Source organism: Oncorhynchus kisutch, linkage group LG16 (genome assembly GCF_002021735.2).
Source record: "Oncorhynchus kisutch isolate 150728-3 linkage group LG16, Okis_V2, whole genome shotgun sequence".
Classification (NCBI taxonomy): domain Eukaryota; kingdom Metazoa; phylum Chordata; class Actinopteri; order Salmoniformes; family Salmonidae; genus Oncorhynchus; species Oncorhynchus kisutch.
Genome location: NC_034189.2, coordinates 26943789 through 27053263, shown reverse-complemented (window position 1 = coordinate 27053263; position 109475 = coordinate 26943789). Strand labels below are relative to the sequence as shown.

General features: G+C 42.9%; 6 protein-coding genes and 1 pseudogene across 14 annotated transcripts; 2 read left to right on the top strand and 5 right to left on the bottom strand.

Moving 5' to 3' along the window:
* The first annotated feature begins 6010 nt into the window (after positions 1-6010).
* On the top strand, positions 6011-40399 carry LOC109906567 (solute carrier family 2, facilitated glucose transporter member 4). The gene is made up of 11 exons (XM_020504319.2): positions 6011-6345; positions 10025-10120; positions 27763-27923; positions 35533-35657; positions 35853-35968; positions 36141-36303; positions 36494-36681; positions 36872-36976; positions 38096-38197; positions 38370-38573; positions 38780-40399. The coding sequence occupies exons 1-11, from the start codon at positions 6313-6315 to the stop codon at positions 38996-38998; spliced, it is 1512 nt and encodes a 503-aa protein (XP_020359908.1). The 5' UTR covers positions 6011-6312; the 3' UTR covers positions 38999-40399.
* Positions 40398-45353, bottom strand: LOC109906568 (Y-box-binding protein 2-A). 4 transcript variants are annotated; one of them, XM_031792143.1, is made up of 10 exons: positions 45182-45353; positions 43908-43971; positions 43685-43718; positions 43370-43459; positions 42825-43070; positions 42359-42441; positions 41966-42173; positions 41713-41871; positions 41478-41552; positions 40398-40965 (listed from the first exon to the last, which is right to left on the bottom strand). In XM_031792143.1, the coding sequence occupies exons 1-9, from the start codon at positions 45258-45260 to the stop codon at positions 41496-41498; spliced, it is 1020 nt and encodes a 339-aa protein (XP_031648003.1). In that variant the 5' UTR covers positions 45261-45353; the 3' UTR covers positions 40398-40965; positions 41478-41495. The 4 variants fall into 4 exon arrangements, with proteins under 4 accessions (XP_031648003.1, XP_031648000.1, XP_031648001.1 ...); XM_031792140.1 differs by having other exon boundaries at positions 42825-43091; positions 43358-43459; positions 45182-45344; XM_031792141.1 differs by having other exon boundaries at positions 42825-43091; positions 45182-45337.
* A 1891-nt stretch (positions 45354-47244) lies between these two features.
* Positions 47245-57540, top strand: LOC109906566 (eukaryotic translation initiation factor 5A-1). Of its 2 annotated transcripts, none has more exons than XM_020504317.2 (6): positions 47245-47645; positions 49874-50046; positions 50208-50312; positions 51332-51463; positions 52810-52882; positions 55952-57540. In XM_020504317.2, exons 2-5 carry the CDS (start codon positions 49879-49881, stop codon positions 52870-52872), a joined length of 468 nt encoding a protein of 155 aa, XP_020359906.1. In that variant the 5' UTR covers positions 47245-47645; positions 49874-49878; the 3' UTR covers positions 52873-52882; positions 55952-57540. The 2 variants fall into 2 exon arrangements, with proteins under 2 accessions (XP_020359906.1, XP_020359907.1); XM_020504318.2 differs by having other exon boundaries at positions 47246-47645; positions 49877-50046.
* Positions 57531-64457, bottom strand: LOC109906565 (G protein pathway suppressor 2). Of its 2 annotated transcripts, none has more exons than XM_020504315.2 (10): positions 64334-64457; positions 63883-64000; positions 63625-63734; positions 63416-63528; positions 62919-62998; positions 62625-62704; positions 62173-62377; positions 58666-58826; positions 58366-58461; positions 57531-57967 (listed from the first exon to the last, which is right to left on the bottom strand). In XM_020504315.2, the coding sequence occupies exons 2-10, from the start codon at positions 63974-63976 to the stop codon at positions 57875-57877; spliced, it is 1032 nt and encodes a 343-aa protein (XP_020359904.1). In that variant the 5' UTR covers positions 63977-64000; positions 64334-64457; the 3' UTR covers positions 57531-57874. The 2 variants fall into 2 exon arrangements, with proteins under 2 accessions (XP_020359904.1, XP_020359905.1); XM_020504316.2 differs by having other exon boundaries at positions 62173-62347.
* A 13092-nt stretch (positions 64458-77549) lies between these two features.
* LOC109906564 (gamma-aminobutyric acid receptor-associated protein-like) lies at positions 77550-85143 on the bottom strand. The gene is made up of 4 exons (XM_020504314.2): positions 84337-85143; positions 78805-78883; positions 78589-78707; positions 77550-78465 (listed from the first exon to the last, which is right to left on the bottom strand). Exons 1-4 carry the CDS (start codon positions 84550-84552, stop codon positions 78385-78387), a joined length of 495 nt encoding a protein of 164 aa, XP_020359903.1. The 5' UTR covers positions 84553-85143; the 3' UTR covers positions 77550-78384.
* Positions 85144-86064: 921 nt separating this feature from the next.
* Positions 86065-96862, bottom strand: LOC109906563 (CTD nuclear envelope phosphatase 1A). 4 transcript variants are annotated; one of them, XR_004203391.1, is made up of 10 exons: positions 96745-96855; positions 96074-96311; positions 93152-93218; positions 91555-91673; positions 89815-89886; positions 89547-89663; positions 89292-89403; positions 87634-87673; positions 87395-87479; positions 86065-87284 (listed from the first exon to the last, which is right to left on the bottom strand). XR_004203391.1 is itself a non-coding variant. In XM_031792138.1 (9 exons), the coding sequence occupies exons 2-9, from the start codon at positions 96176-96178 to the stop codon at positions 87224-87226; spliced, it is 738 nt and encodes a 245-aa protein (XP_031647998.1). In that variant the 5' UTR covers positions 96179-96311; positions 96745-96855; the 3' UTR covers positions 86065-87223. The 4 variants fall into 4 exon arrangements, 2 of the variants coding, with proteins under 2 accessions (XP_031647998.1, XP_020359900.1); XR_004203390.1 differs by lacking the exon at positions 87634-87673 and having other exon boundaries at positions 86065-86702; positions 86935-87284; positions 96074-96841; XM_031792138.1 differs by lacking the exon at positions 87634-87673.
* A 498-nt stretch (positions 96863-97360) lies between these two features.
* LOC109906846 (elongator complex protein 5-like) lies at positions 97361-100310 on the bottom strand (annotated as a pseudogene).
* Positions 100311-109475: the final 9165 nt, after the last annotated feature.

Here is a 109475-nt window from a genome sequence, read left to right as displayed (position 1 = left end):
AACATCAATGTTAAGAGCAGCATATACACCGTTTTTACACGTATTCTAGAATAATTTAATGTCACGTTCTTTCAAAATCGAACCCAGAAGCAGACCAGGAGAGTAGGAAGAAGGTGAGTATTTATTTACAAGTGAATGTGAATGGGTAGATATATCCAGGTGGCGTAGCGGGCAGCGGTGGTGAGTTGATGGGAGTAAATAGGTGGATCCAATGGGGAAGCGGAATCCTCCGACGACCAGGCGGGAATGGGGTAAATGATCTGGGTGAGTAACTGAAGACAGAACAAACGGAGGTAAGTTTAAGGCAAGCAATACGTAAAGAAAACTACAAAACAAATTATATCCAACTTGAGGCTGATACTGTGGCACAACATATTGTTCATGGCTAACGATCCGGCAGGGAATGGATGTCAGGTCCGGGCTTATGAAGAGGAGAGATGATGATCAGGACCAGGTGTGCAGATAGCTGATGGGATACAGGTGCGGGTAATCAGAACTCCCAACTGGCTACATTGCCCGGCAACCAGACAGGGTGCGTTCCAGGACGCCGGAAAAAAACACTCCAGGACAGAACACAGGCAACAGACTCAGGAAACGGGATTCGTGACATTTAAGGTCAATAAAGATTTGATGCAAAATAATGAAAGCATAATGTAGTTCAGATAGAGCACGATCAGCAGGTGCGGGCGATAGAGTACACAACTGTATCAACGGCTTGAATTTCTGACACAAATAATATTATTAATGTATACAGTATATTTGTTTATTAGACAGGATGTCCTGACTGGATGCCCAAATATGGGCATGCACATGTCATCCGGACATAGGGTCATAAATCATACGTTTGACGTGTGCGGTCTACTTTATTCTCTCTGATCTCAATCCCATTGAGCACATCTGGGACCTGTTGGATCGGAGGGTGAGGGCTAGGGCCTTGTTGGAAGAGTGGGGTAACATCTCACAGCAAGAACTGACAAATCTGGTGCAGTCCATGTGGAGGAGATGCACTGCAGTGCTTAATGCAGCTGGTGGCCACACCAGATACTGACTGTTGCTTTTGATTTTGACACCCCTTTTGTTCAGGGACACATTATTTCATTTCTGTTAGTCACATGTCTGTGGAACTTGTTCAGTTTATGTCTGTTGTTGAATTGTGTTATCGTCATACAAATATTTACACATGTTAAGTTTGCTGAAAAGAAACGCAGTTGACAGTGAGAGGACGTTTCTTTTTTTGCTGAATTTTCATGATCTTAAAACAATTCCATATTTTAGCTTAGTAGAACATATAATGGAGTTATTACAAAGTGCTTCCAATATTCCATGGCTAGTAACTGATTTAGCGATTCAGGTTGGTCTTCACACTAGTATTTTCTTCCCAATTGTCAGCTATAACCTACCATGTCTCTGCAAAGGGGTCTAGGCCTTTATGGCATCATAGAGTGTGTTTGCTCATACCTTCTCTAATGCCTACGCAAGTCTAACTAGCTACAACCAGAGTCTTCTATTTAGACACCATTGCTTTCTAAGTCTTGAGACTTGTTGAATGCATGAGACTATAATGCAACACCTGTTTTCTGTCACTCACATTACTGTACCATGATTATGAACTGGCACTTTGGCAGCCCCCCTTTGCTAATACACACACACACACACACACACAGTGGTCATTAGCGGGATGGTATTTACGTCGCCTGACTCACAGCAGATCACCTGTTTGACTGACGGTGAGTCAGTCACATGGCTTGTGTGCGTCGGTGTGGCAGTGTGACTTATCCTCAGGTAACGCTCTCTGATTGGTGGCACTTCCAATTTTGGGACAACACAACTGATATGTGCAGTGACAACCCAAACATTGTATATGTGTCCGCGCTTAATTTGTTACGTCACCTCAGTTCTGGACTGTTTCGTTCTGGAACCTATTTACCTCTCGTGGCATGAAACATAATTTTCACTGTTTGCAATGTAAAATTTTTAATGAAAGCGATCAGAGTTCATTCGACCTGCCTCTGTAATTCTCCTTCCCCCTAAAAAAATGTAGCCTAATGTGAAAACGTAGATTTTCAACCTGCTCCTGATATTCTAAGAATTGATTCGGCTTGGGCCATCCAGGGTTTATGATTTGCGCAACATTGTAGCCTAGAGACCAACTAGTGGCAGGTGCTGTGGTGTGTGAGAAAAACGTGCCTATCTCTCTCAGAACCAGAATCCCTTTCTATGATCGCTTTCCCTCTCTGCTCTGATAGACATGAGCCTGCCACTACCATCTCTCCAGAGTCATACTTCATCATTTATTTCCTTATAGAATCATAGCCATGGGAAGGATGCTGGTGGTGCCACAGCACCCCTGATAAGTTGAAATACATTTGCCAACTGTTCAGAAGTGAACTCATTCAGAAGACTACACCAGGAGTAGCCACGAGGATCAATAGACTTTTTATTTTTTACATATTTATTTTTTATAGCCTAGCTTGGATTGTGTGTAGCCCAATCACACGGCATTGCCTACAGTTGGGAGCATGTGGCAAATCTGTCAGTGAACTGCATGCAGCCAAAACAGGCATTTTGCAATATTTCAAATACAATCATGGGATAGCACAGTTTGGAAAACAAAAATACTTATCTCTCTGTAGGCTACATCCAAATAGGCCTATTGAGTGAACAGCATTGTTTTTGCAAACTAAACCGAGAGAGAGGCTTTTGGCACGAGATGGTCGCTGATGAGTGAGCTGTGTGCAATTGGGTGAGTCATTGAAACTGGAAAGCTTTTTTAGGACTATAAATTACTCCTCATATTATACAATATGTATGTTTCCTTCACACACCTAGGCTACTGATGGATTCAAGACGAGGTCGTTTTTTAATGATCTCACATTCTCAGTTTGTCAGTGTCAAAATAGCCTCACATTTAAATCATTTGTGCGCTATTAAAATAAGACTGCTAAAGTGTCCAGTCATGTAAAATTACATAGAATTTATAAAAAGGCACAATTTTTCCGGGCCCTAGGATACAAAAAAAAAATCTGCAGGGCACGTCTACTCTACTGTAATGACTGTACTGTAAGGATCCAAATAGGTCAGATCAGCTTGGCAATAAATTACTTCAACCAGACCCTCTCTCACCCACATAGGGGGGAGGAGGGAACTGGCGGTGGGTTGACAGTTCACACCCTGTTGCAAATCAAGGACAAGAACATTCAGATATCTCCCTTTCTAAATTCACACAGGAATGTGCTTTTGTTTCACAGACATGTTTCCGCCGAAACTCGTAACACGTTCTAAAGCAAATACTGGAAAAAATATTTCTAACAGACAATGTGGGGAATGGTCAGAGGGAGACCCAAAGACCACTAATGTGGTTTGGTTGTTATTTTGAGAGGGGTGGGATCTTAGAAACGATGAGGAAATTGTTCCTATAACTTTGTACAAGTAAGTAGTCACCGCCCCCTTGAGTGAGGTCAGAGAGCTTGTCAGCCTCACCAACCGCCCCTTTTGAACAAACTGTATAAAACGATGGGTTAAGAATTAACATATCAGACCAGAAAGGTGTTGAGCTGCAGCTCACGTTCAAAGTGGTTTGAAGTCCAAAATCGCAAAAAAAAAAACGCGTCACATCCCAGACAATCACTGGTATGGCCGATTTATCTAGAAAAGCTCATTTAAGTGGGACCATTCTACTACTCTTCTCAAATCACCGTAATGCGCTACTCTCATCGCCCCACTGAGAACCATCGACACGGCTGGCTAGCCTATCTTCATAGAATTATCTTCCAGAGCGAGTGGAAGCAGAGTGAGCTCTGTTGTTCTTTTCGGGACTACACAGCGGGTCACCGGATGCCGGGCGACTGCAGAGGAGAGCAACAGTTTGAGATGGGTGGGGACCCCTTTTGGACAATCGGAGCCTTACAAGCGTGCCGCAAAAAGGCCCAACCCCCTTTCCAAGAAGGACATGTTCCGACAGAAATACACAAAGAACCAAGACATAAATTCATGATTTCTTACTCCAAATGGGCGGCGGTTTGTGTGCAAGTGTATGATTACTATGAGAGTCGTTTCTAAAATGTACCAACATTAAGTGTCTCTGTCTCTCGCCCTATCTATGTCTTTTGTAACAAGCCGCCATATTGTGTCAGTCCGCTAGGGACCTGTTTCTAACGTATTAAGTATTCCTGTGTTACCATTTAGTTAGCGAGTAAATAAATAATGAAACCAATGTGTGTGAAATTGAATCAAATGCAAGGCTGGGTTTTTTGCAGATGCAGGAGGTTACGACTGTTCAGAATGACAATATGATACGGGGTTATGATTAATAAGAGTTTATGGATATAATTGGTAAAGACCTTTTAGAGTTTCATTCGGAAGATGATAACTCTTTAAAGAACCGCTCTCGTGGTGCCCCAGATCCTAATGAGTTAATTGTCACATGATTCATTTAATCGGGTAACAATTAAACATAGTTCGTTGATTAGATAAATAACAGTCATGAGATTAATGAAAGTAAAGTTACGACACTAGTCTAGACCACTACACTAATGCGATGATATGCAATGCATGCAATGCTTTATTATGAAGGTGATTTTCCAGCACCTCCGAGAGCCCCAGGTCACCCCCCTCTCCTGCACACTTTTTGTTCCGGCACCACCTGATTTACAAATTAAGCACTGATGTGTGTGCATCATCCCCCTATATATCTTTGACACTCACAACTAGAGTTTCTCTTTGTTTGGGCTAGTTCGGTTGGTTTTAACAGGTATTATACATCAGCGTGTCTGTCCATGGATGCCTAATACCCTCATGCTATGTGGTCTAGTGGTTTGGAGTCCTTGGGCCACTGTTCTCCTGGTATAGAGTTTCTTCCTCATTTAGTGTGGGCCATACACATGACTCACTGGCCTGGTGCCCTGGCTTTGGAAGGTGGTGTCAGGTTCGGCCCCTCTTTCTCAATCTGTGCCTTAGATCAGAGTAGATAAAGGGAGAGAGGGAGGGATGAATAGAGGCAATAGGAGGGGAGGGGTGAGGAGGAAGAGAGAGTGGTGTGAGTTGGGGGTGTGTTCACAGGGAGTGAGGGAGAGCGCAAGTTGGATTGTGTCTAGACCAGACATTTTTCCATTGTGTTTTTGGCAGGTCCTACCTTGCCCCTCACCACCCCTTCTGAGACACACCTCCTAATCCACACCTGCTTGCTGTCCCCAAGTGGTATGTCCCCAAGTGGTATGTTCCCAATTTAGGGCCCACCTGTTGCCTTGGGAATTCATATTTTGGGGGGTGGGGTTGTAGTGGATGGGGTGAGCTCGCTGCAGTGTACTGGTGGGGAGCATGACCCCTTTGGCATGTGTTCTAAAATAGCAAAAGAATTTAGGACCGCAGAAAAGACAGACAATGGGAGCCAGTCCAATGCAGACAAGCCCCGAGCTGTCCAGAAGAAGTGTTGAGTTATAAGTCCAGATAGGTGGTGATGGACATTGGCTTGAGTTCCATATTGTCTCCAAAATGCCAGGCGTTCAACCTTTGCAGGTAATTCCCTGCAGCGCAGTGGCCAACAAATCTGGACAGTCCCTTCTTCATAGATTCACATTTTTCTGCCAGGTATCAATCTAATAAAAAAAATGAAATGTTCTCTTCAATTGCATTTCATCCAATTGTAACCATTCTTCTTGGTAGTGCAAAACGTCACATAAGTTAGGGAATACTTCAAAATTAGACCAACTAGCCAACTAGCCTACTGCACTTTTTATAGTGCTTTTAACAATTGCATGATTCATCACATGATTGGTGCTTTTTCACATACTTACATATGTCCAATATTTAAAAGGCGACTTATGGAATCTGAAAGTGCAAACCTAGTAGGAATCACATTTGCCGTTCTGTGTAGAGATAACACTCCTCTTGACTTCAGCCAATGGTGAATAAGGTCAATACAGCTCCTGCTTTCATCTTGCCGCAAAAGACGACCTCTGTGACGGCTGAAACTCCCTCCAGTCACCCCTCACACCCTCCCTCTCTCATTTAGAAAATACCAAGAGAGGTGTGCGCCAATGTCATTCTATCCAAGGTAGACCCGGACTCGCCACGAACTTCAAAGCGAGGAGACTCAGAGTTAAAACGTTTGAACTGTTGCAACCTTGTCGCTTTTTCACTTGTGTTTCAATTCTAGCCTTGGATTTGACTTTACCGGTCAACATTTAATACAAGTGCCAGGCTTATTGTCCATATTCCAAGTGAGGGTTTTCACGTCGTGTCCAGTTGGGAGTGTGCGTGGGGGAGCGGGACAACTGTCACGGACTGTAATTGGTGTCTCACGCGGTCAAAGCCATGCCGCCTGGGTTTCAGCAACTTGGAGTGGAGGTATTGTCAACATTACTCGTTTTTATAAGAAAATATGAAATGTTTTCATGCTCACTAACAATGAGTAGCCTCTGATGCATGGAGTAGAATTTACGCATAGGTTATAGCCTATTGAGACCGATTTTCAGTAGCCTAACCCATGTCTCTGCATGTGTGAATGAAAATGTATATTTTGTTTATAAAAAAGTCTATAAAAGTCTAAATATCCATTAAATACATACATTGTTTACATTTTGTAATCCACGTTTTAGAGATCCATTAATAACGTTTACAATAGGCTAATTGATCTCTCCACCCAGCTAAAAGTTGCCTCTTTATCTCTTCGTTCTCATCCCCTTTCACTTTCTTATCTCAGGTGAGGGATGACTCTTCCACACCTGACGAAATGACTGGTTCATATGAACGCCTTTGAAACATTTGTCATCTGCGAAAATGGTGACCAACTTTAGCCTAATACCACTTTGCAGCTGTGGAATGTGGAGATGTGATATCAGAACACAGACAACTGTCAGTGAAATATGGAATATTAAAAATTTAAACTAATTTCCGCGAATGAAACGTGATTTTAGAATAATTATAGCAATTGCTATTCATCCATCAGAATCGGCATTATGAGCATTTACATTTAGAACCCCTATAACGTTACATGGGGAATATGTAAATAACGCTATTATGTAACTGAATGTCTCAAATTAGACTTTCACATTCTAAAAGTAGTCCAGACCCTCTAAATATATGGCTCTAACAAACATTCTACTTTCAGGGAGATTGTCAAAACAATGTGAGCCCTTATTTGTCCTATAGTGACCTTGACCAGGAGATACCTGCTTACAGGTCAGGCCTGAGATGAATATGGGTTGGTAGGTGACCCAGTTCCACCGGTTTGTGTTACATACCACAGCTCATACGAAAAACACTAAACTAGTACATATATTCAAAAATATGATCAGAATTGCAGCATCTTTGTATTTTTCTTCCTGCTCATAGTTTGTGGCAAAATAGAAAAGATCAAGAAAAGGCACTTCAGAGAACTGGAGACGATGAAAACAAGGTCTTAACATCAGCCCATTTCTTTCCCAATATGTATTTCCCAATATGTTCTACATATGCAGGCTACAGTTGAAATGTTGTAAAGCCCATTCTATGAAGTGAAATGGAACACGACCCTTAGGTTCTTTTTTTGTTGTTGTACAATGTGGGTCTCTCGGGCACACAAAAAAAACAGGAAGTGTCTGGACAACCTCTACTAAAACACTAGATTCAGGGATGTGTGAAGGACCACAGGGATGTCGGGCAACAGAGCAAACGCCTGTCAGGACACGTTTTTTTTGTCACCACAAGGCACTCCATTTCACTTTGGATACTTATACAACAGGGTGTGTGGTTTCTAGGAGGGAAGAGAAATGGAAATCTAAATTAAACATGAAAAGTTAGGCTAGACAAGGCAATTAGGCATACATGTATACTCACTACTGTATCACAAGTTAAACTAAATAATGTTCTCAATTGTACACTATAAATATAAAACATGCATCATATTGCAGTGCCTGAATCAAACATTGTGGTTACATAGTAAACAGACCCAGGTAGGGTCTGAAGCTAGCATTAGCCAGGTATGCTATACGATTCAGGCACCATCATTGTAACATAGAATTATACCAGTAAAATATGCACTATATCTGCACAATAAGGGCCGAAGTGTGAGACAATAGCATCAGACTGAACAGCTACCATGTAGTCATCGTTATGATTCGCAGTGGGCTACAAACATGTAGCAGGCTAGGCTACATGTTAACAAATGATTAGCCTAGCACACAAACGAGTACAAACATCAATCCCTGCAAAACAGACTTTCCTATCAACTCTCAAATATAGCTATTTACACTATTTAACACAGCAAACACTTCTTTATTGCTAGCTCTGCTCCCATGTGTCCATTTCCCTCACTTTATCAGATTAGCCACGCCCAGTAGGCGGGCCCCGGCAAGGTAATTAGAGGACACATGGGAGCAGCGATTGGTTCGTTGCCAGGTCAATCATGGTCTATAAGGGCCTTTTTAACAGAAACACTAACACACACACACACAAACACACACACACACACACACACACACACAGTGGCTGAAAAAGTACCCAATTGTCATACATGAGTAAAAGTAAAGATACCTAAATAGAAAATTACTCAAGTAAAAGTGCAAAGTCACCCAGTAAAATACTACTTGAATAAAAGTCTAAAAGTATTTGGTTTTAAATGTACTTAAGTATCAAAAAGCAAATAGAATTGTTAAAATATACTTCAGTATCAAAAGTGAAAGTAATTGCTATAAATCAATTCAATATATTAAGCAAACCAGACAGCACAATTTACTTATTTATTTACGAATAGCAAGAGCCGCACTCAGAAATAATTTACAAACTAAGCATTTGGGTTTAGTTAGTCCACCAGATCAGAGGCAGTAGGGATGGCCACATGTTATGTAAATTGTACCATTTTCCTGTCCTGCTAAGCATTCGAAATGTAACAAGTACTTTTTGGTGTCAGGGAAACTATATGGGAGTCAAATGTACATATTTTCTTTAGGAATGTAGTGGAGTAAAAGTAAAAGTTGTCAAAAATATAAGAAGTAAAGTACAGATACCCCAAAAAATAACTTAAGTACTTCAAAGTATTTTTACTTTGTTGCCTTACGCCACTGCTTAGACAAACACATGCACACACTTTACCTTTGTTTTGCTTTTATGTTGACAAAACACGCCCTATCTGGGTACTCAACACTGCAAGGTCATCATGTCACAGCAACACAGACAGACACACCTCCGACACAAACTCAACCAGGTGTAGGATTCTAATGTAATATGCACACACATTTGGACATTTATTAATGGACCATTCTACCATTTTTCAGAATAGCATAGAATAGAATAGAATGATGTCCTCAGAGGGGAAATGCTTTGCACAGTCTTGTATAGTTTAAATAAAACATAACAGTGAACACCATGTATATGTTTTCATTAATAACATATTGATAACCTTTTTGGAGAAGGAAACTGTTAACCCTATCTAGTTAATAACTAAGTAACTGTGCATTACAGCCCATGTTTAACTATTGTGAATTCAGTGGTATGTTGGGAAGGCTGCTAGAGCCAGTCAGCTTGCTGTGTCGAAGGTAAACAGATTTAAGCACTAGGAAAGCCTGGTCAGTCTCTCCCAGAGCCCCAAGCTGTCAGTCACCATGGTAACAGGTGCCTGTGGACTGATGGGAACATAGAACGCAAATATACTTTATATATACTGTATATATTTTGTCATCTTCAACCTAGACGGGAACTAGGATGGAACTCAGTGTTCAGTCACCCAATCACACGATACACAGTTAAGTCCTGGCCACAGCTAGAAAGATCCTTTCCCATTGGTATCACAGTTATAAATAGTGGATATTAGAGAGGCTGTCGCGTGTGTGTCTGGGGGGTTAGGTTGTTTTTGCAACAAACCATGCCTTTCTAGGTTATCCATACTCTCTGTATCCCTCACTAATGGGCAAAATCCAACAGTCCTTGTTTCCCTTTATGAACAACCAGAGACACATATTTAAATCTAAATATATGGCTCTGCAAGCAACCACACAATTTCACCATGATAACAGAGGTGTTGTCTTCCTCTTGTGTGTGTCCACTACAGACAGTGACTGGAACCCTTGCTCTCTCAGTGTTCACTGCTGTATTGGGCTCCTTTCAGTTTGGATACAACATCGGCGTCATCAATGCACCTCAGAAGGTAAGACCAACTTGCAGTTTCATTAAAGGGGAATTCCACCACATTTTAACCTCATATTTATTATCTCCAGCACCATACTAGTTTTCCCTTTAACCAGTGTCATAGATAAACAGATTCTGGCAAAATCAGGCCCACTTTGGCACCAAAAGTTACAGTACATTCAAGACCGTACAATTCTAATAGAATCCCAATTAGAATGTTGTCAGGGGGCATGTTTGGTATCAAATCAAATGTTATTGGTGACATACACATATTTAGCACATGTTATTGCGGGTGTGGCAAAATGCTTGTGTTCCTAGCTCCAATAGCGCAGTAGTATCTAACAATCACAACAGTACACACACATCTAAAAGTTAAAGAATGGAATTAAGAAATATATAAATATTAGATTGAACAATGTCGGAGTGGCATTGACTAAAATACAGTAGAATAGAATACAGTATATACATATGAGATGAGTAAAGCAGTATGTAAACGTTATTTGAACATTATTAAAATGACTAGTGTTCCATTATAAAAGTGGCCAGTGATTCCAAGTAATTTATATAGGGCAGCAGCCTCTAAGGTGAAGGGTTGCGTAACCGGGAGGAAGTCGACTAGTGATGTCGATTGAACAGTCTGATATCGGGTGCTGTAGGTGTCCTGAAGGGCAGGTAGTTTGCCCCCAGTGATGCGTTGGGCACACCGCACCACCCTCTGGAGAGCCCTGTGGTTGTGGACGGTGCAGTTGCCATATCAGGCGGTGATACAGCCCGAAAGGATGCTCTCAATTGTGCAACTGTAACAGTTTGTGAGGGTTTTATGGGCCAAGGCAAATTTTCTTCAGCCTCCTGAGGTTGAAGAGACGCTGTTGCGCCTTCACCACGCTGTCTGTATGGGTTAGCCATTTCAGATTGTCAGTGAGGTTTACGCCGAGGATCTTGAAGCTATTCACCTTCTCCACTGTGGTCCCGTCGATGTGGATAGTGGCATGCTACCTTTGCTGTTTCCTAAAGTCCACAATCTAATGCTTTGTTTTGTTTACATTGAGTGAGAGGTTATTTTCCTGGCACAACACTCCCAGGGCCTTCACCTCCTCCTTGTAGGCTGTATCGTCATTGTTGGTAATCAGGCCTACTAATCAAATCAAATCAAATTGCTTTATATAGCCCTTCGTACATCAGCTGATATCTCAAAGTGCTGTACAGAAACCCAGCCTAAAATCCCAAACAGCAAGCAATGCAGGTGTAGAAGCACGGTGGCTAGGAAAAACTCCCTAGAAAGGCCAAAACCTAGGAAGAAACCTAGAGAGGAACCAGGCTGTGGGGTGGCCAGTCCTCTTCTGGCTATGCCCGGGTGGAGATTATAACAGAACATGGCCAAGATGTTCAAATGTTCATAAATGACCAGCATGGTCGTATAATAATAAGGCAGAACAGTTGAAACTGGAGCAGCAGCACGGTCAGATGGACTGGGGACAGCAAGGAGTCATCATGTCAGGTAATCCTGGGGCATGGTCCTAGGGCTCAGGTCCTCCGAGAGAGAGAAAAAAAGAGAGATTTAGAGAGAGCATATGTGGGGTGGCCAGTCCTCTTCTGGCTGTGCCGGGTGGAGATTATAACAGAACATGGCCAAGATGTTCAAATGTTCATAAATGATCAGCATGTTCGAATAATAAGAAGGCAGAACAGTTGAAACTGGAGCAGCAGCACGGCCAGGTGGACTGGGGACAGCAAGGAGTCATCATGTCAGGTAATCCTGGGGCATGGTCCTAGGGCTCAGGTCCTCCGAGAGAGAGAAGGAGAGAATTAGAGAACGCACACTTAGATTCACACAGGACACCAAATAGGACAGGAGAAGTACTCCAGATATAACAAACTGACCCTAGCCCCCCGACACATAAACTACTGCAGCATAAATACTGGAGGCTGAGACAGGAGGGGTCAGGAGACACTGTGGACCCATCCAAGGACACCCCTGGACAAGGCCAAACAGGAAGGATATAACCCCACCCACTTTGCCAAAGCACAGCCCCCACACCACTAGAGGGATATCTTCAACCACCAACTTACCATCCTGAGACAGGGCCGAGTATAGCCCACAAAGATCTTCGCCATGGCACAACCCAAGGGGGGGCGCCAACCCAGACAGGATGACCACATCAGTGAATCAACCCACTCAGGTGACGCACCCCTTCCAGGGACGGCATGAGAGAGCCCCAGTAAGCCAGTGACTCAGCCCCTGTAATAGGGTTAGAGGCAGAGAATCCCAGTGGAAAGAGGGGAACCGGCCAGGCAGAGACAGCAAGGGCGGTTCGTTGCTCCAGAGCCTTTCCGTTCACCTTCCCACTCCTGGGCCAGACTACACTCAATCATATGACCCACTGAAGAGATGAGTCTTCAGTAAAGACTTAAAGGTTGAGACCGAGTTTGCGTCTCTGACATAGGTAGGCAGACCGTTCCATAAAAATGGAGCTCTATAGGAGAAAGCCCTGCCTCCAGCTGTTTGCTTAGAAATTCTAGGGACAATTAGGAGGCCAGCGTCATGTGACCGTAGCGTACGTGTAGGTATGTACGGCAGGACCAAATCAGAGAGATAGGTAGGAGCAAGCCCATGTAATGCTTTGTAGGTTAGCAGTAAAACCTTGAAATCAGCCCTTGCTTTGACAGGAAGCCAGTGTAGAGAGGCTAGCACCGGAGTAATATGATCAAATTTTTGGGTTCTAGTCAGGATTCTAGCAGCCGTATTTAGCACCAACTGAAGTTTATTTAGTGCTTTATCCGGGTAGCCGGAAAGTAGAGCATTGCAGTAGTCTAACCTAGAAGTGACAAAAGCATGGATTAATGTTTCTGCATCATTTTTGGACAGAAAGTTTCTGATTTTTGCAATGTTACGTAGATGGAAAAAAGCTGTCCTTGAAATGGTCTTGATATGTTCTTCAAAAGAGAGATCAGGGTCCAGAGTAATGCCGAGGTCCTTCACAGTTTTATTTGAGACGACTGTACAACCATTAAGATTAATTGTCAGATTCAACAGAAGATCTCTTTGTTTCTTGGGACCTACAAGCATCTCTGTTTTGTCCGGGTTTAAAAGTAGAAAGTTTGCAGCCATCCACTTCCTTATGTCTGAAACCCTCTGTTGTGTCGTCTGCAAACTTGATGATTGAGGTGGAGGCATGCGTGGCCACGCAGTCATGGGTGAACAGGGAGTACAGGAGTGGGCTGAGCACACACCCTTGTGGGGCCCCTGTGTTGAGGATCAGTGAAGTGGAGGTGTTCTTTCCTACCTTCGCCACCTGGGGGTGGCCCATCACAGAGCGGGGTTCAGACCCAGGGCCCCGAGCTTAATGATGAGTTTGGAGGATATTATCGTGTTGAATGCTGAGCTATAGTCAATGAACAGCATTCTTACATAGGTATTCCTCTTGTCCAGATGGAATAGCGCAGTGCGATGGTGATTGCATCGTCTGTGGATCTATTAGGTCGGTAAGCAAATTGAAGTGAGTCTAGGGTGTCAGGTAAGGTAGAGGTGATATGATCCGTAACTAGCCTCTCACAGCACTTCATGATGACAGAAGTGAGTGTTACGGGGCAATAGTAATTTAGTTCAGTTACCTTTGCTTTCTTGGGTACAGGAACAATGGTGGACACCCTAGACCCACTCCAATTTGCTTACCGCCCAAATAGGTCCACAGACGATGCAATCTCAACCACACTGCACACTGCCCTAACCCATCTGGACAAGAGGAATACCTATGTGAGAATGCTGTTCATCGACTACAGCTCGGCATTTAATACCATAGTGCCCTCCAAGCTCGTCATCAAGCTTGAGACCCTGGGTCTCGACCCCGCCCTGTGCAACTGGGTACTGGACTTCCTGACGGGCCGCCCCCAGGTGGTGAGGGTAGGCAACAACATCTCCACCCCGCTGATCCTCAACACTGAGGATCAGCCCTCTCCTGTACTCCCTGTTCACCCACGACTGCGTGGCCACGCACGCCTCCAACTCAATCATCAAGTTTGCGGACGACACAACAGTGGTAGGCTTGATTACCAACAACGACGAAACGGCCTACAGGGAGGAGGTGAGGGCCCTCGGAGTGTGGTGTCAGGAAAATAACCTCACACTCAACGTCAACAAAACTAAGGAGATGATTGTGGACTTCAGGAAACAGCAGAGGGAACACTCCCCTATCCACATCGATGCAACAGTAGTGGAGAGGGTAGTAAGTTTTAAGTTCCTCGGCGTACACATCACAGACAAACTGAATTGGTCCACCCACACAGACAGCATCGTGAAGAAGGCGCAGCAGCGCCTCTTCAACCTCAGGAGGCTGAAGAAATTTGGCTTGTCACCAAAAGCACTCACAAACTTCTACAGATGCACAATCGAGAGCATCCTGTCGGGCTGTATCACCGCCTGGTACGGCAACTGCTCCGCCCACAACCGTAAGGCTCTCCAGAGGGTAGTGAGGTCTGCACAACGCATCACCGGGGGCAAACTACCTGCCCTCCAGAACACCTACACCACCCGATGTCACAGGAAGGCCATAAAGATCATCATGGACAGCAACCACCCGAGCCACTGCCTGTTCACCCCGCTATCATCCAGAAGGCGAGGTCAGTACAGGTGCATCAAAGCTGGGACCGAGAGACTGAAAAACAGCTTCTATCTCAAGGCCATCAGACTGTTAAACAGCCACCACTAACATTGAGTGGATGCTGCCAACACACTGACTCAACTCCAGCCACTTTAATAATGGGAATTGATGGGAATTGATGTAAAATATATCACTAGCCACTTTAAACAATGCTACCTAATATAATGTTTACATACCCTACATTACTCATCTCATATGTATACGTATATACTGTACTCTATATCATCTACTGCATCCTTATGTAATACATGTATCACTAGCCACTTTAACTATGCCACTTTGTTTACATACTCATCTCATATGTATATACTGCACTCAATACCATCTACTGTATCTTTCCTATGCCGCTCTGTACCATCACTCATTCATATATCTTTATGTACATATTCTTTATCCCCTTACACTTGTGTCTATAAGGTAGTAGTTTTGGAATTGTTAGCTAGATTACTTGTTGGTTATTACTGCATTGTCGGAACTAGAAGCACAAGCATTTCGCTACACTCGCACTAACATCTGCTAACCATATGTATGTGACAAATACAAATACAATTTGATTTGATTTGAAGCAAGTGGGGACAGCAGACTGGGATAGGGAGAGATTGAATATGTCTGTAAACACTCCAGCCAGCTGGTCTGCGCATTGTCTGAGGACGCAGCTAGCGATGCCGTCTGGGCTAGCAGCCTTGCGAGGGTTAACAAGCTTTAACGTCTTACTCAAGACGACTCCCGAGAAGGAGAAATCACAGTCCTTGGTAGTGGGCCACGTTGGTGGCACTATGTTATCCTCTAAGTGGGCAAAGAAGATGTTTAGCTTGTCCGGAAGCAAGACGTCGGTATCCGCAAAGTGGCTGGTTTTCTCTCTGTAGTCCGTGATTGTCTGTAGACCCTGCCACATACGTCTTGTGTCTGAGCCGTTGAAATGCGACTACTGACGTTTTGTCTGTTTGACTGTCATATTCCCAGTCACCATGGTTAAATGCTGTGGTTCGCGCTTTCAGTTTTTGCGTGAATGCTGCCATCTATCCACGGTTTCTGGTTTGGGTAGGTTTTAAGTCACAGTGGGTACAACAACTCCTATACACTTCCTGATTAACTCAGTCACCGTGTCTGTGTATTTGTCAATGTTATTCTCAGAGGCTACCCGGACCATATCCCAATCCCAGTGATCAAAACAATCTTGAAGCATGGATTGGTCCGATTGGTCAGACCAGCATTGAATAGACTTTGCACAGGTACTTCCTGTTTGAGAATCTGTCTATAGGAAAGGAGGAGCAAAATGGAGTCGTGATCAGATTTGCCGAAGGGAGGGCAAATGTAGGCATTTCGAAAAAAAAGTTTAGTAGCAGTGGTCCAATGTTTTTCCAGCGCGAGTACTACCATCAATATGTTGATAGATCTTCGGTAGCCTTTTCCTCAAATTAGCTTTGTTAAAATCCCCAGCTACAATAAATGCGGCCTCAGGGTATGTGGTTTCCAGTTTGCATAAATTTCAGTGTAGTTCTTTGAGGGCCGTTGTGGTATTGGCTTGAGGAGGAATATGCACGCTGTGACTATAACCAAAGAGAATTCTCTTGGGAGGTAAAACAGTTGGCATTTGATTGTGAGGTATTCTAGGTCGGGTGAACAAAAGGACTTGAGTTTCTGTATGTTATCACAATCACACCACGAGTAGTTAATCATGAAACATACACCCCCGCCTTTCTTCTTCCTTACATTCCTTACATTCCTTAAAGTTCAAACATGGTTATATTTAATTTCAATTTTGCTAATGTTCTTGGAATCTTCTCCAACTGGTTTGATATTGGGAATGTTTTAAAATAGTTCAGAAGGCGTTAAGAAACAACGTTCTTCTGTGGGAATTTCAGTACTTCAGCCTAACATTTTCTACAAGTTTCCTCATAGTTCTATTTAAAGTCATGTTCTCAAATTGTTCCAAGAACGTTAAGTATGTTCAGCTGTGTTGGCTGCACCCACTAATTGGCAACACCTGATCTTAATTTGTGCTTGTTTCCTATCAAATGGTCTCTGTTTTATTAGACTCAAATTAACAGCTTTGTATGTGTACAAAAACGTACCAAGAACCCAATGGTCACTCTGACGGAGCTCTAGAGTTCCTCTGTGGAGATGGGAGAGCATCTCAATCACGCCTTTATGGTAGAGTGGCCAGATGGAAGCCACCCCTCAGTAAAAGGCACATGACAGCCCACTTGGATTTTGCCAAAAGGCACCTAAAGGACTCAGACCATGAGAAACAAGATTCTTTGGTCTGATGAAACTAAGATTTAACTTTTTGGCCTGAATGCTAAGCGTCATGTCTGGAGGATACCTGGCACCATCACTAAGGTGAAGCATGGTTGTGCTGTGGGTATGTTTTTCAGCTGCAGTGACTGGGAGACTAGTCAGGATTGAGGGAAAGATGATCGGAGCAAAGTGCGGAGAGATCCTTGATGAAAACCTCGTCCAGAGCCGTCAGGACCTCAGACTAGGGCGAAGGTTCACCTTCCAACAGGACAGTGACCCTAAGCACACAGCCAAGTCAATGCAGGAGTGCCTTCGAGAGAAGTCTCTGAATGTCCTTGTGTGGCCCAGACAGAGCCCCGACTTGAACCGATCGAACATCTCTGGAGAGACCTGAAAATAGCTGTGCAGCGACGCTCCCCATCCAATCTGACAGAGCTTGAGAAGAATCTGCTGAGAAGAATGGGTGAAACTCCCCAAATTCATACCCAAGAAGACTCTAGGTTGTAATCACTGCCAAAGGTGCTTCAACAAAGTACTGCGTAAAGGGTCTGAGTACTATTGGCCAGCGTGCAATCACTGGAAAATAGAATGGATGATCTACGATTAAGACTAACCTACCAACGGGACATTAAAAACTATAATATCTTATGTTTCATTGAGTCGTGGCTGAACGGATACTATAGAGCTGGCTGGGTATTCCGTGCATTGGCAGGACAGAGAAGCTATGTCTGGTAAGACGAGGGGCGCAATTTCTCATTTTATAGAAGTCTCGAGGTATTGCTCGTCTGACGTAGAGTACCTCATGATAAGCTGTAGACCACACTATCTACCAAGAGAGTTCTCATCTATATTATTCAAAACAGTCTATTTACCACCTCAAACCAATGCTGGCACTAAGACCACACTCAACGAGCTGTATAATGCCATAAGCAAACAAGAAAATGCACATCTAGTAGCGGCGCTCCTAGTGGCCGGGGACCTTAATGCAAGCAAACTTAAATCCTTTTTACCAAATTTCGACCAGCATGTCACATGTGCAACTAAAGGGGGAAAAAACCTCTATACCATCTTTACTCCACACAGAGAGACACAAACAAAGCTCTCCCTCGCGATCCATTTGGAAAATCTGACCATAATTCTATCCTCCTGATTCCTGTGTACAAGCAAAAACTAAAGCCGGAAGTACCAGTGACTTGCTCAATACGGAAGTGGTCAGATGACACGCATGCTACGCTACTGGACTGTTTTGCTAGCACAGACTGGAATTTGTTCCGGGATTCATCCAATGGCATTGAGGAGTATACCACCTCAGTCGCCGGCTTTATCAATAAGTGTATCGACTACGTTGTCCTCACAGTGACCATACATACATATCTCAACCAGAAGCCATGGATTACAGTGAACCGAGCTAAAAGCTAGAGCTGCCGCTTTCAAGGAGCGGAACACTAATCTGGACGCTTATAAGAAATACCGTTACGCTCTCAAATGAACCATCAAACAGGCAAAGCGTCAATACAGGACTAAGATTGAATCCTACTACATCAGCTCTGACACTCGTCGGATGTGGCAGGGCTTGAAAACTATTACAGACTACAAAGGGAAACCCAGCTGTGAGCTGCCCAGTGACGTGAGCCTACCAGACGAGCTAAAGGCCTTTTATGGTCGCTTCGAAGCAAGCAACACTGACGCATGCATGAGAGCACCAGCCGTATCGGACCTTTAAACAGGTCAACATTCACAAAGCCGCAGGGCCAGACGGATTACCAGGACATGTACTCAATGCATGCGCGGTCCAACTGGAAAGTGTTTTCACTGACATTTTCAACCTTTCCCTGACCGAGTCTGTAATACCTACTTTTTTCAAGCAGACCCTGTGCCCAAGGAAGCGAAGGTAACCTGCCGAAATGATTACCACCCCAGTAGTCATAAAGTGCTTTGAAAGGCTGGTCATGGCTCACATAAACACCATCATCCCGGAAACCCTAGACCTACTCCAATTCGCATACCGCTCCAACAGATCCAATCTCAATCGCACTGAACTCTGCCCTTTCCGACCTGGACAAAAGGAACACCTATGTGAGAATGGTGTTCATTGACTACAGCTCAGGGTTCAACATCATAGTGTCCACAAAGCTCATCACTAAGCTAAGGACCCTGGGACTAAACACCTCTCTCTGCAATTGGATCCTGGGCTTCCTGATGGGCCTCCCCAAGATGGTAAGGGAAGGCAACAACACATCTGGCACGCTGATTCTCAACACTGGAGCCCCTCAGGGGTGCGTGCTTAGTCCCCTCCTGTACTTTCTGTTCACCCATGACTGCGTGGCCAAACACGACTCCAACACCATCATTAAGTTTTCTGATGACACAGAGGTAGGCCTGATCAGCGACAACAATGAGACAGCCTATAGGGAGGAGGTCAGAGACCTGGCAGTGTGGTGCCAGGACAACAACCTCTCCCTCAATGTGAGCAAGACAAACGAGGTGATCGTGGACTACAGGAAAAGGCGGGCCGAACAGCCCCCATTAACTTCTTATGGATGGGGGGCAGTATTGAGTAGCTTGGATGAATAAGGTGCCCAGAGTAAACTACCTGCTACTCAGGCCCAGAAGCTAAGATATGCATATTATTAGTAGATATGGATAGAAAACACTCCAAAGTTTCTAAAACTGTTTGAATGATATCTGTGAGTATAATAGAACTCATATGGCAGGCAAAAACCTGAGAAGAAATCCCACAAGGAAGTGGGAAATCTGAGGTTTGTAGGTTTTCAACTCTTTGCCTATCCAAGATACAGTGTACATTTGGTCCATTTGCACTTCCTAAAGCTTCCACTAGATGTCAACAGTCTTTAGAACCTTGTTTCAGGCTTCTACTGTGAAGGGGGAGCGAATAAGAGCTGTTTGACCAAGGGGTCTGGCAGAATGCCATGAGCTAAGTCATGCACGCAGCCGTGAGAGCTAGCTGCGTTCCTTTTCATTTCTAAAGACAAAGGAATTATGGAACTGGGATTCCTTGGAGTGCAGTCTGATGAAGATCATCAAAGGTAAGTTAATATTTATAATGCTATTTCTGACTTCGGTTGACTCCACAACATGACGGGTATCTGTATGGCTTGTTTTGGTGCCTGAGTGCTGTACTCAGATTATTGCATGGTGTGAATTTTCTGTTATTGTGTTACTTTTTATTTTTATTTGACCATTTTTACTTTAGTTTATTTAGTAAATATTTTCTTAACCAACAATGCAGTTCAAGAAAGAGTTAAGGGCTTGCAAGAAACCATTTAACAGTAAGGTATTGTATTCGGAGCATGTGATAAATAACATTTGATTTGAAATGTGATATTTCCGGTTTTTATTTTCAATAAAAAATATATATTTAAAAAAACAGTTTTTGCTTTGTCATGTAATCCATTTTAGAATAAGTCTGTAAAGTTACAAAATGTGGAAAAAGTCAAGGGGTCTGAATACTTTCCGAATGCACTGTGTGCTTGTTGTCCTCACCAGGGTTTTGACCTGACTGTAGTTCAGTGTCGTAACTGACATCAGTGGGCAAATACTCACTTTCGATGGCCAGTGGCATGCTGGAAAAGTCAATCCCGGTTTCAACTGTACTCATGCAGATGGCAGATAGCGTGCCTGGCGTCCTGTGGGCGAGCGGTTTGCTGCAACAAGAGGTCCCGTGAGAAAAAAACTTGCCGCCTATAGAAATCAAACGCCCATCCAACTGATTAATTAAAGTTATGTTAGGATATATCAGTTATCCTGTTAGAGCTTTTGTGCTGAATCCACTGTGTTGACTAAGGTGCCATGTTTATGGTCATGTCAGTGTGTAGGAAGGAGATTTCAAGATGTGGGAAGTGTGCAGGAAGGCAAGGGACAGAAGATTGTGTAGTTTCAGTGGATAAGGTTGTGTGTGTTAACCATGCCGGGTGACCATGCCGCTGGGGATCGGAAGTGTCCGGTGCGAGAGAGGCAGGTTGAAGTGGTCAGAGTAGTGCAGAAAGTGTTGTAATGCTAAGGCTGTGGAGAAAGTAGAGGGAGATTTAATTTTTAATTTTTATCGTTCATCTCATTTGACCACCTCCCTCCAATGATCACTCAAGCCATGAACTTTCCAACCCTCTCATGATCTACCATCTCATGAATTTCTAAATTGCTTGTCTTTTTTGTGTTGCTTTATACATATTCTTTATGTAATGAATAGCGCTTGAATAAATGATTAATATGACCTTTTCGGAAACAGGCTATTGTTGTCTTTTTTCTCAGGAACAGGTTTGTCCCGTTCACAATGAAGTAGAGTCTATAGGCTTTAAAAGCAACATATTAATGTCAGTGCAATCAATTAAGGATTCAAACAAAACGAAATGTCAGGATAGAGGAAAGAAGACATGTAGGGATATAGAAGAGAGAGGGAGATAGGGGGAATAGAGAGACTGTGAGGATGGATGAACTATTACAGAATAGGAGATGGATAAAGAGAGCAGGAGGAAGAAATATATTGGAGACAAGAGAGGGAAAGAGCATAAGAGAGAGTGGCCAGGGGAGCATCCGAGTAATGTCAACACGAGCCGCATGAGGAAACACACAGCGTTGCCAAAAAATACCCCCTCGCCCTCCTCACCCATCCGCAAGCCTAGCACAGTTCACACATCTATCTACCCCCATTCCTGCACTTCAACCACCCCACATCTCAGATATCCTTAACAGCCAAGGGTGAAATTGGAGGCAGAGGGGTTTAAGGCAACGAATCTGGTGTCATGGGAAAGAGGGGCTATTTTGGGCTTTTTTTTAAGGACGACACTCAAAAGGTTTGTTGAGGCTTCACGCTGTGACTCAGACAAGGGCGGGCGGTGTCGCGTTCAGAGAGAAACACACCATAGTGCACGTACAGCCTCCCTGAACAATATATAGTTAGATGCTCTCGCTGCAATCTAGACAATCTCTTAGATTCACTGTCGTAAAGCCCTCTTCTCATAAGGGGGCTTTAGTTGTGGTTTGGTGGTCATGGCATATATCAGAACATATACAGTATCAGGTAATTACTAATAGATCAAATATAGCAGATCATATATCAGCTAACATACACCAAATATATTAGAACATATATCAGCTAAAATAGCTAATATATGTTCGAATATATTTGATGTAACAGAAATAAAAAAATATTACGATATATCAGCTAACATACATCAAATATATTGGAACATACATCAGCAATCATAACCTCAGAAAAAAAAGAAATGTCTCTTTTTCAGGACCCTGTCTTTCAAAGATAATTCGTAAAAATCCAAATAACTTCACAGATCTTCATTGTAAAGGGTTTAAATACTGTTTCCCATGGTTGTTCAATGAATCATAAACAATTACTGAACATGGACCTGTGGAACGGTCGTTAAGACACTAACAGCTTACAGACGGTAGGCAATTAAGGTCACAGTTATGAAAACTTAGGACACTTAAGAGGCCTTTCTACGGACTCTGAAAAACACCAAAAGAAAGATGCCCATGGTCTGTGCTCATCTGCGTGAACGTGCCTTAGGCATGCTGCAAGGAGGCATGAGGACTGCAGAGTTACACTGCCAGAGTTACACCAGGAACATACAATCCCTCCATCAGTGCTCAGATTGTCCGCAATAGGCTGAGAGAGGCTGGACTGAGGGCTTGTAGGCCTGTTGCAAGGCAGGTCCTCACCAGATATTACCGGCAACAACGTCGCCTACGGGCACAAACCCACCGTTGCTGGACACAAACCCGCTTTTTGCCAGTCCTGTCGACTGGCAAAAAGTGCTCTTCACTGGCGAGTCACGGTTTTGTCTCACCTATCGTTGAAGGAATGAGCGTTACAACGAGGCCTGTACTCTGGAGCAGGATCGATTTGGAGGTGGAGTGTCCGTCATGGTCTGGGGCGGTGTGTCACAGCATCATCGAACTGAGCTTGTTATCATTGCAGGCAATCAAAATGCTGTGCGTTACAGGGAAGACATCCTCCTCCCTCATGTGGTACCCTTCCTGCAGGCTCATCCTGACATGACCCTCCAGCATGACAATGCCACCAGTCGTACTGCTCGTTCTGTGCCTGATTTCCTGCAAGACAGGTATGTCAGTGTTCTGCCATGGCCAGCGAAGAGCCCGTATCTCAATCCCATTGAGCACGTCAGGGTCCTGTTGGATCGGAGGGTGAGGGCTAGGGCCATTCCCCGCAGAAATGTCTGGGAACTTGCAGGTGCCTTGGTGGAAGAGTGGGGTAACATCTCACAGCAAGAACTGGCAAATCTGGTGCAGTCCAGGAGGCGGAGATGCCCTGCAGTACTTAATGCAGCTGGTGGCCACACCAGATACTGACTGTTACTTTGATTTTGACCCCCACCCCTTTGTTCAGGGACATATTATAACATTTCTGTTAGTCACATGTCTGTGGAACTTGTTCAGTTTATGTCTCAGATTTTGAATCTTGTTATGTTATGTTCTTACAAATATTTAAACATGTTAAGTTTGCTGAAAATAAACACAGTTGACAGTGAGAGGACATTTCTTTTTTTTCTGAGTTTACATCAAATATATTGAAACATACCCAGCTAGCAGATTTTGTTTCCTGGAAGTTGTGAGAACGTATGTTTTTGGTTTCACATTGTTTTTTTTCCTGCCCGGTAAAACTGATTTTTTTCAAACATTCTGAGAACAGAAGTGAAAATGTATCCTGTTCTGGGAACATTTCTTTTTAGGTAGCAGTGAGGTTCTGAGAATGTTTTACTCTGGTTCCTTGAAAGTTTTCCTGTAGGTTTTATTAATGCTCTAAGAACAAAATGATAGGTTATTTGGAGTTTTTTTTAAATAACTTCCTTAAAACTTTTACTGAATGTTTCAATAAGACTTTTAATAACACTACTAGCTTATTTGGGGTATTGAAATAGAACACGTAAATATATTTCCTTAGGCATTTATCATGCAAACACATATATTTTTTATTGCGGCACAGTATAAGTGAGATTCAAACCTGTAATCTAATGTTCTCTAGCCATGGAATGAGTCCACTGAGTCACCAGGATGGTAGTCTGAATAACAGTCTCTTTAGCTAACATTCCACTCCTTGTCATTGCCAAAGAGACTGGCCTTTGGCAGTCTACAACATTCAATATACACTGGATTTACAACGAACTTGCTCATTGGTTGTTGGAAATAATATTTTCCATTACAACATGTGGTACCTGGAAAATACAATTAGAATTTATAATAAAGTCAAAAACAAACATTTAGCTGTTAAGCAGGTTCTATTTCGAGGCATAAAATCAAATCTAAGATGTTTTGTGGTTGGAATTACTGTATTTACTTTTTACTTTTACTTCTGAATTTAGACTTGAGCTAGCAACAAACAAAAAACGGTTGCTTAGCAACCAGATACCAACGTGTTTTGTGGCGGTAAAAAGTGATAGGTCTTTGAATATTTGCATAATCGTTGTGATTGGAAGATTGATGTGAGGGTGATCGAATCAGCATCAAATCCTCTGTTCTCCTTGATCTCATTAATGATAGAATGTTCATATTTGAAGATAGCAGAAAGGCCAGTCTCTTTGCCACATGGCATGGAGTACAGTGAGTGGATTAGCTAAAGAAACTGGTACCCATGCTACCACGATGGGGCTAGCATGCCATGTTTTTTTAGGCTTTCAAAACTGTTCATTTTAGTCTATTAAAACAGAGACCATTTCAAAGGAAAACATTTATTTTAATTTTTTAATTTAACCTTTATTTAACTAGGCAAGTCAGTTAAGACAATATTCTTATTTACAATGACGGCCTACCCCAGCCAAACCCAGACTATGCTGGGCCAATTGTGTGCCACCCTATGGGACTCCCAATCACAGCCGGATGTGAAACAGCCAGGACAAGCGCTCATTAAGATCAGGAGTGGCCAATTAATGAGCGTGGACAACACAACAGAGCACACTTAACAAGATAGAGGATAGAGAGAGTTTTGTTCATGCTGAGAATGGAATGTACGTTTTTAAATAACATTCTCAGAGCGTTCTCTGAATATTACTGAAGTGTTCTTGTAGTTTTTAATTTGTTTTATTTGACCCCCTTTTCTCCCCAATTTCGTGGTATCCAATTGTTAGTAGTTACTATCTTGTCTCATCGCTACAACTTCCGTACGGGCTCGGGAGAGACGAAGGTCGAAAGCCATGCGTCCTCCGAAACACAACCCAAACACAGCATGCATCCAACCCGGAAGCCAGCCACACCAATGTGTCGGAGGAAACACCGTGCACCTGGAAACCTGGTTAGCGTGCATTGCGCCTCAGCCCGCCACAAGAGTCGCTAGTGCGCGACGAGACAAGGATATCCCTACCGGCCAAACCCTCCCTAACCTGGACGACGCTAGGCCAATTGTGCGTCGTCCCATGGACCTCCCGGTCATGGCCGGCTGCGACAGGGCCTGGGCTCTAACCCAGAGTCTCTGGTGGCACAGCTAGCACTGCGATGCAGTGCCCTAGACCACAGGCCTTGTTCTTGTAGTTTTTATTGAAAAATATCTTGACATTCTCGGAACAATTTGAGAACATGACTTTAAATGGAACCACGAGGAAACCTGTGGGAAATGTTTTGCTGAAGTACTGAAATTCCCACAGAAGAACGTTGTTTCTTAACGTTCTTGAAACAATTTGACAGCATTCCCAATGTCAAACCAGTTGGAGAAAGCTCCTAGACCGTTGCCAAAATTGAAATGAAATGTAACCATGTTTGAACTTTTAATCAAACGTTCTGTTAAAGTAATGAAATGTAAAATAAAATAATATTTTTTAAATGTGCTAAGAATGTTCCAAAGCAAGCAATTATCCTGCACCATTCCTAGAAAGTTGTGGGATGGTTGTTTGCAAAATAACCATAGAACAACCACGCTCTTACCAATCTCTAAGAAACATATGGTTCTGAGAACTTTATGTGCTAGCTTGGGTACTGTGTATCAGCTATTACACATAAAATATATAGGTACATATATCAACAGTATATTATATCAAATGTAGAATCAGTTTCATGCTGTATATATTGCATTTTGTGTAGACAGCAGTATCATTCAACTCCTCATCTGACAAGTTAACAAATTTATACTGAACAAAAACATAAACGCCACATGGAACAATTTCAAAGATTTTACCGAGTTACAGTTCATATGAGGAAATCTGTCAATTGAAATAAATTAATTAGGCCCTAATCTATGGATTTCACATGATTGGGAATACAGATATGCATCTGTTGGTCAAAGATACCTTATAAAAAATGCTCCTCAAAATGTTCCTCAGGATCTCGTCACGGTATTTATGTGCATTCAAACTGCAAAAACTAAAATACAATTGTGTTCGTTGTCCGTAGCTTATGTCTGCCCATACCATAACCCCACCGCCACCATGGGCACTCTGTTCACAACATTGATATCAGCAAACCGCTCGCCCACACGATGCAATACACGTGGTCTGCAGTTGTGAGGCCGGTTGGAAGTACTACCAAATTCTCTAAAACAGCATTGGAGATGGCTAATGGTAGAGAAATTAACATTAAATTCTCTGGCAACAGCTCTGGTGGACATTCCTGCAGTCAGCATCTATTGCACGCTCCCTCAAAAGTTGAGACATCTGTGGCATTGTGTTATGTGAAAAAAAATCACATTTTACAGTGGCCTTTTATTGTCCCCAGCACAAGGTGCACCTGTATAATGGTCATGCTGTTTAATCAGCTTCTTGATATGCCACACCTCTCAGGTGGATAGATTATCTTGGCAACGGAGGTATGCTCAGTAACAGGGATTTAAACAAATTTGTGCACACCATTTGAGAGGAATAAGCTTTTTGTGTGTATAGAACATTTCTGGGATCTTTTATTTCAACTCATGACACATGGGACAAACACTTTACATGCGTTTATATTTTTGTTCAGTGTATATTGAGCAGATTCTTAGGAATCTGATAGTATCTGTATTTAGATACAGACAGGGAGTGAGTCAGACAGAGGAACAGATGGAGATAGTCAGGTGAGTTTTGTTACGAGAGTGGCCTTACAACCGACGTGCCCCCGCTGGTATGTACTCTCTGGTCATGAGTCCTGGTCCCTTGAACCTCTTTAAACATGAGCCAAAACCTTGAACCCTGTGCCATCTATTCAACAGGCGAAACCTTCAGGCCCAAAAGAACCTCTTGACACAACTGTGCTACTCGTTGAAAGTCAATCCATTGAAAGACAATCTATTTGCGTTAAATTCTAGGTAAGGGATTAATGATTGACCATATTTGCAAGAAGCACATAGTATTGAATGGTGGTTATACCCGGCCTTCACAGAACAGTTTGTCATAGTATTCACACAAAGCACATTTCTCTCTGTTCCATTGCCAAAGCATTTATCTCAAGGAAGTAACACTTTTGTATACACTTACCTAGATTCAGTATATGTGGCCCATGCCATGCGGGAACCAAACCAAGAACTCTGGTGTTGGAAGGATGCACAACACTCCAAATAACGGAACCAATTTGAACAAGGCTCATAAATCTATTTTGTCTTGACATTGTTGTCTTCCTGGCCTGGTCCCAGATCTGTTTGTGCTGTCTTACCAACTCCTATGATCCCTGTCATGCTGGGACAGCACACACAGATCTGGGACCAGGTTACAGTCATCCTGCTATAACTAAGGAAAAATGTTAGCTCTATTGGATCTGTCTCCCCGTTGTCTTGTCATGGTCTCATCTCGTCTATCTTCTCCTGCCTTTCCAGATCATTGAGGCGGACTACAATGCTACATGGGTGCACCGGTATGGACAGCCCATTCCCACCGCTACACTCACCACTCTGTGGTCCCTGTCGGTGGCCATCTTCTCTATAGGAGGCATGATCTCTTCCTTCTGTGTGGGCGTCATCTCAGAATGGCTGGGCAGGTAGGGGAGATGATACACTCAGACACGAGAAAGCGGACGCACAGACACGCATGCACACGCTAGGGTGACCACATTAAAAACCTCAAAATGCAGGACAACAGGATGATTTTGCAGGACATTAACTGGACAGTGTTGCTTACATGAATGAAACATTTGGCAGCATTTGCATATGCACAGTAGCGGATTTAGGTATGGGCAACATGGGCAGCCACCCGGGGGGGTGGCAAGATGGTGAATTTGACATTTTGCGTGAGCGGTTTTCTATTGCTCGTTTGCACGTCACGTCAATGATATCATGTCACCGTATGGGACTGTGGGTCAATTAACCTTGTCGGAGTGGGCGCCCTGATTCTAGTTTGTGAGCTACTGCCTGGAAAGGTCTCCCACTCAGAAGTACAAGATGGGGAGGTGGGCAGGGGTAGGTTGACCTCAGGTCTACCCACTGGAAGCCCGAGGTAGGGGGAGCGGCGGAATCTATCAAATTGCGCACCTCTAACTTTGTACAGTACTAATGCAATTAGTAAAATCAGTCACACTATGAAATCCTACCAAATGAACCACAATTCATTCATAAAACTGCAAATATATATAGGTCACAGACAAATTGTTACATTTTTTTCTGGTTTGTGCAAAATCATTAAGAATAATATAAAACCAGTCTGCACACCACCAAGGTGAATTGGTGTAGTCTCGACTCTAGGTTGACAGTGTTGGGGGATGGGTAATGTATTGATGCTCGAGTGCCAAATCAGCATAAATGGACAAGAAAAGGTCTAAGCCATCAGGTGCCAAGTTTAGGAAAAAGAGGAAAGAAGAAGAGGAGAAACGTACAAAAGATAAAGGTTTGCAGCTATGTCATCTCTTTATGAGTATAATATTATGCATGTAATAGGCTAGTATAACACTTATGTTTGTTAGCCTATGTTACTATGTTGCTTGCTTTTCTATTTTTATTTATTTAACCAGGCAAGTCAGTTAAGAACAAATTATTATTTACAATGACAGCCTAGGAACAGTGGGTTAACTGCCTTGTTCAGGGGCAGAATGACAGATTTTTACCTTGTCAGCTCGGGGATTTGATCTAGCAACCTTTCGGTTACTGGCCCAACGCTCTAACCAGTTGGCTACCTGCCACCCCTATTACACATAGGGGGACATTATTCCGTTTTCTGTCCAACTAGCTTACATAACATTGGATATAATTTAACACAGTTTCATCATGATAATGTGTGTAGCCTGCAGAAGAACGATTACAACCTAACTAGCACATTATTGATTTGGTTAACTTTCATTGAGGTGACATCATAAAGGTTTTCTGTGATTGTATTGACTAGGTCCTGAGCTCAGTAAGGGGAATTTCCAATGTAGGCTAACTTAAAATACGTCTATATTATGCTGATATTTTGTATTTTTTGTGATATATTGAGCCTTAAGGGGTGTCTTATGCCTAGAATTAGACGAGGAGGTTGTATGGTTCATTTGGTTCCTATTCTGAAAGTTTGATCAATTGTGCATAATGACATGTATATTTAATTGTGCAACAAATGTATTTAGGGTGTCAGACTCATATACTGTATTTCAATGAAAATTCAGGGGCACTTCTGAAATATTTTGGAGCACCCTCTGGCACTGGCCAGGATGAGGAGGCATCTCTACCTCCTCAGCCACACAGGCCTCTTCAGAAATTATCTCAGAGCCTCAAGATGAAGAGCCATCCACCTCCTCAGCCACACAGGTGTCTTCACAAATGTTGTCTGAGACTGAGGATGAGGATGAAGACCCATTTGCTTCCACTTCTCCCCAACAGGATTCTACAGGTGTGTGTGTGGGTACACGTACATGTGTTTATGTGTGCATACCTGTATAACATAAACAAAATAAATCATTTCCCTTTGCCAAGTTTTAAGTTTCCATTTTGTAGGTAACAATGATGATTTTATTATTACTGGGTATGTATGTGGGATGTTCCACCAGTATAAATGCTGTGAATAATGTGTGTAAACTAATGTCCATTAGAAATGCCTGTAGCAGCATCCCCACCAAATCCTGCTGCTGAGGATGAACCACTGTATACAGACCCTGCTGCTGAGGATGAACCACTGTCTACAGACCCTGCTGCGGAGGATGAACCACTGTCTACAGACCCTGCTACTGAGGATGAACCACTGTCTACAGACCCTGCTGCTGAGGATGAACCACTGTCTACAGACCCTGCTGCTGAGGATGAACCACTGTCTACAGACCCTGCTACTGAGGATGAACCACTGTCTACAGACCCTGCTGCTGAGGATGAACCACTGTCTACAGACCCTGCTGCGGAGGATGAACCACTGTCTACAGACCCTGCTGCTGAGGATGAACCACTGTCTACAGACCCTGCTGCTGAAGATGAACCACTGTCTACAGACCCTGCTGCGGAGGATGAACCACTGTCTACAGACCCTGCTGCTGAGGATAAACCCCTGTCTACAGACCCTGCTGCTGAGGATGAACCACTGTCTACAGACCCTGCTACTGAGGATGAACCACTGTCTACAGACCCTGCTACTGAGGATGAACCACTGTCTACAGACCCTGCTGCTGAGGATGAACCACTGTCTACAGACCCTGCTGCTGAGGATGAACCCCTGTCTACAGACCCTGCTGCTGAAGATGAACCACTGTCTACAGACCCTGCTGCTGAGGATGAACCACTGTCTACAGACCCTGCTACTGAGGATAAACCGCTGTCTACAGACCCTGCTGCTGAGGATGAACCACTGTCTACAGACCCTGCTGCGGAGGATGAACCACTGTCTACAGACCCTGCTACTGAGGATGAACCACTGTCTACAGACCCTGCTGCTGAGGATGAACCACTGTCTACAGACCCTGCTGCTGAGGATGAACCACTGTCTACAGACCCTGCTACTGAGGATGAACCACTGTCTACAGACCCTGCTGCTGAGGATGAACCACTGTCTACAGACCCTGCTGCGGAGGATGAACCACTGTCTACAGACCCTGCTGCTGAGGATGAACCACTGTCTACAGACCCTGCTGCTGAAGATGAACCACTGTCTACAGACCCTGCTGCGGAGGATGAACCACTGTCTACAGACCCTGCTGCTGAGGATAAACCCCTGTCTACAGACCCTGCTGCTGAGGATGAACCACTGTCTACAGACCCTGCTACTGAGGATGAACCACTGTCTACAGACCCTGCTACTGAGGATGAACCACTGTCTACAGACCCTGCTGCTGAGGATGAACCACTGTCTACAGACCCTGCTGCTGAGGATGAACCCCTGTCTACAGACCCTGCTGCTGAAGATGAACCACTGTCTACAGACCCTGCTGCTGAGGATGAACCACTGTCTACAGACCCTGCTACTGAGGATAAACCGCTGTCTACAGACCCTGCTGCTGAATATGAACCACTGTCTACAGACCCTACTGACTGGCCTTCAGTTCTCACTGACAGAATTCGGACACAACTAGTTTGCAGAGGACCAAGTGAGGTACCACCTAACTTTGCTTTCCCAAGGAATGAGAATGATAGAAGAAGTTGCCACCACCCGTATTTCAGGAAGACCTTGTTGAGTGTTGAAAAAATCCCTAGAAGTTAGTTGGTGTATTCTGAAAGAAACAATTGATAAGCACGTGATGGCACTTATGGAGGCTGAGAGGATGAGATGGAGAGAGGTGTTGACACATCTGACTGCTATTGTGCAGTCTCTGGCAATTAGAAATCTGGCACTAAGGGGACACACAGAAACACTGTACTCTCCATCAAATGGAAATATCCTCAAAGAGGTTGAACTGATGGCACAATTTGATCCAGTCATGAAAGAGAACCTTAACCGTGTCCAAAAAGGGACTTCAAGTCACACCACCTTGGCCACCAAATACAGAATGAACTACATTCATTTGTTGAGCAGCATTTCAATAATGGTGAGTGACATCAAGCTGTCAAAATTCTTCTCTATCATTCTAGATTGCACCTCAGATGTCAGCCACACTGAACAGTTGTCAGTTGTGATTAGAATTGTGTCCCTGAAGGAGGAGCCCCAGATAAAGGAACGTTTTACGGGAGTTTTGGAGGCAGAGGAGTCCACGGGCCAACGTTTGGCATCCCTGATTCTCAAAAGATTAGCTAAGAATTCATTTTGAGGACTGCAGAGGACAGTCTTATGATAATGGGGCCAACATGAGAGGCAAAAACAAAGGTACCCAAGCCAGACTCCTGGAAATGAATCCAAGAGCTCTATTTGTGCCATGTGGAGCTCACACATTGAACCTGGTTGTGGCTGATGCTGCTAAAAGTTCTGTCGATGCCACAGGTTACTTTGGCATCTTACACAAACAGACACCTTGTTCTCAGCCTCCACACAACGATGGGCCATCCTGAAAAAAACATGTGGACATCACTTTGAAGATGTGGACTGAGACAAGGTGGGAAAGTAAAGTTAAGAGTGTCGAGCCACTGAGGTATCAGGCAGCAGCGGTGAGAGAGGCACTGAGGTATCAGGCAGCAGCGGTGAGAGAGGCGAGGAATCAAACCAAAGACCCTGTAATAAAGATTGAGGCCCAGTCCTTGTCAGAGGAGGTGGGATCATACCGCTTCAGCATCTGTACAGTGGCATGGTATGACATCTTGAGCCAGATCCAACATGTGAGCAAGCTGATGCCGTCTCCCAGTGTGCATGTGGATGTTGCAGTCAGTCGTCTCAGAAAGACAGAGAGAGGTCTCAGCAACTACAGAGCATCAGGCTTTATGACTGCACAAACTTCAGCCAAGGATATTTGCGAGGGTATGAATGTAGAGGCAGAAAAGAATGAGGTCCACAAACCGTCACTTTTCATACGAATCATTTGATAAGCCTTTGAGTGATACCTTGAAGAAGATGGATGTGACATTTTTCAATGTCGTTATGGACAGCCCTTCGGGAAAAATTGTACACGTTGGAAAATGTGGGAGAGAAGTTTGGAGTGCTGTCAACCTTCCAAAGTTTCTCAAATGAGGAGCTGACAGAACAATGTGAGGCCCTTAGTATGACACTGCACTATAAAGAACACTCAGACTTGGATGGCAGAGAGCTTGCACAGGAACTGAAGAACTCGCCTGACTTTCCATCGAAGACCATGACCCTGCTTGAGCTGCTGATATTTATACACGATAGGGAGCTCTCAGAAATGTATCCAAATTTGTGGACCGCTTTCGGAATTGGTCTTACTCTTCCATTGACCGTAGCTGAAGCAGAGAGGAGCTTTTCAAAGCTGAAGCTCATCAAATCCTACCTGAGGTCCACCATGTCACAGGAACGCCTTAGTGGCCTTGCTGTCATCAGTATTAACCATGCAATTGCTGGGAATATTTCTTATGACAATGTAATTGATGACTTTGCATCAAGGAAGGCAAGAAAGGTAAGGGTTTAGATGGCAGTTGTGCAAGTTGTGTGTTTCTTGTTTGAAGTGCAATACTGGAATAATCAGGTTATCTTCTTTACAAGTGTGTTACTCTATTTGTGTATTTATGTGATATAGGATTTGTGCAATTTCAATTTATTTGTGTGTTTTTTGTTAGCAATAGTTCTCTCTCTTTCTCTCTTTCTCTCTCTTCTCTCTGAGAACCCGAGCCCTAGGACCATGCCTCAGGGCTACCTGGCCTGATGACTTCTTGCTGTCCCCAGTCCACCTGGTCGTGCTGCTGCTCCAGTTTCTACTGTTCTGCCTGTGACTATGGAACCCTGACCTGTTCACCGGACATGCTACCTTGTCCCAGACCTGCTGTTTTCGACTCTCTCTCTCTACCGCACCTGCTGTCTCTAACTCTGAATGATCGGCTATGAAAAGCCAACTGACATTTACTCCTGAGGTGCTGACCTGTTGCACCCTCTACAACCACTGCGATTATTATTATCTGACCCTGCTGGTCATCTATGAACGTTTGAACATCTTGGCCATGTACTGTTATAATCTCCACCCGGCACAGCCAGAAGAGGACTGGCCACCCCTCAGTGCCTGGTTCCTCTCTAGGTTTCTTCCTAGGTTCCTGCCTTTCTAGGGAGTTTTTCCTAGCCACCGTGCTTCCACATCTGCATTGCTTGCTGTTTGGGGTTTTAGGCTGGATTTCTGTATAGCACTTTGTGACATCGGCTGATGTAAAAAGGGCTTTATAAATACATTTGATTTATTGATTGATTGATAGTGTAATAATTTGATTCTCTTTGTATTTATACAATTTGTTTATATTTGTCTTCCTTACTTCTTTTTTATATTTACGAGTCTTCTTTTTTATATATTATTTTACATTTATATAGTTTTAAATGTTAGGATTATTTATTTGTGTTGTTTCAAATGTCGGAATAAAAATTACAGGTCGTGCAGAATGGTCAATTTTTTTGGCGGGGGGCGCTGAAGGGAGCCATACATACTAGAACCGCCAATGCGTATGCATTTAGATCTTCTTGAATGACTGTTTCGTGAGCAAATTAGAGCAGATGGTCTTAAACTATATAGCCTCTCTGTATTTTGTTTCAATCAATGCACATGCGGCCTAGCGGCGCGTGCTGTTGACCTTTTGCGCATTATATTTTTTTGTGGGGACTATTCTGCTAACCATCTTAAAATCTCATAAGAAACTAGTGGTGTTTTTGTGTCAGATCCAACATGGTTCCCTATAGATAGTTTCAGTTAGTTAGATCCCACATGGTTCCCTATAGATAGTGTCAGTCAGATCCAACATGATTCCCTATAGATAGTGTCAGTCAGTTAGATCCCACATGGTTCCCTATAGATAGTGTCAGTCACTCCCTATAGATAGTGTCAGTCACTCCCTATAGATAGTGTCAGTCAGTTAGATCCCACATGATTCCCTATAGATAGTGTCAGTCACTCCCTATAGATAGTCAGTCACTCCCTATAGATAGTGTCAGTCAGATCCAACATGATTCTCTATAGATAGTGTCAGAATAACCCATTCATAAACGGCAAAAAAGGCAGTCAAAAAATGTATCATAAGGTTTTGAAGTGTCTGTCTTATATCTAGGAGATCTTATATCTAAGATATAAGAACTCCCTCCATACTTCCATTCAATTGTATGGGTCCCTTCAAACGAGTCCCGTGACACTTGTGGGGGATGTAGAGCAAAATGGAGAACACAATCGTGTTCGTGCGAGTCTCATATTAGTTTTGTAGGCCAAAGTGTTCGGGAGAAGACCGATTTTCGGTTTGTCTCATCATGGTCTGACAAACACCGCTTTGTCTCAGCCACTTTCCACCGCTGTCGTGGAAGGTCGACAGGCGGATGCGGTGGGTTGAGACGCAGTACGTGCTAAATCTGTTAGCTCCAGTTTAAATTGACGGATTTTGATGGGGATTTAATTATTAGGTTACTTAGATTGACGCACGGGTGACTCTTAAGGAGTGACAATAGCTGTTCCTTGTAGAAACAAAATATTTTCCTTATGACAATTTGTAACAGTGTCTGTTTTGTGGTGTAAGTCTGCCATCTAGAGGATACATTATAGAACAGTCGAAGGCCTATAAACCACAATTATAAAGTGTTTCTGTAAACTATGACTACTAATAATATTAAAACGTATTTATTCCTTTGTACTCTGTCAGGAGGAAAGCCATGCTCATAAACAACTTGTTTGCCTTCATCGGAGGAGGTTTGATGGGCATGGCCAAAATCAGCCGGTCCTTTGAGATGATGATCCTGGGACGCTTCGTCATCGGTGCATACTGTGGTGAGCACTCATCCTGTAGACTTAAATGATACTTTTCAGTGGTGCAGTAGATAGCCTATATTATTTTCTATGAATAGTACTGAAACTCCAATAACCGGTGAAATAGTTCATAGGAATCACTCGCTGCTCATTTTTTTTGTCTCCAGACCTTGGCATACCAGTTTCTGAACCTTAGCCTAATGATCTTTCCTCCAGGGTTGGCATCAGGGCTAGTGCCCATGTATGTGGGCGAGATAGCGCCTACAAGTCTGCGAGGTGCTTTGGGCACGCTCCACCAGTTGGCGATCGTCACAGGGATTCTCATAGCACAGGTACAGAAGCTGAGCTTGAACAATGTTTTAACAACATGACAGTGAATCTTGTTTGTTCTACACAATATATTACTATCTGAACCTGCATTAATGATCTCTCTCTCTCATTCACGCTCTCTGTCCTATCTTCATCACTCTTCTCTTTCCTTTCCTCTCTCTCTTTCGTCCCTAGGTCCTAGGTCTGGAGTCTTTGCTGGGCAGTGAGGAGTTGTGGCCAGTGCTGGTGGGTGTGACCGTTCTGCCCACTGTCCTGCAGATGGTGCTGCTGCCCTTCTGCCCCGAGAGCCCCCGCTTTCTCTACATCATCCGCTGCCAGGAGCACCACGCCAAGAGCGGTGAGGATCACGACCGGCCACGTCCCAACACTTTCTAGTGGCCTCCTTTCCTCCCTTATCTCCTTTCCTATTTTTGATTGATTGGAGAGGACTACAAGTAGATCAGGAGCAGGGATTGAATTACAAACACACCCCAAAACCCATCCGAAGTTCTCCGCTCAGCGTGACTCTCATTCCCACTCTTCACCAGGCTTGAGGAGGCTGACCGGGAGGCAGGAGGTGGGGGATATGCTAGCGGAGATGAAGGAGGAGAAGAGGAGGATGGACATGGAGAGGAAGGTGTCCATCGCAGAGCTCTTCCGCTCCCCCATGTACCGGCAGCCCATCATCATCGCCATCCTGCTGCAGCTCTCACAACAGCTCTCTGGGGTCAACGCTGTGAGTACTAGAGAGGGCAGGGGAGTGCAGTAGGTGTGTGTATCACCTGATGATGAGTATTTTCAAATACATTCTATATCTGGAGTCCTTAGATTTCATCAAACAGTGAAAGAATGACAAAGAAACACAATTACATTGCTTCAAGCTTGACCCCATTCCATGACCAACCATCCTCTTATCTTCTCTCCAGATCTTCTACTACTCCACCAGTATTTTCCAGAAGGCAGGGGTCCAGAGCCCCGTCTACGCCACTATAGGAGCCGGCGTGGTCAACTGTGCCTTCACCGTGGTCTCGGTACACAAGCAGGCCCTGTTTCCAGGCACCTCCATTACTGTTTAACACGTACACCTTTATCACTGAACAAACAAGATAACGTAGTGGGTCGACCCAACCTTAATCTCGTTCCCAGACACTCCCGCTCACATGCGCAGAGTCTAGTGAACCAACAATTCAAACTTGGCCTTCCTGAGCCAATACAGAACGGAAGAAACTCCCAACTTAATCTACCAATTAATCATCTCCCAGAACACCTTGCCCCTTCTCTGTACATGTCTTGTGCAACTCTGTTTACGGTGCCACGCCTCGCAGTCTTGTGATTCACTAAAATGAAATGATGATAAATACCTTACTTAGTAAGGTCACTCTAGGAATTCTATAGATCACTCCCACTAAGGCCAACTTTAAATCGTTGATGTCCCAGGTTTATATGCGCTGTGGGATGAGGTTATCCCAACCTAGGGCTCTATTCAATCCATACCGTGGAAGTTACAGTTACAAAGTTGGGTATATTTAAAGGTCAATGTTCACACGTTAGTCTGCATTCACGATAAACACTGCATATTTCGGCTCAATCCGAAATTACCTTTACATTTATATTGTACCATCTGTAACGCTTCAGATATAATAGAGCCTTTAGTCTTTCTGCCTTCATCCAAAAAGGTCAGATTTGTTGATTAATTTATTGATTGTCTTGGCTGGGTTGAGGGTTGACCTTTGATTTTAAAAATGAAAACACCTCTTTAAATCATCAGCTTCACTTTTATGTTTTCATTCTGTAGAGAAAGCTCCCACTTACAATAGTCTTTATCCATGACCAAACCAGACTGGAGAATGCCTTAGACCAGTGGTTCGCAAACCTCTCCTCGGGGACCCCAGACATTTCACAATTTTGTTGTAGCCCTGAACTAGCTCATCTGATTAACCAATTCAAGGTCTTGATGATTAGTTAACAAGTCGAATCAGGTGCAAGAAACATGGAACGGCTGGGGGTCCCAGAGTAGAGGTTTGAGACAAACGCCAGTTGGAAAGGTTCGGTCAGAATCATCTGCTAAGTTTTGTCTCAATTAGAAATGAGTGAACATGATTCAGGCCTGTTGTTACCTGTTTGTCATCTTGCTCTCGTCCAATCAACAGCTCTTCCTGGTGGAGAGGACTGGCCGCCGGACGCTACACATGCTGGGGCTGTCCGGAATGTGCGGCTGTGCTATTGTCATGACGATAGCTCTTGCCTTATTGGTCAGTCCTTAATGAATAGCAACAAACTCATTAGCCCATTCACGGAATCATGTACCCATAGAAATAAAATACTAGAAGGGGCGCCCCATTCAAAACAGAGGCCAAAATGGGTGGTATGGCTATTTCTATTCATGTACCTCTGGCTGAACCATCACCACCTTTCCCTTGGCAGGACAGTGTTCCCTGGATGAGCTACATCAGCATGCTGGCAATCTTTGGCTTCGTGGCCTTCTTTGAGGTGGGGCCTGGCCCCATCCCCTGGTTCTTTGTGGCTGAGCTCTTCTCCCAAGGCCCCAGGCCCGCTGCGATGGCCGTGGCCGGATTCTCCAACTGGACGGCCAACTTCATTATTGGCTTTGGCTTCCAGTATCTCGCTGTAAGTGATCCCTTTGTGTGTTTTTTTTTCTTTTGACCAGGAACCTTCATTTAGGACTTTAGTATTGGTTTTAATGATAGGCGAAGCTGATATACTCTGGATTGGATGGTGTCTGAAAGACATGGACTGATGAGTAAATGTCTTCTCAATGATACACTAATGAATATATGCCCCCCTCCCCCTCTCTCCTTCCTCCCGCTCCACAGGAGCTTTGTGGGCCTTATGTCTTCCTCATCTTTGCAGTGCTCCTTGTCTTCTTCCTCATCTTCACCTTCTTCCGGGTGCCGGAGACACGGGGCAAGACGTTCGACCAGATCTCCGCCTCCTTCAGCCAGCACCCACCCGCCATGATGGACCTGGACATGGAGCTGGGCAAGCGGAGTACAGAGCTGGACTACCTCGGGGGGGAGGGAAGCCTTGACTAATGGGGTCCCATGGGGGAACTGGGGAGGGCAGGCTGAGGAGGCCAGACAGACTCTTGGTTAGGCAGGAAAACTCAGAGGGCTACAACTGGGTACTAAGGGGTGGGTTTGGGCCTAATTCAAACATCCTTTGAGTTGTGTCTAAGCATATCGAGCAAGGTTAGCGTGTGGGTCAAGGGTTAGGGAGGTGGAATGGATTTGGAACTGGGCCCGTAGTTGGGAAATGGAGCTTGAGGGAGATATGTTGACAGGAATGGGTTGCTCGAGGAAAAGGCTGTGCAACATTAAAGCATTGCACCAACTTAACATACCCCAGAAAGGGTGGCGGGTGAGTGATTTTTATTACCAGGGCAACCCATAATGGGTGATAGAGGGGATGATCAGGAACAATAATAAGGTTCCTGAACTTTGAGGCATTACCCCCGCCTGGGTGTACATATGCTGATGGGGGATGGAGATTTGATTGAGACTGCGCACAGATGTTCTATGGAGAGAGGGGCTTGGAGGTATTCCTGCACTTTATATACAAAAATGTCAGCAGTTTTCAGATTGATAGTTGGTTACAATAACAGCTAGTGTGGAAACCCATGTACATTTTTAGTGAGCAAAGCTATGTGTGTGGCATTGAGTGATTTATTTCCGAGTTACTGTAAGTTTGTCTCAGTGGGCTAACCAGTCTACCGCTAGCAACCCACTTCCCATTTGGAAGTGTCCCTAAACTTGATTTCACAAGATTGACATCTTTAACATGACTCATTGCACAGCCTACAGAGAAGTTACTTTTAAAGAGCGCAAATGTATTTAGTACTTAAATGTATATAGCGTGCTGGTTTGAGTGAAAAAAACAAAATGGTACAAGGGTCTTCAAATACTCAAACTTTACCCACTCCAATATGAGTATGTCTTTGGTTTCTATGGGGCTGTGCACAATATTAGTTGATTTGGTTGGTTTGACTGCTACTGCATCAGCAATCTGTCCCTGAACTACAACACATGTGCTGTCTTCTGTACGTACTGGTTGTGATTGTACAGTTGTCTTTGAAGATTTGTATTGAACACAGAGAATCTGTCATTTATATGAAGTGTGAATATTGATAAAGTATCCTGTATGGTTTGTATGACAATTGTTCCCATTTCAAACATGAGCATGTTGATGCCCCAACATTTCAGTGAGACTTTAGTTACTACCATCCCGAGAAAAGGGTCATATTGAATACAAATATACTGCAATTTAATGTTACAGCTTTTATCAAGTGTCTGATGCTACGTTTTCAGATTCTACTGGAGTTGGAATTTAAGAATTACTTACTCTGGTTTTCTCCCACTAAAATGAGATTCAAGGCAGACATGTTTTACATTTCCTGGACTGTGTATTGTGGACATTAAAGACATGACTGCATTGTGGTTTTTGCAAACATTTATCGACATTTAGATACTGACATTGCACATAATCCCCTCCAAAAGAAAAGCACATACAAAAATAAGTAGAACAAAAACGTATTTTTTTTTTTAAACCAACCCCCGGCCTTGATTTTCCAAATAGGGTGTGGGCTGCAGCATGTTAGAAACTAGGGGGGTGGCAAGGTTATCGTCGCAACTCCTGGACCACTACCCTCACACACGCTTCGCTTTCCACATCATCGAACTTAAAAGAGCGGCTGGGTCCTCTACTGCTCATGCCCATTCTCAGTCAATTAAAGTAAACTAGCTGGGGGTTTGTGGAGTAACTGGGCATCCAAGCAGATTTTTAAATACTTTCTTTCCTCTAGATCTTTCTAGGCGTATTTTAACATTTATGAATACACGCAACTCCCTCTCTCCCATCCTTCTCCCATATGCAGTGTCTAGCTAGACAAGTCAGGGGGGGGGGGGGGCAGTAAGATGGGACAGGGGGGGTGGATTGGAGAGTAGTGCACAGTGGTGGGTGTGGTGAGAGGGGCTCGGTCCCCCAGCTAACCCTCCCTAGGAACCTAAAGAGAGCGACAGGGGGAGAGAGACAGATGGGCAGAGAAGATAAGGGGAGAAAGGCAGGTACGTGAAAAAAAGACAGGCAGGGGGCAAAGACCGACAGAGGACAAGGGGAGAGAGACATTTACACTTAAACCAATAGAACACAATTAATGCCAAGAATTAAGACTTCTAACAGGCAGTGGGCCCCACAGGGTTTCAGCCTTCAATTGGCGACCAATTTACACCTGCAATATAGGTGGGCTTTCATTGAACACAAACATCCCAAAAATATAAAGTCATAAGGAAAAGCATTTTTAACACCCGGTTACACATTCGGACCGCAGATGCTGACCATCCTTCAGAAGACTCGTGCACTTCCTCTGAAAACCCATACGTTGAAAAAGTACCTAAATATCACATACTAGTGACAACAGCTACGAGATAGCCGCGTCGCAGTTTCGGTAGTAATGCAAGAAGCGCAACCCTCCACCCAAACCCTTAAAGGCTGCGCCAGTTTAGAGCGGGGTCCCACCTCTTGTCTAGGGTCACGTTACACAGTCTCATCATGGGCGTCATTCTGTGTCTGCGGGACTGTCGTGGCAGGTGGCTGAAAAAAAAGGACCCTTTTGTAAAAAACTGTTGGAACATAACTAAGTCAATATTAATATAATGACTACATGCAAGAATACCTACAGTAAAATAGCCAAGTTAAGACCAGTTAGTAAAAGCAAGAGGGAGTATTGAATAGACGTCAGGGTGCCTCTTACCTCTGGTGATTTGGGGGAGGATTTGGGGGAGGACTTGGGGGACATTTTGGGGGACATTTTGGGGGAGCCTTTAGGGGAGGATTTGGGGTCGGCTGGCTTGGCTGTCTGAAGGGGAGTGCTAGGTTCCGAGGCTAGCTTTTCAGGCTTCTCTGTCCCATCCTAAGATATGAACAGAGGGGAAACTTAGCAACATAATATTGTTATTGTATTATTTTGTATTGCAACATGACATAGGAAGCACTGAGCCGCTCACTTTAGAGACAGAGTTAGACTCTGAGTTCCTCTGCCTGCGGCGGCTGAACTGTCGGCGGGGCTTTTGGCCGTCTTCGTTGGCCTGCTCCCGGTTTGTCTGCTGGCCCTCCTGGGCCTCCTTCACCACCTCCTGCCCTTCTGCTACCTGGCCCTTTGAGGTGGCAGCACCCGCCTGAACCTCCCCGGGAGGTGGGCGAGGACGGAATGGCCTGAGAAGGTTAGATAGCATGGGACAAAGTCAAATTTACAGCCAAATAGGCCACAACTACTCCATCAAGTCTTGGAATAATAGCCTATGGGCTAAAAAGTCATTCACAAACTGCCAAGATCTATTGACATGAGAACATCCCAAATACATAAAAAAGCCTACACAAAAATGCCATATCAGTCTCACCTGCGGTACTGGGTCCTAAACCTGCGCGGTGGAGGCCTCTGCTGGTCGCCTTCTGCGCCTCCCTCCTGTTCACCTGGCTCGCCCTGGGGAGAGAACAGACCACACAACACTTCAGGAGGGAAAACAGATTACACAACTGATATGCACAGGTGGGAGAGCCAATCCTCAACTACGCCTCCATTTGCAAACATTTAGGAATGGAAAAGTCTAAAAGGAACCCTTGGGACATCCCAACTGACTTCACCCCATTGAAGTTTAAATTTAAAAGAGTTAAGGTAAGGGTAGGGTTTAGGGTGGGGACATCCATTTAGGAACTGTACAGGCGGAAGCAACTTCCTGGAAACAGTGGCAGTAAATTCCATTCACCATTTTACTTTGTTGGTCTTTTTTCCTCTTCAAATAAGTCAAAATGGAGAACGGACTTTAAACATGTGGGGTTGCAGCTTTTTATCCATCTACTCATCACCTCTTGCCCTTCCTGTCTGGGTCGGCGGGGCCTGCGCCGGCGCGGTGGGGGCCTGTCTCCGGGCCGCTCTCCGTCGTGCTCTCCTCCGTGCTCCGAAGTGGGGCCTGAGGTGCCGTCGCCCTTCTCGTCACCGGGCCTGGGGCTGCGAGAGGACAAACGCCGGCGGAAACGGCGTTTGGTGGGCGCGTACCGACTGCCTTTAACGGGAACACCACCAGGCCCTGTCACGTTGGCTGCCTCCGAGCCCTGAGAGGGGGAGAGAGAGAGCTTGTAGGAGAGATATTTAAAACAATGATTTGCAATTCAAACAGTTTGAGTGACTCAAATGAAAGGGATAGTTCACACCAAAAAGCTAATATTTGCAATTAATTTGAAAAGTAACAAACGCATAAGGCAGCAGCTACACAATGGCCTGAAACTGAAATTGGCATAGGACTGTGTAAAAAGCACAAAAAGATCTTAAAGTTTTATTTTGGGCTGAACTATCCTTAAGACTTGTTAATACGGTGGGTGAAAAAAAAGATGGTCCTTACAGGTTTGCCTACCTTGGCGGCCTCGACCACGTCAAACTCTACCACCTCCCCATCCCCAACACTGCGAAGGAACTTCCTGGGGTTGTTCTTCTTGATGGCAGTCTAAAAAGATGGATTGGATGTGATACAGGGTTGTATTCACTAGGCACCAAACAGAATATAACATTCTAAAACGGGGATGAACTGCCTGAACTTGTCCAACAAGAAACCCTTGTTTTCATTTCACATTGTAAAACGTTTTGCTAAGATACACACTAATGAATGCAACCCAGTGGTATGAAGCAGCAGGTGCTCTTTGCGACTCTGACTTTATCTTGCTGGGCTTACCTGATGAACAAAGACATCCTCTTTGGTGTCGTTTCTGGGGGGGGGGGGGGACAATGATCAGTTATGACAAATCCAAAATGATCAAGCCATAGCCATGTTAACATGTCATACCAGTACTACAGAGCGTATGAATTGTGTCAAATTAAATGCTAATTAGTGTACTTTTCAATTTCACATCTGACAGCCACATTACACAACCACATTCTAGCACATAGCAGGGTACCTGTTGATAAAGCCATATCCGTTGCGCACGTTGAACCATTTCACGGTGCCTTGGACTGCGGTGGCTGCAACAACAGCTTGATTAAACACCGTCTCAAACATCAAAGTCAAGTCAAAAGAAAGACTCAATGATTGTGAAGCTGCATGTGAGGTGTTGAAAGGGAACGTCTACCATACGACCTAATACATTTCTCCCTCATCGCAACTTTAATCAACCAAAACGGTTCAAGCTAGGCTGCAGGACATGCCGTGATTGTGCCAATCATTAACAATACTTGACTAGAAACCTACTGACTATGTCAAGTGGGACAAGTTGTGCTTACTGTGCAGAGTTGTGGTGTTACCATTTTAACATTGTAGAGAGTTGATGAAGTGCCTACATTAACGTACCAAGTAACTTTGTTGATGTAACAAATCAATGGCAACTGACACCTCAATTTGAACATTTAACGGAAACTTGTCAAATAATTTACACCAATGCGCACTGAACATTTAATGAAAGCCCAGTTCACTTGTCAATGCTTGATCGTCACGTTAACATTTTGACCTCAATGGTCAATGGTGGTGAAATCAGACGTCAATCGCTGATCAAGATGACGTTCACCTGTGAACAAACTCCCTCCCCCTTGGAACACGTGACATTTGATGAGGTGAAATTAGGGTCATATTGTGACACCATTAGCCTACATTCAACCACGTTCATACTCGACAACTCAAAATGTCGGTTTAAGTAATTAATCTTGATAACGCGTGTGCATCTAAACAGCCCGGCACACTACCAACCGCACAAACCTACGAGGGGTCAGTTTAGCAAATGTCCTACTTTTAGTCTCACAATTAAAATATATGCTCTTGTTGAACAATATATTTGTATCAACATTAATGTCCGTCTTAAAATGGAGTAAGCATTTAATAAAATGATATTCAGCCAAGTCCTTGCGTAAAACATGGAGGCACGTGGAACATGAAACGAAACGCCAAAAACTGCTTAGTATCAGCACAACTTGACCTGGGTGTACAATGTTCGCTACTCCCATAGATTAACTTCCAAGAGTTACAAAACCGACAGGAGTCACTGAAACATACGCACTTTCTAACCACCCAATCTGTAGCCCTACAGACATATTTTAAGCAATGATTTGAGGCACAGCCATGTTCTGGCTTTAGTCCGTGGCCATGACGCATAGGTAAATCCACAAATTTATAACGCTCACAAATTATGCTAACTTTTGTCAAGGAAGATATTTTTGTCACTAGTAATTCCACTTCACTTACCTATAATTTTTCTCTCCGGTTGTGGCTGTTCTTCCACCGGAGCCGACGGTGGGGCGCTCTGCGCTTCTGCGTCGGTCATACTCTCACGGATACACGTTTACAACAATATCCCCCTCTCCAAACTTCGCTCTGGCCGCCACCGCAAACTTTTTATCCCGACAACCTCCCGGGATCCACAATGTTAACCGCGCCCTCATTGGTTTCATAGTAGCCAATCCAGGAACCTCATTAGCTCAGCAAGGAAGCCATTTGGAAGGGCGTAGGCCGCAAAAAAAGACAGGTTTAAAATAAAAGCAGGTAGAGTAGAACAAATGATAGCGCGCAGAGCGGAGCGACTAGATTGTAAAGAGACTAGACAGGTGATAACCTGAATGAGGTGTTATGAGTGGTGGAAACAGTACTCACAAGTCATACTTGAGTAAAAGTAAACATACTTTAATAGAAAATGACTCAAGTAAAAGTGAAAGTCACCCAGTAAAATACTACTTGAATAAAAGTCTCAAAGTATTTGGTTTTAAATATATTTAAGTATCACTATTAAATGGAATTGCTAACATGTACTTAAGTATAAAAAGTAAAAGTATTAATAATTTCAAATTCTTTATATTTTGAAAACCCGACAGCACAATTTTCTAGTTTTTTAATTGTTTTTACGGATAGCCAGGGGTACACTACAACGCTGACAATAATTTACTAACAAAGCATGTGTTTAGTGAATCCGCCAGATCAGAGGCAGTAGGGGTGACCAGGGATGTTCTCTTAATAAGTGTGTGAATTGGACCATTTTCCTTTCAAAATGTAACAAGTACTTTTGGGTGTCAGGAGTAAAAAGTACATTATTTTCCTTTCAGAATGTAGTGAAGTAAAAGTTGTCAAAATATAAATAGTAAGTCAAATACAGATACCCCAAAAAATGACGTAAGTAGTGCTTTGAAGTATTTTTTACTTAAGTACTTTAAACCACTGGGTGTTATGCATGTAGCCTCTCGTGGCTGTGTTGACCAGAGGGGATAGCCTATATGATTGATAAAGTATTCTGAAATTGTCAATAGCATGCCATTGTCAAAAGTGTAATTCATGTGTGCTGGTCTATCATAATGGGTTACTATGCCTACTAAGTGTTACCCTCTCCTATGAGAAAATGGCTTCTATTTCTTTAAATGCAACAATTATGTACAAAGTCGGCTTGTCTAATTACTACTTAGGCGTACTTTAATTGGTCAGTCAATAAAGCTAAATAGCCCCACATCCTGCTTGTCTCGTCTGTTGCTACAGGCCATACTACAGGCCCACTCCCCTGTGTGCACCTGTCTCTCTGTTGCGGATATTTCAGCTCGTGCAGCCGTCAGTGATAAATTAGACACATGGTTGGCCCTGCGCCAAATCAGTCAGCACAAGCACCCCCGTCCCCGTCTTTGCTCCGACCCATGCCCTGACTCGCATGCCCACCAGTCTCTCAACACTCCCCATCCCTCCATTTTATCTTAGCTCCCATCTGGCCCTCGAGCCCTCCACACATAGGTCATCGGATTCATGTTTCATCGGGCTAAATTTAACCCAGCGGCTCCGCGAACTGCCAATCACTGCGCACTGACTTTGACTGCCTGCCGCCATGTCAATACCACCATGGGGGCAATACCACCATGGGTAGCCTATTACAAAGAGCAAATCCTTTTGCCAATAATGAGACGCTGTTATTAGGCCTACATCAGAAACATGTATTGAGCATTAAAACCAGAACCCCCTAAAAGCACAATCTACTTTTAAAAAAGGTTAAAAACAATATTAATCCTAATATTCCCTTGAAAGTGAAATATGGTGAAGGATAAGGGATAAATTTTTATTGAGGCTCCAGTCATTATCCGAGAGTGCTTACTTGGTGCGTAAAAGCGCCCATATCACCTATGCCCAAAATAACGGTCCTTAGAATGAATGAGAGAGGCCCCATGCTCAGTGAATGAGAGGTTCCATTCGATGTTCTGGTGATTGCGCCCCCTCCCTGTTCTAGAATCTGAGAATTGAGGGTGACCACGCCTGCGCACTAAGCACAATATTGCCTAGGTTTATTTCATGGGTATTTGGAAAGGCTGGGTGAGGGAGTGAGCGAAAGGCGGAGAGTGCTAGGCTACGGACATTGTGGGTTTAAGGTTCCCACTCTTTTTAGGCTGGCGGCTGACCCAAGCGTATGCCCCCCCCCCCCCCCTCCCCTCCCCTCCCCCAACGAGAACGATTTCGACGGAGCCGCAGGACAAAATAGGGAGGATAGTGGAAGCGACTGGAATGAGAGAAGAAGAGAGCTGATTTAGGAGATAAGGTACGACAGAGGCATCGCGGCGGTAGACACCAACTAGACAACGGTAGCTACGGACGAAGGGAGAAAAAGGAAGACATAAAAAAGTGGGAAGGTTTGACAGTTTTGTAAAGCGAACAGAGTAAACAAATTGTGGAAACGTTAGTTCACCGGGTAAGTTAAGCCTACTTATCATAACGTGAATATAACGGGTGTGATTTTGCGTGAGACTAACTAACATTGCCTATGCTCGTCTGCTCATAGCTGTCACCTTATTTTCATTCTCATTCTACATAGCTGCTCACTTGTGAGCATTATGAGATGATAGCCAACCAATAAAACAACATTGCATTGTTGTATTGTAGGCTATCAAGTTTGATAGCCTATAAGCAATAAGCTGTTAAATTGCCCTTGCTCAATGCCCACTGATAAAGTTTCCGTTACCTATCAGCCAATCAAATGTATAATGTCATGCATATCTTCGGTGGGACGATTTTACACATAGAGATTGACCAAAATAACTTGGGACCGAAACTCAAACCTACCGCTATGCTCGCCGTAGCCTTATCATGCGCATTAGCTTAGTCATTTTACTCTAGTAGCCTACATTCCTATCAGCAATGTGCGACGTAGTGTATCAATACCACGATTTCTCCTTGTGTGGTTCATGCAACAATGTTACACTTGCCTTTCGGCTGGAGCGGAGCCCCCATATTAGTTAGTGGGCCTCAGCCCCCTAGCAGTGCGCATGCATGCAACGATGCCGTCACTGACAGCCGGTTCACGTTTTGTGCGCACTAGGCCGCGCTAGGCTCCTACACTGCGGAGAAGACACGCGTGTTATAAAAATGTGACAGCGACAGTTTGTCTGTTACTAATATGTCAATGAACATATCCTTATTATGAATGTGTGTTTACGTGCAACCGATAGTCTCAAATTGGCCTTGTGTGTGTCAAGCGCCGTGGTTAAGCCTCTACCAGTATAATCAGTCGTTTCCCAGTAGGCCTAGGCTATGGCTGCAGACCGAATTAAATCACAGTAAATTAATTGGAATATGCTATATGATGCAATACTTTTGTAGCTCTTTCTGTTAAATGGATATAACTTTCCACCAATACCTTTGCCATTATTCTAACAGCAAGTTGACCGTTATAATATTATTGACGTTATAACCAAAAACAACAAGTTGACCGTTATAATATTCTTGACGTTACAACCAAGAACAGCAAGTTGACCGTTATAATATTATTGACATTATAACCAAGGCTGACGCACGCGTGCATTGCTTTTGGCCAGGCATGGGGCCTTTCATTGAATCGCGTGCATTCCTCCGCCGCGATATATAGTCACTCACACACTCGGCAAATAATATACTTGTTTCCATAGTCCATTATTTGAAAATGTTCTAATGTTTGTGTCAATTGCACAAAAGTAGCATAGAGAAGGCCTTTACATTTTTCAGAAAAGTGTTATATCCTATTGCTCATAGTGAGTAGGCAATGGCTGACTGGTCCAGTTAAGAGGTGCCCTATCTCGTTGCTTTATTTTAGCTCGATATGATCTTTTTCTTTCTCCTAATGTCAGTGAACCAGCTCTTTATTAATTTTTGTATTCAATTCATAATGTTGCATTTCTTAATGTTATTAAGTCAAATATGCAAGTATTCCACTGGAGTGTGGTCATTTGGACACATTTAACATTATTATTGAAAATTCACAATAGGAGACAGTGTAGGCCTACTGTACACTTCATTACACTGCAAACAGTGTTAACATCATACCAAGTGCAGTAGGCCATCATTTTTCTATTGCTCAATAATGTGTTTATTGCTAGAAATAGGAATACAGGAATACACTCTCTTTTTATTTATTCTTTAGCAAAACCTTTTCAACATCTATTGTAGATGTATCAGCAAATAGGTAGTTTCCCAAGAATAAGCCATAACTAATATGTATTAGAATGGAGTTAGAGGTAAGTAGACCACTTGGAGTAATTGGACCCCCTTGCCCCAATCCCAGGACTCCTCAGTATCTGAGGGGTGTCATTACCAGTGATGTCATTAACAGTGATGTTATTACCAGCGGTGTCATTAACCAGTTCTTAGTCCTCATTAACATTTTATGTTTACATTTTGTCATTTAGCAGACGCTCTTAGCCAGAGCGACTTACAGTTAGTGCATTCATCTTAATAAGATAGCTGGGTTGGACAACCACATATGTCAGTCATAGTAAGTTCATTTTCCCCCAATAACGTAGCTATCAGCAAAGTCAGTGCTAGTAGGGGGAGGGAAAAGTCAAGTGCGAGTGTTATGTCATGAAAGGCAATCTTTTTTTTCTTTCTTTTTTTCGCCAACCTCTTCCCACATTCCCCCTCCCCCCTGTGACATCATTGCCTCGGCAGCAGGTATGGCAGACGCAGACGTCGACTTCCAGACAGGCGATGCCGGGGCATCCGCTACCTTCCCCCAGCAGTGCTCGGCCCTGCGCAAGAACGGCTTCGTGGTGCTGAAGGGACGACCCTGCAAGATCGTGGAGATGTCCACGTCCAAGACCGGCAAACACGGCCACGCTAAGGTCAGTGGTGCCCGATTTGACTGTAACCATTTGTATAGCCCTGGCTGGTGTGCAGACATGAAGGCGTGTCTGACATCATACTATCTTGCCCTTGTTTCTGAGTCTGTACGTATTGTCTACAACTCCCTGAACAGTTTGTGTTTTCTTTCCTTTATGGGCAGGTCCACATGGTTGGTATTGACATCTTCAACGGAAAGAAGTATGAGGATATCTGTCCCTCCACCCACAACATGGACGTACCCAACATCAAGAGACTAGACTACCAGGTGAGAGGACATTGGAATGGCCAAAGCAGTGAGGGGGACAGAAAGCACAGAGGGAGAGAAGGAGAAGTAGTGAGAAAGAGGTATTGCTGGTTTGAGTGAGATGGCCAATTAGGTAACACTCACTCTCAAACAAAATGGCCACGTCACTGGTAATAGATGTCCCTTGTGCATTCTGATTCCTATTTGTAATTCCCTGACTCAATCCCCTGCTTGACTCACACTGGAAGATCTGTGAGGATTGACTAGGTGTCAGCAGTATGGTGGAACCTCCCTATAGCCCAGGGATCATCAACTAGATTCAGCCGCAGGCTGATTTTATCTTGAGCGGATGATCGGGGGGCCGGAACATGAATACAAATCGTTTATAGTCGGCAAATTGCCTGCGTGGGAATACTTAGGAACAGATTTCCAAAAATGTAATAATTTGGAACTGATTTACTGGTGTTTTACAGTCTTTTATGTCCAACAATGAAAATGTGAAATGTTATGTTTTTGCTCAGAAAACTTGGGGGGCCAAATAAAACCACCCACGGGCCAAATTCATCCCGCTGGCCGCCAGTTGGAGAACCATGCTATAGCCTATTAATAGGCAGTGGAGACATTAGCATTTTTCCCGTACCAATCCAGTGCTGTTTAAGCCATGAGGAAAAGTCAATGAGCGTGGAGGAACACATAATGGAGTTTGTAGGGGAATGTAATCACAGTGGTGTGTCTAGTAAAACTCTGGGATGGAATGCCTTTGACCTACACCAGCACAAGTTCCAAACTTTCTCATGGTCCTTCGAGCCGGATAGGGAACCTCAAGTGTGTAGCTGTTTTTTCTCCTGTGTTCATTTTTACCCTCTTTCATGGCGGGAGACTCTGGCACTGTGGGTGGACATGAGAGCACACAGGAGCTCTAATTGATTGATTGATTGACTGGGCAGTCACAAAAGGGTCAGAAATGAAAAGAGAGTACTTTTCATGCGTCTCTCTTTTCTGGCATCCTCCTTTCCCTCCCTCCTCTCTTCCCCCTGCAGTTGATTGGGATCACGGATGGTTACTTGTCTCTGCTCCAGGACAGCGGTGAAGTGAGAGAGGACCTGAAGATGCCAGAAGGAGACATGGGCAAAGAAATCGAAACCAAGTACGACGCTGGAGAGGAGATTCTGGTCAGTGGTGTTCCTCATCCTACTTCTTCTATGATTCTCCCTTCGACAAGAAATTGCCTACGTTGCTATTAAGCATGGCAGTTTTGTAAGACACAGTGTTGCATGGGAGTAGCACTTTTGCTTAAGTCCAGAGATTTTATTATCCTTATTCAGTCCTTTGTACCTCCTCTACATAAGCAGTTGTGTAGGTAAACATATCTGATTCATGTTTTCCATTCCTCTTCTGATCCATTTACCCAGTGTGTGTTTGGTGGAAATTCCATACAATGGGATGAAGTACTTAAGTAAAAATACTTTAAAGTACTACTTAAGTATTTTTGGGGGCTATCTGTACATTACTATTCATATTTTTTGATAACTTTTACTTTACTACATTCCTTATGAAAATATTGTACTTTTTACTCCATACATTTTCCTTGACACCCAAAAGTACTGGTTACATTTTGAATGCTTAGCAGGACAGAACATGGTCCAATTCACACACCAATGAAGAGAACATCCCTGGTCATCTCTACTGCCTCTCATCTGGTGGACTCACCAAATACAAATGCTTTGTTTGTAAATGAGTGTTGGAGTGTGTCCCTGGCTATCCGTAAATTTAAAAACACGAAAATCTGGTGTGCTTAATTAATATAAAGATTTTGAAATATATATATTTTTTTACTTTAACTTTTGATACTTTAGTATATTTAAAACCAAACACTTTAAGACTTTTACTCAAGTAGTATATTACTGGGTGACTTTCACATAAGTCATTTTCCACTAAGGTATCTTTACTTATACTGAGGTATGACAATTGAGTACTTTTTCCACCACTGATTCTGTACGTATTATAGCTGCTATAGTCATATTGAACCTGTATACTTACATTACTTCCGGGAATTGAATGTCCCTGTCACGAACAGTTAAAATTAGCAGAGTACACAAATACCCTCACTTATCAGTGAAGACTGGCAGGACTAGGGATACATGGAATTTGGGAGTAAGACTGTACAGTATGTAGCACATACCAGTCTCTACTGGGAATCGATACCATGCTCTCAGCAGCACTCTGCAAAGTGTTATGGTTTAGGGCACAGGAGGTTGGTGGCACCTTAATTGGGGAGGACAGGCTCGTGGTAGTGATTGGAGCGAAATAGGTGGAATGGTATCAAAAACATGCCATTCCATTTGCTCTGTTCCAGCCATGATTAGGAGCCGTCCTCCCCTCAGCAGCCTCCACTGGTTTGGGGGTAACAATTGCTTCAAGTCTCAGGGAATGTCACAGCCTAAGATAGACACACCTAGTTTACTTCTACTACACTGTTCTGATAATTAAAATGAATGTATTTTTGTTTGTTTCCCAGATCACTGTTCTGTCTGCGATGAATGAGGAGGCTGCAGTTGCCATCAAGGCCATGGCTAAATAAGACACTGCAGGTAAATGCAAAGGCTTTCTGTATCCCAACTGAACTACATGTCACCTCATACACACACTGCCTGTGACAAAAGTGCCTGGACACATGTGTGTGTGTGTGTGTGTGTGTGTGTGTGTGTGTGTGTGTGTGTGTGTGTGTGTGTGTGTGTGTGTGTGTGTGTGTGTGTGTGTGTGTGTGTGTGTGTGTGTGTGTGTGTGATGCCACAGGACACTTTTTAACATGCACGTGCATTGCCAGGTTACACGTACATAACACTGTATGTCTATGGACCAAGGGGAAGGCAACTCCAAGACTGCTTTTTGGAGAACATCTCTATTCAAGACCTTGAACTACAGAGACGTTGGCACAACAGGAGTTATGGTTAATGTTGATCAAGGTCTTTCTGAATGTATCTTATTTACTTGAATGTCTTTTTTATCAGCCAAGCTTAGGTACATGTTTTACTTTGCCTAAGGACGCACTGAAACACTTTGGCTGGTCCCCCAGGCGACTTATTTATTTGTTTTTATATCACAGGAGGTTGGTGGCAACTTAATTGGTGGAGGACGGGCTCGTGGGAAAGGCTGGAGTGGAATAGGTGGAATGGTATCAAATACATAATAATGTCTGTAACGGCGCAAATGGAATGGCATCAAACACATGGACAATGTGCCATTATTATGAACCGTCCTCCCCTCAGCAGCCTCCTGTGTTTGAAATGTTACTGTTGGTTTACCTGGTTGTAGTCTTCATTCGCACTACAGTATATGTCTGTTTTGAAAAACATGTTGAAACAAGGGAATTGTTTAAGAGTACTATACAATATACTGGGGATGTCTTGTTTTTCCATGTACATTGCATTCGGAAAGTATTCAGACCCCTTGACTTTTTCCACATTTTGTTACCTTTACAGCCTTATTCTGAAATGGATTAAATAGTTTTTTCCCTCATCAATTTACACAAAACCCCATAATGACAAAGCAAAAACAGGTTTTAAGAAATTTTTGAGTCTTCTTAGGTATGACGCTACAAACTTGGCACACCTATATTTGGGGAGTTTCTTTCTTTTCTTTCTCCCATTCTTCTCTGCAGATCCTCTCAAGCTCTGTCACGTTGGATGGGGAGTGTTGCTGCACAGCTATTTTCAGGTCTCTCCAGAGATCGATCGGGTTCAAGTCCGGGCTCTGGCTGGGCCACTCAAGGACATTCAGAGACTTGTCCAATAGGCACTCCTGCGTTGCCTTGGCTATGTGCTTAGGGTCGCTGTCCTGTTGGTAGATGAACCTTCTGAGCGCTCTGGAGCAGGTTTTCATCAAGGATCGCTCTGTACTTTGGCCCGTTCATCTTTCCCTCGATCCTGACTAGTCTCCCAGTCCCTGCCGCTGAAAAACATCCCCACAGCATGATGCTGCCACCACCATGCTTCACAGTAGAGATGGTGCCAGGTTTCCTCCCGACGTGACGCTTGGCATTCAGTCCAAAGAGTTCAATCTTGGTTTCATCAGACCAGAGAATCTTGTTTCTGTAATATTTCAGTTTTAAATTTTTTAAATAAATTTGCTAAAATTAAAAATTAAAAAAGTTTTTGCTTTGTCATTATGGGGTATTGTGAGTAGATTGATGGGGGGGGGGGACTATTTAATCAATCTAAGAATAAGGCTGTAACGTAACAAAATGTGGAAAAAGTCAAGGGGTCTGAATACTTTCCGAATGCACTGTATATTATATGAAATCTTGCCTACCCCTTATGCACGTATTACTTGCTTACATATGTTATTTATTTACAGTATTTATGTATGAGCACATGTATATATAAAGAGTTGTTTTATATAGATTCCAATGCTTGGTGTATTTGTGTGAATGTAATGGTGTATTTACAGTGAGCTCCAAAAGTATTGGGACAGTGAGCTCCAAATGTATTGGGACAGTGACACATTTTTGGTTGTTTTGGCTCTGAAATGATAATGACTATGAGGTTAAAGTGCAGACTGTCAGCTTTAATTTTGAGGGTATTTTCTTTGATATCGGGTGGACCGTTTAGAAATGAGAAAGCGTTTTGTACATATTCCCCCCTCCATTTTAGGGGACCAAAAGTATTGGGACAAATTCACTTATGTGTATTAAAGTGGTCAAAAGTTGAGTATTTGGCTCCATATTCTTAGCGCCCAATGATTACACAAAGCTTGTGACTCTACAAACTTGTTGGATGCATAATGATTAATGATGGAGAAAGCTAGTTACACAAATATCATACCACCAAGACATTCTAACCTCACACCATTACAATAACAGGGGAGGTTAGCATTTTTATGTCTCTAACTTTCTCACTCATCATTATTCACGATTCATTCAGGATTATCCGTAATCATGGTAGCATCCACATTAAGGTAGAAGTGTTTAGAATCATATTCTATTATTAGTTACAATAAAAATGACTAAAATAATGACACAATACATTGTTTACCACTCATTTCTATTGTGCACAAAATAATCTGAAATACAACCAAAACATACAACAAATGCACCAAACAAGTTTGTAGTCACAACTTGATCTAACTAATCATTGCACGTATGAATTTGTCCCAATACTAAAATGGGGGGGACTATGTACAAAAAGTGCTGTAATTTATAAACGGTTCACCCAATATGGATGAAAATACCCTCAAATCAAAGCTGTCTACACTTCAACCTCATAGTAATTGTGTCATCACAAATCCAAAGTGCTGGAGTACAGAGCTGAAACAACAAATGTGTCACTGTCCCAATAACTTTGGAGCTCACTGTATATGAAATGTGCACTATGTGAGGTCAAGGTTGTTAAATGTGTGGTGGGTTACTGTATTTTGATGGTATGTGAAAGGATCTTTGTATTTTTGGAATGTTCGGAGTCCATACTGTATGTACCTCAATGCACTTGTGAACTGTTTTGTATTGATGCACACTAAATGATCCTGTCCACTTTTTTTTCTTTCTTCCCGTCTCTCCTTCCTATCCCTACGTGTCTCTTCCTCAATCACTTCATCTTCCCTTTTTCCCCCTTTTCTACCTATCCTACCCCTGTACTTTCCTTGTCCTCCCCACTCTCTTTCAGGAGTTAACAAGATGCACTGGACCTGGAAAAGGGAGGGAGTAAGGCCACGTCAATGCTATTCTCCCACTTTTGTTTTTGTAATCTCTCTCCCTCTCACTGTACTTTCTCGCCCTTCTCTGGGTTAAATTAGGAACGCAATTCAATAAATAATTGGAAATGGCAAAACATTCACTCCACACACACACACACACACCTGTACAGATGAAACGGAGAGAGAAGTTAGAATAGAGAAAAAGTGTTTTCTCACAAACAAATTGCCGCCTATGAGGGCAGGGCATAAGTAACTACTGTACCTAGTCAAGGGAGGAGGGGTGAGAATCTCACAAATGTCTGTTTTGTACATTTTTCCGATTCATCAAGGGCTTCTTCAACTCTATGCATGAGTGATGGATGCTGTTCTGTTTAGGAGCTCATTCAGCGGGAACACTGTGCTTGGAATGTTACAATAGAAATATAGCATACAGCATTGAAATTGGTGCCAGTTCTAGAACATGGAGATTGTGTCAGGTCTATACGTTCCATTTCTATCTGACGTTCCGAGCGATCCGCCCTTCTGAATGAGCCCCTTCTGTCTTGTTCAATATTTTGTGTAACGTATAGCACCTAAACCTGTCTGTTAAAAAACGTGTCATGATTTACATGCTAGGACCAGGGCCCAGATTCACAAAACCTTCTTAAGAAGAAATGTCTTAACAGCCATTTTTTCCTTAACTATAGGCTTATGATAAAAGATAAACACAGTTGCTATTCCTCAACAAAGGTGATTGGAAAAGTACTTGTGCTATTTCTTATGTTTCTCCTTTTAAGTAAGAAGTTAAGAAGAAATTAGATTCTTGAATATAAAGTTGGGGGATTTGTTCCTAATTCCAAGATAGCTAAACCCTTTGTCTTGAACTCAGGGCAGTGAGAGAAAAAGCTCATGAAAGCAATTGAACATGTTTAATTCACTCACAAACCTCATCTGAAAGTTTCAGTAATTTATTATTTTAAACCCAAGAACATACTAGAACAGTAATCTCAGTAGAAAATAGGATTGCCTTTGCTATATAAATGTTGTTGCTAGGCAACAGATTTAAGAAGACTAACAAGATATGAGAAGTTTGTAGGAAAATCATAAAATCTTAAGATAAAATTCCTCTTTTTCTTAAGAATATTCTTATGCAAGTGTTTTGTGAATCTGGGGCCAGTTCTTTGAGTAGGAGTTGAACAAGTGTCACACAGTAGCATTTGGGAGAAATGAAACTAGCAACCCAATTCCAGTGTCAATTTCAGTCTTTCAGATATCTGATCAAGTCCGTGCACAAGACTAAGTCCTTTCTTTGCGCAATCGGCCCCTTATCTTCCATTACCCTCAAAGCCTGGGCAAAGACCTTATCGACAGGGGCTGCCAACAGGGCAGGTAGCTAGCTAGTAGACACACTGGGTCACCTATAGAGAGAAGCATCACGTTTTTGACCCATTATTACTTTGTACAAACTCATGAATGAGAAAAAGTTATGGCATTTGGTTTTTGCATTCACAAAAGTCCAAAATGTGCAGAATGTCTCCCCGCCCCAAAACAAATTAAAGAAGACACAAATTGTTAAAAATGGTGTGTGCTTTATTTATTTATTTCACGGACATAATAGTTTACGGTAATACATCCAAACACACAATACAATTGACAAAGTATAACACTATACAGTTTCACAGTGGAGAAAATGGTTTCCTAGAACCCCTAGGCCTCTAAAACTAAAGTAATACAGCACTAACAAAATAAACTATACAAGAAATATTACTACAAAGTCAAGCCTGTAGGTTTGGGCTTTACAATCAACCATCAAAATCCAAGTTTTACTGTCCCATAATTCCAGTCTTCTAGAAGCCTATAAAATCTCAACGATAAGATCTCCTGGTAAAGGTAGTTTGGGCAGGTAAACATGGTTACTTGCTTTGGTGATAGAATCTCTGTCCACTCTGGGTGTGGGGGAGGAAAGCGTTGCGGGGAGCCGCTTGGGGAGAGCTCTGGAAAGCGGCCTGGTGGACGGAACAATGCCAATGAAATGTTATCAAGCAACAGCTAAGACCTTTAAGCTAAACCATGCATATTTTAAATGACCAAGTAATAATTGAAATTGAATATTATAGTTGACACATTAAAGATGTTTGCGTTCACTGTTAAGATTATTTCATACTCAAGATTCACACTGGTTTTCCTCTGGCTTTGGCTATGAGAGCTTGGACAAATTGTGCAAGAAAACAAAAATACAAATCACTTTTCAATCTATGCTTTAATAAAGAGCACGAGTAAAGCAATAACCAACTTTTTCCAAAATAACCTCTTTCTGAGGCACTCATATTTCTGATGGGGGTGATGGATCAACAGTGGGCAGTAACAGTAAGATGTGGGGTAGGGAGGGGGTAATGAGGTGTACCTTGGGAGTGGGGATCTGGACAGCCATGGAGGGAGTAGGGAGCAGGCTAGCAGCGGATGTATGGAGGGCTTGGGGGTGCATGGGTCTCAGAGCACCCTGGAAAAACACAAGAGGAGTTTAGGGAAAGACAAGAGGTAAGAGTGAGGACTCCGATTTGAATTGACATTTTTGCACTAAGCACTTAAACATTAAAACAGATTCACAACGAAGTGTATTGGTTGAATAGAGAACTCAACCTTATATAATAGGCATGTCTTGAAAGTGCATCTTCCCCCCTATCTGTCTGACCAGTGGTCTTACCGCGTCAGTGAAGCCAGACTGTTGGTTGGCATGTTCCAACTGCTTCTGAAGGGGTATTCCAGCACCAGGGATGAATCCAGGCTGGGATGTGAAGTGACTATGAACAGCATAGCCTGGCTGCTGATGAGGGAGGTACTGCATTGCCTGGAATGCAGACACACCTAGGCAGGAGACAGAAACAATCAGATTGGGTATTAAGGTATTAACCCATTCACATCCAAATACTATCTTTAGTACAATATCAACACGTGCCACAGAACAAATTCTCTTTGGTGGAAACTCATGAAATTGTTTCAACATAGTTAGTACAAGTGTCTAGACAGGCCACATTGACGTCATCTATCTATAAAATTTGAACAAATAATTCTAAGCACAACTTTGACAGTGGAGGCACTGTCAAAGTTGTGCTTAGAATTATTTGTTCAAATTTTCTCAATGATCAGCATCTGTCTTTTTTTTTATACATTTAAGAATCAAATTGTTTAAAAGCATATATAGGTCTTTCAGCAAGTATTCACAACCCTTGACTTTTTCCACATTTTGCTGTGTTATAGATTACATTCAGATTGGTTTTGTCATAGGAATTACGTTTTTAGAATGTTTTAACAAATTAATAAAAAATTAAAAGGAGAAATAATAGGCATCCACCTCTGTTAGGGAAAGACTAAATAAGTTCAGGAGTAAAATTGTGCTTAACAAGACACACAGTAATCTGCATGGACTCACTGTGTGCAATAAGTGTTAAACATGATTTTTTTAAATGACCACCTCATCTCTTTACCCCACACATACAATTATCTCTAAGGTCCCTCAGTCGAGCGATGAATTTCAAACACTAGTCATTCAACCACAAAGACCAGGGACGTTTTCCAATGCCTCGCAAAGAAGGGCACCTATTGCTAGCTGGGTAAAAATCTATTTAAAAAGTAGACATTGAATGTCCCTTTGAAAATTGTAAAGTTATTAATTACACTTTGGATGGTGTATCAATACACCCAGTCACTACAAAGATAGATGCATGCTTCCTAACGCAGTTGCCGGAGAGGAAGGAAAACCCTCAGGGATTTCATCATGGTGGTGACTAAAACAGAGTTTAATGGCTGTGATAGGAAACTGAGGACAGATCAACAACATTGTAGTTACTCCAGAATACTAACCTAATTGACAGCGTGAAAAGAAGGAATCCTGCACAGAATTCAAATATTCCAAAACATGCATCCTGTTTGCAACAAGGCACTAAAGTAATACTGCAAAACAAATGTGGCAAAGTAATACACTTTTTGTCCTGAAAGTGTTATGTTATGGACAAATCCAATATAATACATTACTAAGTACCACTCTCCATAATTTCAAGAATAGTGGTGGCTGCATTGTGTTATGTTATGCTTGTTATCATTAAGGACTGGGGAGTTTTTCAGGATAAAAAAGAAACAGAACGGAGCTAAGCACAGGCAAAATCCTAGAGGGAAACCTGGTTCAGTCTGCTTTCCACCAGACACGGGGAGATTAATTCACCTTTCAGCAGGACAATAACCTAAAACACAAGGAACAATCTACACTGGATTGCTTACCAAGAAGAGAGTGAATGTTCCTGAGTGGCCGAGCTAGAGTTTTGAATGAAATCTTCTTGAAAATCTATGACAAGACTTGAAAATGGTTGTCTAGCAATGATCAACAACCAATTTGACAGAATTTTGAAAAGAATAATGGACAAATGTTGCACGATCCAAGTGGGGAAAGCTTTTAGAGACTTACCCAGAATGACTCACAGCTGTAATCACTGCCAAACGTGCTTCTACAAAGTATTGACTAAGGGTTGTGAATACTTATGGAAATAGTATATTTCTGTATTACATTTTCAATACAATTACCAAAATGAATTCAGGCTGTAACACAACAAAATGTGGAATAAGTCAAGGGGTATGAATACTTTCTGAATGCACTGTAATACACTGTATATAAAACATAGACATGGTTTTAAAAAGGTAGTTGTAATATTTCATTAAGTACAGACATTTGTAGGTGGCTTAACTTGTCCCTGTCCCTGTCCCATGGCTCAGTTTACCCCATACCTAGGGTAAGTTGTGCCAAGAGACAACTTTTTTTGTACCGTTATGTTTTCAAAACTCTAATGTTTACATGAATTCTGATTATTTCCAAGGATTCACAACATTCTGAAATATATGTAAACAGAACAAAAATATAAAGCAACATATAAAGTGTTGGTCCCATGTTTCATGAGCTGAAATAAAAGATCCAAGACATCTACCTGACAGGTGTTGCATATTTGGAAAGTGATTAAACAGCATGATCATTACACAGGTGCACCTTGTGCTGGGAACAATATAAGACCACTCTAAAATGTGCAGTTGTCACAACATTATACCACATGTCTCAAGATTTGAGGGAGTGGGCAATTAGCATGCTGACTGTAGGAATGTCCACCAGAGCTGTTGCCAGAGAATTCAATGATAATTTCTCTACCATAAGCTTCCTCCAATGTCGTTTTAGAGAATTTGGCACTATATCCAACCGGGCCTCACAACCGCAGACCATGTGTATGGCGATGTGTGGGCGATCGGTTTGCCGATGTCAACGTTGTGAACATAGTGCCACATAGTGGAGGTGGTATGGGCAGGCATAAGCTTCGAACAACAAACACAATTGCATTTTATCAATGGCAATTTCAATGCACAAAATTACAGTGACAAGTTCCTGAGGCCCATTGTGAGGCCATATTTGTTTTTAAGGTACCAACAGATGCATATCTTGATTATCCCGGTCATGTGAAATCCATAAATTAGGGCCTAATGAATTTATTTTATTTTGACTGATTTCCTCATATGAACTGTAACTCAGAAAAATCTGATAATTTTAAATGTTGCGTTTATATTTTTGTTCAGTATAGATATCTTTGTTAGAAAGAATACTTTATTTCCCTTGACGGAGTGATGCGGAATGTAAAAAGTGGCAGAATCTATCCCACTCTCCCCTATTGAAAAATGTCCGTTATGGACATGAATAGTTTAAGGCAACAGTAAACCTGTTATGATGCTATAATCGATTTCGTAAACTGAAATAAGATAATTAACAAACCCATTTGAAAAACTAAAGCTATACTGAAATGATTAGATTTCACTCCAAAACTAAATAAAATAAAAACCATCATGAACTATGTTCAGTTTCTTTCCACCATATTTTTTTGCACCATCTTCAGTGCTATTCCTTTTAAAAACCAAGTCACATTGAGATTTCCTTTATATTTCAAACCTAACCTATGACCTGACCCATCACCTGAAGTATTACAACCCCCCACTGGCAATATCTCCACAAACTATTCAACACAAATGGCTCTTAGCCTCCCACAAATGTTCTCTCTCTTACACTAAAACAAAGACAAAATATTTTATACAACTAAAACTAAATTAAAAAATAGCAAATCAGGTCTGAAAACAAAAATCAACTTAACTGAATTTCAAATTAAAATCCCAGCCACACACATCCTACCTCTGATCTGGGAGCTGCTCGCGAAGCTGACAGGTACAGAGGGGCCGGGGGCGTAGGTGGAGGGGTGTTGTGTCTGGGCCACGCCGTAGCTCTCGTGGACCGACTGACTACCCCCAAACTGTCCGTGCTCAGCCGGGCCCGCACTGAACCCAGCCTGGTTCTGGTAGTGACGGCCCTGTGGAGCGAGGAGAGTGAAACGGTCACTCTAAGCAAATCACACAGAGCACGGGTTAGGCGTCTGTTGGCATCATTGACATTTTCTATGGCTCAGTGGGTAGGGGCGTGGTGTTTAGAACTACAGAGTTAAGGATTTGATTCCAGCTTGATGTCTGGAACTCCATTTATTGACCACATTGCTCCTCAGACACAAGTGAAAAGTGTGCTTCATAGAAAGCTCTCAAATGGTTAGAAAGGATATTACACATGCGGAGGGCTTGCCAGTTGCCACTCACCGGGTTGACCGGTGTTGGAAACAACTGCTTACTGCGCTCCGACAGCAGTCCCCCGGCCCTGTTGTGACTGACTGGACTGCCTGACAGAGGGAAGAGAGAACAAAAAAAAAAAGAGATGAGGGAGGAGTATAGTGAAGTGACAGGTGTCAGTGAAGTCACTGAAGACATTTGTGGAGAGAAACAATGTGCCACATATATTGAAAATCAAAAGGTCTGGTAGATGACCATATTATTATGATTATTATGTAATTGATAGGAGATTGCATTTATGAACAGATGTAGGCTAAACCTTACATTCAATGTTAAGGAGATGCTGTCCTGTGTGCATGGTTAGACTGGGCTGGTAGCTGGCTGACGTCAGTGTTGTGATGTCACTGCAGGAGAGGTAAAAACAGGTGAGATATCTGACAGGAGAACTCAAACAATCAGCAAATCCTGATATCTATGGCCTTACTACAATCACATTCCTAATCCAAACTGGGAGTATTGCATTTCAATCATCTAAAGTGGATCCTTGACCTTGACCTTTTCTACAGCTACATTAACATTATAATAATAACAATAGTAATACATGGGATTTTAAGAGCCTTTAAAACAAAAACAAAAAAGGACACTATGTTAAGGAAGCTTGACCGGTGAAAGCACATTTCTAGACACATCCAGGCATCCAAACTGTTTTCACCCAAGCTGTTTCCATGTCGGTAAATATTAAGGAAAGAAGACAAGGAAAGAAAGCCACTTAAGATTATTGAGATGCACCTGAGGAGTCATAGAGGCTCAATTCCTCTCACCTCTGCTCCTTCCTGCGTCTCTTCTCCTCCTCATGCAGGACCTTCTTCAGCTGGAGGAAGAGCTGATGCTTCTCCTCCTGAAGTCCCTGCAGTTTCTCCCCCATCTTCATCACCTGTGAGGAGGAAAAGGGAGGGGAAGAGACAGTTAAGGTGAACAAGTTCTCTGATTGATCTCCATCTGTTTGTATGTTGTTATGACTTTCTCTGACCTGTTCTTTGGTCTCCTCCAAGGACATCCTCTCCTCTATCTCTTTTGTTCTCTTTCTCTCTTCTTCCTCTTTCATCTTCTGCTCCATCATCTTGTCCACCTCTTCCTCCTCTGAGATTAGGAAGAAAATAAATCTCCTTGAGAACAATGAGAAATGTGCACCAATTCCAACAAGATAATTGTGGAAGCAAATCAGGTTACATTCCAGTTACGGTTGGTGAGGAATGCAGTAGTCAAGCAAAGTCTTGTGATATCTCACCTTGTCTTTTACGCTCCCTTTCTCTCATTATGTGTTTGTGGAGGGCTCTGGCCATAGCGTTGGACAGCTTCGGTCTGTCCAGCAGAGCAGGCATGGTGACAGGCAGTGGAGGGGCCAGCTGAATGCAGCAGAATGGAGAACATATGTTGAATAGTAGCTAGCTACATGCAGCAATAAAAAAGTGACAATTACCAGCTAGGAACTGAACATGTTGTTTTCTTCAAACATTTACTTTGTTGCTAATAGAAATACATAATCATAGCTATAGTTAATTGCATTAACCATCAGCTAGCTAACGTTGCGTTTAATCTGGCTATGCTAGTTGGTAACTAGAATTGCTAACTCAATGAAGAACCGCCAGCAGGCGTTAAATTGTAAACAGACTTTCGTTGCTTTATGAGTCTCCGCTTGGAGTTTGGTTGTTTTGCATAATTATAAAGCGGAAAATTACCGTTTTTCTACGAAAAACACTGACTTTTTGTCTGTATTGTAAATTTAAAAAAATTAAATCATGGTTAACCCCAACCAATACACTTCCGGTGTGAAATGGAGCTTCCTGTTTTGACTTCAGGGGAAACCTGGGAGTTTATAATTAGCGCGTGGCCCAGACCTTGATCAGATGATATTATTTGGAATGACTGAAGTTCATGGCCGGCCCGCTCATTATACAGGATTAGGTGGCCGATTGACTAGGGCTGCATGTTCTGAGCTAAACTGACCAAGATGCACCTCCAATAACTACACTTTAATTTATTTATTTCACCTTTATTTAACCAGGTAAGCCAGTTGAGAACAAGTTCTCATTTACAACTGCGACCTGGCCAAGATAAAGCAAAGCAGTGCGACAAAAAACAACAACACAGAGTTACACATGGGATAAACAAAAGTACAGTCAATAACACAGTAGAAATGTCTAAATACAGTGTTTGCAAATGGAATAAGGAGGTAAGGCAATAAATAGGTCATAGTAACGAAGTAATTACAATTTAGCAAATGAACACTGTAGTGATAGATGTGCAGATGATGATGTGCAAGTAGAAATACTGGTGTGCAAAAGAGCAAAAAACGTCACTTAAAACAATATGGGGATGAGGTAGGTAGTTGGATGGGCTATTTACAGATGGGCTGTGTACAGCTGCAGCGATCGGTAAGCTGCTCAGATAACTGATGCTTAAAGTTAGTGAGGAGATATAAGTCTCCAACTTCAGCGATTTTTGCAATTCGTTGCTGTCACTAGCAGCAGAGAACTGTAAGGAACGGCGGCCAGAGTAAGCGTTGGCTTTGGGGATGAACAGTGAGATATACCTGCTGGAGTGCGTGCTACGGGTGGGTGTTTCTATGGTGACCAGTGAGCTGAGATAAGGAGCTTTACCTAGAAAAGACATAGATAACCTGGAGCCAGTGGGTCTGGCGACGAATATGTAGCGAGGGCCAGCCGACGAGAGCATACAGGTCGCAGTGGTGGGTGGTATATGGGGCTTTGGTGACAAAACGGATGGCACTGTGATAGGCTACATCCAGTTTGCTGAGTAGAGTGTTGGAGGCTATTTTTTAAATGACATCGCCGAAGTCAAGGATCGGTAGGATAGTCAGTTTTACGAGGGTATGTTTGGCAGCATGAGTGAAGGAGGCTTTGTTGCGAAATAGGATGCCGATTCTAGATTTAATTTTGGATTGGAGATGCTTAATATGAGTCTGAAAGGAGAGTTTACAGTGTAGCCAGACACCTAGTTATTTGTAGTTGTCCACATATTCTAAGTCAGAACCGTCCACAGTAGTGATGCTTGTCGGGCAGGCGGGTGCGGGCAGCGATCGGTTGAAGAGCATGCATTTAGTTTTACTAGCATTTAAGAGCTGTTGGAGGCCACGGAAGGAGTGTTGTATGGCATTGAAGCTAGTTTGGAGGTTTATTGACACAGTGTCCAAAGAAGGGCCAGATGTATACATAAATGGTGTCGTCTGCGTAGAGGTGGATCAAGAAATCGCCCGCAGCAAGACCGACATCATTGATATACAGTGCTGTGAAAAGTATTTGCCCCCTTCCCGATTTCTTTTTTTGTTGTTGCATATTTGTCACACTTAAATGTTTCAGATCATCAAACAAATGTTAATATTACACAAAGATAACCCAATTAAACACAAAATGCAGTTTTTAAGCGATACTTTGACTTATTAAGGGAAAAAAGCTATCCGAACCTTCAAGGCTGTTGACTCACTAAAACCTCACATAATTATGTTAGAAAACAATCACAATTTCTCTCAACCACTTGCATATCGGATTTTTAGGTGAGCAGTGATGCCACCCTGTGATAAACATTGCCCACTTTGTCAAATATTTTGCTTGTCCATTCCCAGAGGCCTCTCCTGGGTGCTGTTGGAGAACCGAGGTTGTTACAGATACAAGTATCATGTGTGTGTATCCTGTGTGTGTGTTTCTTTTCTCTCCTTCTCCCCTCACAGGTGAAAATCATCACTCCCCAATCAGTCAACAATCCAATCATCAATCAGAAGACACACCTCCTCCTGTTTCCTACCCTATCACAGTTCCTTTCCCTTGGTTTAAAAACCCTGTCAGTTGTTTGCTCTAGAGCTCAATCTCTCTGTAAATGCTATGTCTGTAGGTCTCTGTGTTTCACTCGCTCTTTGTGTATTAACCTCTCTTTTGTTTGAGCACCACCATAACACTTTCATCACCTGTGAGTATTGTTTTTGGTTATGGTGTTTGTTTGATTGCTGGTGGGAAAAGGGTAAACCACAAGTCGCCCATGGGCATACACTACCCGTAGGTAGACTTTGTTAAATACACTAGTTAGAACTGGGCTGTACCACTGTATTTTTGGTTAGTTAGCTGTTAAAGTAGGCTAGTCTAGCTTAGGGGTGTTTTTGAATACTTATTGTTTCTTTCCTTGGGTCCAGCTCAGCCCCTTTTCCTGCTCCCCCCCCATTACCGTGTGTTTACAAATAAACTGAGTTTGACTCTAGATTTCAGTTGTCCTGGTTATTTCGTTCACACTTTTTTACTTTGTCACTATTATAATTTGCATGAGTTATGTTACGGGTCTCATTACCATTCGACTGATGTTTGCGCTCAATAGCTTTCAAACCACTTGAGCCACAGACTCTAAATGAGTATCATGCTGTTGGAATAACATTGCACAAGTTTTATTTTCACAATTTTGACATTAATTCACTTTCCAAAGCTAATTAAACATGTGGAAATGTGAGCAGCATTTTGTATTCCTAGTTGAATTAGTTAGGGAGCGTAAACAAAGTACAAACTTTTTTACATTCGAATATCAATAGCTCCTTGGTCATGTGACCTACTTGCCTCAAACAAGGTTCAGAATGTCCACTGACTACCCTTCTATATTGCACACCCTTTGGTTTGTTCATTTCACATGTTTTTACATGAATTTTTCAAACTTTTAAATTTCAAAATCTCCTTGGTCATGTGACCACCTGACTTCAAACAAGGTTCAGAATGTACACTCAGTGGGCCTACACATTGCATACCTTCCGTTTGTCCATTTTCATCTCACTTGATTTATATACATTTTTCAGAATTTAAAATGTAAATAGCTCCTTGATCATGTGACCTACTGGACTCAAACAAACTTGAGAATGTCCGACTAGCTTTATATATTGCACACTCTTGTTGTGTGCTGTAAAATCACACAGTGTAACGTACATTTTTCATAATTTTACATTTCAATAGCTCGTTGGTCATGTCAATTACACACCTAAGAAGCGTGCAGTGGATATACACCCATATTGCATAACCTCTCGTATCTTCTATATGGTTGTACATTATTAGTTTGACAATTAGGGGGTTCAGTCCAGTGTTGTGTTAACCCTTTTCTTTAATATTTATCTATAATAATTGGTATTTCTAAGTACTTATTTTCATTTTTGCCACAGTATTTAACAGTGGTACACAATAGGAGAGACATAATATCCCCTTTCATCGTTAATATCAACCATGAAGGAAAATGGCAAAGTAAAAGAGTCATGTTATTGTCCAAAGCAGGGATGGAGAGTGAGCTTGTGAGGTAGGCTGCAGTGGGTTTGCTGGTCAATACATATACTGAACATGTAACCACAGTAATGGTGGCCAGTAAATCAATGAATAAAAATTGTAGACAATTTTTTTATTAATTTCCAACATGTCAACAGACACTTTACTTCAAATAAGTACTAAACATTTCAGTGTTGACTTTCTCTTTATCCCTGGTTGATGTACATTTCAGAGCCTCTTCAGCATATATTTTCAACAAAAACAGCACTTCCAGTTTGTTCTTCACTCTGAACTCTTGTCTTCATTCCTAGGCACATCACCGTTGGCATGCAAAACATTAAATCCAAAATAAAGCGTAACACATCAATGCAGTATGACGAATTAGCCATCCATTGTGTTATATCATAAATTGTCTTATAAATTGCCGTCACTGTAGTCAAAAGATTATAAACATGTTAAATAAAGCAGTTGGCTTTGTTGAACTCTGAAATCATAGGCATGAACTGAACATATGGCTGTCCCACATAACTACAGTTGAAGTCGGAAGTTTACATACACTTAGGTTGGAGTCATTAACTTGTTTTTCAACAACTCCACACATTTCTTGTTAACAAACTATAGTTTTGGCAAGTCGGTTAGGACATCTACTTTGTGCATAACACGTAATTTTTCCAACCATTGTTTACAGACAGATTATTTCACTTATAATTCACTGTATCACAATTCCAGTGGGTCAGAAGTTTACAGACACCAAGCTGACTGTGCCTTTAAACAGCTTGGAAAATTCCAGAAAATTATGTCATGGCTTTAAAAGCTTCTGATAGGCTAATTGACAACATTTGAGTCAATTGGAGGTGTACCTGTGGATGTATTTCAAGGCCTACCTTCAAACTCAGTGCCACTTTGCTTGAAATCATGGGAAAATCAAGAAATCAGCCAAGACCTCAAAATAAATTATAGACCACATGTCTGGTTCATCCTTGGAAGCAATTTCCAAATGCCTTAAGGTACCACGTTAATATGTACAAACAATAGTATGCAAGTATAAACACCATGGGACCACGCAGCCGTCATACCACTCAGGAAGGAGACGCGTTCTGTCTCCTAGAGATGAACGTACTTTTGTTCAAAAAGTGCAAATCAAATCCCAGAACAACAGCAAAGGACCTTGTGAAGATGCTGGAGGAAACAGGTACAAAAGTATCTATATCCACAGTAAAACGAGTCCTATATCAACATAAGCTGCTCAGCAAGGAAGAAGCCACTGCTCCAAAACCGCCATAAAAAAGCCAGACAACGGTTTGCAACTGCACATGGGGACAAAGATCGTACTTTTTGGAGAAATGTCCTCTGGTCTGATGAAACAAAAATGGAACTGTTTGGCCATAATGACCATCGTTATGTTTGGAGGAAAAAGGGGGAAGCTTGCAAGCCGAAGAACACCATCCCAACCGTGAAGCATGTGGGTGGGTGGCAGCATCATGTTGCAGGGGTGCTTTGCTGCAGGAGGGACTAGTGCACTTCACAAAATAAATGATATCATGAGGATGGAAAATTATGTGGATATATTGAAGCAACATCTCAAGACATCAGTCAGGAAGTTAAAGCTTGGTCGCAAATGGGACTTCCAAATGGACAATGACCCCAAGCATACTTCCAAAGTTGTGGCAAAATGGCTTAAGGACAACAAAGTCATGGTATTGGAGTGGCCATCACAAAGCCCTGACCTCAATCCTATAGAACATTTGTGGGCAGAACTGAAAAAGCGTGTGCGAGCAAGGAGGCCTACATTCCTGACTCAGTTACACCAGCTCTGTCAGGAGGAATGGGCCAAAATTCACCCAACTTAATGTGGGAAGCTTGTGGAAGGCTACCTGAAACATTTGACCCAAGTTAAACAATTTAAAGGCAATGCTACCAAATACAAATTGAGTGTATGTACACTTCTGACCCACTGAGAATGTGATGAAAGAAATAAAAGCTGAAATAAATCATTCTCTCTACTATTATTCTGACATTTCACATTCTAAAAATAAAGTGGTGATCCTAACTGACCTAAAACAGGGATTATTTTTATTAGGATTAAATGTCAGGAATTGTGAAAAACTGAGTTTGAATGTATTTGGCTAAGGTGTATGTAAACTTCCGACTTCAACTGTACATCAAAATAAAGACTTTCCATTTACTTTGAATTAAATGTAATTACATACCAGACATTTTTAGTATAGCCCTTTATTTTTTGGGGAAGTTCTGTGCAACTTCCTTGGCCATCTACACCAAAAAATTAAATAGAGTTTTTGACCTACTTGTTCATTATTGAAAATATAACTATCAAACCTGCATTACAAAGACCCCACAGCTGAAAGTGTGAGCTATTTCCCCACTTTATGACCACCCAGTGGTCTTTTCCATGGCAGGGTCTTCTCATTTTGAAGTACTCTCTTTTTTTACATAAAAATTATGGAATTCTGATTAGTTATAGGCAAATGAATACACAGGCCAAAACTGTTGGCTGATTTCCTTATCACTATAATCTAATAGCGGTAACTTCCGTTATGCCCCATTCTACACACAGCCTAAATTATAGGCACTGAACCATTTACAGGAGAATAATAAAAGTAGCAGATAGGATCCAACCCTATCACAGAGTGAATAAATGTAGAGCGTTTGTAGACTTTAAGAATAAAATATTAAGTGACAGTTTCATCAGTACATGCTTAAAGTCATATCACAAAGATCACAGATGACAGTGCCCATCAAGTCTATGACAAAAGAGAAGGAATTGTAAGCACCAATGTGAGTTAAAGTGTGTTTGTCAAAGTGTGTTTATCTGAATATGTCAGTTGTTAAACATAATACTTCTATTTGCAATAGCAATTTATGATAATGCAGTTGATGAATATTCCATGTACCAACACTACATGTAGGACGGACATAAGACATTCCCACATACAGTATACACATACATAGAGGCATTTTTCAGCTATGATTTTACCACTCAGAATCCTGAATGGATATGACAGTGGGGCCAGCACAGGACGTAATACACCTCCGTACATCTACGTTTAGATCTTCTTGACTTCTTATCTGGTTAACTGCTACTGTGTGTCAAGAAAAGAGCCCCAATTAGGGGTTAGTGTACTCCAGTAAAAAAAGGCTGGTTTAGATTATTGCCCTGTGTCCCTGTTCATAGGGGCATGAGAGACTAGTCAGTCGTAGAATTGAGTTGGCACTTTATTGGCCCAAACACCCACAGACCCACAAGGTTGAGGTTACTCATGGACAGTAATTAGTAAAAAATAAATAGAATACACAATGAGTCAATGCAATTTAACAGACTAGGATCCAAAGTGTTAGGAAATATTTGATCCCATATATAAGGAGGATGTCTCTCCTCATACATTAGTAAGACTGCCAGACAGTGTAAAAACTTTCTTCGAAAGCCAAGTTAAACAGATCACCGACCATTTCGAATCCCACCGTACCGTCTCCACTATGCAATCTGGTAACCGAGGTGGTCATGGGTGCACCTCAGCCACGCTCAAGGTCCTAAACGATATCATAACCGCCATTGATAAAAGACAGTACTGTGCAGCCGTCTTCATCGAACTGGCCAAGACTTTCGACTCTGTCAATCACCGCATTCTTATGCAGACTCAATAGCCTTGGCTTCTCAAATGACTGCCTCGCCTGGTTCACCATCTACTTCTCAGATACAGTTCCGCGTGTTAAATCAGAGGGCCTGTTGTCTGGACCTTTGGCAGTCTCTATGGGGGTGCCACAGGGTTAAATTCTCGGGCCGACTCTTCTCTCTCTCTCATATATATATATATATATATATATATGATGTCGCTCTTGCTGCTGATGATTCTCTGATCCACCTCTACACAGATGACACCATTCTGTATACATCTGGCCCTTCTTTGGACATTGTGCTAACAAACCTGCAAATGAGCTTCAACGTCATAAAACACTCCTTCCGTGGCCTCCAACTGCTTTTACATGTAGTAAAACTAAGTGCATGCTCTTCAACCGATTACTGCCCGCACCCTCCTGCCTGACTAGCATCACTACTCTGGACGGTTCTGACCTAGAATATGTGGACAACTACTAATACCTAGGTGTCTGGTTAGACTGTAAACTCTCCTTCCAGACTCACTCGCATCTCCAATCCAAAATTAAATCTAGAATCGGCTTCCTATTTCACAACAAAGCCTTCTTCACTCATGCTGCCAAACATACCCTCGTAAAACTGACTATCCTACCGATCCTTGACTTCAGCGATGTCATTTACAAAATAGCCCCCAACACTCTACTCAGCAAACTGGATGTAGTCTATCACAGTGCCATCTGTTTTGTCACCAAAGCCCAATATACCACCCACCACTGCGACCTGTATGCTCTCGTTGGCTGGCCCTCACTACATATTTGTCGCCAAACCCACTGGCTCCAGGTCATCTATAAGTCCTTGCTAGGTAAAGCCCCGCCTTATCTCAGCTCACTAGTCACCATAGCACCATAGGAGCACGCTCTCCAGCAGGAATATTTCACTGGTCATTCCCAAAACCAACACTTCCTTTGGCCGCCTTTCCTTCCAGTTCTCTGCTGCCAATGACTGGAACGAATTGCAGAAATCACTGAAGCTGGAGACTTATCTCCCTCTCTAACTTTAAGCATCGGCTGTCAGAGCAGTTTACCGATCACTGTACCTGTACACAGCCAATCTGTAAATAGCACACCCAACTACCTCATCCCCACATTATTACTTACCCTCTTGCTTTTTTGCACCGCAGTATCTCTACTTACACATCATCAGTTGCACATCTATCACTCCAGTGTTAATGCTACAATTGTAATTATTTCGCCTCTGTGGCCTATTTATTGCCTACCTCCCTACTCTTCTACATTTGCACACACTGTACATAGATTTTTTTTAATGTATGTATTGTGTTATTGACTATGTTTGTTTATGTGTGTGTTGTTGTTTTTGTCGCACTGTTTTGCTTTATCTTGGCTAGGTCGCAGTTGTAAATGAGAACTTGTTCTCAACTTGCCTACCTGGTTAAATAAAGGTGAAATAAAATTTTTAAATGGGATGTAAACCTTCATTTAACTACACAAGTCAGTTAAGAACAAATTCTTATTCACAATGAAAGCCTAGGAACAGAGGTTTACCTGCCTTGTTCAAGGGCAGAACAACAGATGTCAGCTCTGGGATTTAATCTAGCAACCTTTCAGTTACTGGCCCAACACTCTAACCACTAGGCTACCTGCCACATGTCTGAAAGTGACAGAGCCAGCAGTCAAGGGTGTTTTCACAGTATGTCACAAAAAAGTATTACACTTCTGAATTTATGTAAAATGCTAATATGTATTAGATCCAGTACAATGGAATAACTATAGTCCACTGACTATATAAGGGCAGTCAGTGGACATTCTGAACCTTGTTTGAAGTCAATAGGTCATATGACCAAGGAGCTATTGACATTTGAAAGTTTGAAAAATTCATGTAAAAACGTGTGAGATTAAAATGGACAAACTAAAGGGTGTGCAAGATATAAGGGTGGTCAGTGGACATTCTGAACCTAGTTTGAATTCAGGTGGTCACATGACCAAGGAGCTATTGAAATTTGAACGTTTGAAAAATTCATGTAAAAACGTGAGAAGAAAAACTACAAAAAAAAAGTATGTGCAATGTGTGTCTATGCCATCGGGTTAGCTACAACCAGTTTTGAAAGTTTTAGGAGTAATGGTTATAGAGATATTTACATTTGTTACATTTGATTTGTCACTATGTTAACGGTCCCTAACTGCTATTGGTGGACGTAAGGAAAATTACAGGCGAATATCCAACCAGAAATTGTCTTTACCTCGGTTTTTGGAGAGACGCATTGCTGCGGCGCTCCACCAACGTTCCATAAAAATAAGCATCATAAATCATGTAGCAGATAAAGAATGTTATAAAGATTGTGACCTTTTCTGTATCCTACAGCCTGGAGACTAAATGTATAACAATTGTATGACATGGACACTCTCTACATCATGCAGGTTTCTCCGATCAAATGGCCTAACCGAATCAAAAAAAAAAAAAACGCGCTGTCATGTTAACAAACAACATATCCTAAAAACAGGACAGGTCAAAGTAAAACTGACCATATGGAATGGATAATCACAACTGTCGTCAGTAGTTTCAAGTTTGTATCCGTCAATTTCTTTGACAAGCGGATCATAGAGAAAAATAAAATACTTCTGCATTTCCCGCTGTGTAAACACGTTGTAAATAGGCCTGGCTCGCGATAACTCCTGATAAAGTTGGGTAGCTGATATTCACAATTTAAATAGGCAAATTGATTAGTCATTGGAAACAGGACTAATAAAGCCAATGTAATGGCCTATCACATGGATGGGCGTTCATAAAGTTCCATTGCGGCCGACGGGGTTGGCTACACCCCAGTAAGCACAAGCCGAATTCTTTTGGAAGTCTTTTTTTGGGGGTGTTTACAAACGGTAGGCTTACCACATAGATCGGCATTAGTAAAAATATATTTCAGGCAACAGAGGCTACACCTCAGTAAGCATGGACCGACGCGGATGCTTTTGGGACGTCTTTCGTGTAGTCTGAACCTAGGTTTAGTTCAGATTTTGTCTGGTCTGGACCAGCCTTGATTTGACCCATACATAGACCTCTATAAATTACGTATTTTCAACTCTCATTCAGAACCAAACATTTGCCTGATTTCAACATCCCCATAAAGACAAAGAGAAAACAGTGAAATATTTGCAAATGTATTTAAAAAAAAAGACAAATAGAAAATGGAAAAACCTTATTTACATATGTATTCAGACCCTTTGCTATGAGACTCAAAATTGAGCTCAGGTGCATCCTGTTTCCATTGATCGTCCTTGAGATGTTTCTACAACTTGACTAAAGTCCACATGTGGTAAATTCAATTGATTGGAAATTATTTGGAAAGGCACACACTCGTCTATATAAGGTCCCACAGTTGACAGTGAATGTCAGAGCAAACACCAAGCCGTGAGGTCGAAGGATAGAGCTCCAAGACAGGATTGTGTCAAGGCACATATTTGGGGAAGGGTACCAAAATATTCATGCAGTATGGAAGGTCCCCAAGAACACAGTGGCCATCATTCTTAAATGGAAGAAGTTTGGAACCACCAAGACTCTTCCTACAGCTGGCCGCTCGGCCAAACTGAACATTCGGGGGGAGAAGGGCCTTGGTCAGGGAGGTGACCAAGAATCCAGAGTTCCTCTGTGGAGATGGGAGACCCTTCCAAAAGGACAACCATCTCTGCAGCACTCCACCAATCAGGCCTTTATGGTCGTGGCCAGACGGAAGCCACTCCTCAATAAAAGGCACGACAGCCTGCTTGGAGTTTGCCAAAAGGCACTTAAAGAATCAGACCATTAGAAACAAGATTCTCTGGTCTGGTGAAACCAAATTGAACTCTTTGTCCTGATTGCCAAGCATAACGTCTGGAGGAAACGTGGCACCATCCCTACGGTGAAGCATGGTGGTGGCAGCATCATGCTGTGGGGATGTTTTTCAGCGGCAGGGACGGAGAGACTATTCAGAATCGAGGAAAAGATGAACGGAGCAATATACAGAGAGATCCTTGATGAAAACCTACTCCAGAGTGCTCCGGACCTCCAGACTGGGGCGAAGTTTCACCTTCCAACAGGACAACAACCCTAACCACACAGCCAAGACAACGCAGGAGTGGCTTTCAGAACAAGTCCCTGAATGTCCTTGAGTGGCCCATCCAGAGCCCGGATTTGAACCCGATCGGACATCTCTGGAGAAACCTGAAAATAGCTGTGCAGCAACGCTCCCCATCCAACCTGACAGAGCTTGAGAGGATCTGCAAAGAAGAATGGAAGAAACTCCCCAAATACAGGTGTGCCAAGCTTGTAATGTCATACCAAAGAAGACTTGAGACTGTAATCGCTGCCAAAGTTGTTTCAACAAAGTACTGAGTAAAGGGTCTGAATACTTTTGTAAATGTGATATTTCCGTTTTTTATTCATAATAGATTTGCTAATCCTGTTTTTACTTTGTCATTATGGGGTATTGTGTATAGATTGATGGTGGAAAAAAACTATTTAATACATTTTAGAATAAGGCTGTAACCTAACAAAATTTGGAAAAAGTCAAGGGGTCTGAATACATTCTGAAGGCACTGTATAGTCTTCAGCAGGGCTTTCACACCTTCCAGTCCCTCCCACTGCACAGAAAAAACTCACACTGCCTTGAGTATCCAGGGCAGGCACACAGATCATGCTTCAAAAGCACACTGATAAGACAAGCCTAGACAAATGTATTGAAATGTAAAGACTGATAAGAAATGGTGCTTGTGTGTTTCCTATGCAGACACATTACACCACTGACAGTCATGTAGTAGGCCTATAGATCCTCAAAGTTTTACAGCTGCACCATTGAGAGCATTGACTGGCTGCATCACCGCTTGGTATGGCAACTGCTTGGCATCCGATCGTAAAGCGCTACAGAGGGTAGAGCAAACGGCCCAGTATATCCCCGGGGCTGAGCTGCCTGCCATCGAGGACCTCTATACCAGGCGGTGTCAGAGGAAGGCCGTAAAAATGGTCAAAGACTCCAGCCACCCAAGTCATAGACTGTTCCCTCTGCTACCACACGGCAAGCAGTACCGGAGGGCCAACTCTGGGACCAAAAGGTTCCTGAACAGCTTCTACCCCCAAGCCACCACTGCTGAACAGTTAATCAAATGGCCACCCTGACCATTTGCATTAACTGCCTTTTTATTTGCAATGACTCTCTTGCACACTCACTGGACTCTACCCACACACACCATGCATATTAACATACACACACAGAGACACACTTTCACACCCTGCTGCCTAGTAACTTTTACCCCTACCTACATGAACATATTACCTCGTACCCCAGCACATTGATTTGGTACCGGTACTCCTTTTATATAGTCTCGTTATTTTCTTGCACATTTGTCTTACTTTTTACCTCTGCATTGTTTGGAAAGGGCTCGTAAAGTAAGCATTTCACCATAAAGTCTACACCTGTTGTAGTCAGCCCATGTGACAAATACAATTTGATTTATGAGACTAATGGCGAATAACCCTGTAAAGTGCTTTATTTGAATAATGTGTGTGTTTTTCATAGTACCATTTTCTTTGATAATGCATAACTTCCTTTCCATCAGGGGGCTCTCCAGGAGAGGACTAGGCAGACTGCAGTGGTTATCATAGGGGCGGCGTCCTGACACCAACTAACCCAATCTGATTGTAAAGGTGAGGTAACAACCTCAGAACGCCATCTTGGCTGAATAGCAATATGGATGCTAATTACTGGGCGCATTCCTCTGCCCAGGCGTTCCTGACGCCTGCCAGATCTTACAACCCCTTAATAGGTATTTTACGTATCAGCGAACATATGTTATAGCAATTTGTCATTTGATGATGTAGTACACAACCATTGGTTGATGCATGTAACATCTGAGCAGGGTAATGTGACCTGTCTTTTTCCTCCCTACAGCTCATGCTGAGCTATGTGATGGTGGGATTGCACTCCACAGTGAGTGCAGTCTGTGGTGTGATCAATGTAGAGCAAAAGCTAATAATAATTTGAAAGCGCAGGTGTGAACGGAAGAAAATAAATGTTCTTTATTCAGGCTCTCTCTCTCAAGACTATGGTCGCAGAAACCATTTCAATAAGTTCACATACAGCAGAAAAAATGAAGGCAAAAGACTGACAGTTAAGAACAGACAGGAAACAAGAGTTCGCTTTTTGTCACATTTTATCATGTATGATCATGAGTGGAGACGCCAGTAACGCAGCTGTATAACGAGTTCCAACTTTTTAAAAAGGAAACAAAAAAATAGCTTTACAATACCTCAGAAATCAAAAAATAAAGTACAATAATCATAATCAAAATAATATATTTTTTAACCACAAAGCAGAGAAGGGGGATGATTGTTCAGTTCGAATTCTATTCTACTCCAGTCAGATGTCAAATACACTACGTCTTCAAAGTATCTTACCAGCACTACGACATTAATAAAACACATTACATTTTTTCATTGCCAAATGGAGCAGAATTTAATCACGGTAGATCCAAAGGCTTCCTAATTTCTTAACCCTCATCTTTAGAATAACTGGTAACATTGCCTAATTCTAACAGTCGTTTCAAAATGGCATCTGTTCTCGGTTTCAGCATGATCAAAGCACTATGAAAACTGGCTTACGGGACCATTCAACTGAAATCCCTATCTCGAAGACCTGGAGGCAAATAAAATTCACACTGTTGGAATAGAACTAAAGGGGTAAAAACAAAGGGATAACAGGAGGGGGAGTGAAAGTGCATCTGACATCTTTGCTCCGGGAACTCCAGGCTGCTGAGCTGGATACAGCATTTCAATAGACACAGGGTGTGGTTTGGGGGGGGGGGGGACTTGGTTGAGGAAGGGAGGAGGTTCAAATTTCTGTATGGTTGTCTCCATAGACACTCTCATCACTGTAGGCAATGTAGAGGAAAAAGTCCTCTTCATGGTGCTCCTGAAAGAGAGCGAGAGAGATAGAGGTGTTAGTGTGAGCTGACAAAACAGAGGTAGGGGAATTGCATCCCAATCCCCACAGGAACAAGCAGCAGAAAAGTGAGAATGTAAAAAAATATCATACCTGGTATAGCAGGCCCATGGTGGCGGAAGTGGGTGGAATGACGTTGTTTACAAAGAAGAATAAGGCGTCTTCTGCCCGCAGGTGGATTCGTTTTCGGATGAGGAAGTAGAACTGGCCCACTGTAGTAAAGGTAGAGGAATTGAACAATTACAGTTCTGAAAAGAATGGTATGAGTTTGTGATACATGGGTGGCACTGTTATAATAGTTCAAGTTACCCGTGAGATCGGAGGGCACGAGGTATTTCTTCTTGTCCAAATCTCCTATCCTTGCTTTGGGGGCTTTTTCCACAATTACCTCAAATAAAAAGAACAAAAGCAATCAGTATAGGCCTAAATATTGTGTGGCTATGTATCCAACAATGTGAAGTTTGCTGACACGGTCAAAAAAAGAGCAATACTTTTTACATGAGTAACTTTTACATTCATAATTAACTTGGTCACATACGCTTGCACAATTCAAGCTTCTCTGTTTCACATTTCAAGGTAAAGGGGATCGGAGACCTGCGATACCTTACGGTGCGAGGTGATTTTCAGAAACCATGGTACCTTTTGGCTTGCTTGCTACTTCTCCATTTAGATTCCACTGCTATGTGAAGCTGACAGGACAGAAATTTTGAGTGGGGAGTAGAAATGAAACCAAATCTCACAGAGAAAGAATACTTCCCTGTGCTCTAAGGCCAGAAAAATGACAACATTGGTATCGGCCCAATGTCTAGTTTAACGGCGATGTGCAAAACCGATTTCAAAGCTGATATAAAACGTAGGTACGCAATGTATTGACGCCACGTAAAATTGTGCGTTTACACGTGCAACACAGAATTCCTATCCTGGCCCACAATGTCTGCTGTGTGGACCGAGCAGTCATTTGAAAGAGTAAGAAAATTTCAGCTAGACAACTTAAATGTGAAATCCATTAACGCCAAGATAGTGGAATTCATTGCCCTTGACAATCAACCGTTCTCTGTCATGTGTGATGTTGGCTTTGGGTACACACTACCAAGTGCCCTATTTTTCAGATGTTGCGATGAAAATAAAACCTAATATAACTCAAACGGAAAGCATTTGCATTTTTGCGCAGTCCAGGCAGTGCTGAGAGGAATAGTTGGGCCTGCTATTTGTTCTGGTTCTGGTTGGATGTCTTGGGGAACTGGGAGGTAGTTACACAGTAATAGCATCACTGCTATTAGCTTACCAACATACAGTGGGGCAAAAAAGTATTTAGTCAGCCACCAATTGTATAAGTTCTCCCACTTAAAAAGATGAGGCCTGTAATTTATCATAGGTACACTTCAACTATGACAGAGAAAATTAGAAAAAAAATCCAGAAAATCACATTGTAGGATTTTTTATGAATTTATTTGCAAATTATGGTGATAAATAAGTATTTGGTCACCCACAAACAAGCCAGATTGCTGGCTCTCACAGACCTGTAACTTCTTTAAGATGCTCCTCTGTCCTCCACTCGTTACCTGTATTAATGGCACCTGTTTGAACTTGTTATCAGTATAAAAAGACACCTGTCCACAACCTCAAACAGTCACACTCCAAACTCCACTATGGCCAAGACCAAAGAGCTGTCAAAGGACACCAGAAACTAAATTGTAGACCAGCACAAAGGCTGGGAAGATTGAATCTGCAATAGGTAAGCAGCTTGGTTTGAAGAAATCAACTGTGGGAGCAATTATTAGGAAATGAAAGACATACAAGACCACTGATAATCTCCCTCGATCTGGGGCTCCACGCAAGATCTCACCTCGTGGGGTCAAAATTATCACAAGATCGGTGAGCAAAAATCCCAGAACCACACGGGGGGACCTAGTGAATGACCTGCAGAGCTGGGACCAAAGTAACAAAGCCTACCATCAATAACACACTACGCTGCCAGGGACTCAAATCCTGCAGTGCCAGACATGTCCCCCTGCTTAAGCCAGTACATGTCCAGGCCCGTCTGACATTTGCTAGAGAGCATTTGGATGATCCAGAAGAAGATTGGAAGAATGTCATATGGTCAGATGAAACCAAAATATAGTTTTTGGGTAAAAACTCAACTCATGATTTGCATCCAAAGAACACCATACCTACTGTGAAGCATGGGGGTGGAAACACCATGCTTTGGGGCTGTTTTTCTGCAAAGGGACAAGGACGGCTGATCCGTGTAAAGGAAAGAATGAATGGGGCCATGTATCGTGAGATTTTGAGTGAAAACCTTCCATCAGCAAGGGCATTGAAGATGAAACGTGGCTGGGTCTTTCAGCATGACAATGATCCCAAACACACCGTCCGGGCAATGAAGGAGTGGCTTCGTAAGAAGCATTTCAAGGTCCTGGAGGGGCCTAGCCAGTCTCCAGATCTCAACCCCATAGAAAATCTTTGGAGGGAGTTGAAAGTCTGTGTTGCCCAGCAACAGCCCCAAAACATCACTGCTCTAAAGGAGAGCTGCATGGAGAAATGGGCTAAAATACCAGCAACAGTGTGTGAAAACCTTGTGAAGACTTACAGAAACTGTTTGACCTCTGTTATATACCCTTTGTTGGCAATGACAAAGTATTGAGATAAACTTTTGTTATTGACCAAATACTTATTTTCCACCATAATTTGCAAATAAATTCATAAAAAATCCTACAATGTGATTTTCTGGATTTTTTTCTCTGTCATAGTTGAAGTGTACTTATGATGACAATTACAGGCCTCTCATCTTTTTAAGTGGGAGAACTTGCACAATTGGTGGCTGACTAAATACATTTTTGCCCTACTGTACATACTATGGAAAGCCGTTTGGGTCTTTGCGCGTCAAAAAAGATACAAGTCAAATAACACCATTTGACACGTTAAATAAGCTTTTAAATTTGACACATCAAATAACACAGTTCTATTTTATAATGTTGTGAGTTCTGAATTTGCACGTGCAAGCCAAGAGCCACCACTACTACCAGTAGCACTGTCAAAGCTGTATAAAATAAAATAAAAGTCTGCCAACAAGAAAACACTGGCCACGAACGATGTGTTTACAATATGTTGGTAATAAAGCATTATTTGTTAGACCGCAACCTCTGGGGTTAGACCGCAACCTCAGCAATACAACCAGCCTAAAAACAATGACCAGTAGAAACTGCAGACATTTTTATTCTACTTAGCAGTGATTTAGGAATCCTTGTGAGGAAGTATTAGCTACATAGGCACTTGCTGTTCGTCTATTGAAATTGAACTTCAATTCATGAAAATAAATAGCTAGCCAGCTACTTACCCCCGTTGGCAAAAGCTAACGTTATAGGCAGCCAGCTAGCTACATCTGGCTAGTGACGCTCGACCCGACAGGGTTGAGTTGTGAAGCTAGCCACAAAGAGAAATACACAATAGTGGAATTTGTGGTTTGCCTTCAAAATCAGAGTACCTCTGAAAGTGATGCAGAAGGTTAAAAATGGGTGGAATCATGCCATATTTAGACTGCATAATGTTGAACAAGGTTGGAATGTGAAGCAATTAAAATTGGGTCAGTCTACTCGGTGACACCCACACAACTGTGAAGAGTTTACGCAAATATTAGCGTTGTAGCTCCTATTGCGGGCCTGTGACTGTGAAATCACCTACCCAGTCAGCCTATAGTGTGTAATGACATTCATATGGCACTGTTTTGCTTTACCTAAGGATTGAGGATCAATGAAATTGGGTATATGTCTACTCAATATATTTTTTCCCAATGTCCTCCTCAGAGTTATCAGACTGCAAAACATCCACACAGTATTGTTTTCCCTCTGGAAGTGTTCAATACACATAGGTTGACAATAAATGTGGCTCAATTCAGTTGTTTCAGAGTCCCACAATAAGAGCTATGACGCTAATAATGTCTCTGGGTGTCACTGAGTAGACTGATAGCCCACCATGTCATTGATCCACGTTAATCCTTTTTGTGGCTAGCTTCACATAGATGGGTTCGACCAACATTCATCAAATAAGTATTGTGTTATAAATTAGGGCTATTTTAGATGATACCCAGCTATAGTTAGCTAGCTAACTATAGCTACTGAAACAGATGTCGTTGTTTTGCTATGTTTTTTGGGAAGAACATTGTTTGCATCCATGAGCTAGCAAGCTTTTTTTTATTTTTATGACCAGCACTGTAGGTGCGCGAGACAACTTTACCAGCATCATAGCATACGTATCGATGAATCGTTGCGACATATGAAATACGAGTGATAGTGTAATAACTACGTAAAAATGTTATGAACACGTTAATTATTATGTGACATACAGTCATATTCAGGTCCTGATTGGTCAAATAGTGTTATTTGACGTGTATCTTTTTTGACACGCAAAGACCCAAACAGCGTTTCATAGAAATCCTGGTTGAGTATGAAACTACCAAACAAATTAACAACAAAACAGCACAGCAAGTAAGTGAAAGAAATAGGTTTTGGTTATGTTTACTGGCAATGGGGACATACGTAAATGCCAACAAAATAACTTTGGTCAGTGTGGTGTGTAACCTTTATTTAACTAGACAAGTCAGTTAAGAACAAATTTTTATTTTCAATGAAGGCTTAGGAACAGTGGGTTAACTGCCTGTTCAGGGGCAGAACGACAGATTTGTACCTTGTCAGCTCGGGTGTTTGAACTTGCAACCTTCCGGTTACTAGTCCAACGCTCTAACCACTAGGCTACCCTGCCGCCCCAGGGGGGGTGGGCACACGGTGTGCGAGGGGGGGGCGGGCACGGCACGGTGTGCGAGGGGGGGGGGGGCACACGGTGTGCGAGGGGGTGGGCACACGGCACGGTGTGCGAGGGGGGGGGGGCGCAGGGGGGGAACACGGTGTGCGAGGGGGGGGCACACGGTGTGCGGAGGGGGGGGCACACGGTGTGCGGAGGGGGGGGGGGGCACACGGTGTGCGGAGGGGGGGGGGGCACACGGTGTGCGGAGGGGGGGGGCACACGGTGTGCGGAGGGGGGGGGGGGCACACGGTGTGCGAGGGGGGGGGGGGGGCACACGGTGTGCGAGGGGGGGGGGGGCACACGGTGTGCGAGGGGGGGGGGGGCACACGGTGTGCGAGGGGGGGGGCACACGGTGTGCGAGGGGGGGGGCATACGGTGTGCGAGGGGGGGGGGGGGGGGGGCACACGGTGTTGACTGTAAACAACCTACCTACAGAGGGGCCAAATGCGAAGGACTGCTTATTGACACCAGCTGTAGGCTATTTAGGGTACTATTCTTTCAACACAAACTACCTCAAACTGTAAACCTCGAAACTCATTAAACATTGATTATTAGATGTCATGTTTAATTTTGACATAAGCTTGGTAGCAAGTTAGCCATTAGCTCCTATTGTTTTGTAAGGATGTTAAACTAGCTACCTGTTTTATGAAATACTGTGTCTGACTCCATGGATTAACAGTAAGCATGTTGACAGATTGCTAGCTAGTAAAAAATTTAAATCCAATTCAATATAGAATAGAATTATGCCTAACTGCGACGAACACGGTAGGCCCATAAGAAGCCATTTGTTGTTGCCAACCCACATACAAACGCTAACGCGATGGCTAGCTAGTAAACTAATACAACTGCCCTGCTTTGGCGTCGTTATGATAATACACCAAAACCAAACATGACATGGCTTGAGCGGTTATCACGCTAACGTTATCTAATTGGGATTACTAATATCAATACTAGTTTTAATATCCAAATGTTTCCCTATTGACTTTTGGGTAGAAAAAAAACATTTAACGTTAGGCTATGGTAGTTTAGCTAGCTACTTACAGGCACCCTGTCCGGATACTTCTTCCTTATTTTCTCGCCCTCAGACCGTCTCTTTTCAAATGGATGTTCCTCTTTGTATTGGAACTTCATTGTCAAAAGAATGACAGGGTGTCGATCTGAGATATCCTCAAGTAACAATTCGATGGAACACGGGTCTGCTGTTTGGCTCGGATTCTTTCCTAGTACGACTGCAGCGGACGGATACAATAACAACATATGACGCGCAAGAGAGGTCTGCAGGTCGAATTAGCAAAATAGTTTAGGCTACGCTCATGGTGCTTTCAAGGCAACTTGGAACTATGAAAGAAACGGTGTCAAATCATTACATCAGTGATCTTTAGGTCGGGAATTCGGAGCTCTAGAAAGAAGCGGAGTTCCCGATTTGTCGTGAATACACTGAAGTCAGATATATCCAAGTTCCCAGTTGTTGTGAACGCGGCATCCGTCGCACGGCCTCTTAAAATGAGTTGTGAAAGTTTGAACGCTGAATTAAATATTTAGTAATATTCAGCAATTAATCGAAATGTAATGATTATTTAACAAATTAGCAGTCATTTTGTTTTCATAGTTTGGTTGCAATTATTATTTTTTTAATCATAAACTGATTTTCAACGGAACTACTTTATTTTGACCAACCGGTTGTGATGAGGCAGTTGTCATATGACCCATCACTGCACTTTCCGTGGCGTGATATTGAGTGTAGCCAGCAGCAAATTCAACAGAGACTACTAAATCGATGGCTGAATTTAATGAATGTGTTTATAGTGCAGACCTGGAAGTAATAGTTGTGGGACTAATAATTCCTCCCAGTGTCTAATCACACTTCAAGGTGGGTGTCAGTATCAGTTTGATTAGGCAGTTGCACAAGTGGTCACATGCTTGGGAGTCATAGGTCAGCTGAGGTGGCTGCTGTTGATATTACTTTTTGTTTTCCCCTAGGCAAGTCAGTTAAGAACAAATTCGTATTTACAATGACGGCCTAGGAACAGTCGGTTACCTGCCTTGTTCAGGGGCAGAACGACAAGAGTTTTACCTCGTCAGCTCAGGGATTTGATCTAGCAACCATTCAGTTACTGGCTCTAACCACTAGGGTACCTGCCACCCCACAATCGTCACAGTATCCTTACAAGTAGTGTAGTCAAAGCATTTGAAAATGTAAACTATAAAGGGTATACCAGGTCCATAAAACAATATGATCTGTTTATGACCAGTTTTTAAAGTTACCTTAATACACCCTACATCACAAATTCCAGGCTCCTAGCAAAGCTAGTTTTTTTTCTCCCTAGCAGTTAATTGATTACCCTGTCATAGATCAACCAGCGAGGTTCAAATCAATCTCTGATTAAAATGAAAATATGGAAACCAGTGTGGTGGCCCTTCAGTGGCCAACCTGGATATGAATACAACTGCTATGTCAACAGGTAGTCACTATGTCAAGCAGCGGAGACAATGATGGGGAATGGAGATCATGATGCAGTTACTCATCTTACCACATGAGGGCAGCCAAGTGTAATATTTGGCAGTGGATCTTATTGAGAAACAGAATATCACCATTTATTACTTGTCCTATAACAAAAATGCAATGTCAATTTATGAAATTTCTGTCTCAATTTAAAACTGGTCCCCCTTTCCTGAGCATTCTGTCATACATTCCCACAAAATACAAGCAGACAAAACACCACAACTGGGATTCTGTTTGAAGTTACAAAGGAGAGCCAGATAAAAGTGGTCAATACTGACAAGTGTTTTATTAGTAACACAGACCTGGGGACTGAGCCAAAAAGATGCAGTCTTGACAAGACTGAAATTGTTCAAATGGCATTGAAAAGACAGGAGCAGACAATGGAACCAATACAGTCAGGGGAACAGGAAACAATCAAAAGGGCTGCTCATTCTGCTTCAAATACAAAACAACAAAGTAAAAATCCAGAAATTAAGTGCAAATCCCAAATTGAAATGATGTATCAGGCATAAGATTTTCAATAATGGAGATGTCTATGTCATACTATACATCAGGGTAACTGAAAGATGAGAAATTGAAATATTTTTTTAACCATTATTTTCTTTCATTAAGTTCTTCAGTCCAGCCTTACATCCTACAATGGGTTTTGGAGGAAAAAGCTTGAGATAAATGATGTCTAACCAACAGTCATTTGATAAAAAAAATAAAAAATAGACTGCTTTATACTTCATCCAGAGAGGTCTGTGTTGTGTAGCAAATCTTCATTGCGTAAAATTACTTGTCATAACTCACTCATTGGTACCCCCGACACATGAATTACCCTGGTTGATTGACAGGGCCTATATTCCCCCAATCAAAACTATCATCCTCCATCTAATCCTGTCGTCCGGTTCCTCTTGGCCATCTTAACAGAAGTAAGGTCCAGTACCAAGTTGAGAAAGAGAGAGTAAAATAACAGGCGTCGTTAGAGGTGCAGTCCAGACTAATGACATGTAAGAAAAAAAGGATGGAAATTTGTCTAGTTCATTGCCTTGCTGTCCCTATTATTTTTGTAACGTCAAAAGTTTAGCATGACGAACAAACGTGAGCATTCTCCCAATTCATGTACAAAAAGACTCAGCCCCATGCGTACTTACACAGAGTCAGTATTAGGAACTAAGGCAGAGAGACTCCATTTAGTTTTTTTCAAAAATCATACATGAAAAAGAAAAAAGCTGGCTTCCCCCCAGTCATTTGCTGGCTCTCCAGATCTTGCTCCGTTCATTCCTTGTTGGATGTTCTGCTTTAACCCTTCTCTCCTCGGTCCTTTTCGGAGAGGAGTGAAAGGTCCACTGCGTGGTAACGGAGGAGCGATGGGAGCAGGTAGGGGGAAGGGGTATAAAAAAAAGAGCCAATCAGCGAGACCCTCCCCGCAGAATCAGCCAATCACCAGAGCCGGTGCTGGTGAAGGTTTCGACTGAGGACGGATCGGATGTCAGCGGTGAACCTAGCAGACAGTTGTAAGGGTTATGCATTTGTCATGCTACCAGGTAACTGGAAAAACACTGCTACAGTGCAGGATCATCATCCATCCATCTGAATACCTTAAATACTCACCTAAGTGCATCTAGCATAGGCAGAAGGTTAAGGAGTGCTGTGTCACTAGGGTCGCTGAACCAAGACTTGATAGGTATTGCATTGTCTGGAAGGCAAATACAGACATTCAAAACCAAAATAAGGATAGTAGAGCTGTGAAACCTAATAATTGGTGTGTAAAACCAGGTGAGTACAAAATGATCTGCTGTTGAAAAATTAATAGGGTACAGGTGGTTGCTCCTTGGTAGCTGCCAACTTACCTTGATCCTCACAAGTCTGTCACAAGGCTAATCACGGTTTCTATAGAAAACGGCAATGTTTGAATTGGTGTGTTGTTTGTTCGCTTAAAAACGTGCAAGAGCTGCTTGGCAACCTTCCACTCACACCCACCAAGCGGACAGCAACTGGTTGGACATCTTGACATTTAAAACTATCATTACAAGCTCACCTAGACAGATATGACGTAGAATGATGTACAGTTGAAGTCGGAAGTTTACATACACTTAGGTTGGAGTCATTAAAACTTGTTTTTCAACCACTCCACAAATTTCTTGTTAACAAACTATAGTTTTGTCAAATCAGTTAGGACATCTACTTTGTGCATGACAAGTAATTTTTCCAACAATTGTTTTCAGACAGATTATTTCAAAGTATCACAATTCCAGTGGGTCAAACATTTACATACACTAAGTTCACTGTGCCTTTAAACAGCTTGGAAAATTCCAGAAAAAAAAGCTTGATCTGTACAAACAATAGTACGCAAGTATAAACACCATGGGACCACGTAGCCGTCATACCGCTCAGGAAAGAAACGTGTCCCGTCTCCTAGAGATGAACGTACTTTTGTGCAAAAAGTGCAAATCAATCCCAGAACAACAGCAAAAGACCCTGTGAAGATACTGGAGGAAACAGGTACAAAAGTATCTTTATCCAAAGTAAAATAAGTCCTATATCGACAATCTGAAAGGCCTCTCAGCAAAGAAGAAGCCACTGCTCCAAAAATGCCATAAAAAACCCAGACTACGGTTTGCAACTGCACATGGGGACAAAGATCATACTTTTTGGAGAAATGTCCTCTGGTCTGATGAAACAAAAATATAACTGTTTGGCCATAATGACCATCATTACATTTGGAGGAAAAAGGGGGAGGCTTGCAAGCCAAAGATCACCATCCCAACAGTGAAACATGTGGGTGGCAGCATCATGTTGTGGTGGTGCTTTGTTGCAGGAGGGACTGGTGCACTTCACAAAATAGATGGCATCGTGAGGGAGGAAAAGTATGTGGATATATTGAAGCAACATCTCAAGACATCAGTCAGGAAGTTAAAGCTTGGTCGCAAATGGGTCTTCCAAATGGACAATGACCCCAAGCATACTTCCAAAGTTGTGGCAAAATGGCTTAAGGACAACAAAGTCAAGGTATTGGAATGGCCATCACAAAGCCCTGACCTCAATCCTATAGAACATTTGTGGGCAGAACTGAAAAAGCGTGTGCGAGCAAGGAGGCCTACAAACCTGACTCAGTTACACCAGCTCTGTCAGGAGGAATGGGCCAAAATTCACCCAACTTATTGTGGGAAGCTTGTGGAAGGCTGCCCAAAATGTTTGACCCAAGTTCAACAATTTAAAGGCAATGCTACCAAATACTAATTGAGTGTTTATAATCTGCTGACCCACTGGGAAACAAAATCACTCTACTATTATTCTGACATTTCACATTCTAAAAATAAAGTGGTGATCTTAACTGACCTAAGACAGGGATTTTTACGAGGATTAAATGTCAGGAATTGTGAAACTGAGTGTAAATGTATTTGGCTAAGGTGTATGTAAACTTCCAACTTCAACTGTACATAAACATCTCATCACAAAGTATGCATACATTTGTGTTGTGTGAGTGCACGCACGTGTATAACCTTACCTGGATGACTCCGGTAAGCTCCAGGCGAGTTGTCCAGGATGACGATACTAGACAGGTCTTTGTGTACAACAGACAGGTCTTTAATATAACTACCTAGATCCAACGTGCAATGCTGCAGACACAGGAAGAAGACATAGAAGATGTAAGCAGATCGTAAATAAATGAGAAAGGGGAAACGAGGTCACTGATAGAGTACAGTTTCCACAAAGATGTGGATAGACATAAATCAGTTGTGTTCAGATGATAGAGTGATACCTGTCTGTAGTATCTGCGTTTCAGGATGTTCCTGTTGTTGTCCAGCTTGTCTGCCACTGCCGAGCCATAGATCTCCATACTGGCCGTGAATACTACCAGCTCATACCACTGGCTGACCTGGAGAGCGGGGTCACACACACAGCAAAGGATACATGTTAGGCTCACGCCATCATTTACAGTCAAAGAACTGGTCAAACAGAGCACAGCATTGTTGACAATGACGTACAAAATATTACTCACAGTTCACAAGGACAACATTTTTACTTACCACTTCTAAAAAGAAGTCAACGTGCGGCCTTTTATGTACAAAGAATCTGACAGGGTGCTTGTCAATGACTACCTGCGAGAGAGAGAGAGAGAGGAGAAACGGATGCAACACGTATCTAGATGCATGACCTCCAATATGATACAGGAAAGTTAAGTGTTTTCACTGCAGTCAATTTAGGTGTGGGCTGCCACAATATGGAACACAGGAAAAAATATTTCTGCCAAGGCGCACTTTAAAGATGCTAGAACAGTCCACATTTACTTTCTCTGCAAACAAAATGAGTAATGAATAGAACAAATCAGACAACCCCATAGTAGAACAGTTGATGTATTTACCTAGTTGGCCTGTTGTTGTGGGTTCTCTGCAAGATAATATTCCTCTCGAAGCACATTCATGTTACAAGTGTCATAGGGAGTGAGGTAAACATGTATGCTGACAAGCAGTCAACGCACAACAATTCTCATAATAGCTGGGAAAACAGCTCTTGCAGAACTTTTGACTTCACCCCAGTCTCAAAATGAAATGGTTTTGACAGTTTGGAAGTTAATGAAGTGAGCTTCTCTTTTCCTCCTGCTACAAACCACACAGTGCGACTCACAAAAGTGATTGCAGTCCTCGTTATTAAACTATCAACTATACTCAGCATATGTAAAGAAATGGCCATATACAGTGCATTCGGAAAGTATTCAGACCCCTTCCATTTTTCCACATTTTGTTGCATTACAATTCTTAAATTGATTAAATAAAAATCCTCAATCTACACACAATACCACATAAAGCAAAATGATAAATAAAACAGAAAGTATTTAGACCCTTTGCTATGAGACTCAAAATTGAGCTCAGGTGCATCCTGCTTCCATTTATCATGCTAGACATGTTCCTACAAATTGAAGTCCACCTGTGGTAAATTCAATTGATTGGACATGATTTGGAAAGGCACACACCTGTCTATATAAGGTCCCACAGTTGACAGTGCATGTCAGAGCAAAAACCAAGCCATGAGGTCGAAGGAAATGTCCGTAGACCTCCAAGACAGGATTGTGTCGAGGCACAGATCTGGGGAAGGGTACCAAAAATGTGTTTGCAGCATTGAAGGTCCCCAAGAACACAGTGGCCTCCATCATTCTTAAATGTAAGAAGTTTGGAACCACCAAGACTCTTCCTAGAGCTGGCCGCCAGCCAAACAAAGCAATCGGGGGAGAAGGGTCTTGGTCAGGGAGGTGGTCAGTCTGAGCTCCAGAGTTCCTCTGTGGAGATGGGAGAACCTTCCAGTAGGACTACCATCTCTGAAGCACTCCACCAATCAGGCCTTTATGTTAGAGTGACCAGACGGAAGACACTCCTCAGTAAGAAGGAACATGACAGCCTGCTTCTAGTTTGCCAAAAGGCATCGAAAGGACTCTCAGACCATGAGAAACAACATTCTCTGGTCTGATGAAACCAAGATTGAACTCTTTGGCCTGAATGACAAGCGTCACAAACCTGGCATAATCCCTACGGTAAAGCATGGTGGTGGCAGCATCATGCTGTGGGGATATTTTTTAGCAGCAAGGACAGAGACTCGTCAGAAAAAGTTGAGCAAAAACTGTTAGTGAACCGACGATTTGTAACATTTAAATCGCATTGCACATTGGGTGAATCTTTAAATCCCTAATGCTTGTCTCTGGACCAGAAGGTCACAGGTTCAAGTCCTGATATGACTACCCCCCAAATTCACTGTGTGCTTGTGTGTGCGTTTACCTTGAGGATGAAGTCTGGTGGTGTGCCGGGTCTCACTGTGGGTCTGAGGACCCCGTCGTGGTGTGAGTGGATCAGCGTCTCATCTAGATCCAGCACCAGAATCTTCCTCTTCACTGCATCTAAAGGACCAAACAAACACATATAAATGCTTATTACATGTTCAACACAACCCCCACCCCCCCTTGCGGTTAGGTAAAATATGGGACCGGACGCCTCTCTGCTTGGCACTCAGCAATAAGGAGATGGAAGGCCCTGCGACAGTCTAGTGTCCTGTTCACCAGGTTGTGTACTTGTACATCAAGTGCCTCACCTCACGGTACAGAAACAAGAGAAAGGGAATGAGAATATGGGCCACTCTGGCTCAGACAAGGCTTACTTGTCCAAGGCTGACTTAATACACACCTTGCTTTATATCTAACCTATAACACCATAAAGAACATGACAGATGGGTCAATAATACTGATGATTTTACCATCTTATACAAGTGACAATTTTTTTTTATTTGTGTCAATGCATTCACATGTTTTGCACTATGCTAGCTGTTTCAAGTGCCCACATGCTTCAATAAAAGGTATCAGGTTAATGTGATAAGAGATAGCAAAGCAGGTCTGAGCTATAGAAAATCCCTTGGAAGAGACTGGGGTTGCGTTCATACTCTTCAGCCTTAGAGGAACTGAAATGAAAGCTGCAACATGTAACTTTCAGGGGACTTGACCAATTCACAGTTATAGATCTGTCCTCATTGAAAGCAAGTCTAAGAAGTGGTAGATATGTTCTCTATTTCTATGCTTCCTGTTCTTAAGTTTAGTTTTTGCATCTTTTACTTTCAGTTTTGTACACCTCAAACATTTTTGATTATTGAAAATATATTTCAGTGTTTTAAAATGGTACAACGATAATCTACAATTGCTTGTTTTGTTACAAATTGAAATTAGGCTAACTATTCAAATTTTCGCAACCAGGAAATGGTGAAGCGATTTCTGCTTAATGCTTTAATAATGGATTTACAGAACCGCGGATCCACATGTGTGAGTATGGTTCCCCTGTTGTCCTTTGAGACAAGCAATAAAACAGTAGTAGTCAGAACTCCTAGGTCCCAGTGAGCACCTGTGTTTCATGCACATACAGTATGTTGTCTCTGAAGATGTATACAATTATATGCCCACCACTTTGCTGTAGTAGTTGCTTTGTACAGATTGTATCTGTTGCTGTTTCATTGCATTTAGTTTTGTGTTTTGTGATCATGTTTTTTCCTGTTTGTCTTAATCAGAGTTATCAATAAAACAAAAAATAACTGAGAGTAACTGAAGTAACACAAAGCTCTTTCTTTGAAGGCATTACTGAACAAGGACTTTACTAAATAAAGACAACTGGACTCTGGCAACTGATGTGTAGATGCAGTAGACCAGCTGAAACCAGAATGAAAGTTGAGGAAGCTATAGCAAAGGGCAGAGGCATTATGAGGTCATGTCAGTGTGTTTATTCATTCTATTTCTATAGTTTATACATAATGATCAACTGGGCAGGGTCCAGTTTTCTGTGATCGAGGAATGGCAGAGCGGGTCAGAAAGGATGACAGAGCGACAGCAGTACTCACTAAGTCTATTTCTGGAGATGGGGGACAGTGGTAAAGTGTCATACCGCACCGTCTGGTACTGGATTACCTGAAACAGAATGAGAGAGATTAAACATACTTGTTCAACTCAGCCAACGAGAGTCACTCACAGACACTAGTGTTTGTTACATTTGTGAGCATAAATTGCATGAATTTGAAGGCAGAACAGTGGGCAAAGTTTAGTTACTCCTGTCTTGGAAATGGTACAGAAATAAAATTTTATTGAAAAATACAAATAAAAATCTTGGTAAATTCATTACAAACCGATTTATTAAACCCCTCATTATTCCATTGTCTGCTCCTTACATGGGAAAGCCTAATTGGGGGAAAGTGTGGTTATGGAAAATGTAGGCCTATGTCTACGTATCCTTGGCAACATTATTCCCATGTCCACAAACAAAAGCGCAGGGTCAGACTAGACCTAGGCCTCCACGACTACTGCTATCCTTGGGAGCATTTCAAAAGTTTACAGTGCGTTCCTCTACTTCATTTAGGTCTCAGCACTAATTAGGTCTGTGCTTACACCTGTCAGGGCACATGACAGACCAGTTGGTAATGATACCAGAGGAGAGGGAGCCATATCAGATTTAGACACACCGATTTTCCCCACTCCATTCATTCATTGTTCCCTCCTTTTTCCCCCTAAACAGAGTAGACAGCTTTTTTGCCTATCTGTTCTCCATAAGGGCTAGGAATAGGGGGCCAAGTGAAAAGGGAGATCTGCAGGGTGACTGTCTGCGGCTGCCAGGTTGTTTTGTCCGAAACCCTTAGATGACACCCACTGCCAGATCTTTGATACATGCCCTGTGGCGCTTGGCCCGGCCTAGGGATAGCCTGTTCATGAACAGCTGGTGGGGGAACCCACAGCCCCACATTCTGTACCCCCTAGGGCAGTGGTATTCAAAGACAGAGTCGTGGGGTAATTGCACTTTAACTTTTTTGGGGGGAACCAAAATTTAAGAGTACATGTTATTTTATGGGACAATATACAAACACTGAGAATTATATATTGAATATTTTTTTTGGGGGGGGGGGGGGGGGGTAAATTAATTGAGTAAATGAATGTATTGGTTCTCAGAGATGAAAATGTAATGTATAGAAGATTTTGGATTTTTACATCAACATTTACAGATTTTAACAGTGTCATTATATTTGGGGTAGCCAGAATGTCTGGGGGGGGGGGGGGGGGGGGGGGGTAAGAAAAATGGGGTCCCCGCTGAAAAGTTTAAATACCACTGCCCTTGGATATTGTCTGGATATAACCCTCCCAGAAACCCTCCACTCCTCTGGAAGATGCATTTATGTCATAGTGTTGTCTGTCTTGAAGATTATGATGCAACTGGCTTATATGTCTAGCACACATCTGATTAAGGACTGGTAGCATATGCATGCGTTTATGCTCCATAATCCAATTGTAGTGATGACAGCTACCGTCCACTAGGTTTTCATTGTAACCCTAATTTAGCATACCAAATTCTAATAATTAGCTTATTTGTATCCCAATTAGCTTTTGCAGATGCATCAGCTTCTTTTCATGGGGCCCACAAAGTATTACAAGTAACAAAACAATGATCGATAAAGACAGTCACAAATTTGAAATACAATGATAAACAATACAAAAAAAATACTGTGTGTATTAGTGTCTATGTGCATGTGTTTGATAAACTTGTTGACAAGCTGAATCGGGTTAGTTACAACTGGGGTTGGAGCGAAAACCTACAGCAGGGTAGCTCTCCGGGAACATGGTCTGAGAACCCTGGTCTAAGCCTAGCCTATATAGCTACAGCATACCAGGGTCTCTATTGTATGAACGGGCAACCTGGTTTAGCTAGACACCTAGGCATCATCACATTGGTAGCTGGGAGTGGGAAAACCTGTAATATACTCCAGAGAATTCCCAAACTGAGAATTCCAAGCCTAGGCAGTCTTTCTCCGGCATATTTTGGGCACACAACATGACGGATTGTTCAGGAAGAAATAGGTTGCTACATTGTGAAACAAATGGTTATTTTATTCATATATGGCATTTCGACTTGAAATGTTCCAAACACTGTCCGCATCCCACTGACTAGGCCCTGAGCGATTATGTATCACTGTTAGGTAATACAATACATGTGGTAAACACTGGAGCTTGACTAAACTACAACATACTTAAATGTAATACCAGCACTCCCCTCTCGCTCTCTGTTGCTGTGAAACAAAGTCAGAAACAAAATCCTTTGATAATGTGGCATCAAGTTTACAGACAGAGTATATAATAAACAAACCATATGCCCTACCCAAACGGACTTGGTGCATTATTTGGTGGACAGGTGGAGCCTTTGACACCTCAAATGTCAAGTTTATATTTGGGGCATCAGCAAACGTGACCAGAGTCTTGTGGGTCCTGTCCATATATCAAGGGCATGCAAGACCTCAGTCGGACAAGAGCCTTCCTTTGTCCTCCTAACACTCACATCATACTACAGTAGAGGGCTACAAAAGTACCCCAGAAACATGTGAGAGCAGTGGCATTTGATTGTCAGAATGAAATGTCAGAATGAAAAGGATTTTTTAATGAGTCCATTACAAAAGTTGTGTCTGTTTATTTCAACGGAATCCTACAGCCCCACCGGAAGCACATTACCTGTCAAGACTTTCCACCAAGTGTCATTCTTATCTATGGCTCTGATAAAGGCCATGTGGCCATAGGGAAGTGGAAGCATGTTTGTAAACTGTGAGATGATTGTTTCTGACTTGAGGTTAGTTTTGTTTTAGGTTTGTGACAGGGCCATGACAGCAGTAACCAATGCATTTGAATGTCATGTCTATCCCACACACACACACGACTTACCCCAGACAATGTAAACAAATGTGCAAACAAACAAGAGCAGTTGGTTTGGCTATTTTTCAAAAAATACTCACCGTACGTAGGTGCTTCCTGAGAATGTACAAGATGAATCCCCACATTCTGGACGTTACACCTAGGAAAGTGCGGATGCCAAGTAGACACTGACGGGTCTTCAGCATGTCGGCGACCACACAAGGACCAACGCAGGAACAGGAGGTCGAAGGTGCTACAAGTTAACCCGCTTGGCTAAATTTACCAATGTGGTTCAGGCTAGGGTCCAAATTGTCGAATTGGAATCCGTCCCTACAACCTCTCAAAAACGAACCAAACGCGTCCAAATTAACAAGAGTAGATCGAGCAAACGTGTGAGTGCCTCTGCACGCTTGCTGCACAACTAACTCTCATAGATTTGAATGCATTGACATTGTGTAGCAGAATATGTTTACTATATAAACACGAGTTAAAACAAAAGTAGACTATTGCACGACGTTTGCTATCCAATAGCAATTTGGTCAGTGAGTGGGCTACCGACTAGCTAGCTAGAGTCAGAATATACCACGCAGCTCGTCTCGCCGACAAGCTAAGCTAGCAGCTAGCTCGGTAGGGTGACCACCTTGAACCCTGGAGAACATTAACTAAAAACTTTCGTCCTTCGAAATTTGAAAACAGTAAACAATACTCTTATTTTATCTGTGGTATTTGACGAAAAATAATGTCTGAAAACTAACAAAAGTCAAACAGTCACCATGAAAACTGCTTGCAGTTCACAGCAAATCCGGAATCGAACTGCGAGCCGCCATCGCCGTCACTTCCGCGGGGAGAAGTCTTCTCAACCTGATTCGAACCTGACGGTTACGCGCAGCACGTCCCCGTGGAAAACAGACAAATTAAAAGTAAACGAGTAGATGGACAGAATTTTCAAACCTGTGTATTCTCTTTGGTAGGTGTGTGGGTTTTCCCAATTTCTAAAGCAAATACATTTGTTGTATTACCCCGAACAAACATTGAAGTGATGAAATATGATGCAGAAGTCAAATCAAGCTGTTTTTGTTGTTGTTGTTTTTTTCACCTTTATTTAACCAGGTAGGCAAGTTCTCATTTACAATTGCGACCTGGCCAAGATAAAGCAAAGTAGTTCGACACATACAATGACACAGAGTTACACATGGAGTAAAACAAACATACAGTCAATAATACAGTAGAAACAAGTCTATATACGATGTGAGCAAATGAGGTGAGATAAGGGAGGTAAAGGCAAAAAAAAAGGCCATGGTGGCAAAGTAAATACAATATAGCAAGTAAAACACTGGAATGGTAGATTTGCAGTGGAAGAATGTGCAAAGTAGAAATAAAAATAATGGGGTGCAAAGGAGCAAAATAAATAAATAAAATCAATACAGTAGGGAAAGATGTAGTTGTTTGGGCTAAATTATAGGTGGGCTATGTACAGGTGCAGTAAGTGTTTCTCTGTTTAGGGAATTCAGTTGCTCCTTTCTGGCATAAAATTGGCAAGACTCTACAAGAAACAATTTTAGGTTTATTTACAAGTCTGTGATTTCATGTGGCTTCTATTACGGTGAGTTGGGTCTGGCTCTAAACACTAGTGGTCACTAGACTCAAGCTCACACTCCAGTGGTTAGCGGTAGAAACTACAGAAGTGCAAGCATACTGTACAAAAAGGTGTCTGTTTGAGGCATTACAAATGTGCTAGTATAAAAAAAATACATAACAGACAACCTGAAAACAGTACCCTTTATTTGAAGCTAGATTTAAACAGATACCTGTCATAGATGTACTGTAGGCATCTGTTCTCTGCATCATTCAGTCTTCTGCTGAAATATTCCTGAATTGATTGCTGTAACAAGCAGTATCTCTCTTGTCTACTTACACAGACTCCACCTTAACCACATTCCTCCACTGCAAAAACTGGCATTCGGTAAAGCTGGTATTCTGTTAGACTTTAATTTAAATCTCCTCTGAGAAAGTAAAATAAATACCTCAGGCAGGAACCCAGGCTATCATTTTGGTTTCCGGCATGTAAATGTCCGATGTGGCATTAACTGTAAGGGCTTAGGACACTGCTTTTCATGGATAGTAGCCTGTCCTCTAGAAATCAAGATCATCATCAGGGTCCTCCGGGTCATAATCCTCATTGGCATCAGGCTCATACAGGATCCGTCCTGAACTGAGGCCCAGGTGCAGAAGTGCTGACTTCCTGGAAGAAGACAAATTCGGAGTTCAATAAACACTTGAGGCAACTTATTCAGACAGCAGCAAGCAAGGACAGTAGCAAGACAGTTTGGGGAGAAAAGGCATGGATGGTGGAATCACAGTGGAAATAAATCTCACTTCTCTTCCCTGAAGTCGAATGGAAGCGGCAGTTTTTCTTTGGCCTCTATCTCTGTATCGGACAGGTGGAGGTTAAAGGTCAGGTTGGCTGTTGGATCTACCTGGGGAAAGACGAGAGAATCATACAACACAATTGGCTTATTCCTTCTCATTCTCATATAGTACATGTCAGAAATAATACAGGTGTGCTAGCTCAGATTTGTCTGCATTCATCCCTGTGTATCCAGGATGACTGAGTTTGCTCTGTATTGTAACTGGCAGGTCCTCATTGATGCTGAATATATCTTCCTGGTAACAGACACACAACACTATCGGCATAAAATGGCTAAGACAGTTTAGCTCCCAGTCCTCTGGTCCCTGGAGCCCCGGTGATGACACTGATTATAAATACCATAACAAACCTTTCTTGAGAGCCTAAAGTCTCTGGCATATGACAGCAGGGTCACGATGCCTCAGAATCCATGAGAGAGAGACAATGATGAGTGTCACTGCTTTGGCCTGAGGTGTTTGTTTGAAAAGAGTGCCTATGTCCTCTAGGGTGAACTGATGGACAGTAAATTGGGAGTTTCCAGTCCAGCTAAGAGGATCTGAGTCGGCATTGTGAAAGTGCAGCCTATTTTCAAAGTGGAAAAACATGCAGAAGTGGGCTAGTACAGTTGACTAATTTAAGGAGTTTCTGATTTGTTTCTAGTCACCTCTGTGCAGATGTTCTGTCCAATCCGTATTTGAGTTCATCTTCACTGGCCTCGAACCCCAATACATGGACTACTGTACCTCCTTCCTGAAACACAATATATTGGAATGATATTAATGCACAACACAAACTATATGAATAACGTTACAAGATAACGCAATGAAAATATTTGTGCCATGGAAAAGTGATGTACCGTTTAAGTGCTGTATTTATGTAGTTTTTCAGGTGTCGACCAGAGTAATTCACATAATCGGTCAAAAGTACATGTTCGCTAGTTAACTACTGCCAGTGGATCTGAAAATATTGCTTTTAGTTAGCCAACTGTACAATATGGTGACCACAGACAAGTATAATTTTACCTTGTTTTAAAATTAATCCTCCAGCTTCTGTTCCTTGCAACACTTCCCACAACATAATGCATTTACAGGCTTAACAGCTTGCTAACGTTATAGCAAGAATGTTGTTTACCGCGTGTGATACCTCTTCATCTGCCTTCTTCAAACATTGATGTTCCTCTACAAATCTGACAATTATCATGACTAGCTTTTGTCAGCTGGATATTTATCTCGGTTAACCCAACTAAAGTCTTGCGTTTACGAGAGATTACCTGGACATTAGATGGAACATGGAAGTTTGCGTTTAGGAGAATAATTAAGTTGTGCGAGTGCATTAAATGTACATTTCAACACAAGGGGATCAGCTCGTGTCGGGAAAAACTCTATGCCCCGAGAAAGAATCTGGTTATTAGCCCTAATCACGCCATTCCTTTTCCCCTCATGACATTATCAATGTAGCAAATGGAATTAAATGATATATGAAGTGATTGATTGATACAAGTGTGTCCTATATAAATACGATTTCATGGATCTGGAGAGCAGTGAGCATTCTGTTATGCAGTAGAATTACCAACAGTTCAATGAACCCCGTTCCTGTCTTGTGGAACTTTGGCACGAACGCCGGTCGAGCTGTTTGACTGTTTGGAAAGCTGTGGCTCATGATCAATCGTTCATAAACAAACTGCTCAGTGTTTCAGCTCGGCTGTGCTGTGACTGGGTCAGAGATGGTAGGAGATAGTGATGGATAAACAAGTATGGAGCATAGTGGTACAAATAAAGGAGGGAGTAGGGGTTTGAACGGGAGCGAGAGGTCTATGGAGACAGAAAAGGAAATCTGAAGAGAGCAACATAGCTTCTAGCGCTATCCAGGCTGTATCACATCCAGAAGTGATTGGGAGTCCCATAGGGCGGCGCACCATTGGCCCAGCGTCGTCCAGGTTTGGCCGGGGAAGTCCGTCGTTGTAAATAAGAATTTGTTCTTAACTGACTTGCCTAGTTAAATTTTAAAAAATAGAGGCAGTTCGGAGGTAGAAAGTGCCGATAAAGTGCAAGACGCGCTGGGAGCATAAAGTGATTCTGAAGTTTAGGGAGGAAAGGGAAGTTGGGGCGATGAGTCCGATAAGGTTGACGGCTGTTATAACATAGTTGATTGGGGGAAGTTGTCAATGCTAAATTGTTAAGAGATTGGAACTTGTTGGTGTTCTGTAAGGACATGGCACAGAGGGAAAAAGCTCTCCGAGTGAAGGTGGTGTCGAGCAGCTGAACTGATCAAGCAGGGAAGCAGTGGATTAAAGGGGTGATAGCACTAAAGAGGTAAGGGACAATTTGAGAGGAGGCGTTCTAGTGGATGTTCAAAGGTTGTAAGCAGGAAGGGGTGGAGTTAGGGTAGATAGAATATATACGTTATTATGTGAGGGCGTATGTGCCGAAGCCTTTAAGAGGTTATAACTGCCAGAGGTTTGGGCATGTGGCAACAGCCTGTAAAAAGAAAAAGAGGTGTGCAAGGTGTGGAGGGGAGCTTGAGTATGGTGTACAACCAAAGTGCTGCAGCTGTCGGGGTACTCATAGTGTGGCATATAGTGGGTGTGAGACTATGAAGCAGGCAGTGGAGGTGCAACAAGAGAGAGTGGTGTCATATGAGGCAGTGATGGTGGTCCAGGGAGATATAGGTTTAAAGGAGAGATGGGTAGGAGCATCGAGACTGGGGATTACTGGGCAGGTGGGAGACGATATGGTATACTGTACATAGATAAGAGAAAGCTGGTGATGTTCATAGCAGGAGCTGTCAATAGCACTGCTAAAGTAGAGTCTAAAACAGTAAGGATTCAGCTAATAGTGAAAGCTGCTGGGAGACATCTGAGTATGACAGGGTTGACATTGGAAGAAGTTTCGAGGTGGCCTCAATCAGCTGAGGGTGGAGTCATGTATTACTGGATCTTAGTTATGGTGGTAGTACCACAATGGAAGGCTGTTAGCTAATGGGCAGGAGTTCAAGCAGTTCATCGTAGATATGCCAGCCAAGCCTGATGTGATTTGTGTGCAGGAAACATGGCTCAAACAGAATGTGGAGTTTATCATACAGGGATATGTTGTGGTTCGTAGGGACAGAGATGTAGGAGGAGGGGGAAGTGCCACCTTCATAAAGCAAGGACTTTCCTACAGGATGCTAGGCAGAGGTATTGGAGGTGTGGTTGAGAGGAGGGGTGATAGTGGTAGTGAACTACTGTAAACCGTGTCAGATATTGGACCTGGAAGTGGTGAAGAGGGTGGAGGGCTAGGATAGAAGTAAGGTAATGGGGTGTAGGGATTTTAATTCCCACAACACGCTCTGGGGGGATGTATGGATGGAAATGGCCAAGTGATGGAAAATATGCTAGAAATGAAAGATCTGGTGTGCCTGAATGATGGCAAAGGGACCAGGATTTATGTAGCCACAGGGAAAGAGTCTGCCTTGGACCTCACGCTGGTATCTAGTGCAATGGCAGGAAACTGTGAGTGAGAGGTATGGGAGGAGTTGACAGTAGGGAGTGGTCTTTACCCCATGGTATGCACAGTAGGCCGGATGGAGGATGTGTTGTCAGTGGACGGAGTAGGCAGGTGGGTGTTTGGAAGAGCAAAGTGGGATCAGTTTCAGGAGCTGAGTGAGCAGGTGATGGCTCGGGTGGATATGGGAGGGGATGTGGATAATATGAATAACTGGGTGAGAACAGCGTTAGTGGGGGCAGCTACTGAGGCTATACCTAAGAGTTCAGGGAGGAGGAGGAAAGCAGTTCCATGGTGGATGGAGGAGTAGGAACAGAACATTTAGAGTACTGAAAAGGACTCACACCTTCCAACATCTGATTCAGTATAAGCAGGCCCAGACCCTGATGAGGAGAACTATGCGTCAGACAAAGAGGTCATGTTGGCGTCGGTTCTGGGACACCATTGGAAGGGCGACACCTGTAGGAGAAGTATGGGGGATGATTAAGAGGATAAGTAGGGTCCGAAGGGAGTGGGATTATCCCGTGTTGACGAGTGTGAAGGATGTGGCAGTAACAGATGAGGAGGCAGAGATGATGGCCAAAGCGTTTGTCCAAGTGCGTAGCTCTGCAAATTTGTCAGAGGAGGGGCAGAGAGAGAACCAGAGAGGAGCATCCTGGAGTGCTGGATAGGAGGGAGGATGTTCAGTTGAAGTCGGAAATTTACATAGATTTAGGTTGGAGTCATTAAAACTCGTTTTTCAACCACTCCACACATTTCTTGTTAGCAAACTATAGTTTTGGCAAGTCGGTTAGGACATCTACTTTGTGCATGACACAAGTCATTTTTTCCAACAATTGTTTACAGACAGATTATTTCACTTATAATTCATTGTTTCACAATTCCAGTGGGTCAGACGTTTACATACACTAAATTGACTGTGCCTTTAAGCAGAAGCTTCTGATAGGCTAATTGACATTATTTCAGTCAATTGGAGGTGTACCTGTGAATGTATTTCAAGGCCTACCGTCAAACTCAGTACCTCTTTGCTTGACATCATGGAAAAATCAAAAGAAATCAGCCAAGACCTCAGAAAATTGTAGACCTCCACAAGTCTGGTTCATCTTCGGGAGAACGGTCCAAATGCCTGAAGTTACCACGTTCATCTGTACAAACAATAGTACGCAAGTATAAACACCATGGGACCACGCACCCGTCATACCGCTCAGGAAGGAGACCCGTTCTGTCTCCTAGAGATGAATGTACTTTGGTGTGAAAAGTGCAAATCAATCCCAGAACAACAGCAAAATACCTTGTGAAGATGCTGGAGGAAACAGGTACAAAAGTATCTATATCCACAGTAAAACGAGTCCTATATCGACATAATCTGAAAGGTCGCTCGGCAAGGAAGAAGCCACTGCTCCAAAACCGCCATAAAAAGCCAGACTACAGTTTGCAACTGCACATGGGGACAAAGATCATACTTTTTGAGACATGTCCTCTGGTCTGATGAAACAAAAACATAACTGTTTGGCCATAATGACCATCGTTATGTTTGGAGGAAAAAGGGGGAGGCTTGCAAGCCGAAGAACACCATCCCAACAGTGAAGCATGTGGGTGGCAGCATCATGTTGTGGTGGTGCTTTGTTGCAGGAGGGACTGGTGCACTTCACAAAATAGATGGCATCGTGAGGGAGGAAAAGTATGTGGATATATTGAAGCAACATCTCAAGACATCAGTCAGGAAGTTAAAGCTTGGTCGCAAATGGCTCTTCCAAATGGACAATGACCCCAAGCATACTTCCAAAGTTGTGGAAAAATGGCTTAAGGCCAACAAAGTCAAGGTATTGGAGTGGCCATCACAAAGCCCTGACCTCAATCCTATAGAAAATGTGTTGGCAGAACTGAAAAAGCGTGTGCAAGCAAGGAGGCCTACAAACCTTACTCAGTTACACCAGCTCTGTCAGGAGGAATTGGCCAAAATTCACCCAACTTAATGTGGGAAGCTTGTGGAAGGCTACCTGAAATGTTTGACCCAAGTTAAAACATTTTAAAGGCAATGTTACCAAATACTAATTGAGTGTATGTAAATGTAAATGTGATGAAAGCTGAAATAAATCATTCTCTCTACTATTATTCTGACATTTCACATTCTTAAAATAAAGTGGTGATCCTAACTGACCTAAGACAGGGACTTTTTACTAGGATTAAATGTAAGGAATTGTGAAAACCTGAGTTTAAATGTATTTTGCTAAGGTGTTGTATGTAAACTTCCGACTTTGACTGTAAATAATGTGTTGAATGTACCATTAACTACCAGGCAATTAGAAGGAGGCAGTAGTGGGACCAATCCGGAAACCAGGGAAGGACCCAACGAGGCCAACAAGCAATCAGCCAATAGCTTTAACACCACAATTTAAACTCACCCAGCTGATTGCCATGCACACTGGTCAGATTGACCAGCAGATTACCTTTGCCTGTTAGAGGAGGAGGTGGCGAGAGAAGTGCAAGAGAATGTAGAAGTTGCGGATTCAGATGTCCCACCTGCACTTTTCAGGCAGCAGACCAATGGAAGCCTCCCCAGCAGATGTGGCCTGAGGGATAGACATTGTCCTCTATCCGGAGGCAGCCCCACAGAGGAGGGGCAGGTGGTGCACAGTGGCCAGGCTAGCTATGGATCCCAACAGGAATACATCGCCTCTCAAGAGCGGGTGCCTGCAGCTGGGTGAGCCCAGCGTCCACTCACCCACTCAAAAGCATTGCAAACAAGGCAAGGATGATGTGAGTGATTTGGATTACTTCGCAGAGGAACCTGCTCCTCATGGGGGTGTGCATCCTACCTCCACCCCCAGAAGGGCAATGTTACAAGGGAAATGTGGAGTGATAAGGAATCTTTATCTCACTCTCCTAATATGCCTTTGAAGATAGGATCAGCACTGGAAAGAAGAGGATGTGGATGCCCAAGGAGTGTGTGGAAGCAGGGGTTTCCCACTATGGTGAGGGCAACTGGGACAAAATCAGGTCGTCTTACCCCTTTGCTCGATGCTCTTCCATCCACATAAAGGACAAATGGAGGCCCATAAAGAAGTAAAAATTGGTATGAGTTGTGGAGAAGGGCCTATGGCTTAGAGCTAAAAGCAGGAAGGAAGGAGGATTCTATCCAGTTATTTCAAGTTCAGTTCAGATTTTCCCTGGAAAAGGGGTAATGAAGGTTCTCATTAAAATGATTCAGTGAGGGTTGTTAACTTAGGAAAAGTGTATGTTCAAAATATGTCAAAAGTTTAGAACTATCTATCAAGTTCAGATGGGTGGGTGGGGGGCACATTTCATGAATATTTATGAGTCTCGACATAGAACCCGTCAGGTGATTGGTTGAGCCTTCTTGAGTGTGTGATGTGAAAATCACGCACCCAAAAAGGCTCAACCAATCACCCGACATGTCGAGACTCATGAATATTCATAAAATTTACATTGCTTAGGCCTGGCTAGCTGAAGTTTGGAGAAGCGGAAATGTTGCTTGAATCTGAAAGTGCAGCAAGTGAAGGTTGTGAAAGTGAATGGAAAGCAGTGAAATCAAAAATTGAACGAAACAAGCAACAGATGTAGTGGAATAAAAGGGTCAGTCCAATACTGCATTTCTTCTTCGGACTGCTTTCTTTTTCGCTTTTGTAATGGGTCGTCAAATGACTCATGGGAACTCCCCTTCACGTGATGTGATTGAGATGCTTAATATCAAAGAGGTTTACAGTCACACACCCTTAATGTACCCACGTGACCTGTCACTATAAAAGGCGGTGTGGCGTGACATACTGTCTTTTCTTCACTCTCACATTTATGTTTTTCATTACGAGATTGCTATTAAATCCCCTTTAGATTACTTTCTAACTGTTACGATTCTTCAATGACCTGAGGAGGTGCTGCGAGAAGTACATTTGATCTAATCTGTCTCTCTCTCGTTATTGTGCCTCCCCATACGAGCTAACTTTTATTGCTTTTTGTTGGGCATTTTTCATCCTTGTGTTAGCTAACTAGATTTACCTCAGAAGTTAGCTCGTAGCTAGCTAGCTAAATTAGCCATACATAGCTTGTTGTAGCTGTTGTTGGCACTTGTTGACCTGCGGTGTCGTGCCAGTCCCCACTTGACTGCTAAACCAGCCCGTTGATCCAGTATTACCAATCCCTCGCTTGGAGTTTTGCTGTGATCACGGAGCTCAGCGGTGCTGGAGGCTACCGGTTCTCTCTTGACCAAGTCCACCAATGCTAAGACTGACAGTTCACTCTTGATACATATTTAGACAGGAGTCTCAATTCTCTCGAAGCATCCAAAGCAGATACCGAGGCAATCGAAGCATACACTGAGACACATCGAGACAAAATCTATGTTTTGTTACCTTGTCAAGTGTGAAAAACAACTCAGCCTCGGATGATCACAAACTTTGGGTAACAGGGTAGCAGCACTTGCATTTACTCTTAGAAATTCAAACCGAGAGCATTGAAATCTCGACTTCCACACTTTGGGGGCAGAGCTGTGAGGCAGACACATTCTCATCAGATGTGTCCGACTCACAGATCAATGATCATTCTAAACGCTCCAGGTTTAATGACGGGTCTCACTCCACTCATGGTCCACTGCCCATAAAATGCCATCGCTGATCGCTGGTTTTTGAATCAGATGACACTGACGTACTGTCCACAAGAGCCTCACACTCTTATGACACATGAGCACTCTGATGATGATTATAATGCTATGTATCACAGCGCTAGCATCATCCAGTCCCAGTGATGGTCGACCAGAAAATATCCTTGTCTGAAATCTTTAAGAGGGCAAGCAGAAACCTCAATGTGGAGAATGCTTCTCCTGCCATGGCATCCACATCCAAGTTTGATGAATTCAGTTCTTCAAAGACTGAGTGCATGAGCTCCAATGCACTTGGAGCACACCAAATGACAGAACCCCTGCCATGCCAAGCATGTGCACTTGCTTAGCTACAGTTTATGGTGCAGATGAAAATGGTTATGGCCATTTCCCCCGTATGGACAAATAATTAGCTTTTCTTGTTCTACCTACTCTCCATCACAGTTCAGACCAAGAGCTGCTTAACAAACGATGCAGGGTATCTGATTGCTTCCTACGCAGGACATATGACAGCACATTGTCAGCCGCTAGGCTTAGCAATTGAGCAGCAAGACTGCCCTTATATCAAAAGGAGATGCAGGTACGCCGCTCCGCAAACTACGATGCTGAAATAACTGTCTACAGTTAGGCCTGCTCATCTAATACCTAAACGGCAATGCTCAGATAGTTGGAGAATCATTGGCAACACAGTGAGTTGCACGGCGCCACCTATGGTTCGCGCAGTCCAGGGTGTACCCATATCACCTGGCCAGACATTTGGCCCAGCAGCGGCACACCTCCTCCAAGTGTCTAAGGAGGACAGAGAAGCAAAGATGGAGCTTCAGCGCCTTCATTCCAAAGCCTAGAATGCATCAACCAGCAAACCATTACTCCTGTCCAAGGGCTCCAACTGGGATCCCAAGAAACCAGGTTCAGAATCACGCTGCACCTGTCAGGAGTGGAGGAACAGACACTCTCAGTCCTACCGAAGAGGTGGAGCGCAGCATCACCAAAGAGGCAGAGGTGCACCATATGCAGGCCGCGTCCCCTCGGCACCACAGCACGCAGCGCCTCGGACTCTCTAGCGCAACCCCGTTTCCTCGAGCACCACCTTTCCAGCTGGAAAAGGTCAACTGCGGTGTTACGCATTCTAACACAATGCTATGCACTACAATTTTGTCAGTGACCCCCACACTTCAGGGGTGTCTTGAAAACAACAGCTCACAACCTTGCTCAAAGCAAACACTCTGCTCAGAAATCTACTTGCTCGAATAAGTAGAACCAATGCAGCCAAACTGCGGGTTCTACTCAATCAAAGTCCTACGTCCAATCTTGGACCTAAGGTGTCTGAATCGTCATCTTTCAGCACTTCACTTCAAAATGCTGCCAATCAAAACCATCCTTCAGTCAGTACAACCAGGCAATTGGTTTCAGTGGACCTGAAAGACACACGCTTTCTTATCAAAATTCTACTAGCACACAGAAAATACTTGAGATTTGCCTTCGAAAAACTTTCACAAAGTGCATAAGAGCAGCATTAGCTCCCCTTTGCCAAGCAGGAGTAAGGGTCCTGAACTACTTAGACGATTGGCATGGGTCAGAAAGCCAAGCTTTGGCATACACGTCCATGTTCTCACATCACCTCTCCGAGTTGGGACTAAGAATGACCTTGGAAAAGAGTTCTCTGGACCCCACTCATTGTGTGCACTTCCTGGGCTTGACACATTCGACACTCAAATCATGCAAGCTACACTCTCTCCAGAAAGAGTGGTATCATTGACAAATTGTCTTTTAACGTTCAAACTGAGAAAACAGGTTACAGTGCTAGTGAGTCAGAGGCTCCTAGGCCTCTTAGCTGCTGCAGTCCGTTGGGCTTGCTCCACATGCGGCCAATACAGTGCTGGTACAACAGACACAATCTATGTCCCAGAAGGGAGAAACACGAAAAGGTAATGAGTTGCTGAAGGGCTAGGCACAACCATTGTATTGCTCTTCAAACTCCCAGATGAGTTCTCCTAGGCATAGTTCACAACCGGTGACTAGACCATAGACGCCTCCATAAAGAGATAGGGAGCAGTCTTGAACCAGTCAGGGGTTCATGGTGTATGGTCAACAGCATGGACAACAGCTCACATCAACGTACTGGAGCTCAAGGCAGTTCACCTTGCACTCTAGCACTTCCTCCCAGTACTGAGAGGACAACATGTACTGATACTGAGACAACACAACCGTGGTTGCGCACATCAACCGCCCGTGCGGACTGAGGTCAATGACACCATGTAGCAGGGGAGATACTCCTTTGGACAAAGAGACACCTTTCATCCCTCAGAGCAAAACACCTGCAGGGTGTGTAGAATCAGGCGGCAGACTTTCTCTCTAGAGGAGGCCCTCTTCCTTGAGACTGGATGATACATTCCACAGTAGTGGAGAGGATCTGGGCACAAGTCAGAACGCTGATCTGTTCGCATCGCAAGACTCAACCCATTGTCCTATGTGTATCTCCATTAAAGGCACCAGCAGGCCCAATCGGGGTCGTCGCCATGCTATATGTGTTTCTACCAATTCCCTTGCTCCCTCTGGTCTTGAGGAAGATCAGTCTTGAGAGTGCGCCAGTTCTACTTGTTACTCCACATTGACCACAGCATCACTGGTTTTCAGACCTTGTACAGCTGACAACCTCTCAATCATAGGAAATCCCTATTCGAGCGGACCTTCTCTCAGAAGCGAACAGCAAGCTTTGGCACCCAAAACACAGCATACTGAAGTTGTGAGTGTGGCCCCTGAACGTGACCACCTTATAGCTTCAGGGTTGCCGTCCTTGGTAATTGATACAATTCAGGCAGCCAGGGCATCCTCTATGCAAACCCTGGAGTCCTACTGTCTTCACTTGAGCTACAGTATGTGAGCTCTCAGTCAATACTGACTTTCTATTTACTACTGTTTAAGCCAAGTGTGTTGAAGAATTACATGCGCTTTCTACCCATCCTTCATGCTTCTAGCAGAAAATGGATCTAAGGCAG

Coding starts and splice junctions, on each gene's coding strand:
- LOC109906567 (XM_020504319.2), top strand. CDS start 6,313: ATGCCGCCTGGGTTTCAGCAACTTGGAGTGGAG. Junction 36,304..36,493: donor GGAGCACCACGCCAAGAGCG/GTGAGGATCACG, acceptor ACTCTTCACCAG/GCTTGAGGAGGCTGACCGGG. Junction 38,574..38,779: donor TTGGCTTCCAGTATCTCGCT/GTAAGTGATCCC, acceptor CCCGCTCCACAG/GAGCTTTGTGGGCCTTATGT.
- LOC109906566 (XM_020504317.2), top strand. CDS start 49,879: ATGGCAGACGCAGACGTCGACTTCCAGACAGGCGATGCCGGGGCATCC. Junction 50,313..51,331: donor TCAAGAGACTAGACTACCAG/GTGAGAGGACAT, acceptor TTCCCCCTGCAG/TTGATTGGGATCACGGATGG. Junction 51,464..52,809: donor ACGCTGGAGAGGAGATTCTG/GTCAGTGGTGTT, acceptor TTTGTTTCCCAG/ATCACTGTTCTGTCTGCGAT.
- LOC109906565 (XM_020504315.2), bottom strand. CDS start 63,976: ATGCCTGCTCTGCTGGACAGACCGAAGCTGTCCAACGCTATGGCCAGA. Junction 58,462..58,665: donor AGTCTGGCTTCACTGACGCG/GTAAGACCACTG, acceptor GTGTTTTTCCAG/GGTGCTCTGAGACCCATGCA. Junction 57,968..58,365: donor TCCAGATCCCCACTCCCAAG/GTACACCTCATT, acceptor TCCGTCCACCAG/GCCGCTTTCCAGAGCTCTCC.
- LOC109906564 (XM_020504314.2), bottom strand. CDS start 84,552: ATGTTGTTATTGTATCCGTCCGCTGCAGTCGTACTAGGAAAGAATCCG. Junction 78,884..84,336: donor AGTATCCGGACAGGGTGCCT/GTAAGTAGCTAG, acceptor TTTTTATTTGAG/GTAATTGTGGAAAAAGCCCC. Junction 78,466..78,588: donor CCATGGGCCTGCTATACCAG/GTATGATATTTT, acceptor GCTCTCTTTCAG/GAGCACCATGAAGAGGACTT.
- LOC109906568 (XM_031792140.1), bottom strand. CDS start 45,260: ATGACCGACGCAGAAGCGCAGAGCGCCCCACCGTCGGCTCCGGTGGAA. Junction 43,460..43,684: donor AGGATGTCTTTGTTCATCAG/GTAAGCCCAGCA, acceptor CCATCTTTTTAG/ACTGCCATCAAGAAGAACAA. Junction 41,553..41,712: donor CCTCCCCCAAATCACCAGAG/GTAAGAGGCACC, acceptor CTTTTTTTTCAG/CCACCTGCCACGACAGTCCC.
- LOC109906563 (XM_020504311.2), bottom strand. CDS start 96,178: ATGCTGAAGACCCGTCAGTGTCTACTTGGCATCCGCACTTTCCTAGGT. Junction 93,219..96,073: donor TCAGGAAGCACCTACGTACG/GTGAGTATTTTT, acceptor ATTCTGTTTCAG/GTAATCCAGTACCAGACGGT. Junction 89,664..89,814: donor TTGACTTCTTTTTAGAAGTG/GTAAGTAAAAAT, acceptor CCCGCTCTCCAG/GTCAGCCAGTGGTATGAGCT.